The following is a 144,179-nucleotide window of genomic DNA, read 5'->3' as shown; positions in this document are numbered from 1 at the left end:
ATGGCACATCCAGTGCAGGTCACAACAGCTGAACACTCCCCATCCATATTGCCTTCCTACTACGAGCTTCCTCAGGAGATGCAGTAATTACTCAGAGAAGACGTCAGGGTGTAAGCCTCAGTGGGCTCACCCCAGGCGAACTCCCACGCAAACTCCTGCTGTTTGCTGCTCTGCTCTTCCCCGCTGCTCAGCTGGTTCGCGGAGCGCTGGCTTTTTTAAACAGCCAGGCTCACCTGAAACAAAACACTCCCAACTCCCGCCCTTTTCAGCCAACCAATCAAGCACTCGCTGAAACTTTCAAGCTGCCCTCACTACAAACACTCCGATCCTCTCAACAAACACACACTCAGATACCCAGATACTCACCAACATAGATCCCAGGCAAACTCCTGCTGTTTGCTGCTCTGCTGTTCCCCGCTGCTCAGTTGGTTCGCTGCCGCTCAGCTGGTTTGCGGAGCGCTGGCTTTTTTAATAAAGTCATTGTTGCTTCACATTCATGCATTCTTTATTCATTCATCAGTTTCCACAGTATGCATCCGATGAAGTGAGCTGTAGCTCACAAAAGCTTATGCTCAAATAAATTGGTTAGTCTCTAAGGTGCCACAAGTACTCCTTTTCTTTTTGCGAATACAGACTAACACGGCTGTTACTCTGAAACCACACAAATAGGGGGATAACTACCAAGGTAGCCCAGGAGGGGTAGTGGAGGAGAGAAGCACCAGGAGGGGTGGTGGAGGAGGGAAGGACAAGGCCGCACAGCACTTTAAAAGTTTAAAACTTTAAAACTTATTGAATACCAGCCTTCTGCTGCTTGGGCAGTCCTCTGGGGTGGAGTGGCTGGGTGGCCGGAGGCCCCCCATCGCATTCTTGGGTGTCTGGGTGAAGAGGCTATGGAACTTGGGGAGGAGGGCAGTTGGTTACACAGGGGCTGTAGCAGCGGTCTGTGCTCCTGCTGCCTTTCCTGCAGCTCAACTATATGCTGGAGCATACTGGTTTGTTTGAACGCCAGCAAACATACACTGCAATGCTTTGTTCTACAATGATTCCCGAGTACATGCTACTGGCCTGGCGTGGTAAAGTGCCCTACCATGGTGGACAGAATAAGGCTGCTCTCCCCAGAAACCTTTTGCAAAGGCTTTGGGAGTATATCCAGGAGAGCCGCAAATGCCAGGGCAAATTAATCATTAAACATGCTTGCTTTTAAACCATGTATAGTATTTTAAAAGGTACACTCACCAGAGGTCCCTTCTCCGCCTGGCGGGTCCGGGAGGCAGCCTTGGGTGGGTTCGGGGGGTACTGGCTCCAGGTCCAGGGTGAGAAACAGTTCCTGGCTGTTGGGAAAACAGGTTTCTCCGCTTGCTTGCTGTGAGCTATCTACAACTTCATTATCATCATCTTCCTCGTCCCAAAAACCTGCTTCTGTGTTGCCTCCATCTCCATTGAAGGAGTCAAACAACACGGCTGGGGTAGTGGTGGCTGAACCCCCTAAAATGGCATGCAGCTCATCATAGAAGCGGCATGTTTGGGGCTCTGACCCGGAGCAGCCGTTTGCCTCTCTGGTTTTCTGGTAGGCTTGCCTCAGCTCCTTAAGTTTCATGCGGCACTGCTTCGGGTCCCTGTTATGGCCTCTGTCCTTCATGCCCTGGGAGATTTTGACAAATGTTTTGGCATTTCGAAAACTGGAACGGAGTTCTGATAGCACGGATTCCTCTCCCCATTCAGCGATCAGATCCCGTACCTCCCATTCGGTCCATGCTGGAGCTCTTTTGCGATTCTGGGACTCCATCATGGTCACCTCTGCTGATGAGCTCTGGCCAGTGTGGCAAGCTGCAGGTGACCATGCAAACAAGAAATTGAAATTCAAGAGTTCGCGGGCCTTTTCCTGTCTACCTGGCCAGTGCATCTGAGTTGGGAGTGCTGTCCAAAGCAGTCACAATGGAGCACTCTGGGAGAGCTCCCGGAGGCCAATACCATCTAATTGTGTCCATAGTACACCAAATTTGCCCCGGCAAGGCCAATTTAAGCGCTAATCCCCTTGTCAGGGGTGGAGTAAGGAAATTGATTTTAAGAGCCCTTTAAGTCGAAAAAAAGGGCTTCGTCATGTGGACAGGTGCAGAGTTAAATCAATTTAATGCTGCTAAATTCGACCTCAACTCCTAGTGTAGACCAGGGCTAAGAGTAGAATGACGGAGAAGTGATAAAGTAACTTTGCTTTTGTGGAAGCTGCAGAATTGCCATGGCAGCGACAGAGCATTCCACCCAGGGATTCCTGCACTGAGTCCATAACGTCTCGGCACTATTCTCACAGGTAATGATAAATTTGAGTTCTTTAACACGAGGAGTCAGGAGAAGGATGCTGTTTGCTTCCTGGAAACACAGCCTCCTGCAGAGACCTCCTGTTATAGATACGAGGATGGAGTAATGGCTTTCCATGGCAAGACTGCAGTCAAAGTTCGGTGAACTTTGGAGAATATCTCAGTGGCAATGGGAACGCTATCTAGAAAGGGTCTGGTATTGGAAACATTGGTGATTTAGGCAAAATACCAGAATTTTTTAGGCATAGGTCAACATGATCAACACGCTTAGCTAAGCATTTGGCTATGTCTAACAAAGTGAAGAAGAAAGAAAATCTCCCTAACAGAGACAGAGTTGATAGGATTGATGAACATGTCTCTCCTCAGGAAGGCAGGCTATAGAATACATCTATTAACATATTTCAGATTGTGACAGGGGCTCTACTCACTGCTAGGATGGCGCCTCCTCCTGGCCATTCTGGGGATTAGGTCTGCCAGGCCAACACCCTTTCCCAGAGTCCCACCACATCTGTCTGTCTCTTCCTTTCTCAGCAGCCTCTCTTTCATTCCACAGAAAGAAAAGGAGGACTTGTGGCACCTTAGAGACTAACAAATTTATTTGAGCATAAGCTTTCGTGAGCTACAGCTCACTTCATCGGATGCATTCAGTGGAAAATACAGTAGGGGGATTTTATATACACAGAGAACATGAAACAATGGGTGTTACCATACACACTGTAATGAGAGTGATCACTTAAGGTGAGCTATTACCAGCAGGAAAGCGGGGGACGGAGGGGGGAACCTTTTGTAGTGATAATCAAGGTGGGCCATTTCCAGCAGTTGACAAGAACGTCTGAGGAACAGTGGGGGGAGGGGTGGAATAAACATGGGGAAATAGCTTTACTTTGTGTAATGACCCATCCACTTCCATCTTTATTCAAGCCTAAGTTAATTGTATCCAGTTTGCAAATTAATTCCAATTTAGCAGTCTCTCATTGGAGTCTGTTTTTGAAGTTTTTTGTTGAAGAATTGTCACTTTTAGGTCTGTAATCGAGTGACCAAAGAGATTGAAGTGTTCTCCAACTGGTTTTTGAATGTTATAATTCTTGACATCTGATTTGTGTCCATTTATTATTTTACTTGTCAACTGCTGGAAATGGCCCACCTTGATTATCACTACAAAAGGTTTTCCCCCCGCTCTCCTGCTGGTAATAGCTCACCTTAAGTGATCATTCTGGTTACAGTCTGTATGGTAACACCCATTGTTTCATGTTCTCTATGTATATACATCTCCACACTGTATTTTCCACTACATGCATCCGATGAAGTGAGCTGTAGCTCACGAAAGCTTATGCTCAAATAAATTGATTAGTCTCTAAGGTGCCACAAGTACTCCTTTTCTTTTTCCGGATACAGATTAACACGGCTGCTACTCTGAAATCTTTCATTCCAGGAACTGCAGCCTCCTCTTCATGACTCGACCCTCTGGCCCGGTCACTAAGTAGCTTCCCATTCTGGGGTGAGTCAAAGTCTCTCCTTGCCAGCAGTCTCAGGCAGTCTTCCTATTCACTGCCCCAGGTGCCACTACCTGGGTGGCTGGCAGGGGAACCTGGGCCCGCCCTCTACTCTGGGTTCCAGCTCAGGGACCCTCTAGTCAGCAGCCAAGCTCAGTTCCCTCCTGAACCCGGCTGCCTTTCCCTGAGCCGCCTCCATACCTTCTGACTCTCCCCCCTTCTCTGGGCTTGCCAGCCCAAACTCTCTCCTCCCAGGGAGTAACTGTAGCCAGCCTGCCTCTGTAGCCCCAGCCACACCTCCCTTCTCCCAGGGAGTGACTACAGCCTACTTCCCTATAGCCCCCTTCTGTTGCCAGCTTCTTGGCTTTATAAACCCAAACCAGCTCCTCCCCCAGCTGGACTTCATCAGCCATTAGGCCTTAGCACTCCCTGGCTTTCCTCCAGGTGCAGCCTATAGGTTATTTGGCCTAATTTACCCCTTCAGGCCTGGTGTGGGGTGGACATCCTGTCACACAGACCCAAGTGAAGAGAATGGAGTATACCCCTGAGGATTTCTCTCACTCAGAAAGTAGCCCTATCTGTTGAAGATGAGCCACAGCACAATGGAGTTTGTTGTGACAATGTCAGATCTAAGGAGATTTGGGGAGAGATAACTGTTGCCTAGATCTGTTGAAATTCTGTGTGTAGCCATACCCAACTATAGCTATAATACTGTGCTCTGAGGTAGGATTGGTCCGTTACTGCTACAGTCAGAGAGTCTTTCACCCACTTATTCAATACTCATGGAAAGGGCCTCTAGGTAGCCATATGTTACGTCTAGCTCTGAAGGACAAGGTTACGGAATCATTTTTGCTTCTCCTATCAAGGAGATATCCCAGAATTTGGAGTGCAAAAGGTCTGATTTTTTTCATGTAGAATTGAGAGAAGCTTCTGTTTTGAGGTTTGAATTCTTTCTGAATTGGCTTGGCCAAGGAGAGGGATTTTTTCCCCTTTCTCTTTGATTATCTACCACTGTTGCCGTGTCCACTGTTGCTGTGTCTCTCAAAAAGAGCCAATTTCCCTTGAATTATGCTGCTGCTAAATGCTGGTTTGCTGGAACATCTGCTTGCCATGTGTGAAGGCAGACATATCTCCAGGCAACACTGTTAGGAGCAATGGATCTGGAAGAGAATTTTAATGCATTGAAGCAGCATCTGCTGAGAATGATGCAGCCAGAGAGTTTTTCTTCACTCAAGACCAAAAGTATTTCTGATCTGAGAGATCCATATGGTCTAAATATTCACATAAGGCTAGCATAGCAGCAGAACAGACCGAAGTTTGCAAAGATGCTGCTGAGCCCTTGATTATTTTCCTAGGGCAGTTTCAGTCTAATTATCTGGCTATTCTTGGTAAAAGGCCCCTTCACACCCTTGTATGTCTTTATGCAGGTCTTTAAAATGAAATGCCCTGGCTGCATCTGAGTGTAGATTGCCACACCACCGTGAAAACTACATACGTTGTCAGCTGAACCACCTCCTGTCATTAGTCTGTTCTTATTGAGCAGGAATTACCTCCTCCGTGGTCTCATTCAGGGCAGTCACTGCTTCCTTCTCGGTATTGAACATGAAGGTACTTTCCCCAGGGGCTTTGCCTTGTGCAGTCAACTCAGTGCTACATCAGAGACTCTATAATACTGTTCCTCTCTCAGAGCTGGATTCAGACAGTGGATCAGGCAGATAACACAGGCTACAGAGGATGCTCCCTGCAACCGTCTGAGGCCCACTGCGGTTGGAATCCCGGCAGAGCTCCCACTTATGTGATGGCTGCAGTCTTGGCCACTGCAGCAAGGATTAAACTGGGGACTCACAGAGCTAAGCGCCAGACTCTCTGCAGCTTAAGCTGAAGAGCCGGAGGCTGCAATAGACCTATATCCTCTGTGGATCAGACACAGAGGGGGACACACAAAACATACTGACCAGTGGGTTACATATGCATTGTTAACAGTAAAGTGTTGGGAGCTGCACATGGCAGGCTAATAATGCAACAGAAGTGTTGCAGGTCTGGGTTTGGGGGTGGAGGGCTGAGATGTGGAGTGATAGGGCAGGTGGGCTTTGCTGCTCCCTATTGTAACAGGGTAGCCCAGCTCCCAAGCACCCCATCATGGCAAAGAGTGGCTCTTTTCCCTCTTCTTCAGGGCTTCTTAAAGCCCATGCACACAGGTCAGTGCTGATGATGTGGCTTGGGCTTGGCTTGCTGGCCCCATCACAAATTTAACCCCTCCAGGTGTAACAAAACTCCAACTAACAAGCCCCAATTAACAAAAAATGTTCTTCTCTCGTTCGTGGGCTTCTCTTCAGCCTACCCTCCAGGCTATGTTCTCAGCCCCTTTCAGTCTTTCCCTATTCTGGTAGAGACCTGGAGTCCCCAGCCCCTGGCTCAGGGCCTTCTTCAGAAACCTGACTACTCCCTGCGTTTCCACCCCCACACTTCTCTCTCTCTCAGCCCTTTTGCAAGCCCCAGGTGTCCACTAATGTATCAGCTGACCTGCTTAGCCCCACCCCATCAGGCTGGGAAGCAGCTAGTTAATAAGGGTACAAATGGGGCTGGCCCTAGGTCCTCTTAAAGGGACCAGTCATCCTGTGACACCTATATTCTGCAGAAGTGAGCTCCACATGGCAGAGTCCATGCTGGGACCAGGCAGTAGGCATGAGCTCACAGATAAGTGTGAAGGAAGTTTCCCACAGCCACTCCCCCTGCCCATAGCCTGCCGTGGCAATGCTAATTACTGTTTAACAGGGGCTGGGGATTCCATTTCTCCGCTCCCCAATGCGCACCCCTAAGTGCATACCCCAGTGACCCTGACAGGATGCTCCCTTGGAGAATGTTGCTTTGAATGTTCATCACACTCAGAAATATACTGGCACGGTTTCAGATAACCTTGCTACAGAATGAATTTACAGAGCCTGGATTTACTATAAAACACATCAAATACCAAGTCAAAAATTACCCCTGACTTAGAAATAGCTGGAGTAGCCCAGTGCTCCGAGAATGTGCATTTCAGAGGTTGCTGCTTCATGGCAGCAGAGGCTAATAGTTGGGGCACTGGTGGAGGAATCAGGATAGTGGACTTCTCAGTTCACTGGCCATTCCAAAAAATTAGGGGGAAAAAAGTCACTTGGGATCAAAATTTTTCAAACATTTTTAGCAAATTGAAAAGTTGAAACCCCCCCCCACCATTTTTCTGTTTTGTTAAAGGATTTCTTTTGACTGAACCAAGACACCTATATTGACATGAGTTCCCAAAATGGTTCATTGTACCTGAATCTGCATTTTTGGCCCAAACAAAAGTTTTGGCTGAAAATTTCCCCCCAGCACTAGTCAAGATCACTGGTTTTAGTCCCAGCTTTGCCACTGACCATCTGGGTGACCGTGGGCAAGTCATGGCCCTACTCTGTACTCCCCTCCCGTCCTGGGTCTGCCTTGTCTAATTAGATTGTAGGCACTTTGGGGCAGAGGCTGTCTCCCACTATGTGTGTGTAAAGTGCTTGGCAATCTTGAGGTGTCTGGGTGCTTCCATAATACAAACATTAATAATCCCCATGGCTTTCCTTCACTTTAATTGTGTTGAGGTGCAATTCACTCCTTTGCATAAGACCAGCATAAAGCTTGTGTATTTCTTAAGTGGGCTTAAGTTGCACAAAGGTCTCGTACTGGCCCTTGGCACAGAGTTAGTTTCACCCATAATGAATGCTATGAGTTCATTGGAACACCACGTTTCTATTTATCCACCAGGTTTCAGAAATGAAACCTTTTCTGCTTTATTCTCGGTAACTCAAGAGTTCCTCCTTTCATTTGCAAACGAAAAGATGCTACCGCTAGCTCACACAATGCCACGTTCCCACCTCTTCATCTCTTGCCGCAGGGTCTTCAGCACTGTGCACTGCAGTGACCACGCAGGACTGCAGCCACTGAGAGTGCTGCCAATCCAACACCAGTATGAAGAGTGATTAACCAGCTGCGTCCTGGGGATATGCAGGCTGAAAATTAAATCCTCTTCACAGATGAAAGTTTTAGACAAGTGACTATGTCCTAATTTGTTACTAAGAGACAGCAGACCTGATCCTGCCAGGTCCTTCCAACTCCCTCGGGGTGAAATGCAAAGGGTCTATGCATTATTTAAGTCTCACCTAACACCTATAATTCATAAGCTCTGCTTCTTGATAGGCCTTGTAATAGCCCTCTCTATGGCCCTCATCCATCAATGGGACATAAGCATGTGCTGCTTTGGGGGTCTAGATACCTTTCCTAGACTGACTCAGGAAAGTATTTAAGCCAATGCTTAACTTTAAAGCTCGTGCTTAAGTCCCATTGCTTAAGTGATTTACTGAATAAGTTTAAGCATATGTTTAACTCCCATCAAAGAGACTTAATTATCTACCTAAAGTTAAGCATGTATTTAAGAGCTGAATTGGTGCTCTAGCCAGCCAATGTGTGTGCTGTGAATTAACCTAAATATATTTAAATGCGATCCATCAAAGCCCTAGAAAGCAAATTAAACCATCTTATCTTGTTATAATGACAATACAGCATTCATTTAAAAATGAAGATCCTGTATATATTTAGGTACAGGGGGTAAAATTTTCAACCCTGCCTAGGGGATTTAGGGGTTTAAGCACCATTTTCAAATGGAGGGACTGAGCCGGGTCTTTATCATAAGAGACCATTCACACTGCTCAAGCCCCCACCCCTGCTCCCACAGCACAATGGTCACGGCCTTTTGCAATGCAGTCACATTCCAGCTTAATCTTGCATCAACATTTCTGATTCATTGTTGACAGGTGCTGAAACCAAGGCTATTAAGATACTTTAAAGGCCACAGATTTTAACAGTGCAGACTGTGTTGTTGACCTGCTGTGACCTTGAGCAAGTCACTTCCCCTCTCAGTGTTTCCGTTCACTCCCAACCTTTGTCTGTATAGATCCGAAGCTGGTTGGGGCAGGGACGGTTTGACCATGTGAGGGCACAGTGACTAGCACAATGGCAGCCTGATCTCAGCTGGGGTCAGGTCGAAGGGTCAGTTTACTGCCAGCATGCCCCCTTGTGGCTAGGCATGGTGTAGCAGCTCTTTCCTCGTAGAGTAGCCACTGCCGACATCTGCTCTGGCCTCATGGTCATCCGCCTCGTCTTATGACTCAGGCCACAATTAGCCCCACCCCTTCTGGGGTAAACAAGGAATTAAACTCCCAGCAACGTAACTCTCTGCACCTACCTAACTCTTCTGCAACCTTTTCATCCCTTCTCCAGCTCTGCAGGGCTGTCCTCCCGCTCTTGTGCGGAGAGAGGCCTCCAAGGACTGGAGGACTGGCTCCAAATTCAATAGTTCCTCTCCCCATTGTGTCAAGGGGCTTCCTGCACCACCGTTCCAAATGGCCACTGGGGAACCCCGGACTTCCCACAGCTCTAGGTTCCAGTTCAGGAACTCTGTGGTGAGCTGCTAAGGTCTGCTCCCTCAAACTCCTTACTGCTGTCTCCTGGGGCTTCCTCCTACCTTGGCCTTCCTTAAAATGCTTTCCCAGAGCTCCTGCCTGGTCTTAAGATACAGCTGCCTCTCTCTAAGCCCTTCCTTCACCCTAGCAACCAGAGAGAAACTGCAGAGCTCTTCCCCTCTCTCTCGGCAGCATCTTTCCCTCCTTTATGCTCACCCCCCAGCTCCTCCCCATCTGGGTTGCATCTTCATGTGGGGCTGGCCCATCCCACAGGTGCAGCCAGGTGCCTTAATTGAGCTCGCTAGTTCCAGTTAACCCCTCCAGTGCCAGTGTGGAGTATATACCCCACCACGGGTCTCTAGCTGTTACAGTAATATGAATGAAAAATAATAACAACAGAACCTGACCCTGAAAGGGGCTGAGCACATCTGCTTCGGTTGGTCTACTCCTCAGAGGTGTGCTGAGCACCTGCAACTCCCATTGTCCCCAGAACTTCTCAGGATGTGGCCCATTGAGTCAGCGGGAGTTGAGGGAGGTCATTAACGTAAAAGAGCAGCTCAGCCCATTTTAGGATTGGGCCCATTATGGTTTATTCCATTTGTTTCTATTTTCTGAGTGTCAGACGGTTGGCGATCGAGCAGTGAATAGCTGAATAACATCTCGGATGTGTTGCATGAGAGAGAGAGAGAGAGAGCGAGAGAGAGAGAGAGCGCTTTAACAAAATAAAGTGGCAGCGGCTGAGACACTTATTATGAATCAAGTTCATGTTCCCATTTAACACTGGCGTTCTGCACAAAGCCTTCACCCAACTGTCTTTACCCTCTTAAAAATACAGGGGATCCAACTGTTTCCTTGTAACAAAGAGGGCACAGTCGTATGTTTCTGACAGCATTATAATTGGATTGTGTCCTTCAGTCTGTAGCAGAACATGTGGCTAGTCCCAGTCTACCAAGAAAATAAAGGGCTGCATTATGCACCTCCTCCTCAGCACTGCGTAATCCCTTCTGTAAACATGAGGTGGAGAAAGAGACAGAACTTGGGGAAAACTTGAGAATTATTTCAATGGGTTTTCAATGAGAAAGTCAATAGGAGATCAGTTCTTTTTGTTACATTCATTCATATCCCTTTGTAGCCAACAGCTAGTAAAACAAGAATCATGTGTTCTAATTAGTTTTGAATTCAGAAGAATAGGGATGTTTAGCCTGCTGAGAAGCCTAGAAGTATTTAAATCATGAGATCCACTCAGACTCACAATCCAAAGTCACCCTTTACTAGTGTCTGTATTAGGTAGGAGACGGATGCAGTATACTCTGACCATGGTTTTTATTTGTTAACTAGAACCTTTTAGAATTAGACTATCTACTCCTTCTACTTATAGCACTGAGTGTAAACTAATCCCTGACTACGTCAATGCCATTGTTGCAAATATTATTGGGGGGGAAATGATGGAGGAACCTTTCTATGATTTTGAACAAGATTCTACATCGGATTTTCCATTCTGGAGCCCTATGGATTCTAATATCCAACTCCAACCTCAGCCAGAAAATGGCCTATCTGACTGTTCTTCTCTGACAGGCCAACTCTCCCCTTGGTCCTCTTTTACTTGCCAGTCCATGTTCCCTGATGATGCTCAGATTTCACTCACAGATTTGGATGGACAAGCTCTGCAGCTGGAGGGAAGTGCTGAACTGGACAGCTCCTTGTTGGTTCAACCAAAGGCTAATAAACTGCATAAACATCACAGGCTAATTCCTGCTCCCCCTTACAAGGTACAAAGATATGCAGCTAATATTAGGGAAAGAAAGAGGATGCTCAGTATCAACTCTGCTTTTGATGAACTCAGATGCCATGTACCAACTTTCCCCTATGAAAAGCGCCTCTCCAAAATCGACACGCTTAGGCTGGCCATTGCATACATTGCGCTGCTGAATGATATCCTAATCTCGGGCTGCCATCCCAAATCCTATGTGGAACAATGTATGAAAAATGGATATAAAAGTCACAAAAATGCAATCTGGAACACGAGCGGTAAGTGTGCAGCTCTGATTAGCAGATGTCTTTATTTCAGACCTTTACAATCCCATTTTTGGTTGCAATGGCATGAATCCGTAAAAAATCCTCTTTTAAAACATTCAGTCAAGCTCTGCAACCTTATTTACAAACTGTTCAGTTTACATACGAATCATTTTAAGAGATTTGCATGTTTCAATGCAAAATCCTCCACTTTGTTTAAATAATTTTTGCAATTAGATCTGTTCCCTTAATTATTGAGAAAGCATAAACCTAGTCATTCATTCTGATTTCACAGGAAGGGCTCCTTTCAAAAATTTCGTTAGATATTTTGGTTAGCCTTTTAAATTGCTGGTCCTTTTCAAAATTTTGTACAAAACTCGTGTTTTAGCATGGATAAAAAATTGTCTGTATACATTTATTTGGGGTATTTAGTGATCTTTTTTATTATATTGTTTTGGGCCTGATTCATGCACCAATCTTTAAGCACGAGTAGTCTCATTGAGATCAGCAAGATGACTTGAAATTAGGCACATGCTAAAGTATTTCCCTGAATCCAGGTCACTCAGAAGGGTCTGAGGACAAGTTCACTACCAAGAACGAGCATTTACAACCCAAAGTGTATTCAAATACAAGAATCGTTTAAAGTGCAAGTGCTTTTGTATCTAACTTATAATTTACATGAACTAGAACCCTTTACAGTTTAAAAGGGATGATTGTTAATTTTTTCTGTTGCTGTTTTAGTTAGTACAAAGGATGTTGGAGCAGATGTGCTCTCAGTTACATCATCGTAGATCTGGAGTCACTCCACTGAAATCAGTGCAGGGGTCAAAATTTCCAGTGTGCCCAAGTAACTGAGGAGCCTAATACCATTATCAGAAATTGCCTAGGCATGTAAGGCCAGATTTTTAAAGATATTTAGGTGGCTAAAGGTGCAGAGAGTTGAGATTTTCAAATGCATCTAGGCAGAGCCAATGGGAGTTAGGCACCGAGGTGCTGCTGAAAATCACATAGGTGCCTATCTGCATCTTTAGGCACTCAAACACTTCTTAAAAATCTGTCCCTATGGAGCCTAAGTTCTATTGACTGCCAGTGGGATTTTGCTTCCTAAGTGCCTACATTACTTTTTTAAATGGGGGTGCTTTTGAAAAGCATAATGTGGCTGTGGAAAAATCATTGCAACAAAATATTTCCTTTTCATCCTAGAGAGCAGAAATGTCATAAGCACAGACACTGCAGAGAGAAATCAGCCACTTACTTTAAGGAAAATAGTCTTATATGTTAATTAACTCTTTTCACCTTTCCCCATTAGTTTCACCAACTGCAGGATAATGGTTGGAAAAATAAATCATGATATGCCATTTAACACCCTTCTCTCTTTTGTACGCACTACAGCACTTATCATTGGATCCCAGCCGCCTCTACCTTTGGCTTTTGTGAACCAACAGTTGTTAAAATAACACAAGTGGGTTTCACTGGCATCTCCTCTTTGTTAGGCTTTTAGTTAACTAATATTTCTGAATGGCTGTGCGTGGGAAGAGTTGGATGAGTGAAGTTGCTTTCCTGGAGAGGCTGAATGGTTGACTTGTTAAACACTTACTGAAATGTATTTAAATCAGTGTATTTGGTTTTCTTGTTCCCCTTCTGCTCAATGTAGATCTGACAACCCGCCTCTCCTGGATCAAATGGAATTAAGAGGCACTCAGAACAAAAAGAGGGTTCTTTAAAGACAATCAGCTGCAAAACCTGATGACCTGACTGCTGGCGTACCGGCTGTTACATTCTCACTACTGCAAGCAAAAACATAGCCTCCTGTAACTTTTATTATCGTGACAGGCTTGTATTCTCTTCCTGTCCCCTGTTGCCCATCTTCTTTTTATTGTTTCTAACATATTAACCCCTGTTTAAGGGCTTCTGCTTTATAAACCATTTCTCCAGGTTTCTGGAGTCTCTCCCATGGACAAGGTCTCCTCCTATATGAAAATCAGACTAGAATTGAAAACATAGCTTGAGATTTTCCAAGCTGATTGGAATGCCCAGTTCCCATTAAAATGAACAGAAACTGATGATGAAGGGGCTGGCGTGCTGAGCCCACTGCCAATCTGACTGACTAATTGTGTCCCATTGCTTCTTTGTATTCCCCCATTGATCTGTATCCATCTGTTGTCTCTTGTCTTCTAATTGTAAGCTCTTTGGGGCATAGACCATCTTTTTGTTCTTCATGACGGAATCCTGGTCCATGAGAAGAGCTCTTAGGTGTGCCAGTCATACATATAATAAGTATCGTCTGTCAGACTTGCTTTCTTGTTTCAAAATGTGTTTGTTCGGACCATGGCAAGTGTTTCAAAGGGGGCTTTTGGGTGTCTATTTGGCACACTTAGAGAATCCTGATTCTTAGAGGGCAGGTGCTCAGCACTTCCTGAATATTCTCAAGTGGAACACCCAAAAACCATGGCAACTTGAGAGCTTGTCTCATTCACCCACAGAAGTTGGTCCCATAAAAGATAGTCCTTCACCCACCTTGTCTCTCTACAAATGGAGCAAGCCAATGTTGACTTTTTTGATTCAATTTTTTTTCTTAATGTTTAAAGGTGAGATTTTCAAAAGCAGAGCTTGTTGGATTAATTCTGTTCCCAGTGGAATTGATGAGACTTTTACCATTGATTTCAGTGGCAGCAGTTAGGACATGCTGGGTGCTTCTGAAATTCCTGGTCTAAAAGAATATGGAGAAGCAATGTTGTGTATTCAGACTTGTTCTTGATAAATGTTTACTGAAGAGTAATTTCCACATGGTACGTGTCATGTAACTGGCATTACTCTTAGGACATTCATCTCATTATGAACAAAGGTTTATTTGAATAAAAGTGTAATTGTTTTGGCAACCATTTTGTGTGTGACCGTTTTATGTAACAATGATCAAATGGCAAGTGCACATTTTGGGAGGTGGTTTTGCTGTCAATATATCTACAAAGGTTTTGAGTTTCTTTGTAGTTTGTGGCAAGAGCTGTAAACATTTCACACTCATATGAGACTTCCTGCTATTACACTTCCAGCTATGAAGTTACTGTCCTTTTGTTTTTATATGCATTGTTACAGCACTTCTTAATAAGTAACAAAATGAAGGCCCCTTCTCATGTGAGGGTGGCATATAGGAACTTTTTAAAAAAGCTGATTAAGCCAGGCTGATCTCTTAAGTTTCTCATGAGGAAGCATGATCCAGTGGGTATGGTGCGGGCCTCGCAGTCGGGAGATATAGATTCTCTTCCTGGTTCTACTGCTGGGAGACCATGGGCAGCTCATTTCTCCTCTCTGTGCCTCTGCTTGCCCTTTGCCCATGTGGACTGTAATCTCTCCAGAGCCACAAATGACTCTCCATATATGTTTGTACAGCACCTACCACAGGCAGTAACCATGGCAGCTAATTGTGCTTGGCCTTTGCCAGAGGCCTACCTTGGCCTTTCTGAAACAGGTACAGTACGCTATGATTCTCTGTGGGCATGCCACCTTCCAGCCAAGTCTTTGCAACCGGTCTGGCAAATCAGTTGTCTGTGCAACAGTGCATCCTAGGGTGCACTGTCTCACATACTGCTGGTGCCACTCTGTGTCCTCCTAGCACGTTCCCCATTACTGAGGCACCAGGGGGCAGCTGCCCAGGGTTTCTGAGCACTCACAGGAGGGGCTTCACAAAGTATTGCAATCCCTAATTGAGCCCCTTCATTGGACTGACCCATGAACAAAACACAACTCAGATTAACTCATTTTTAGAGCAGGGAACCTCCTCTATCAGAAGCAAAATAACAAGCTTTCCCAGGCCTTCTGCAAAGGGCCAGCACACTCAACCTGCCAGGATTCAGCAGCAGACAGTTCCTGGGGCTTCATCAGCTATTAAATCATGGGTAGGAGAAACTTTATGAGCCTCCAGCCTTTATATTAAACAATCTGGCATGAAGGATGCGCCGCCTGTATGCCAAAGCCATGCATGAGGCCAGCATGATAGATACCAGGTGTTGGATACAGGCCTATATCTAAGCAGTTGTCTACACAATGCTGAATCGTCCCTTTAATCAAACTTCTCTCTCAAGGCACAATGATAGGGCAGCAAAACCAACTGCACAACCTGAGCCTAGTGCCTAGTGCTTAGGATGAACAGAGCTAGTCTGACAGCTGCATCCGCATCCCTGCAGAAGGAGCATGCCGGCAGGTGCCTTACCTTCCACATTTTCAGCTTCCTCGCCCACTGCTCTTGGCACTTCGTCCCAGCTGACCAGGGAAATGTAAACAGCACCATTTCGGCCCTTTGCTTCTCTGTTATGCTCTGTCCCATGGTCATTGTAATAATATTAATCATAATAAATATATAAAAGCCACATTTCAATCTGCATTCAAAGTGCTTTCCAAAGGTGGGAAAGCATTGTTACCCACATGTTACAGATGGGGAAACTGAGGCACAAGGCAGTGACTTGCCCGGCATTAAACAGCAGGTCAGTGGCAGAGACAGAACTCAGGTCTCCCAGCTCCCAGGAACATGCCCTGAAAAATAAGTCAATCCAGCAGCACTAGCTCCCCTGACGAGTCCTGTCATGCAAGTGTTCCATGCTAAGGCTGAGCATTGTACCCCTTGCACCTTGGCACAGCCAATCTCACAGCTCATCAAGGAGGGCAAGACACCAGAGCTGCAGCTTTCTTCGATAGTCCAGGACACTGGCGTTACGGGTCTGATGGAACTTTTATGCCCTAGACACAGGAGTTCTTCAAGTGCCACCTTTTCTAGAACAGTGTCGGCTGCGTGATACCACCAGACAGCTGGAAAGGGACACTCCAGCCTTTAGGATGGGGGCAGTTAAGGATGCTATTTGCTGTACCCCGATCTCTGGATTAGCCTGAAATCCATGCGTGTGTGCACCATGTCTTTAACAGCCCATTGTAATACATGCCCTCCCTCCCGGTGCCGCTGCTGTTACCATCTAGATCAGGGATGGGCAAACTAAGACCCAGGGGTTGCATCCGGACCTTCAGACATTTTAATCCATCCCTCGAGCTCTTGCCAGGCTTGCTCTGTTTTAATCCATCCCTCTGGGCTTGCTCCATTCTGGTGCTCCAGCCGGGGAGCAGGGTCAGGGGCTTGCCCTGCTCCACATGTGCCGTGGCTCCGTGTAGCTCCCGGAAGCAGCGGCATGTCCCCCCTCTGGCTCCTACACATGGGGGCAGCCAGGGGGTCCGCACACTGCCGCCACCCCAAGCACTGCCCCCACAGCTCCTATGGCCAGGAACCATGGCCAATGGGAGCTGCAGGGGCGGCACCTGCGGACAGGGCAGCATGCAGAGCCACCTGGCTGTGCCTCTGCATAGGAGCCAGAGAGGGGACATGCTGCTGCTTCTGGGAGCTGCTTGAGGAAAGTGCTGCCAGGAGCCTGCACCCCAATCCCCTCCCATGCCCCAACGTCCTGCCCCAGCCCTGATCCCCTTACCACCCTGCGAACCCCTCGGTCCCAGTCCGGAGCACCCTCCTGCACCCCCAACCCCTCATCCCCAGCCCCACTCCAGAGCCCGCACCCCAGCTGGAGCCCTCACCCCCTCCTGCACCCCAACCCCCAATTTAGTGAGCATAGAATCATAGAATCATAGAATATCAGGGTTGGAAGGGACCCCTGAAGGTCATCTAGTCCAACCCCCTGCTCAAAGCAGGACCAATTCCCAGTTAAATCATCCCAGCCAGGGCTTTGTCAAGCCTGACCTTAAAAACCTCTAAGGAAGGAGATTCTACCACCTCCCTAGGTAACGCATTCCAGTGTTTCACCACCCTCTTAGTGAAAAAGTTTTTCCTAATATCCAATCTAAACCTCCCCCACTGCAACTTGAGACCATTACTCCTCGTTCTGTCATCTGCTACCATTGAGAACAGTCTAGAGCCATCCTCTTTGGAACCCCCTTTCAGGTAGTTGAAAGCAGCTATCAAATCCCCCCTCATTCTTCTCTTCTGCAGGCTAAACAATCCCAGCTCCCTCAGCCTCTCCTCATAACTCATGTGTTCCAGTCCCCTAATCATTTTTGTTGCCCTTCGCTGGACTCTCTCCAATTTATCCACATCCTTCTTGAAGTGTGGGGCCCAAAACTGGACACAGTACTCCAGATGAGGCCTCACCAATGTCGAATAGAGGGGAACGATCACGTCCCTCGATCTGCTCGCTATGCCCCTACTTATACATCCCAAAATGCCATTGGCCTTCTTGGCAACAAGGGCACACTGCTGACTCATATCCAGCTTCTCGTCCACTGTCACCCCTAGGTCCTTTTCCGCAGAACTGCTGCCTAGCCATTCGGTCCCTAGTCTGTAGCTGTGCATTGGGTTCTTCCGTCCTAAGTGCAGGACCCTGCACTTATCCTTATTGAACCTCATCAGATTCCTTTTGGCCCAATCTTCCAATTGGTCTAGGTCCTTCTGTATCCTATCCCTCCCCTCCAGCGTATCTACCACTCCTCCCAGTTTAGTAGCATCCGCAAATTTGCTGAGAGTGCAATCCACACCATCCTCCAGATCATTTATGAAGATATTGAATAAAACCGGCCCCAGGACCGACCCTTGGGGCACTCCACTTGATACCGGCTGCCAACTAGACATGGAGCCATTGATCACTACCCGTTGAGCCCGACAATTTAGCCAGCTTTCTACCCACCTTATAGTGCATTCATCCAGCCCATACTTCCTTAACTTGCTGACAAGAATACTATGGGAGACCGTGTCAAAAGCTTTGCTAAAGTCAAGAAACAATACATCCACTGCTTTCCCTTCATCCACAGAACCAGTAATCTCATCATAAAAGGCGATTAGATTAGTCAGGCATGACCTTCCCTTGGTGAATCCATGCTGGCTGTTCCTGATCACTTTCCTCTCATGCAAGTGCTTCAGGATTGATTCTTTGAGGACCTGCTCCATGATTTTTCCAGGGACTGAGGTGAGGCTGACTGGCCTGTAGTTCCCAGGATCCTCCTTCTTCCCTTTTTTAAAGATTGGCACTACATTAGCCTTTTTCCAGTCATCCGGGACTTCCCCGGTTTGCCACGAGTTTTCAAAGATAATGGCCAGTGGCTCTGCAATCACAGCCGCCAATTCCTTCAGCACTCTTGGATGCAACTCGTCCGGCCCCATGGACTTGTGCACGTCCAGCTTTTCTAAATAGTCCCTAACCGCCTCTATCTCCACAGAGGGCTGGCCATCTCTTCCGCATTTTGTGATGCCCAGCGCAGCAGTCTGGGAGCATTCATGGCCCGCCCTACAATTTCCATACCACGTGTGGCTCTTGGGCCAAAGTGTTTTCCCACCCCTGATCTCGATCAATTGCTGCCTCCTTTCCTCCTGCTATGCCCGTGCTCCTTCTCCAGGCAGTGTGGCCACCGGGATCCATGCATCTGCCCTGGTTAACATGACCTTCTTCAGCAAACATATTCTTAAGGATACAGGTCAGTCTGCAGTAAATCCTGGGCACATGGGTGGGAGATGGACAACATAGGGCTAGCTTCTTTTTCACCTGTGGTCAAGTAATTAACGAGGACCACTGTGGTGGTAGCAGTCTCTTTGTTCTTGTGCTTAGTCTCATGTCAGTACCAGAACGGCACTGATGCCTAGAGCTGCTACCACACATAGCATTTGTGGACAAGATACTCCTCAACCAGAGCAAACTACTAATCACAGCCCAGGGTGACTTAGACCCACCTCTGCAGGGTGTGAGTGTACACTGGAACTGCACACTGCATGGCTGCACCACTGGTTAGAGCTAAATGGGGTCTTCACCTCACGTCTATGGAGCATGACCTAGGAATGCCAGGCCCCCAGCAAGGGATCTGGAGGGAGGATGCACCCTTGTAAAATGCATCACGTGTGAGCTCAGTGGTAGCAGGGCATCACTGACCCAAGTTTTCACTGCTGCGTGTATATGCTCAGATGGCCACATCTCATTTTCTGAAGCAGGACTCCCTACGCTGACGTGCCAGCTTCCTGTCGAGGGGCACCATGACAGCAGATTGCAGTCCAAGCAATATCTCAAAATTGTCTGTCTTTCTGAGAGAGCTACTCTGGGAATTATTGTGGGGCAGGTCTCTGGCCTGTGCTATACAGGAGGTCAGGCTGGACGATCACAGTCATCCTTTCTGGCCTTGGAAGCTAGGCATCAATGAATATTCCACCCTCTCATCCAGAGCCACCTGGCCTTAGGAAGATGGTTCACTAGCTCCAGCCTTGACCCCAGAGCCCTCATTGTGGCCTCCAGTCGCCTCTACCCAGACGTATGAAGATTCCTTGTCAGGGCTCGTCCATCCAGCAATCTGCCCCTCTAATTTGGGTTGTCAGCCCTGCACACTCTGTCCGGTGGACCTGCAAAATCTTGCCTGCCCTCCCCGAGGAGCCAAAAGTCTCACTGAAACAGCGGTACCCATGGGTCTGTGCAAATCGCACTCTCGGTGCCTGTGGGAGTGAATCAAATCTGCTATTTACAAAGTGGGTTTCCTGGCAAAAACAGACTGAACACGAAGTTCTTAAAGTTTCTCTGGGCATAGGTATTCAATCAATGGAGGATAATGTTATTGAGCCTGCATATTGCCCAAGGGCCTTTGTCCTGAGATCAGTGATCCATCTCTCTCTCTCTCTCTGCAGGTCTCTCCGGGTATGTCTACACTACAATTAAAAAGCCCAGGGCTGGCTCATGCCAGCTGACTCAGGCTTGTGGGGCTTGGGCTAAGGGGCTGTTTAATTGCCGTGAATATGTTCAGACTCAGGCTGGCACCCGGGCTCTAGGACCATGTAAAGTGGGAGGGTCCCAGAGCTCAGGCTGCAGCCCAGTCCCAAACATCTACACTGCAATTAAACAGCCCCTTCACTTGAGCCCAAGTCAGTGGGCACAGGCCAATCAGGGGTGTCTAACTGCCAGGTGACATACACTCTGAGGAAAACAGGGCTGGTGTAGAGTCAGGAGTCTACACAGTTTAGCCATTTTGAACTTGGTAAAAGCTTCTCCCATTTTAAACCTCGTAAGAGTTAAATTAGATGCCACGGATCATAGTCCTCATTTGGAGAGGGATCTGTCGCCCAAAGGTACTATGCAAGTTCATAGATTCCTAAGCCAGAAGGGACCACAGTGATGATCTAGTCTGACCTCCTATGTACACAGGCCAAAGAACCTCCCTCAGTGATCCCTGTATTAATCCCATATCTTGTGGCTGAGTCAAGCACACCTTTTAGAACAACATCCAGCTGCGATTTCAAGTCTAAACTCTTCTCTCTCTTCTCATTGCCTTTCCTTTTACAGGGGCAACTAGAAGTGCTTGGTGAATACAAGTAAAGGTGTGTTTGTATCAGGCTGTGTGAGTGGAGGAGAACTCTGAATCAAGCCCAACACCAGAAATCCTAGGCTGAGAGATTCCATGCTAAAGCTGACTGGCTGTACCCTTGGCTCTCCAGAGAGCGAGTTGACTATGGGACTTGTGGTAAAGGGTCTTAAAAGGACTTCCATCGGAGTTTACTCTCAGACAGCAGCTCACTCTCATGACCAAACCTGGTCAGAACGGATTACTAATCCGGACGTTACGTCAGCACAAGGAAGGTCCTGAGGACAAAAGTCAGAGGAAGTTGCCTGGAATCCAAGGATTTTCCTAAAAGCTGTGTCCCCAGTGGGGAACCCCAGAGCTAGCTGTCTGTGTCAGCTCAAAGGAGCACAAAACTGACAACCTGCACTAGGCTCACATGCCCCAAACTCCCACCTTAATTTCATCCTCTCCAGTGCTCAGCGTAAGGCCAGGGAAATACCTGCTGATCTTTCCCCATAGACCACCACCCTGTGGTCCTTCTCCACCCTCAGCTTCCTAGGAGGCATCATGGGTGCTCACTCAAAGCTGGCCAGAGGCCCCTGTGCTGAGTCAGATCTCAGAAACTCTCTGCCTAAAAGACTCCAGGCATCATCTTTGATGTTAAGGAACGCTTGCAAAAAGCAGGGCTTTGGGGAACTTGCTGTCTGAATTTGTTGATGACTCTAGCTTGGGAACGTTGCAACCTATAAATCCTACAGCAGGATATGTAGGGATTTCATTTGGGGACAGTCAAAACCAGAAATAAAAACGTTCCTTTTGGGAGCTAAAACTCTAATCCTGGGCTCCTGTGCCAGTAAGCACCATTAAAAAGTATGAAACTGATTCTCCTCTCACACACTCTGGTTTTCCACCAGTATCATTCCCTGGATTTTAGTGGAGCTACTCCTGATTTACAGAGGAGAATCCATCTCTCTGCCTCTGTACTGGCTTCTGTCCTCTCCATCCCACCATCAACCTCAGCCTGGACCAGTCCACACAAGAGATCCACTTCCTGGACACTACGGTGCTAATAAGTGATGGTCACATAAACACCACCCTATACCGGAAACCTACTGACCGCTATTCCTACCTACATGCCTCCAGCTTTCACCCAGACCACACCACACGATCCATTGTCTACAGCCAATGGATACAAATGCATTTGCTCTACAATACAACCGCATTTGCTCCAAGCCCTCAGACAGAGACAAACACCTACAAGATCTCTATCAAACATTCTTACAACTACAATACCCACCTGCTGAAGTGAAGAAACAAATTGACAGAGCCAGAAGAGTACCCAGAAGTCATCTACTACAGGACAGGCCCAACAAAGATAATAACAGAACGCCATGAGCCATCACCTTCAGCCCGCAACTAAAACCTCTCCAACGCATCATCAAGGATCTACAACCTATACTGAAAGACGACCCATCACTCTCACAAATCTTGGGGGACAGGCCAGTCCTTGCCTACAGACAGCCCCCCAACCTGAAGCAAATACTCACCAGCAACCACACACCACACAACAGAACCACTAGCCCACAAACCTACCCTTGCAACAAAGCCCGTTGCCAACTGTGTCCACATATCTATTCAGGGGACACCATCATAGGGCCTAATCACATCAGCCACACTATCAGAGGCTCGTTCACCTGCACATCTACCAATGTGATATATGCCATCATGTGCCAGCAATGCCCCTCTGCCATGTACATTGGTCAAACTGGACAGTCTCTACGTAAAAGAATAAATGGACACAAATCAGACGTCAAGAATTATAACATTCATAAACAAGTCGGAGAACACTTCCATCTCTCTGGCCACTCAATTACAGACCTAAAGGTTGCAATATTACAACAAAAAGACTTCAAAAACAGACTCCAACGAAAGACAGCTGAATTGGAATTAATTTGCAAACTGGATACAATTAACTTAGGCTTGAATAGAGACTGGGAATGGATGGGTCATTACACAAAGTGTAAAACTATTTCTCCATGTTTATTCCCTCCCCCCCCCACTGTTCCTCAGACGTTCCTGTTAACTGCTGGAAATGGCTCACCTTGATTATCACTACAAAAGGTTTTCTTCTCCCCCCAGCCCCCGCTCTCCTGCTGGTTATAGCTCATCTTAAGTGATCACTCTCCTTACAGTGTGTATGATAACACCCATTTTTTCATGTTCTCTGTGTTTATAAATCTCCTCACTGTATTTTCCACTGAATGCATCCGATGAAGTGAGCTGTAGCTCACGAAAGCTTATGCTCAAATAAATTTGTTAGTCTCTAAGGTGCCACTAGTACTCCTTTTCTTTTTGTCCTCTATGAGTTAACCAGAACTAGGGATGCTGACTTCCTCGTTCTGGCTGCCACCCTAGGCAAAGCATTGAACCAAAGATGGCTCTTTTGGGGATACCTTTCTAAACCTCTCAACAAATGAAAATGGTCTAACTCCCTCCAGGTGGGGAGAACAGAAACTCATTGGGGTTTGGCTTGGGCTCCACTGCCTGATTTTCCCAACCAGTTTCCTCTGGAATAATTCCTCTCGCTGTGCACAGTGGCTCTACCAAAAAAGGCCTTCTCTTGCTCTCTTTAAAAGAGCTGGCTCCTCTCACAGCAGGGCAGATGGGTACCTTCCTACAGTGGGATCCCAGGAAGTGCAGGGAAAAAAACCTCCCATCTTTTTTTCATTAATGATCTGGAGGATGGTGTGGCTTGCATCCTCAGCAAGTTTGCGGATGACACTAAACTGGGAGGAGTGGTAGATACGCTGGAGGGTATGGATAGGATACAGAGGGACCTAGACAAATTGGAGGATTGGGCCAAAAGAAATCTGATGAGGTTCAACAAGGACAAGTGCAGAGTCCTGCACTTAGGACGGAAGAATCCCATGCACCGCTACAGACTAGGGACCGAATAGCTAGGCAGCAGTTCTGCAGAGAAGGACCTAGGGGTGACAGTGGACGAGAAGCTGGATATGAATGAACAGTGTGCCCTTGTTGCCAAGAAGGCCAATGGCATTTTGGGATGTATAAGTAGGGGCATTGCCAGCAGATCGAGGGACGTGATCGTTCCCCTCTATTCGACATTGGTGAGGCCTCATCTGGAGTACTGTGTCCAGTTTTGGGCCCCACACTACAAGAAGGATATGGATAAATTGGAGAGAGCCCAGCGAAGGGCAACAAAATGATTAGGGGTCTGGAACACATGACTTATGAGGAGAGGCTGAGGGACCTGGGATTGTTTAGTCTACGGAAGTGAAGAATGAGGGGGGATTTGATAGCTGCTTTTAACTACCTGAAAGGTGGATCCAAAGAGGATGGATCTAGACTATTCTCAGTGATAGCAGATGACAGGACAAGGAGTAATGGTCTCAAGTTGCAGTGGGGGAGATTTAGGTTGGATATTAGGAAAAACATTTTCACTAGGTGGGTGGTGAAACACTGGAATGCGTTACTTAGGGAGGTGGTGGAATCCTCTTCCTTAGAAGTTTTTAAGGTCGGGCTTGACAAAGCCCTGGCTGGGATGATTTAGTTGGGGATTCGTCCTGCTCTGGGCAGGGGGTTGGACTAGATGACCTCCAGAGGTCCCTTCCAACTCTGATATTCTATGATTCTATGATTCTTTCTGGGACCTGCTTGGGTACCTCCTGACAGCACAACAATGGTCCATTTGAAACATAGTCCATATTGCCAGCTCTTCTTGTCCCCTGCCAAGATAAATGAGAAAGATTTGTTACACCTTCCCCGAGAGTTACAATGCTGCTCTTTTTTGAAACAGTATACATGGTGCTTATTCATTAAACCTGAATCCTAGAAACACAAATCGCATCCCCTTTCATAGTCATGGGGAGTTCCTACCATTGGATAATGTGTTGGTGGTTTGATAGGTTTGGGAATGGAAGGATATTTCTTCCATTGTTATATATCCAAAGCAGCACACTGCATTTCTAGCACTTCTAGAAAAGCACCCAGCCAGGGTGTCACAGAGGCTTCATTACTCTTGGGGGAATTCTGCACCACTGCACAATGCAGAATTTTGCAGAAATTAATGTTGTGTCCGCAGAATTTCCTTTCCCCCACAGAAATGGGCTGCAGTGCTGCTAGCCGCCACTAGGGGCCCGCTGGACCCGGCAGAGCCCAGCTCGCACATAGAAGACACTGTCGGGGAGAGGGGGAGGGAGCTAGAGGGTTCCTGGCAGCTGCAGTTCCCAGCATGCCCTGAGGGAAGAAGAGAGCAGCACACAGAAAACTTCGTGCAAGCCTGGGACCGAGCATCAGGCTGTTTCTACCTCTAGATTCCTGGGCTTCGGGGTGGAGGGGGCAGGTATCTGGATAAGGGGAGCCCCATGCCTGGGCTCTGTGGGAGAGTCGGGGTGCAGGTATCTGGGCGGGGGGGGGGCGTGGCCGGGCTCTGGGGGGAGAGGGGGAGGAGAAACAGGAACTGGGTTGTCATGGGGGATTCTTTAACTCTTTACTCCTGGGGGGATTATTTTGTGTGTCTGTAGTGTTACAGACATACTTGCTGACAGATGTTTTGAAATAAATTACCAAAATAATTGAAACTGGCTTGATTATTTAATGTTATTTTGACAAATAAAATTTGCAGAATTTTGCAAAATTTTTGATTTTTTGGCGCAGAATGCCCTCAAGAGTAAAGGTGACATCCAAATCAATAGCTCTCAAATTGTGGCCCATAGCATGGTGGGCCACACAGCCCTCCCAGGTGGCCTGCAGAGCTGCTTCAATCACCACGCCGAAGCCTGCACAATTGAACCAAGGGACGGCCCTGCTCTTCCAGACAGCTTCAGTTGCACAGAAGTCTATCTTCAAGGAGAGTTCTCTACTCAGCTCACACCCATGTGAGCTGCTGCACAGGTATTGACATCTGTCAGTTCTTTTGCTGGGTGTTTCTTGGGCATGTACTCCACTGTGATCAAACCTTTTGGTGACACGAAATCTGAGAGGCAGCAAAATACGGAGGAGGACAGAACCCAACAGCAAGGTGACGTGGAGAGGGAAGCAGTGAGCGTCAGTGCTAAACAGTGGAAAGCTCTCAAAGGAAACAGCACAAGCACACAGTAGGATGACTTACATACACAGCTGTACCCACCACATGAACAACGCGATCAATCACCATTTCATCCCAGGGAGGGCCCTGACTGGAGAACCCTGCGGGTCTGGTAAAGTGGTCATCAAGGGGTTTTCTGGGTTACTCGGCATACTATGGGTTGGAACATGCTCCACCCCTCCGTTAGGTCTGGTTTAGCGAGGGGGATGCTTTCCCCCGCTCTGTTTGTTTTGTAGTTGTACAAAGCAGCACATTGCCAGCCTTCATTAGTGTAACTAGAGAGTGTTTCTGGTGTATGGCACGGTCCGTTTTCAAAAGCAGGCTCTTTATTTGCCCAGATGTCTCTGGTGGGGCACCAGCGCTGAAGTGAGCGGGGAGGTGGCATGGCTAGACACACACTGGATCTGGTTTAGAGGATGGGACAGGGTCGTGTGCAGTGGGGGTGCCGCCTTTTCTGTGACCCAACCACTACACCAGGTACGGTATCCGGGCACATCTGGCCCTTTCTCAACGACTGACCTCAGTGGTACATGGAACCAGATCTGTTCCATTCAATCAGTGCTCTGTTGGGAAGGTATAACAATCTGGTGTCTGGTTATCCAGCAGGTGTCTCCTCCATGCCCTTTTCCTCAGCCTCCCAGGTCACCTTGCTACACAAGTAGCCTGAGAAGGATAGAGCAGGAAGGAGAAAGGCTGGTGCTGGAAAGCCTGGTCAGTCATGACACAGAGGTTTTGGTCTCACGTGCTGCAGCTGTGCAGGAAGATAAGGGGCTTGTTTGCTTCCAGTTTGGCATCCACAATGTGCTGATGAGTGGACTTCATTGAACTCTTCGAACCCTCACAGCTTCCAAATACATACACCGTAAAGGGTTTCGCAGCAGTGAGGAGTTTTCAAGGTGCTTTGCAGAAACAATTGCTTGGGTTTGAACAGAAGGGGACAAATGCAGGGGGTTCTCCGCTGGGGTTGCGGCCAGCGTCCCTCAGTGAAGTGCAGGGGAGCTTTGGGTGACTGCCTGGAAGCTGAACCCGTCTTTCCTGGTTGGTAAAGTCCACTGGCAAGTCAGCAGATCTGCTATTGGAGGATGCCACCTTTGTCCAGGAAGCAGGGGTTAGATCTCCACCCAAGAAACCATCCCCAGACTCTGCCTGTCTCACTCATCATCACCCTGTCTCTGATTTCCTCTGGTGGGGAAGAGGAGGTGGTGAAGCCATTCTGGACATCTTTGAATTTCACTGATTTCATCAACATTGGTCCATCAACCTGTAGGCCTCAGTGTGGCACAGCCATGGCCTGGTTTCACGGGTGGATGGGCTCCTGTTGGCCCAGGATGAGAAACACACATCCGCGCTGTCTCAGTAGACCTGCCAGCTGTCGTTGCTACGGGTCAGCCTGGAGAATTTCTGGCATGGCGACTGTTCCTCCCCATGGTGGCTCCCCTCTGGCAAAGGCCCTCTCTTGCCAGTTACCACAAGGTTGCCCTCTGGCCCATCCATTCATCTGTGGCATGGTTGGTGGAGGCAGTGAGACGAGATGGGCTGTGGTATCTCCAATACACGGATAACAGCTTGCTCTGTCTCTCTAGCGCATTGGACCCCAATGAGCCTCACTCCAGGTGTGATTGAGGTTAAGCTGGCAGACTGGGTGGAGCAGCCTGGGGGAAGGAATATCATCTCCACCCACTGGAGCAGTTTGCCTGCTGTTTGTTATCCACATTTCCGACCCATGCTCCTGTTGGCTCCATGGCTGCTCCTGGATGACCAGGCAGTTGCAGTGATCAAGGTGGATGTTTGTCATTTACGCTGGGCCAGGAGGCAACAGCCCTTCCTTTCGGATGCAGATCACTCTGCTGCAGTCCGCATCCTTGTCACTTCTAGGCTGGAGCACTATGAGGCACTCTCCAGGGGACACGGCTCTGGAAGACCACTCAGAAAGCCCAGCTGGGGCAGAACACAGTAGCCTGTGTGCTGAGAGATATTTCTTGTACGGCTGGCATTACACCAATGCTCTGTGATCTGCAATGGCTGCCAGTTTATTTCTGTGAGCTATTGCAATTATTGGTTTTAAACTATAAAGCCTACGGGGCAGAGGCAAGGAGTGAAGGGGGGCTGGTGAGAAAGCTGCTTGCCTTGCATGACCCTACAAGAGCTTCCACTACCAAGCCCTACAGTGCTGTGTGCAGACATCCTATTCTCCTTTGCTAAAGAGTCAGAGATGAAAGTTGGACAAGCTGGGCTTTGATATTAGGAAATTCTTGTGGATGGGAAGGTCAGTCCAACAGCGATGCAGCTGGTGCAAGTAGGAAATTAGGGCCCAGCTACTCAGAGCTTTCAGGAGAACATTAAATGCATTGTTCCTGGAAGGATCATTACGGGATACTTCATGTTTGATGCAACAGGATGGAGCCGATGATCCAAGAAACCCTCCTTCTCAAACAGCTCCCCTCAATAATTTCATGCCTGGAAATCAGAGGTGGCTTTCTGGATGTATATTCCCAAACCACAGCGACTTCTTCCATTAGATCATTTTACAATTAAATTAATTGTGTCTGATTTAAAGATAACCACACTTAACACCCAATTAGCTTGCTTGGGTCTCAGTGTATGCTTAAAAGAGGAACAACAAAGACGATCAAAGTCAGTGAGAGAATCTTTGAAGAAAAAAAACCAGACTGTTTTTGCAAAAGGAAAGAAAACTACTCAAAGGTTAGGCTGGCATGTTATGAATTGCAGTGTTGATTCAAATCTAGTTGCAAGCACTGCCCTCTTGTGGTAAAACGAGAAAGTGCTCTAATGTTGATGAGAAATAGAAAGCGATTCACGAAATAGGATCAAAATTCCTCAGCCAGAGACTTGCAAATATTAGACAGAGAAACAAAGAAGCACATATAACATATAATAAACATATGTTTATTTGTCTGTGTCCCCGCACATGTACATATATCTAATTGCAAAGAGATAACCATGAGTTTGTATGCTTTGCCTTTCTGATGCAGGACACTTTTTATATAATCTCTTCCTCCTTTCCTATTCCACATATCCCATATTATTTTACACACACACACACACACACACATTTAAAAGACAATTGAGGTTACAAAGTCAAAGCACTCAAAAGTTAGGAAATGACAGAATGAAGGTTCCTGTGCAAGCATAATTCAGCCCCCTTGTGTATATGTATTATCAAACAGTCTTTAATTACTTCATAGAATATCAGAGTTGGAAGGGACCTCTGGAGGTCATCTAGTCCAACCCCCTGCCCAGAGCAGGACCAATCCCCAACTAAATCATCCCAGCCAGGGCTTTGTCAAGCCCGACCTTAAAAACTTCTAAGGAAGGGGATTCCACCACCTCCCTAAGTAACGCATTCCAGTGTTTCACCACCCACCTAGTGAAAATGTTTTTCCTAATATCCAACCTAAACCTCCCCCACTGCAACTTGAGACCATTAGTCCTTGTTCTGTCATCAGCTACCACTGAGAACAGTCTAGATCCATCCTCTTTGGAACCCCCTTTCAGGTAGTTGAAAGCAGCTATCAAATCCCCCCTCAGTCTTCTCTTCCGCAGACTAAACAATCCCAGTTCCCTCAGCCTCTCCTCATAAGTCATGTGTTCCAGTCCCCTAATCATTTTTGTTGCCCTCCGCTGGACTCTTTCCAATTTTTCCACATCCTTCTTGTAGTGTGGGGCCCAAAACTGGACACAGTACTCCAGATGAGGCCTCACCGATGTCGAATAGAGGGGAACGATCACGTCCCTCGATCTGCTGGCAATGCCCCTACTTATACACCCCAAAATGCCATTGGCCTTCTTGGCAACAAGGGCACATTGATCACATACTATTTTTTCCACAGGACCGCTGCCTCACTGAGTGCAAAGAATGGTTGCTCACTTAGTGAGTACCTGTTTAGTATTGTATTTTCTTCTTGTTGTTCAATGCATGGCCCTGGGCCTTATTCACTGCACACTTTTCAAATCTTGCTCTGAATACAAAATTATTAATTGCCTCCTGGGCTTTTCTCTGATGCTTTGGCATCTCTGTACTTCACAAATATTAATGAACTTATTTTCACAGGACCCCCCTGGGAAACTGAGGCACATGGGAAACTGAGGCACAAAGATGGCCACAAGCATCCATTAAGCTTGAGTGTCCTTCAGACAGCAGTCTCATTCACTACACAACCCTGATTCATTCCCAGAGAAGTGTATCCTAGAGCAATGTACATGTCCCTCATCTCATTCTCACAAATAGTTTAACCATTTTGCTGAAACTTTCCGAAAATATTTAGCCAGAGGCAGACAACCAGCACGGAAATTTCAGCCAAAACTGTTACAATTTGGCAAAGTTATAAACAACTAAAAACTGGAATTTATAATGGAAACTGTCAGGCAATCTTACCAGCTCCATCGATTATGTGTGTGTATGCATGTGCATCAATCTCTAATTACATAGAGATTCCATTTATAAGGGATAAGGGGTGGGAAAAAGGGGGAGGGACTGTATTTTAGGTGATACCTATATATATGAGCTAGATATTTGTTATTATTGGACTTGGAGAAGGGGTGAGGATTCTGTCAAGGTTTTCATGAGCAACTATAACCTCTTACTCTTCAAATGTTTCAGTGCCACTTTCTAATTATTTTCTTTCTTGCCTGGAGCTCTAATGACCTGTATCATCAGGAGGCCAGACTCAGGCTTTCAGCAAAGGATCCTTTCCAGTCTCCTTTGGAGTGAAAGATTTCAGTTCTGATTCCTAATTAAACATTTTTTTATTTTAACAAGGCTCCTTACCATGGAATCAGACCACAATAAAATAAAATATATCATTTTTGGCTGCAGAAGAGACATTTTTCCAAGCTAACCTTTACCCAAATCTCTGGAGGAAAACAAAACTAAACGAACTGGAGCAATCGTTATTAGGCATTAGAGCACTAGACCCAGCTATGAGCTAACCTGAGACTTGGTTGTCAATAAATATTAAATTTTCCCTTTATTTGTACTCATTCCATTTTGACCCTGTTTCCCCCTTTCTAATAAGGTTTTTGACCTGTGTCTTCCTTAAGTTTACCGTTCCTCACACTGACTGCTTTATCCAGTGTGCAGGAGATACTCTGGAGGGGTTGATAATGATCAATAATGTGTGCTGCTCTCCCCTCCTTTTTTCCCTCTGGAAAAGAAATCCAGTCTCCTTTACCCCATTCAGGAGTCTCAGTGGATGCAGTAACACCTGCTCCTGAGTTTGCAATGGCTAGCGAAGTGAGCCCGGAGCCGACTTTCCCCAATATGTCTTTCACTCCAGTTCTCTGCATTCATATTTTCAAACTCACTGGCTGGCTCGCGATGCCACAACCGGGTTTCTGCTATTTTAAATCACATTGCTTTTCATTGCATAGATCATCCTTACTTTTAAAATGCCTGACCCATATCCCACCGAAGTCAATGAGAAGACACCCATTGATTTCAATCACCTTTGGATCAGGCCCTAAAATACTTGCGGGCTCTGATTCAGGAAAGCATTTAACTTATGTCTCATCGACTTCATTGGGACTTAAGCATCTACTTATAGTTAAAGAATCAGAATATGCTTAAGTGCTTTCCAGAACTGGGGCTTCTATAGGAAAAGCACTGCTGCCCCAAGTACAGTGGCTTATTCATTATTGATATTTTATTTTAAAATCTCATTATTTAAATATATTTCACACTTTTAAATGATCCCTGTCAGCAAGTCAATCCCAGATACTCTGTTTCTAATACTGTCTATACATGCCTTTTTTGGTGGTTATTGACTGTGATTTATGCCTAGAAGCAACGGTATGAAAACACAACTTAGAAACATTGCAGAGGTCCAGCAGAAAGACAGTCTGGAAATTAAATCTGTTTCAGAAAAAGAAACAGAACAGGTCGTTTAGTAAACTATTTTTTCCTTCCCATATTATCTGCTTTTACTGACTCCTAAGTCTTCATGGCCTGGCAAGGTTAGCAGATTGTGCAGAGAATGTCAAGGCAAAACAGTAATATTTGGGGTAAATCCTTACAACATGCAACTCAGGCCTCACATTGAAGTTGAATTCCTTCACAAAATGAAAGTAATGCACACTTGGTATCTTACCAAGGAACCGATTCAATAAAGTTAAAATGAAAAGTAACCCAACAATCCTATCAAACTGGTAAATTAAATCAGTGAATGAAGCTTGGCAACATTTTTAAAAACATTAGTAATAGAACGACTAGGTTAGATGTTACCAGTTTTAGACATATTTAAATGTGCACATACAAAATGGGCTGTTCTTTGATAACCGGCACACTATCAAAATTATTTCTTATTAAAAACTTTCTCTCTCAGTCCTGTAATTTACTGATTTCAGAATATGAACAATTTTGTAGCGAACAGAATTTGTTTTCATTATCTTTTGATTTATATACATTTTAAATTGTAAAAATGTTTACCATGTGGAGGGTCTACTGTTCTACTTCTGAGAACACTTAATAAAATATTTTTCAAAGAATGGGAGAGAGTTCATAACTTATATAAATATTGAGTTTTTCAAAGCTATTTAAGAATTCAGTTAAAAAACTGCATAGAAGGCTATTCAGTGAGCTCACCTGAATCCAAAACATTCTTTGCTATCATAGCAATTTTGTATAAGTATCTTTTAAGCCACTCTCTGTCACTGCTCGAATAAATTAAAGACCCTGAATAAACAGGGAGAAAAGTGATTTTTGGCTTAATTTCATTTGGCAATTTCTGTTATTTTGCCACCGATCACTAGCACACGTCTTAGCTACGGCTTTTTTCCTGCTTTGCGGGCAGCTCTTCGCAGTGCAGATCTTTGTGGGGAATTTCATAGTTCTGAGCCGAATCTCTCTGCCTCAACAGATGAGAAAGTCTACTACGTCCAATGTCCTTCGATAAAAATAGTACCGGAGCTGATCAGTGCATTTGAATCTTGAATGAAAAAAGCTTCTGCCAAGTTCATAAACTCATCCAGATGCTTTTGATGGGCGAAGATCTAGTTCCTCTTTAAGGAAAAGGTATAGAAAATAAAAACCTGGTTTTAATAAACAGCAGGAAAAATAGGGCATTATCTTTTCAAGCTACTCTGTGGTGAAGAATTTATTTTTCATTGTATTTTTGGAATGTGGTGAATATCAGTTTAAATAAAATACATACTTATATGGTTATACAGAGAGACTTCAGTACACTTTTATATTAATGTATTTATCCACACAAAGGCACACAGAGGGCCAAATCCTAAGCTGGTGAGGATCTGGCCTCTTTATGTTCAGTACATATCGGTGTCTGTTGCACCATGTCTGTGTTCATAAGGGAAATTGTTCACACAAACTTTCATGAGCAAGCAGTTCTCATCCACATTTTGCTTTTATTACATACCCTCAGAAACATGCAGTACTTTATTACTGTTACTGCAGCATTTAATACATTTCTAAAAATTTATTATTCTAGTAATAGTTTTCATTCTTTTCATTCTGCAATTGTTTTATCACTGGCACAGCAGAGCCCTGTTTATGGGGCAGTCTGTTATTCCACAGAACAACTTCACTGATCCAAAGTCCAGTGAGGTTCATACAAAGAATCCCCTCGACTTCAAATGGGCTTCGGATCAGATTCTATAAGCAGAAGCTCACTGTGAACACTGCCACTTTGCATACGTTGCAGCACATTGAAATAACTCAGGGCTTACATTCTGCTACACTTACCATAGCAGGGTTCTCTCTATGGAGTGGAGAAGCTACCCCATTATATATTATTATGCTCTATGTCAGGGGTCGGCCACCTTTCAGAAGTGGTGTGCCGAGTCTTCATTTATTCACTCTAATTTAAGATTATACATTTATCCTCCCTTGTGTATCTAAACTGATAGTTGGATTTTCCAAATAGCCAAAATGATTTAGGAGTACAAGTCTCATTGGCTTTCACTCACACTTGTGCTCCTATATCACTTGGGATCTTTAGAAAAACCCACCCAATTTCTTAAGTACTTTATGTAGTTGCTTAGTATGCCATTTGCAACGTCTGCAAAGCTGCTACTGTATTTTGAGGGAAAGTGAGTTTATGAACTTGTCTGGATTCATTAGTAGGGTTAAGACTCTGGGCTTGTTTCCAATAGAATGGCACCTCAATCCAAGATCATGCCTCCTTGTAAAATACTGCAGGTGTGTTTACTGTAATCATCTCAGCCAAAAAGAAACTGATTGAGGGGTTTAAAATATAATTAGTATGGTTGACACTCCTGCCTTTAATCATTACCTCACTGTTTAATATAATCAAGAAGGTAAATAAACAAAGTTTAAGTCTTTTAAATTTATATATATATATATATATATAAAATATATTTTCTACTGGGAAACATGCACTATTTCTATTCAATGCAAAAGAATTTCATTTAATTAAACTACTACCTGGCATCTGTTCCCTTTTGCATTATGAATAATTTTTTATACAAATATATTTGTTTTGAAGTAAGTCTCAGTCACATTTTTCTTGCATTTATTCCCCTGCTTTAGTTGACTAGATCTGATCAGCAACCTCTAAATGTGCCCTTTCTCCCTCTGCCTTTAAGCAGTACCTCAAAGCTATTCAATTTATTTTTCCTAAATGTTGTCTTTATACAGTGCATAGTAATAATGTTTTACCTGGTTATAGCACCTTTCAACTGAAGATCTCCAAGCCCTTTACAAAATTATTTCACATGTCAAATGAAAGTGTTCAAAGAACACATCTGATTTTTACTTATTCTTCCAAACTGTAAATTAGAGATGAGCATGAATTACAATACCAGAACCAAGCTCCCGCAAATTGTTTCTATGCAGGAGAGCTTTGTAGTATCTACAATGGGTCGAAACAAAAATCTGAATCCAAACACCTCTGAATTTTCAGCCAATTCAGATATATCTCAGAATCTGAATTTTGCAACTGAACCCTATCACTTCACACACCATTCTCCACCCCAGAGGGATTTTTTTTTCTTTATTTAAAGCTGAAGCTTAGTTGTAACTCACCATTTTTATAAGGGCAACCTTGCAATGAACATAGCCATTCTAATGTATCTACCTCTCTCTTTTCCTCCTTCTTCTTCTTTGCATTTATCCCATCTAATGGTGTCTGAGCACAGAGTCCCCTCCCTCCCAAGTGTTCTGTTCAGTGTCACCCTCTCTACATCCATCCATCCAAATTAGGATTAGCTACATCGCTTACAAAGTTGCCCATATAAAATATTATATATACAGTGTGATATATTATATATATATATATAATATTTTATATAGACAACTTATGTATATGTTACTATATTTATACTGATATATAGTAAAAGTATCAGTATAAATACCTCATTCATTTTCTACTTATCACTACGCACACTCAGACCCCCCCTCCCCCGTTAGTTCTATTGTAAAGGAAATCTTGGGAATTTCTCATAGATATGTTTTTAAAAAACTCCATCTCTTACTGAGAGGAGAAAGTCAACTCTACCAATGTGTTTATTGAGACAGAATGTTAAATACATGACTGACAAGCCTTTGCTTATAATAAAGATACTTTTTGTGCAAATTTCATGGAATGTGGCATGCTAGAGTTTAAGCGAAAGAGGAAGATTGCCATGGTAACAGCACAGGGGGGCTGCGAATTGGAGGGGTCCCTCTGGGGACTAGAATACCAACAGAATTTTAAGCATCTGCAACTTTTTTAAAAAATTACTTCAGAGCTGTGCCAAAAACATCTTGAAAAACGTAAAATATCATGGTATTCTTCACTGCTTTGCAAATAAACATATGTCTTTTACAATCTAATCCAGAGAGAGAGCAAAGGGTGGGGTGGAGGGAAGATGCTGAAGATAACTTCGAGGAGACCAGAAACACTGCTTTCACTTGATAATGTTTGAGAGAGAACCTTATCAGTATGACAGATGTCAGCACAGGTTAAAAAGAAGCTGGGTGAATAATGGCAATTAACTGAGATCATGATTCTGAAAAGTGTCACTCTTAGGACAGTACTTTAGCACACAGGCCCTGATCCTGCAAAGACTTATGTACATGCTTAATTTATGTAACATGCACTGTGAGTTATTTGCCAGCGTAAGGCTCTGCAGGTTAGAGGCCATGCTCAATAAGTCAGAAGTCAATGACTTAAGCACAAGCTTGAAGTTCACCATGTGCTTAAGTGCTGTCCTCAACTGGAGTCATGATGAGTCAATGAATGAACAAGAGACCAAAGTGGCTTGAAATAATGGATTTTTTTCCTGTCAAATTTTTTTTTCTCAAATATATAGTGAAAATTCCAAAAATTCTGGTTTCTTGGTAGATTATTTCAGTTTCCAAAAACCAAAAATTAACATTTTTACTGAAAACCAAAAATGTTTACTTAAAAATGGAATTTTTACTTTTTTGTTGTTTAGTTTTCAATTTCTGGTTTTTGGGGAAAAATATGAAAAATTTCAACCACAAAGGAAATTTTTGAGCAAAATGAAATTTTCCCTGGACAAATACATTTTTGCCAAAAAAAGTTTCTATAAAAATGTTACCAACTCTACATAAGATTCAACTATATAGAGAAATTAATGAGCTACAGCATAGGGCCCATTTCTGCATTTCTTAAACAAGCCAAACTCCCATTGAAGTCAAGGAATGCAGAGGAATGTCTATTGTACTTAGCATAAATGTATCTTTATAACATCTGCCCAGAAACAGATTCCAGCAGAAGAAACTCTTTTCCACGGTCACAGATTTACATGTTGCATGCCTTTTGAATGTAAATTCTTACAGCTAGGGACAACAATGAAAAATCTGACAACAACTCAACTGTAACTAAAATCCACTTTGAACGTGAAATGCCTACACTATATTGTTTAATTAAAAAGGAGGAAAGTTTTTATATTAGAGGCTAATCAAATCAAATTCATTAAAAAATATACGGCAACACTAAAGGACTAGTTTCAGTTCCTGCCCTTTGAAAATTACTATGGGACTTGTGGACTTTTTCCATGTTCTGTGTAGGTTTTTGGTGATCTGGTTACTCGTGACAGTTCACTCTTTGTCTGAAACACAGTTTGTTTTTGTACTAAATTATTTATTATTGTATTTCAAAGGTTTCTTGCTGGGACAGCCTTATAAGATCCACACCTCATATTCATGAGGGGCCCAGAAGAACAGCTGACATATTGTCTTAGTCCTTATGGCCTATTTCAGAACAGAACAACCCATATCATAATACAGGACTCTCAGGGCCAGATACTCAGCTAGTGTATAGCAGCATAGCTCCATTGAAGTCAATGGGACTACCTTACTTCATACTTACTGAGGATCTGACCTTGAGTCTTAAACAGTCTGAGGCAATGGTACAGCTGTGAAATACAGTATGCTCCCGTTTATCTGAAACCTCTGCAATATCCACATCCCTTCCTTGCTCTCCAGGACGAGATACATGAGATACACCCCCTCTGCAGTATGTATCTCATGCAGGGGAACAAGGAAGGGGTTCAGACAATGAAGAGGATCAAGTAATAGAGCTCCAGCTAGACCTGTTATAGCTTCACAAAGAATATCAGCTCTCAAGGGGGGGGGTAACCTCATCTGTATTCATTTCGTGCTTTGTCCCACTACACCATCTTGGGAGAGTTTACCAGCTGATTCGCACAAGCACGGAAGCATGTGCTTAACTCCCACTGGGACTTAAGAACGTGGTTGAAACTGCGAATGTGTTTTGCTGTATTAAAGCCTATTATGGGGTGACTGTACCACCCAACATTTCAAGTGGCTAAAGCAGGACCCAGCATTACTTAAATTTGGCCCATCCACCCCTTCATAGAAGGACTGGGCCCTTGAGCACTCCCACAATACCACTAAACAACAGTCATAACAATAATAATAACTATAATAATAATTCCTTTTATTATGGTACTGCCTAGAGGACCAACCACGAACAGGGCCCCATTGTGCTTTACACATAGTGAGAGTTAAATATAGTATCACTATTATTAGAATACAGGAGCTCCTGGCTTGTGCAAAGATATCTAATTACCCACCAAAAATTGTAGAAAGCCAAATTTGCTTCCCTGATTCCTCTGTCCACTACATTAAACCATCCATTCCTTTATTTCTGGGGTTTCTGTTTTCCCTTGTTCTAGCAGTTCATACTCAAAGTTTTATTTTCCTCTCTAACATCAATATCAGAGAACAACATAGGGAGATCCTCATCCCAGCAAGACTAGGATATCTGTCTTTGCTCTTCACTGGCTCTTAAACCGTGTGAGTGTGGTTGGGGAGATGGAAAATAATATGAAACATTCAGTAACAGCATGGAGCATAGAAACTAAGAAAACCACTGTAGTCATTGACTCACAGATGGTCAAATGAACAAACATGTTTCTATTCCTGTATTTAATTAAATCTTAGTTATGCCACCAACAGGGTTCAAAACAGTATTATGAAACAGCTTGCATGACTACTGCAATATGATTGGCCAAAGAGACTTTGAACTCACGTAATTATCTTCCAAAAAGTACACCCGTTGGGTCTATAAAGCGTCTTTGCGAGCCAACCCATTATGCCATAGCACATAATTAAAAATAAATTAATATAAAATAAAGTCAGTTAAAGAAATTGAGCAAATAAATCAAAATGTCTCTTTTAAAATTAATTGAGAGCCACATCCAAAGCCCACTGAATTGCATGGGAGTCATTCCAGAACTCCAGTGGGCTTTGGATCAGGTCACTAGATGGATCTTATCCCCCACTACACTGGTTTATGGGTGTAATGGATCATTAATACAATCAACCAGTTCTAATTTAATTTTTCCATCAGCTGATCTGGTTGACATTTTTCATTCCAATTTTTTTTTTGGCTGAAAAATGGTCTTTTATTGAAAAAAAAACAAATATTTTCTGAGCATTTTTTCTGATATGTTGACCCCCTCAGAACCCTTCACAATTCTTTTTGAAACTGGCTTTTAGTTTTCTAATGCTTGTTGCTAGCTCCCCCTTTCAGGGTTAAAATGAAAAAGAAAGGGGCGGGGGTAGTGAGGAGAGACATGGAGGGGAAAATGATAAACCAAAAAATATTCAGTTTCTAAACTGGAAAAAAAATGTTTTGGATTATTTTTCATTGAAAATGTTTGAAATTTCACCAGCTCTGGATAAAAATTCGATTGCCTCCATCGGCTAGACGCTGATATGATGTTGCCATCAGCATACAGGTAGGAGCAGGAGGAATTAAGCTAAGGGGTTCCAACTCAAAGTGACCTCTGCTCCCACCAGTACATTAAAATCAAGTGGCTCCTACTCACTGCATCTACACTCCTTCTCTGGGGGAAGTTCTGTGGCCGGTGTTATGAAGACTCGACTATCTTTGTGGTCCCTTCTGTCCTCAAAATCTATGTATCTCTGGATGCTGCTTCTTCTACCTGTTTAAGCAGCTCCAAGCTGCTGCTCAGTATTGCTGCCCTTCTCCCAGCTGGCCATGGCACAGGGCATGGCCACACTACAGGAATTGGGGGTGAGGACACGTGGCTTCATTTGGCATGTGCCTCCCCAGGCATGTCTACACTGTAATAAAAGACCCACAGCACGGCCGCAGCTGGCTCGAGTCAGCTCACTCGGGCTCATAGGCTGTGGGGATATAAAACTGCAGTTTAGATGTTTGGACTTGGGTGGGAGCCTGGGCTCTCAGACCCCATGAGGGGGGAGGGTCTCAGAGCTCAGGCTCCAGCCCAAGGCCAAGCATCTACACTGCAATTTTATAGCCCCACAGCCCACATCCTGTGAGCCTGAGTCAGCTGACCCGGACCCTGAGACTCAGTGCCACAAGATTTTTATTGCAATGTAGGTATACCCCACGTTTTCTTAATCTAGCCCTGAATCTCGCTGATGTCCTCTGATTTATTCCATTAGGGTCTCAAACACACAGCCCCATTTCTTCATCTATCAATGGCATTTCTCCCTTACAAAAGGTGACTTCCTGTTCAGAGTGAAGATAGCATATAGAGTCTTTTATTCCTCTCCCCACCCCCCAGGGAAGGCAACATAGACTCACCATTTGCTGACAATCTGTATTAAAATGGCAACCTTCCTTATCAATAACAAACATACACAGAAATCAATGGCCTGTACCACAGGGAGATGGCGGGGATCTGTCCTTGCCTTTATTTCTAAATCTCTCACAAGCTGCAGGTAAAGGCTGAGTGTAACAGACTGAAAATAATAGTTTCAAACTTCTAAATGGACGGTGCTGGGAAGAGGTGTCAAAAATGGCATTTCTGTCCTTTTTCCCACTGAACAGTTACAAGAACTCAGCCTCTCCATCTGTCACCACCGACAGACCTCAACCGTGACCTGGAGAGGTGCCGCTTCTAACCAGAGCACACTGAAAAGCAGGAAAAGAAAAATTCTTTACATTGTTTTTTTGAAAATTCTCCCTCCACACTTTTTTTCATTGAAATTTGAAAAATTCCAACCAGTCTGTAGAAAAACAGGCAGGAAATTTATTTCCCATATTTCCTCAGTCCTCCATCTCTTAATAATGGTTTGTTTGACCAAACAAAACAAAAAACTTTGTTGAAATTTTCCACAAAAAATCCCTTGACTTCTAATAAAAAAACTACAACCCAAAAAGTTTTTTGGCCAAAATCTTGTTGGTTTTCAGTTTTTTGACAAAAACCTCACAGATGCTTTTCATGAAAAAAATCATTTAGCCAAAAACCTGGGTTGGAAAGAAACATTTAAAAGGAATATTTTCAGCCACTGCTAATCTTCAGCCATGCATCCTATATTCAATAGATTTTATCCTTGAAAGCACAAAGTTCTGGTCCAACAAGCTTATCACATCTACTTGTGGTAATTGCCCATAAGAGATTTAGGATAAAATGATCAAAGAACGCACAGCCTTGTTTGCCACTCCCTCACACCCTGCAGAGTCACTTATTACTGTGCCTGGTCTCTGGTTGAGAGGAAGGCGAGTGACTCTTGCACACCTGCTGAGGTCACCTCTCTGTGCCTTGCTCTGAGCAAAGCCCTAGTGAACAAGAAAATCCTGGATGATGATTAGTCATCATCCTGCCTGTCAGAGCGAGGAGGAGGAACACAGCAAGTGTGCTGTCTCACACCACGCCACAGAAGCAGCTAATGGCTTGCTGAAGATCTGATGGGCTACATCCTATATGCTTTATACCACTCTGTATTTCCCCTTAAAGGTGCCTATGTTTGGGCACCAGATCCATCTTCTCTACAGTGACTTTGATGAACTAATGAAAGTGGTTTGAGAAATGCGCATTGAAGCTTTTACTCCCTTGAATTTCAACAGTTTGTGTTGAATTCTAAAAAGAAATGTGAGACAGACGCACATTAAATGGTTGGTTTCAGAGTAGCAGCCGTGTTAGTCTGTATCCGCAAAAAGAAAAGGAGTACTTGTGGCACCTTAGAGACTAACAAATTTATTTGAGCATAAGCTTTCGTGAGCTACAGCTCACTTCATCGGATGCATTCAGTGCATCCGATGAAGTGAGCTGTAGCTCACGAAAGCTTATGCTCAAATAAATTTGTTAGTATTAAATGGTTGGCAAGGCTGATGATTCCTATAAAAGCCCACCGAATGTGCTGAGAGGCTCTCTTTTCACACCCCTAATGTGCACTTTTTGATATTCACTCTAATTTGATTCTTGATTAATTTTAAAGGAGTGGGGTTTTTTTCCGCTACAGCTATTCACTCACACACTCTGAAATGTGAAAAATAGCCAGCACTGTTTGCTTCTCCAAGAATTTACGATCTTTCCCAGTAAGCTACAAGCTGCCAAGAAACCAATCAGGAGTCTATATTATAACAAGAGATGTTATTGAACACTAATATATCCTCCTGTAGGCAGAAAACTGGAAACTACCATGAAATGTGCATTATCAGAGATACATTTGTAGATGGTTGCAATCGACTTATTTAGCAAATTTCCAGTTGACATGTAATATTCCATAGAACACAACAGAGGCTTAGCAACTGTGATGCAGTCAGTGTCTGTATTTTCTTGGCATTGGCCCTGGGACTTAATATCTTAATAATAACTTAGCCTCCTATGAGTCACTGTAGCAACAAAGCCAGCATTGCCTTTGTCACATTTGGTAAGAGAACTGAAATGTAGCCATGGCCAGCAAACCATGGCCAATGCAATGACTCAAAATGGGGTGGAATGAAACATCGATACTGCTGCTAAAGCACTGTCATCTGCAAGAGACCGAACTGGGATAATTAAACAAATACAACTGAATCTCCACTGGCGACAGAAAAGATCATCAACCCAAACTTCCTTTATGAAACACAAGAGGCCTCCATGGACTCACGCCAGCAGTTTGGACTGACAGAGTAATTAATTTATAATACTGATACTAACCCTACAAGAACAGAACCTATTGGAATGGTAAGACTCTGGCACAGCTAGGGGATGCGGGAGGCCAGAATCCACTGAGCACAGGGAAACTGAGGCGCAGCTAGACGATTCTGTGGCCCAGGATCTGCTGGGAGTCACTGGTACACTAGGAAATGCTACGGCCAGGACTGGGAACTGGGACAAACTGCTGGAGTGTCAGTGAGACACTGACACAGCTAAGCATAGCTGTAGGCCAAAACTTCACTGGGAGCAGGGAAGACTCTGGCTTGTAAAGTGTCTGATTTCACACCTCTGGGGTGACCGAAGCTTTTACTGGTCTGTGTGACCCTGAGGGGTGTGAGGCTAGCGCTGGGGAAAGTATGGATGCTAAGAATGGGGAAAGGTGCCCCTGATTCTATGGAATCAGAGGACTTTGAACAGACACCTTCAGAGTAGCCCTTGTCTAATCAATGTCAGGGGTCAGGTTTGACACAGAAGCCTGTTGATGGATCAATATTTTGTGTCAACAATTTTATCAGGTCGGACAAACTCACCACACCTAACACATTGCTGTCACAGTATTGGTCTGTAAAGAAAGTTGTGTGAGGTATCAAATGAAAGCTCATATTATACTGGCTCCTATAGGCATTGCATGAGGCATGCACAGGGAATAATCAAGAAGATGTATGTATATTCTGAAAGTATGCTTAAGCCATGTAAGGCAAGGTTGATAAACAAGTTTGTCCTAGCCAAAGGAATCTTGATTTACCTGCCTGCCTAGCCCTCACACGTAAATCGAGTGTTGCAAAAACCAAAACACAACAGGAGCTACATTTGCATGCGAGTCAACAGGAAAAGCCAGGCTGAAGAGCGATGTGAAATCAGCATGGGAAGACACCAGGGATCACAGGGGGATGGGGGAGAAGACATTTTGTTACACGTTTCACTGAGGAACACTCTTAGCACAGGGGAGTGATTCCTGACCATTATGGATCATGGTTGTGACTGAAAACCAACAAGCTCTGCATACAGATGTTGAAAGTGAGAAAACTTCTCCAGCCCAAGGATTGTAACGTGCTAAAGTGATGTTTAGTCCCGTAGAAGATGGTTTTATTTGTAACCAATTGTGTTTCTGCTATCCTTCCTCAGTATCACTTACATCTCTGTCTTTGTTAATAAGCTTTTCTTGGTTTTATCCTAAGTACATCTCTGAGCTAGAATAGTAAGCAAAGTATGACTCCTTAGTTGAATCAAACAGGCAGGAGACAGAGAACTTGGTAATTTCTGTGATCGTTCAAGTGAGAGAGGCTGGCCACTACAGAAGGATGCTTCTGGAAAGTTTGGGAGCTGGGGTACACCAAGTTCTAACTTGCAAGGCATAGTAAAGGTTGGCAGAGTCCTGAGTAATTTGTCTGCGGTGGCTAACAGAATGGGCTGGGTGGGAGCTGTCACACAGTTTAGCACCAGCAAATCCTAAAGCAAGCGGGTAATATGGGTGACTTACAGTTCTGGATGCTCTGAGAAAGCATCACACCTAGCTGTTGTTCTCTCTGTAAGCAGAGTTATGATATAGAGAACACTCCATCAATTGCCCCTGAGGGCCAATGCACATTCACCAGGGGGGTGGGTTGGATTTGCAGAGTGAAGAGATGAAGTTGTGTCATTCTCAGAGGACCCCGCCAGCAAAACAAAGATCAAGAAATAACTTGATTACAGTGAGAATGGTGAGAAAACACCAGGTATTAAAGAGCTCTTTCATCTGGCAGAGAAAGGTAGAACAAGAACCAATGCAAAAGCCAGACAAATTCAAATTAGAAATATGAAAAATTTTAATAGTGAGGGTGATCAACTACTGGAACCAGCTACCAAGGGAACTCCTGGATTCTCTGTCTCTTGGAGTCTTCAGATCAAGACTGGAGACCTTTCTGGAATATTCTGTAGTTAAACACAGGGACAGGATGAAATTCTCTGACCTGTGCTATGCAGGCATTCAGAGTAGATGATCTAATGGTCCCTTCTAGCCTTAAAATTCTCTGAATCTACGAATAAATCAGTGGGCAACATTGGTCATCCCTCAAAAGAACAGCCTAAGTTTCTCCGTTTCCCCTAAACCAAAATCATTTTGCCCATCCCTGATCCCTGGAGCAGGGGTGATAACTTCACAGATACTGAAAACACCAACCAACCAACTAACCGCTGGTTTTTCTAACAGCTAGCCCTAAACATGCAACCCGCGATCTGAACATCAAGGTGGTTTCTTTCCTTCCCGTCTTCTGAATCACCACCAGCGCTAAACATTCTGCTGCCCAAAATGTGGTCTCTTTGTTACTGCGCTAGCCCATGACTGCCAGTCCATTTGCTCGGGGTTATCTGAATGGAGCTTAATAAAAAAAAATTGAATCCAGCTAGCAGCCAGGATGAGATTTTTCAAGGGGCCCAAGGGAATTGGGCACTGAACACCAACTGAATTTTAATACGTTTTGGGCCCCTAACTCCCTTAGCTCCTTTGAAAATCCCAGCATTCATTTTGTTGACGCAGCAGTTCTACCAGGAATAAAGAAGAGTTAAAATGAAAGTACGCTGATACAACAGTGAACACAAGCAGAGAACAAATCAAGATGACACCAATTTACACACTATTTTTGCAGAGTAGAACTGCACTCTACAGTGACTTTGGGATCACAAGGTGTCTTCATGAAAAATGCAACTTCTTATTCATCAGATCGGCTCCCTATGTTCATCCACAGTCATATCCGCCAACTATTGCAACAAAAGTAGGGTTTACTGCTTTGTACTCCTGTCGGAACTGCGCAGTCAGGACAGTGCAGAGAGTAAGCTACATTGTCTTCTGGCTCGAGTGTCATCCAAAGAATTGTTAACTAAGGCCACGTCTACACTCAGTAGTTAAGTCAACTCAGCTGCTGCTCAGGGGTGTGAAAAATCCATACCCCTGAGCGACGTAATTAAGCCAAGACAGTGTTAGGGCAATGGAAGAATTATTCCTTCGACCTCTCTACCACCTCTCTGAGAGGGGGATTGACTACGGGCGAACTGTGCTGCTGTAGTGTTTCAAGTTAGACTAGCCCAGTGGTTCTCAATCTTTCCCAACCACTGCAGCCCTTTCAGGTGTCTGATTTGTCTTGCATATCCCAAGTTTCACCTCACTTAAAAACTACTTGCTTACAAAATCAGACATAAAAATACAAAAGAGCCACAGTACACTATTACTGACAAATTGCCGACTTCCTCATTTTTACCATATAATTATAAAATAAATCCACTGGACTATAAATATTGTTCTTACATTTCAATGTATAATATATAGAGCAGTGAAATAAGTCAGTGTCTGTATGAAATGTTAGTTTGTACTGACTTTGCTAGTGCTTTTTATGTAGCCTGTTGTAAAATTAGGCAAATCTCTAGATGAGTTGCTGTACCCCGTAGAAGACCTCTATGTGTATCCCTGGTTGAGAACCACTGGACTAACCCACAGCCCTGCTTCCAGAGTCTGATTACTGGCAAAGAGGCAGGATGGAATAGAAGAAACCAGTCTGATGTTCAGATTTCAGCTTGCATTTAGGAAAAAAAAAATAGAGCTGATTGAAAAATATCAAACATTTTCCCCACAAAAAGTTGATTTGAAACTATTCAGTTATTTCAAATTTTTATTGTGATTCCATTGCCAAAAAGATTTTTAAAAAAATCAGGGTGTTTTCCTACCATCTTTCCCACTTATTTATTCCCCTCCTTTTCCCCTACCTGTAAAGGGGGGAAAGTGAAAAAGGAAGAAAAATTGAGGAGAAAATGGAAAATAGATCCCACTTTTCTCTGCCTTTTCTACTTTTGTTCCTCTTGCAGTGGAAGGAGTGTGGGAGGGGAGTAAATTAATGACAGAAAGTGTTTTCCCCTATTTTTCCCCACTGGAAATGTGTGCACGGGGAGGATTTGTTGTAAATTTTAAAAATTTCTCTCATTTTTTAAACTTTTAAAAAAACTTTTCAAGTAGAAAATGTATTTTAAAAAGTGTTTTTCCCCCAGTTCCTTTCAGTTTTTCTTCTTTTCCCCATTTTTCCAGTGGAAACAAAAAGGAAGAGGAAACCTGAGAGAAAGTGAGAATTGTAAAAAAATTTCTAAACAAAACATCAAAAATATCAACATTTCAGTATTTTTCCATTTTTTAAAAAAGTGAAACATTTTTAAAATTTTTTTTTGCAAAAATGTTTTCAACTAAACACTATTTTGTATTAAAATATGTCATCCAATTTTTGTTGAGCAGCCCTAGCCCCTCCCCCCCCAAAAGGTTTTTGTAAACTGAGAAGTTGTATATGGATCAATTGTGAGATGATGAATGTGGATCCACCACAATGCATGTTTACATACTCGCTTTTCAAATTAGAGCTGCACTTAAAATTTTTTTAAAAGTTCTATATGGATCAGAGACTGGGCTGAAGTTAAAGCCAATTCATATTCCAGCTGAATTGGTTTGCCCATCCCTCGTGACAATAGCTAGAATATCAAATACACTGCAAAGCAGGCCAATTTTCATGATATTTAAAACATATGGCATAACAATATAGTGTACATATTGTTGTGTGTGTTACTGATACATCTATGGCATTATAATGAAAATATAGTACATGTTGGATTTTCCCTTCTATAGGAGAGGATTTTACCATACATCTGTGCTGTAGTTTTCATTAATCTATGCTGGGTGCTTAGGGTTGCCAATTTTGGTTGGACGTATTCCTGGAGGTTTCATCCCATGACATAATCTTTAAAGATTAATCTTTAATTCCTGGAGACTCTATGAAATCCTGGAGGGTTGGCAACCCTGTGGGTGCTTGACAGTCTTAGGAGGGGATTTTTAAAAGCACTGAGAATTGGCCTACCTGCTCCCACTGAATTCAATGGGAGTTTTAACTATACTGGGAGTGGAGTTAGGCCAGTGCCTTGTGCTTTTGAAAATTCCACTCTCAGCCCGTCTGCTTCCCTCTCTTGTCCATAGTAACTAAGTAGATGGGCTTTGCTGAAATGGGGAAAAACTGGAGGGCATGAAGTGGGAAAAGGCTTCACAGTATAATTCCTACCACTCTGCAGCTGCCTCCTGCTACTCAGCAAAATAAATGCACCAGAGTATGCACAGATTGATACATTTTCAGGCCAGAAAGGACCATTCTAGCCATCTAGTCTGACCTCCTGTGTAACGCAGGCCATATAATTTCAGCCAGTCTTTTCTGCATCACGTTCATAGCTGGTGGTTTGAGCTAGAGCACATTTTTAGAAAGACAAATTAAATGCGAGGGATGGGCGGGGAGAAGAGTGAAGAACCAGCCTTTACCTGACACGGACCCTCTCCCATTACACATAGACACAAAAGACACTGCCAACAATAACCCAGCAGGCATGCTCTGAGATCTCTTCTCTCAGCAAATGAGTATTTCCATTGTTGTGTGACAATGGAACAATCCATTCTCCCTGGATGGTGGAAATCTGACTGTCACAAGAAAGGACAAGTACAAAACGTATCTGGGCTGGGATCCATTCAGTTTGGGAAATCCTTAACCATGGACTACCTTCCATGCAGATTTGACAGGCAATGCCCCCTGACATGAAGTTTATAAGTAAATTCTCCCTTCACCCCCTTCCACACAAGACAAAAACCTACATACAACCAGTCTTGTGCCACACTAACGCTCAATTTGGGGTCTGCAAATTACCTGAATCTGCCAGAGAGACAAGGGGGAGGGGGATTAATAACTTTTATAGACCCAGCTTCTATTGGTGAGTGAGACGAGCTTTAGAGCTTATCTCGCTAACATCCTGGGACCAACATTGCTAGAACACCATTGTGTATGGCAACACTGCATACAACAATTAATTTAATCCACCAGGTCAGACTACAGAATGGTGGTGAAATGAGTCAGCTCCCCAATCATGTTGTCTTATAGTGTAAATTGACACAGTTGGGAAATAATATTTCTTCCCCCGCCCCCATGAAAAATTCAGGAAATTTTTTCATTTTTGTTTAAACTTTCTGTCCTTTTTTCCCTGGTTTTCAATTAAAACAGATTTTCTTTCCCCATGCAAATTTTTGGTCGTTTGTTTTGCTGAAAACTGAAAAATATTTGGTTTTTGATGAAAATCCGTTTGTACAAAACCCACGTTTTTCAAGAAAATGTCTGTTTTAATTTTAAAAACGCCATTTTGCATTGAATAAACATTTTGATGGAAACCTGTTGACTGGCTTTAGATGCAGTGTGTCATGTGACACTAACTCCACTACACTGAATTCCATTAGAACTTTACCTTTAAACCTAGATTTTCAGTTGTACACTATTATGTACACACAGAGATTCAGAAATCACTTCCTGCCTAATGTGCTGTCAAAACAGCTGAGAAGCTCTGGGGCTATCTCAGTTATCAGTACTGGATATTCTGCTTTTCAAAGTCAGTGTCAGGTCAGGCCCAGTCTTTGGGACTTGATCCTTTCTATGCTTCTGAACCTGGTTTTGGTAACCTTGGGACTAATACAATGCATATTGAAGTCAATGGGAGTCTCTCAACTTCAATGGGCATCGATTAGTATGTTTTTTTGTTCAATCAGGGTTTTGTAGAACATTATTTCTTCCTCTCTATTCTGTTTGGTTTTCCTTTTCTGCTGAGTTAATGTCTTGGCACAGGCAAGTTTTTATGTAGAGCAGTACTTTACTTGAATTAGAATATAGTAAACTGATGACTCATTTACTTTCATGTGCACAATTTGTTGTTCGCAGGCAGGGCTGCACAAATAGATTTTCTCCACTTGTTTCTCTCACTCCTGTATGTGGCATTACAAGCCAGTGACCAATCCTCATCCCCTTTCTCTCATGAGTAGGTCCATCAAAGGATTTAGCCCAAAATGTGAGGTAAAGATTTTAATATTAATAGGCTAGTTTCAGTAAGGAAATATTTGCCCTTTGACTACCTTCAACAATCAGTGTTGGCATCACATGGAAAGCAGGAAGGGTTATCAAACATTAATCTGCTTCTTGGCTTGAGCCCATCAACGTATCATGGTTGCCTGGATGTGTTTCTGTGATTTCATAGCTGAATATTTGGGTCTTTGTGCTTTCTTTAAAATTGAGTGAAAATGGGAAGAAACTACTAAAATCTGGGGAAGTGGAGGGTAAGGGAGGGCAGCTGGATTAACTATTTTAAAGTATATTTTAAACAAACTGATAGGTTTGAAGAGAAAATCTCCAATAAATAGTTAAGTAAACAAAATAATTTAAAAGTCCATGTACGTAGTAGGAACTAGTGATTTTGTCTGCAGGTGTCCAGTGTAAGATACCTTAAAGCAACCTGGTTTTCAGGATGTACAGAGCACTGACCCTCTGAGACTCCAGCCCCTTTAAGGCGTGGCAGGCTGGGCACCCCAAAATTAAGGGACCCAAAACCATTTGTCACTTTTGAATATCTTGGCCAATGTTTGTCTCTCACAAAAAGTCAGTCTATGAAAACACTTGTTTTTTCTGATGGAATTCTGATTTCTTCCCATGTTCTCTTCCCCAAAGGTTTTCAGAGTGACAGTCATAAACCTGTGAGTTAAGAGTTTAACTTTAGCGACCGCTTGTGAAATTTGCTAAGTGTCTTCCACTCTGATCTGTACCTGCCCCCGTTAAGAAAATGGTAGAACAAATGGTTCTATCTTTCCCTTTCATTCAGCTGTGGAATCTTGGGTACCTCCATTTTCTTTTCCCCTGATCCTGGAATAATGACATTCCAGTGAGTATAGAACTGGAGAGGAGCTATGCTAAATTCCACAAGGAACATATCTGACCTGAGCCAATGGCAATTTCTGTGCCTATATCCTCCTAATGCTAATTCTTTCTAAATGGAATACTGAACGTTGAAGACTCTGTTTTGTCCCTTGGATGCCAGCACGTAACTCCCACTATCTTTTATTACTTTTTCAGATATTCTCTACTGTATCAAAATCAAACATATGGTTTTGTCACAAATACGCTCAATTTCTTGTCCATATACAAAATTTAAGCCAGTTCCTATGAAGCATCTCCCATTTATATTTCCTACGGGTATTGTTTCCAGTGAAATGCAACTGGAAAAAATAAATTTAATACAAGTGGGATATGATTAGGTTTGGCAGAATTCCACTTTTTAAACAATTTTAATGGATAATATCTATGCTTGTTTTTAAGCATTTTCCCCAGTTTGTATCGATTTAAATGTTCAAAGTTGTGAAAATTATGGGAGGTTCAGACAATTATTGAATTAGAGTCGATGTTGACATTCAAAAAGCTAAAGCTCTATAACCATTAAAACACAAACTGTCAAAATCACATCAAAATATGCAAAGTAAAAATCCTCAAATCAAACTCCAATAAGTTCTCAAGCAGCAGTTTCCTTTCTTTGACTATCTGTACATTTCAGTTGTCATCGATAGGTATATTTTTGGTCAGTTTGTGTGGGTATGGTAAAATCAATGTTCACTGATATATACCAATACAAATTTAATCCTTCTAAGCCTAAATATGATACACTCTTAAGTCTTCAAGGAGATGATTAAACTAATGTGGGGGATCAGAGGTCTAAAAGCAAATTGCAAAAACCAATTGGTCCTTTAGGACCACGGTGCGTAGACATGAAAAAGACCTATTAGAGCCTTCCTTGTGTCCCCTTGCAAAGCAAGATTAAAGTCCTGATCCAAAGTTCATGGAGATCAATTGAAAGACTCCTATGGACTTCACTAGGCTTTCGATCAGACTCAGTCACCTGACAGAGGAATGTAGCAGCATGAGGCATAGGACTGGGCTATCAAGGCCATTTCCCTGCTATCGCAGGCAACCCTGTCATATAAAGCCATTCATAAACTTATCAACCCAGGGAAACTGACAGTAAAGTGATAGTTCTCTTTCCCTTTTATCTAAGATAAAGTTAAGGAAATGAAACAGCAGCAGAAAAGCCCCCCACAAAAAAATCACTACATTCAATCAATATGAAAAATATGTGGCCCAGCTGCGGACAGCCCTTCTGTTTGAACAATTAAACAGAAGAGCTAGAAGAACAGGGCACACCAGCCCCAATTCAACAAAGCACTCAAGCATGTGTTTGCCGAATCGGGACCATGATTTGTTATACATATCTAACAATATTATTACATCCATCTCTTTGGGCATAGTCCTCTGTTTACTCTCCAGAGCCATGCAACGGGGGTAGTCAAGAAGAAGGGTCTGGGTAGTCCCTGTGCCATCATGCTTGGGTGAGGCAGGGTAGGCCAGGAGAGCAGGTGCTGGAATGCACTTAATGGAAGCTTCAGAAAGAAACAATGTATGTTCCCTCTTCTAGCTTGGGCTGCTGGTGGCAGCATGTGAACGGAAGGGATAGGGACTTGTCTTTCATGCAAGTTGGCAGAGAAAGCTTCTTTGCGGCCTGGTCTCTAAGGAAAACAACAGCCCACTGTACCAGTCTTACCCATTTGCGATTGTAAAGGTTGGCCAACATGCTCATCCCTTTAAGCAAAGGGGAGTTGGAGCTTGCCAGTCCAGCCCCGGGATATGCAGAAGGGGAGAGTGCTGACTCTGCAGCTTCTCCATCCTCTGCCCTGGGGAAGCCACTCTGTGGTGCTCCAAAGTACTCAAGCTTTGCGGAGCCAGGAGTAGGTGGGTCAATGAGGTAAAGCTGCTGCAGCATCTCCCTCCTCCCAACAGCCACCTGGGACAAGATAACTGTTGAGCAAGTCTGAAAGCTTTATCCCTTCAAGGGTTGGAACCCTGCATACATCTGAAGGGAGGGCAGCAGTTAACGGAGGAGCATCAGCAGCAGCTGGAAGTCTGGAACAGAAGCCGGCATGGAGTACAGAGTACCCTGTGCAGAACACCCTGGCTCAGGAAGATCTTATGGGATCCAGGGACTTTCAGGGCTGAGCCCCCTGCCCTTTTCCCACCTAACAGAAGAATTTTATATCAATTCTATAAAGGCAAACTTGTCAGGAATCAGGGCCTGTAGCAGAGCCAATCTCCAGGCCACCTAATGCATACAGTTGGGCCTGGCCTGTAGTGGGCTGCCTAATTGGTTACACCGGGTGATTGGGTGGAAGACTTAGGAGCCCAGCAGCAGTTCATCAGCTACTCAAAGCATTTGCCCATGGCTGTGTTAGCCCCTGCTTGCTCCCAGCCTTGTTCCAGAAGTTAAAAGAGACAAACAAAAGACAAATGTTTTACTCAGTCTGAATAACAGTAATTTCCCTGCTTAGAATTAGGTTTAGTTGTATGGTCTCTCTAATGTCACACATAGAGCTAGTCATGACACTTCCTGTTTTTCACCCCTTGGAAAATTTGACTTCTCAGCAAAAAATCAAGTATCAAAAACCTTCAGTCCTTTTTTGCCAAAAGCTGAAAATTTCAATTTGGAAATGCTTTATGGGAGTTGTGTTTGGGTGCCGGGTGCCTCATGCCCCCCCCCCCCCATTATCCTCACTGTGCTGGACTCCCTGTTGGACTCCATCTACCATAATGCACCACAGTCTCTCCACTTGCTGAGATGCTGTGGTGCATCATGGGAGTCTGTAGAAGCCTGTAGGAGAGAATGGAGAGATGAGGCAGCTGAACTACAATGCCCATGAACTGAGTATAAATCAAAACTTGATGGTTTTCACTTACTCAGGTTTTGGACAAAAAGTAAAAATTTTCCATGGAAAGTGGACAATTTTCATGACAAAAACTGTTCAGTTGAAAATCCAATTTCTCATCAAAAACAGTAGTGATGGAAATTTTTTGACCAGCTCTAGTCATAAGTTTTCCAGTCATCCATAGTTCTTTCAGGAGCAGAATCCCAGTCAGGCCCCCTTATACATCACGAAGAAGCAAAAGAAGGGTACCTACTCACTGATTTTCCTTTGCAGTGGAGGGCCATGGATTCATCATCAGATTATACTATTTGAAAAGGTAAACCCCAGATTACTTGGTTTTAAAATTCCATTGAGATGCTAAATCAATAAAGGCTTGAACCAGTATCCATGGAATAAACGGGAATCTTTCCACTGATTTCAGTGGGACTTCTATCAGTCCCAAAGTATATAGACTTAAAAAAACAAACACAAAACCTTACATATACCAAATGATTGCACCTTAAAACAAAAATACTGTATTTAAAAATCAGCACTTTCGCCCCCACTTAACTAACAAGGCTTGAGTCCAGGATACTGTTTTATTCCACATGAGCTGGTTATGGCACTAATATTTAAAGCTGTGCAGCGAGCACAGAGAAATGCAGGAAAGAAGATGAAAATAGAATGGAAAATATATTTTAAATAAAGAAAATACATTAAAGAGATGAATGGGGAAGGAAGGGTGAGCATGAGAATCTCCCCAAATGCAAGCTTTTGAAGATAGTGTTTCCTTCACTGTAATGCACCTAGGTATGAGAAGACAAATGATAATGTATTTTTTTCCACTGAGCTATGAAGCCCTGCCAAAGTACAGAGTAACAGCTGTAACTTGGTTCTCCATGGCCTTGAGGTTTTTTTCTGTATAGGTCTATGTTACGTGTCTCTGAATAGTGAGGCAAATCACTCGGGGATGTAAGCCAATCTCTTGAGTTAGTGCAGTGATCTATCAGGTAGGCAGTGCTCTTCAATTCTGTGCAGGAAACTAAGATTCCGTTCATGGTCTCTTACTGCCCAGGCCAATGGGACTTGGGCATACTCTGGAGGAAGCACTGTTGACCCCAGGGAAATGGGATAAATGACTTGTCACTTGGTCAGGACCCATCTGACCAATCAATGAATGAGTAACCCTAATGAGCTGTGCAGGCTCTGTAAGCTAGAAGAATAATGGAATGTGATATGCGGCCTCAAGTGTGGATTAAACCGTGAGAAAACTGGTTAGAGAATTAAGTTCTATGGGAAAAGGAGAGAAAGGTGCTGCTGGTGTCATTACAGATCTAGTTGACTGAAAAACGGGGAACATTTTTGTCCAAAATTGTCCCATTTATAATCTGAATTCTGACATTTTTAAATGCAAAAAAATTGAAACTAGCATTAGTGAAATTATTGTTGAGCTCTTTTTGCTAGAGTTATTTACAACACATACTGACACGGTGTACCAGATTCTACTCTGAGGTTCTTTCATCTACTCCAAAAACCACTGTAGTATAAAAACTAAAAGGAATCAAATTAAGCCACTTCTGACCCTGCCTTTATTTACATCACACATTAATATTTCAGGTCATTTCCCTCAGTCACAATCTCAAGTCACCACAAACAGTAGGAAACTGACCTGTTGTTGATGACATGCATTTTCCTGAAGTGGTCTTGACACTGGTTTAATTGCTAGTGTTGGCACGACTGGTTTTGACACCACCTAAGAAAGCCTGGTCACACTTTTATGGCTACTGCAATGTCAATGTAGTTTTGCCTACACTATCAATAACCAGTTTCAACACTGCTTCAAGAAGATGCCTGGCAACAGGGCTTTACTTTTCAGTATGTAATTGCTACTAATTCGCATAACCAGAAGGCTGACTACAAAACTCATTTACTTACTATCCTTTTGTTGTTTTACTTAATCCTTAATACTAATCGAATTAACTAAATTGTATTCACACTAATTATTCCCAGTGAACTTTGTAGTTACATGACTTAGTGGTGATGACAGGTATCCAAAGGAGCTACTAATGTAATTGCACTGTAACTACACTGTAAGCACAGAACCCTGACTATAATGTGTGATCAAAAGACTGATTGAATCCAAATCTAGGTGATTACATGTTCTTGTACCATTAAAGTCAACAGAAGTTTAGTCTCAAGAGCAAGTTCTAAGTTCATTGTGGAGTAGGGTGATACCCAACCCGAATTGGGCGGAACAGTCCCGAAACGCAGAGTTCAAGTCCCAGTCCCGGGATGAATGACTCTGGGACAGCATTTGTCCCGGATTCCCTGCAGCGCTACTCTGCACCTGCCAGAGGCTCGGGGTGGTGCCAGCCTCTTCCCAGTGGCCGTGGGGATTGAGGTAGGCCTTAGTCCCACCCTGTCTCCATGAGGTCCAGCCCCCGGATCCTCTTCCCCCCGAGGCTCCACCCTCTGGACAGGCCAGAACCAGAAGCCGGGCAGTAGTAAGAGTCGCCCAGGGAGCCTGGGCTGCTGTGGGGAGCCCTAGATCCTCCACCTGCCCTGAACAGCACACCTGGGGGGCTGGAGGCTGCTCTCATGCACCCTTGCCCTCCACCCAGGACAGGGTCAGGGGCTCCCCACAGTGCCCCAAGCTCCTTGGGCAGCTCTTACCTCTGCCCAGCTCCAGCTTCCATCCTGGCCAGGGAGCGGAGCATCGGGGGAAGAGGACCAGGAGATGAGGCCACAGAGGAGGCAGGGCTTCTGCATGTGTCCTGCTTTTGCCTTTTGAAAAGGTGGTCATCCTATTGTGGAGGGATTTTCTCCTTCTTATGAAGTAGCAAGTATTGTCCACAGCCAGGAGCAGGATACTCAATTTGATGGCTCAGTGCTCCCCAGTGCTCCTATTTATATATACTTGCAGTAAATAATGAGGTTTACTTATTGTTTCAATCCAAAAATTGATGTAAGCCAGCCTTTCACCCCACAGTATTCCCTCCTCATTTTAATGAGAAAAAAAATCGAGAAAAACTAAATACTTTGCATACTTTGCTTTTTCAGCTCATGAAATAATATTTTCATTTTTTCCAGCCAAGTTTTTAGCTACTGTACTCACTATGTTGTAGCCATAATTAATATTCTACATGCCAGAAAAAGAGAAAAAAAGTTGTCTTCCCTGTGGATTTTCAGAGAGGCATTCAGTTTTGAGCTGCAGCTCGTTGTAGGCTAAGGTAAATGATCTGTAATAGAACTGTTATTTTTGGAATTGTGATCATTTCTACTTTTTGTCCCCCACATACTGATTATATTTTTTGTTTTGCACAACCATTAAAAAGCGTGATTCCGGAGTCAAAGTGACATACTGCATCCCCACATGGCTGAGAGAAACAGTCTTCCCAATGTTATTGGGATAGGGAATTATATGGATTTCAGACAGCGAGGCTTGAACTATGGCCGTAAAGATCTAGAGGCAAATCTGCAGCTGGAGTAAATTGTAATAGCTCCATTAACAACTGAGCTATGATAATTCATACCAACTGACAATCTGGCCTTTGTCGGGTAGATTGATATGCTAAGGCCTGATCCAAAGCCCATTAAAATCAACCTGGGTCTTTCCACCAACTTCAGTGAGCTTTGGATCATATATTTGGACCCTGATTTAGTACAGCACTTGAGCACGTGCTTAACTTCAAACACCTGCTTAAATCCTATTGAAGTCAATGAGACATATTTCACTTTAAGCACATGCATATGTGCTTTACTGAATCGGGGCCTGATTTAGTGGAGCCATTATATGTACAACATGTTACCCATTTAATTTGATTGTACTCTTTTGAGAATGTTATTTGCAATTTATATTTATCACTATTTACATTGGCAATGTTGTGTTCAGCATCCATCGTACAAGATAAATAAGTGAAGGCAGTCACTGCCCCAAAGATTTTATAATCAAAAAGAGAGAAATAGAGAAGGTGTATCTTAGCAATCAAGAGGAAGAGTGCCTTGGAAGAATGTATCCATTTGCTAACATTTGGTTTGGGTCACGTCTTGTGGGTATCATAGTATCTTTAGGACAGTTTTGAAGTCAGATTTACGGTTCATTAAATCTTTCCTTTTAACAATAATGTATTCTAGGGGAAAATATCCACAGCAGATTACTTGCTCTCTCAAGATTTTGGGTAAAGCTGGATCATGAAGAATAAATCTGTCTGAACGAAAACAAAGGGTCTGTTTTTAAAGTCACCAGTTCCTAATATCAGGTGGGAGAATTGGTAGCCATTCCTGTGAAGTTCTGCAAGTAAAGGGTTTGTATTCTGGCAGAGCTCCTATAATTATCTGCAAGGTGGGAAGATACGTCTCACAATCTCATACGGGAATGAGCCAAACAAAGAGAGGGCAGAGAATTCATCAAGCAATATACAGAGTTATAACTAGGAGACAGGTATAATCAGGAGTTATGGGGCTAAGAACAGGAGTAATGGGATGAAACCAAGAAAGGGAGCATTTAGGCTATCAGACAAATCTTCTTGATAACGAGACGTATAATTAAGCTGTAGAATATTCTCCTTAGGAATGAGATAGATACCCCTTCACGTAGGACTTAAACTAGACTGGGCATTGTACTAGCACGGTGGTTTTCAACCTGGGGTCTGCAGACCCCTGGGGGTCCACAGACTATATCTAAGGGCTCCGCGAAAGATGACGATGAAAATAAAGTTTCCGATCCCAGACAAGGCAATCTGTTTTTCTACTCAGTCAACACTATATGAATACCCCCACCTGCAGGTCAAAACCCGGAGGTGTTGGCATTACCATAGAAGTCTACAGTTTAGCACCCTTTCTCACTCTGCAACACTGATAGTTGAATTCAGTCAGTTTTCAGTCTAAGACTTCTATGGCCTGCGGACCGCAGTCTGAATTTCCAAAGGGGTACGCACCTCCATTCGAAATTTTTTAGGGGTCTGCAAATAAAGAAAGGTTGAAAACCACGGCACTAGAATTTGTATTTACAAGGAACAATTCTGCACTAGCAGGGAGATGGATTGGATGATCTAATGCTTTGTTTCCATGTTTAATTTCTATGCTTCTCTTGTAATGATGATTTCTCCGTTTTACCTTCCAGAATCTTTACACCCAAGACTGGGAGAACCGAGAGCAGCAATCAAGCCAAACACAGACTCTCTACAGAGGCAGCAGCAGCAGAGAACTGCCAGGGAAAACACCTGTCTTCCCTCTGGACCCTCATTTTGCCATCTTGAACTTGACTGCATTATTATCAGTGCAACCAGAGTAATTCATGATAGTCTCTTTCTGCTTCAGCCTCTACAAAACATTTATTTGGCTGCACTAGTTTTCTGCTCTGAGGGTTTATGTTGCTAGAGTAGAAAGGAAGAGCAGGTGCCTCAGTTGATAACATGTCAGAAACAGACACTCCTGTAGAAAACTCTGATGTTTACTTTCAAATGCTCACCTGTGAGAATTATCTTATTACTGTAGTCCAGTCCTCCCTACCCATTGCCTGCTATTGTGCATTACACACACACACTGTGTCTTGTTTTGGACTGTAAACTGTTCAGGGCAGGAACCATGCTTTGCTAGGTGTTTGTACAATGCCTAGTCTGAGGGAAACCTTTGGGTGCAATCAAAATACAAATAAGAATCAAACCAAATCAATAAACCAAGATTATGGAGCATGCCGGTCTTGTAAAGTAAAAGTGTGAAAAAATTCACAAAAAGGTACAGCAACAGGTTAGTGGTTCTTAAGCAAGCAATAGAGAGCTCTCACATAGAATCACAGAATCATAGAATATCAGGGTTGGAAGGGACCTCAGGAGGTCATCTAGTCCAACCCCCTGCTCAAAGCAGGACCAATCCCCAACTAAGTCATCCCAGCCAGGGCTTTGTCAAGCCTGACCTTAAAAACTTCCAAGGAAGGAGGTTCCACCACCTCCCTAGGTAACGCATTCCAGTGTTTCACCACTCTCCTAGTGAAAAAGTTTTTCCTAATATCCAACCTAAACCTCCCGCACTGCAACTTGAGACCATTACTCCTTGTCCTGTCCTCTTCCACCACTGAGAATAGTCTAGAACCATCCTCTCTGGAACCACCTCTCAGGTAGTTGAAAGCAGCTGTCAAATCCCCCCTCATTCTTCACATCACTCTCCAGCTCTCCCTGAGCGCAAGGGAATGAATCCAACTTTGGACCTGACCATTACAGAGCAACTGAGCGCCTGTGACAGTTTTGGTTTGTTCTCAAAGTGCTGTCCCCAGCACCTCTATAAAATACACAGGAGCTGGCATGCAAATGAGCACCTCCAGCACGTTACCGTGCTTTGAAATGCCCATGTCTAGTGTCGTCACAATTCCATACTTTTCCAAAGTGAGGCAGGGTTTTGGTTTATAGGGTTTACGGTAGTAATGTTAAGCACCTGCGTTGTTGGCAGGATTGAGGCCTTAGTCTCTAGCTGAGACAAAAGGAAGAAGAACTGGAAGTGGAAGACAATGGAAAACACCTTAGTATGGGGAGTATGCGACTATAGGTTGCAGACTTTAGAAACACTGCAGTGAATAGTATCAGAGGGGTAGCCATGTTAGTCTGTATCCACTGCAGTGAGTTACTGCAGTGAATAATCACTGACGCTGCAACCTGTTCGATACAAAGATGATGCTAATTGTTTGCATCAAATGTTTTAAAAAATCCTGTTAATTATGGTGGAGTGGTACCGACATCATAGTTATTGCTTAAGCAGGGATATTAAACTTTCACCAAAACTGTCTAATTTTATATCACTGTTGATATTTCATAGCTTGCTCTCATCATGTCTTAAATACTAATAATACTTTACCCTGATGCTTTACAAGGAGTTTTCAATAGCAAGGCCACAAGGGTATATCTGTATCAAGTGATCCGATTACATACCCTGCCAGTGGCTTTTAACTGCCACGGAAAATATGGGCCACTCTCAACCACATCTGCATCTCACATGGCAGATGCACCATCTCCTTCACCAAACCCAGTGATCTTTGTAACTGCAGAAATGAACATTCCGCAATGTCCCATACGATCATATCTCAGTGATATCTCTGCCATCCACTCCATGTCACTAGATGCCATCAAGTGGCTCACCAACCTAGACTGGGACATCTAATCCTGCTGTTTGTAAGCCATACAGAAGAAGAATATTGCATACCTTATATATACCTATTCCTATTATTGAGGGACCAGATTACATTTCACCAGTACCAGGGGACCAGCTGACTGAACACTCAGTCTGTTCTAAGGGATACCTTCTGGTCAGACCTGGGTGTGTTTACACTGTTGGTAGTTACAATACAGCCTTCTTATACCATAAATCTCTTCTAATGAAGGCTGCCATGAAAATTAAGAGCTTCAAAAGGAAATTAGATTGATAACTTAGAGGATATGCACTATGCTGGTCCACGTTTTTTAAAATAACATCCATTTAGGGCTAGATCCTGCCTGTGTTTTTCAGGCAAACAGTCCCTTGCATGAGTAAGGCAAGCAGGATTTGTTATTGGTTATTTATATTACATTAGTGTCTCGGGGCTCCAAGTGAGATCATGGCCCCATTGTGCTAGGGAGGTATTGTGCATTCACATAGCGAGAAAGTCCCTGCTCCAAAGACCTCACACAGCAGGAAAGTGGCTGACCCGGGAATAGAAATTGATCTCCTGACTCCCAGTCCAGCGCCCTACCCATTAGACAATGCTGCCTCGGAGATTTGGCAGCTGGTATGAAAACACTATAGTTTGCAGCCAGCTTCTACCATCCTTATTCATGACAATGAGCAGTACCTTGCTCCAGGTAGTCCCATTTCAATCAGGGAAGTAAGATACTACTCAGCATGAGGAAAAGTCTCAAAACACAGCCATCTATCAGCAGTTGCTGCAAGAAGACAGAAGAAAGTGGGTTATAAATATCTGCCCACTCGCCACGCCTCCTCACTCACCTGCTCTGGGAGTGCAGCAGGCAGGATCGCGTGCCCTCTTATTCTTGTAGACTCCAACCATAGTCCAGGTTGGCCACATCCTCCTCTCACGCCTGTGCAATTATTCCAAATCACAATCAGGTTTTCCTCTCCCAGCAGTCCTTGAAGGACTTTCAGTGATGTGTCTACATATTCAGACAACACATTTGGTCCACACCAATCTAACCACACCACTGTTACAATTTAACTGGTTTTAGTGACCAACGCTGCACATTAGGAATAGCTCCACTGAGGTTAACAGGGTTATACCACTGCAAATCCAGTGTAAGCAAGAGAAGAACCAGGTCCCTTCATTGCTAACCTGCTCACTCTGATCTAATCTTGCTCTTAGAGGTTACAAAGGCATCAATGGAGTTACTTCCAATGGCACCAGAATGGCACAGTAACTATAAACTATCACAACAAAATTCATCACTATTAAGTTCTCACTGTATGTTCCATTTGTCCTTAACCAAGGGCAAAATTCTTCTCCAGGTCTGCACGGTGTTAAGAGTCACCATCTGCTCTGGCTTTCCCATGGAATTTAGCAAGTGAAGCCAGATTTTCAAAAGAGCTCAGCAGAGTGGGGTATATTGGGTGCCGAGTCCTTGTGAAAATGTGGCCTCAGCTGCAGATGCTGAGCCTTTACAGCCAGGCCCTGAACTCGTTTGCAAACCTGGCCTTAGAATTCAACTTGCAGTAGGAGGCATCCCTCACATTTGACACCACAGGGTTTTCAACTGGATTAAAAGTCTATTTTCAAAACTGCCTTGGCTCTTGGACTTCTGTGCTGCACCTGAAAACCTTTCCTTTGGAAAACAAACTCCGGCTTTCCCTGGGGAAGTCTTTCCACTATAAACATTACCTACCACTAGTCAAGTGAGTTCCAGGCATTCCTTCGCCCAGCAAAGAGCGCTTTCCAATCAAACCAGACATTATTTTTCCATTAATAAGTGTTGATGCTCACTGGAAAACTCTGCAAAGAAATTTGTTCAGAAACAATTCTTCTGATATAATTTTTTCCTGGTTTTTTTCCTTTCCTTTTCTTTTAAATTATTATAACTGAAAACATGATCTTTGCTGCTCAGGAATTCATCTGTTCCTGCTATTTATTCTCCAGCTGAAGTCACGGGGCCAAATCCTGTTCTCATTTTACTCGGGATTTATAGGGATACTACAGATTTATGCTACTGTAACTGAGAGCAGGACTGGGCCCTTTCTCATCGGTTTGATGCATCAGAATCATTGTGCCAACTACTGTCCTTTTTAAGTCACGAACCAAACATTGTGGTTTCAAAGGAGGAGAGAACTGGAGGAGCAGATATCAAGGCTCCTGTTTTCATGGCAGCGCCATGGATATTAACAACAGAAGCGGGACACAGGGCGAAATGCCAACCTGATGTGATAACTAACCAGCGCTGTCTCTCCAGGGAGCACTCTGCAGGGTTTTCCACAAGGCAGCGCCTGCTCTTTCAGTGAGCCATGGTTCAGACTGCGATGGGTTTGTCTGGGTGTGTCTGTCACCTCCGTCTCTCATATCTAGCCAAGAGAGTGCTCCAGTTCCTGAGGTCTTCTCCACACCCCCTGCCTCTCCGGCTCACCACTCAGCCCCACCGGTCTCTGCTTCTCCCGGTACCTCTCTCTGTCCCCTGCTCCTCCTTTGTCTCCCCTGTAGCTGTGTCCCCTGAACTTGACTCCACCCTGTGACCCCTCACCCTCTGGCACCTCCAACTGAGACTCAACCCCCACATTCCCTGTCTCCTCCTGGTCCCAAAATAGTCCTCTCAAGATGCCCCTTCTTGCTGGCTGTGCAGGGGAGGGGCAGGGAGGCTGCCCCTGAGCTGCCTCAGCACGGCTCTGTGCTATATATTACAGCTAGCAATGATATATTTTGCTCCTTTGGGTACCATATACATAACAAACCCTACTACTACAAATCCTGATCATTTTAGATCACTGTGTTGTAAATTGCAGGAGTTGCTCTCATTTTGCTTTAAAATAAAATCATTGACTTTCATCACTTTGATCACAGTTGGGACTCAGGCAATGATTTCTTCCCATCAGCCCGGCACAAAGGTCTAAGCTACTTCCCTAAGCCACTGCAAAAGAAGTGGCAGAATGAATGTCCTAAAGGCTGAAAAAATGAGGTCTTTTGTGTATTATAAGGAGACAGAGAAGCTGTTAAACTGAGCAAAGTGGTGTAAACCTTACTAGCAAGATTGTCATTACTTTGTGCACTCAAACAGCTAGGGAGGGAGGTGTAAGGGGGTGTCTGGCTGTCATTCCTCCCTCATTACATTTTAGATCAGAGGGTTGACATGAGTATTTAAAGCAGAGCCCTTTTGCAAGATCATTCCAGGTACCAATAAAATGCTTGTGTCATAATCCCTTGCAGAACCTATAGCCTGGTGATGCAGCCTGAAGTTTTGTCTTTCAGGTTGAAAATAAGCAGTGACATTGTCCTAATGCATTATCAGTGGGGGCTGCACTGGATACTTTAATGACACAGCGTTGCATGCCTGTTCAGAACCTAGGCACTCTGCAACGTTTACAAACAAAATAACCACCACTGAGTTAGCACGTGAGGTCTTCCCACAGCTGCAAATATATATCGAAAGGGGGAGAGGGGAGCGGTGGTTGCAAACTGTCTTTTATTGGAGGTGCATTCCCAAGATTTTAGTTAAGTGTAACATAAAACTGTGAAAGTTTAGCAGGAGAAAAGCTTTCCTCCCACTGGCTTGGCTGTCCAATCAGAAAAGAGCCCTGCACCTCCCTCACTTCTGACAACTATTTAGCAACCGAGCCCAGCTAAAGTTTCCAAAAAAGTTAGAATAACTTCCTCTCTCCAAGACCTCAGTTTTTGCACAACCCCGTCCTTGAAATAAGAGCCCTTCAAGCAACCTGGAAAACGTCTGGTCAGCAAAAAACTCCTGTTTTTTCCAAAGGATCTGTCTCAGGAATTTAAAACACATTTAAGACACACTCACACCACATCAGGAGGGGGGAAAAGTCCCTTCCCCTCCCCTTCTCGCAGAAAGAATGGAAGAAAGTTCCAGTTCTCCTGTTTCCCCTGTGGATAGCTTGGGGACCAGTGAAGAGGAGCTGGAAAGGCAGCCAAAGAGATTTGGCAGGAAGAGGAGATACAGTAAGAAATCCAGCGAAGATGGCAGCCCCAACCCAGGCAAGAGGGGGAAAAAGTCCAGTCCCAGCTCCCAATCTTACGAAGAACTCCAAAGCCAGAGGATCTTGGCCAATGTCAGAGAGAGGCAGAGGACTCAGTCCCTCAATGAAGCCTTCGCAGCCCTGAGGAAAATCATCCCCACGTTGCCCTCTGACAAACTCAGTAAAATCCAGACTCTCAAACTCGCAGCCAGGTACATAGACTTCCTCTACCAGGTCCTACAGAGCGACGAGATGGACAATAAGATGACAAGCTGCAGCTATGTGGCCCATGAGCGGCTTAGTTATGCCTTTTCAGTATGGAGGATGGAAGGCGCTTGGTCCATGTCTGCCTCCCACTAGCCAGCACCTGGGCAAAAGCAAATACAACTGCTGAAAGGGTAGGTACCTGGTTCTTTCTTTTTACTTCTAACTGCATCTTATTGAATTCTGCCACAGGTCTCCTTGTTTTAGTGATGAAGCTTCACATCGTCTGTGCTATAACGTAAATATTAAGCTTGTTTTAAATGGGGAACACAAAATGTTATAGCCCCTTGAAAATCCAGCAGCCATCCAGAAGTAAGGCAGAAAGGATTCAGATGATAATCTAGACAGGGGAGAAAACATTTCTCTCCATCACAATGTCTCAACGATTCTCTTGTGTAGTCCACAAACAACTAGATTAAAAATCAAGATTACATTTGTTCCCCCTTCCACTCACCCCAATCCAAAAAGAAGAGAAACTTCTAGTAAGTAAAACATTTGATATGTTCAGATTTAAAATCAACGTGTTTATACACTGCTGCTGTCTTTTAAACGGTTTGCTGCCAAGAGGGGAGCTGTAATGTTGAATGGCGAATGGTGTGAAATTTGCAAGAGTACTTTTCTTAGAGACGAATTTAAAAAGAGAGGGAAAAGACAGCCAGTAAAACACACTGACAAGACCTGAAACAGCTGCTTGTTGGATTTGGTGGATGTCCGTGCTCTAAAAGAACCAGCACCTACAAAATAGGCTTTAAGTGTTTTTACAATTTTGCCATTTTGGGAAGGGGGAGGAGGGGCAGCTGATCCTGTGAAGAATAATTTCAGCTCTAATCTTAGTAACATTTTTGTATGATCAGCAGATGTTCTGTACTTGTTTGTCTGTGCTGTGTCCACTTCCCTTCCCCCCTTACAAATAAAAGTCAAACAAAGATAGAACAAACCCATTGTCAATTTCATATTCCGTTTCCCTTCCTTAGAGTGCCAGTAAAGTTAAGGCTGGTATCAAACTCCTATGGACTTGAACATAGTTTCTTATTTGCTCTGAGCACTGAACTCGTTCTCATCAGTTTCCACTACCAGAAAACAGCTTCCTCTTATCTTTCCTTTATAATTGTATTGGAGTTTTTGAGCAGTGAGGGAGTCCAGAGGGCAGAAGGGGAAGAGGAGGTGTGTTTAGGCAACCCCCCTAAATTATTCTAAATGATGTAATAACTTTATGTTAATTAAGATACACCTTAGAGTCATCTATAAATCATGCAGTATTTCAGAGTTTACTTATATTCCTATTGTTTGCATGCCTTGTACAGAACATCCAAAGATAAAATACAGAACAAAAGTCAGATAAGATAATCATACAATGAAAAATATGTATTAGTAAACAAGGAAATGAAAGTAAGGGGACACTCATATTTTGTAGTACAACACGCAGCAGTGTGAATGAAATTGGTTAATTATCCAGATGACATCAACTCCTTAAAAGAATAAAGAGAGCTCAGGCTGGTCCATTAGCCAGAATTTTTTTAATACAAATCCCTATTTGTTTTACCAATAACTAGGACACAGACAAGAAACTTGATGCAATTGGCAACATGCATTTTAACAACTTCATGATTCATTTGTGTTTGAAATACTCTGTATTTTAATATCTTCAGTAGAGTTTCTATCACCCCTTCATGAAGACCTAGAAATAAGTTAGTTTCATTATTCTAAAAAGTCTATCCATCCCACACTAAGGCAATTTAAATCTTTAAAGTTAACTACTTTTGTTATCATGGCCAGAAAAAAAGACAGGTCTGCCCTGATACATTATGTGGCTTTGCTATAGCTTCAGCTGCAAACAACAGAACAAAGTAGCTTTTTCAAACAAACTCTAAACTTCAGTTTATAAAATGCATTGCCTTTCCCTCTATTAATATGGTTTTAAAAAGGCTAAGGCAATAAGAACAGGGGGGAAAAAACCTCCTTTATGGGAATCTTCTGTTGTCTTTGTCAAAAACAGATGTAAAATGTCTCAAACACATATTTCTTCAGGAGTTTAGATTGGCTGAATACTAAACCTCTACAATGGAACAATGCATTTATTCTGTTGTTTCCTAAATTATGTACTGTCATTAGTCAATTCGTTTTAATCTGTTATCTACTGTATATCCTTCCCTCTGCATTCTACAGTACATTAGGGGCAGATAATGGTATTTCAACTTTTTTCTTAAAAAACAACAACGTTTCAAGTGCAGTGTCAACAGAATTAGAGTTCAGATTGGTCTGATGAGAAAGATACTGAATGTGAGCACTAGGAGATAGTCCCTATATGGAGGAATCAGACAGTGAAGTTCAGGATTTCATTAATAGCAATGAAATAGCTAAATCTAGAGTTGAAAATTATTTGTATCCAAACAGAGCTTTGAAGAACATGTTTAAGCGTATACAGTACATATTCATCTGGCTCATGCTGAACTGGTATACGGTATCTTTTCCATAACTTGGCCTCCCAGCAAATGTTGGAAGTGGTCTATTTGTTTCTTATTTTTCCTTTCATGACTTAACAATTCTTTCCTTTCATATTAAAAAAACCAAAACCTTCCGTTCAAAAACAAGTGTGTTTTTGTGGTGGCACTGTTGAAAATGTTATTGCCAAAGAGCAGTGTGGCAAGTGTCCGGTTCTATCATTTATGGGCAGAAACAATTGTTTCTGCCATCCAACGCTACAAGCGCCTCAAGAAACTTGGTGAAATTTTCAAGTGTGGCTTATCCTTTTAGCATGGAATCCTATGTGCATGTGTTCCTCCGAGGAAACTTTGATGCACAAAAAGAAATTAGCTACGTTGTTTGGCTGGAAGAAAAAACATAGGAAATGGCTAAACAAATTTGGGACCTGATCCTGTATTTTGTAGGAATTCTGCAACTCTGAGGATTGTCACTATGCGACAGAATGAAGGATCAGGCCCTTGGGACTAATTATACTACCCAAATTTCTTTGCTTTAGCCTGGGGTTTGAAAAGAAACAGGCAAGAAATGTTTCAGAGTAGCAGCCGTGTTAGTCTGTATTTGCAAAAAGAAAAGGAGTACTTGTGGACCCTTAGAGACTAACCAATTTATTTGAGCATAAGCTTTCAAGAGCTATAGCTCACTTCATCGGATGCAAGAAATTATTTCTCTTGGAAGAAGCTATAGAACCTGTCCCACAGAAAAATCAGAGGCTCTTTTTTATTCGAAAATCAGAGCCCTGGGAACTGGGGAAATGCCACCTGGCGTTTGAGAATGCCAGTAGGGAGATAACCTTTGCTGACGTATCCAGCAATCAGAGATTTTCCTGTTCTGTTCCATGTAATTAAGAAAACATACTCCTGTAATTTCAAGTGAAACAGCCACAACTTTTCACTTCAATTAGCATATCAAGCTATAGGATGTTTAAACAAACATACGAATTCAGGCAACACAGACACACGCACCACCACTCCAGCTGTTTACTACCTAGCACCTGCATACCTCACCTCACCCCACTTAATTATTTTTTTGGAAGCTCGAATGTCTGAGACGTTCCAAACAGTAGACAGTTTCAGAAAAAAAGATTCTTTTCCATTATTTCTTTTGGTAAGAAGCGTGAAAATATAGTACCTGATCAGAGGTGTCGGTAGGACAAAAAAAAAAAAGCCAGAACTAAAGCAGTGTAACCTTCCAAGCACCAGCCAAGTACTAATGATGATATAGTTCCACATCATAAGGTTAGTAAGATCTGTTGGTCAGCATTACTTTTTACATTTGAGTTACCAGTAAGGACTTTGGCGGGATTATAGTTTTATAAAAGGCTGTATAGGTTATATGAATTGATGCTTATATTATGAAAGTATTTGCCAACCTTGTTCATGTTGGAAGAAGATTTTAGTAAATGGGTGTATTTTATAACATCCTTGTGATTGTTCCTTAAGATTTGACTATGACTTAGGAGTTTCTTCAGTGGAAAAAGTGAGTAGATTGGTTAGCATCTCTATGTTGTTTTGTCCTTATAGAAACAAAACAATTTCTTCCAGAAACCACTCAAAGTGTAGAGCTGGTTAACTGTTGTTAGCTGATTGTATCATGATAGTATAACTAAAGCTCTTTTTTCAAAAGCCCAATTTTTTTTAAATGCATCACTAAAAATGTAAACATACTTATTTGACAGGCAAGTTTTTAAAGTTGGTATTTACATTAATAGGTTTAGTTTTTACATGCTGGTATATTTTAAAGCCCTGCAAAATGCATTCTAGATGGTCTGTTTACGTTTGTGTCTTTTCTTGGGAAAGAATAAATCTGCTACACAGTATCAACCAAATACATAGTCAACCAGCCAAAGCTAATGTGAGACAAACCACCCTAATAAAGGACACAAGAAAAAATACTGAAGAAAGCATGAAATGGTGTAAGAAGCCAATGTACTATGTATTATACATACATTCACACCCACATATACATATTCATACACACATTCACACATGCATTCGCACATGCATGAAGACCATTTTCTATTGCCCATGATTCATGCTTCAGAATTCCTGATGTACATTTCTTGATCATATGAAGGTAGAAAATATCAAGTCTGAGCACATTAGAAAGACATTTTGGCCTGAAACTGAAGGACAGTTTAGAACAATGACAAACATTTTGTTATTCAACCTATTGAAGTCAATTCTGCTTTGAAAGTCCTGTCATGAAGGAGACACAAGGGAGGATCATTGAGGAAAAATATAAATGTATACACTTTAGCTAAGTAGACCTAATTTGGTGGTCATCTGCACTGAATAGCTTCAAATTTAGAGAATACAGACTTCTATTTGTTAAAAATATAAATGTGCAGATTGCAACAAGGAATTGCAGATCATCCTCATATTCTTTTTCTATATCTTCCTTCCTTTAGCTTTTGTTAGGCTTATTTCATACATATATAGAAATAGCTGAAATAGTAAAACATGCTTGCTCATCGGTGCACCATCTTCTGTGCAACAGGGCAAGGATGGATTCTATAACTGCAGCTCTTTTGGTGACATATTGTGTCACTTTTCTTTCAGCAATAAAGTTACATTTATCGCTGTAGTTCTGCAACGCATTTCTGTGTGGCTTTGAAATCTCCAAATCTAAAGTTTGTATGTCTCAGTTCGAGCGGGACTATTTTGATGAGTCGGGGAAGAGGTCGGAAAACACTACAGAACTCCAGAGTACATTTAGAGCAAGCAGGGAATTAAGTTGCCTTTTGGTGAAAGCATAGATTCTTTTGTAACTTTCTGAATAGGCACCAAGTAAGAGCAAAACACAATTTAATCATAAAAAAACAGCTGGGCTGTTAGAAAGAAAACCCCAGAACAGCAGGCCAGATTCTTAGCTGGTGTAAATCGACATAATCGGTAAACACCAGCTGAGAACCGAGCTGAACATCTCAACGGATTACGCTAAGTGACTGGAGAGTACTATATGCCAGCGCTTATGATTTACTTCTTAAGGAAATTTAGAAGTGAGGAATAATGGGATGTTCTCCAGCTGACGAACATCATCATAGTAACTAATTATTATCATACTAGATTCAAATAGTAAAATAGTCCACCCAAAACAATTCTAGACGCCCCAACAATGAATTGGATTTACAGCTGAAGGTGATGACCACTCAGCAGTGAAAACTAATATCTACAAATTATGAATTAACTCAGGTAGCCAGTAAATCACACTGGCACAACAATCCCTAAGATTCCCACACCCCCACACATGTACCCTCAACTTTCCCCCCAAAACCCTGTCAAACAAATTGGATAAAATGATCATAACAGACCGGTCAGTCAGGATTTTTGAAAGCTCTAACGAACAAATCAGGGAGCCAACCTTAGGCACCCAAATTTTGTGACTGTTCACTGCATTAGATTCTAATGGGCTTTTTTCGTTTTCATGGTGACATATGCTCTGCTTCTCACTTTATTCTGATGATTGCCCCAATCCTGCAATCAGGCTTCAATTAGGTTCCACAAGGAACTGCTTGGGCAGTTACAATTGCAGGATAAAATCGCTCTTCAACGTACATCTCCCCTCCTTTATATTAGATCAGGGCTTTCTTTTGGAAAATAGCACAAGCCCCTTGAACTTCCATGCAAATCACCAGCTTAGAGTCTGCTGACTCCAAAATTTTGCCTTGTAAATAGAGCCTATTCCTGATCACACTGACACTAGGAAAAGTCAGATCAATCCTTTGAAATGTGGATTTGCATCCATGTAAGAGTGGTTAGAGCCCAAAAGAAGTGTTATATCCTGTGCGGCAATGGATTCAGATACATGTACCATGCCTACCAAAATGCGGCTCTAATCCCTGATTAAGGCTTCTTGGCAATACTGCAGTGCAAATATGAAACAATCATAATAATCATATTGCTGGTAAGTATTACTTACCGATATATACCTGGGATTTTCAAAGGAGCTTAAGGGAACTATAGGCCCAACTAATGTTGACTTTCCTTTAGAAGTCAGAGCCTATATTTTGAAACTTTGGAGATATGCTTCTGAGAGCAAGGACTTTTTTGTTTAATAATTTTCATCTAGTCCAGTCAAGCGGCCAGACTGTATCTGTTGTAATGCTGTTGCAAATCAACTCCCCAAAGGACAACGCATGTTTTTCAACACAACAACGTCACACAGCCTAGAGGAAGCAGAGCATTTGTACCTTGCTCGGTAAAGCGTTCTCGATAGAAAATGTCTGTGTTATTTCTAGAAAAGATGCGAGATCAAAATAACTTGCAGTGTGCAATGACCCTGTTATATAGTCTAACTGAGAGTCTGTGGAAAGGAAAAGGCAGCAGGTAGTTTGACTGCAGTTCTGTTGCTCTCAAAAGAAAAAGTTACTGGAGTTCTTCCTTTTGGGGAGTTATTTTGTAAACATGAAAACATAAGACTACAATTTAGAATTGCATTTCTGCTTCTACAGGGGTCTTTTTGCATGTTCTGTTTTAATTTGGTAAGTTTAAATGCCAGCAGCACCCTGATATCCAATGTGTTTAACTCAATAAGTTATGTAAAGAGAGCGGCCATGCAGATCTGGTTCGGCAGGGTATGCAGAAGTGATCAGAAAACAAAAAGAAAATTGCCCATTGGCTACTTCTGCATACGTACAGCTAGAAATGAGCGACAGCCCCACCTCCATGTCCTCTTCTTCTCTGCCTTTAAACTACAGCTTGGAAAATAAAAAGCGGGCAGATGTCTACTAGTTCAGTTTGATTTATATTTACTGGACTAGTTCCAGTCAGCCTGTGCAAGCTTTAATTGAATTCTTAATAAGATAATTTTGTCTTGATAACCACCACCCCCCCAAACAAGTTTAGCATTTCCTTAAGAGATACAAGACCTGCCAAACATATGCTCTAAAATGTGAAATTAAGTTTCTGATCAATCTGACCACCAAAATTCTGTATGCCATAATTTATGTGATCTTTTGCTTTAAGCTATTTGGATATACTTTAAAAATCATGTTTGTGTTTAAAATACAAACAAACCTAATTGCATAGCCAGGACAGACAGAGGGATCAACTCTTTAACAGTACCCCTGTTACAAGTCAGCTGACCCATCATGGAAAATTCTGGAGAGTGAGGGAATTTAATGGAGAGAAATGGAAAGGAGACATTTCACACTGCCAAAGGGTGCTCCTCATCCAGATACACATCCCACCATCTCCCTGCCATAACACAGAGGGTGCCAACGGAAAGTTATTGCATGTTGCTTTTTACACACCAGACATCACCAAGATCCGAGTCTGGCAAGCTAATCCCTGGGGCTGGATCACTGCTCCAATGCTCTGGCCACATGCACTAGCTGGCAGGATTGGGACTGAACTGTACTCAAACACTCCCAAACTGTGTTGGACAGCAGGCCAATCATTCAGCACACGCACGCACACATATGAACACAACTTTTCCTGTGTCTGGCTTCAAAGCCCAACACTCTAACCACTGCTATATCACAGCTCACAAGTGACTCCAACAGCCTGTTGACTAAAAACACATTCTGTAGTACCACCTTCTGGGAGGCAGTCGTCTCTCCCTTTCACTCCCATCCCCTTCACGTACACCCCACATACCTCCCAAGAGTGACCTTAAGTCAAGGTATAAATGGCAGTGAGGGAATATATCACTCTATTACAGACCACAAAACAAATTTCTACACCAAAGATATGCATAAGTAAAAGAGGAGAACTGTGGATTAATTAAAAAAAAATTCACAGATCAGGTTAGAAAATATCATGATCAATTAAAAAAGAAAGAATGGTCTTAGCAGACTCATGAGACAGACTTAAGAAAAACGTATTCAACTATGCAGCTGTATATACAGCACTACAAACGCAAGCCTTCCTAGGGGCATGTAGATATCACATAACATCGCTATTCTTTGCATCAACTCTTAACAATTGTGTACTAAGTCAATAAATGTCCCTGTTCCCAATATGCCTGCTGTTTGTGTGCCAGCTGACATGGAACAACTCTGCAATTGAAGCTATATAACAACTTGGATAATAACTGCATTGTGGCGTGTACAGTGCAGGAATTGTTTAGATCCTTTGGCTATCAGTGCTGTAGAAAACCTTACAATAGATATGCTAGTAAGCAGATCTGTGACTTGCCCCTTGAAACACAAATGTTTGCATTTTTTTAATATCCTGCCTCAAGGACACATTTTTCTGCCTCTCATTTGTGATACTAATGATATTACAAATCTTTGTCACTTAACAATGAATCAACTCCTGCTGCCTTCTCCTTACCTATTGGTCATGTGCTTTGGTTTGTGACATCATAACCTTTTCTACAGCAACCAATTGTGATGTCATATACTGAGTTTAAAGAGCAAAATAAGCTCTTAAAACAAAAAACCTCTTTTGGCAATAAAAAAGGGGGAAAGAACTATAATAGAATGACAGCTAAGCAGACTTCTCTCTAAACCCAATGTTCACCGTCAGGCATCAACTAGTCTTTAAGCTCTCTAGACATTAAGGGCCACATTCTGCCATTCTTCCTCAAACCTTCATCCTCAAGAAGCCTCATTAAAAGCAGCGGGGTTACAGTTACTCAAGGTACAAGGCACTACGTAACCTGAGTAAGAGAGGCAGAATCAGGCTCCAAACAATGCACCAAATTTATGACGATATAAAGACTAGCATCTGGAACATTGTTACCGGATCCCAGCTCTTCTTCTGGAACATTCATTCTGTTTTAAATCCAATGCACTAATTCAGACTGTGCAATAATTACATCAGGATTGAATCTCAGCAGCAAATTATTTCTCCAGGGATTGTGGCATTCTTTAGGATCCATTGTACCTGACTGGATGTAAAACTATCAGCAAAGCAAGCGGCAGTTTTGATAATGAATCCTGAACGCAGGCATGAACCCAAAAGAAAAGTTTCAATTCAGAAGCTGCTGCCTATCTACTAATAATTTAGGGTCAGATTTTTAAAAGTGTTTAGCTGTCTAAAGATGAAGAGAGGCAGCTGGTGGGAATGTCAATAGTGCCTAAATTTATTAGGCAACTAACTCCTATTGAAATCTATGGCAATTAGGTGCCTAACTTGCCTATGCATTTTTTAAAAATTCCAGTAGGTGTCTAAATATCTTCTAATATCTGTCCTTTAAGCATTTCACTGCTGGTTCTCTGTGCTGCTGCATTGCACGGTATACCCCTTTGAGATCCCAATGAAACATTGGCCAGATAAAGAAAAGCATCCCTATTCAGTGAGGTCGCTCACGTACATGCTTAACTTGGAGCACATGCTTAAGTGCTTTCCTGAATCGGGGCCATTATTATTACCTAATATTTATACTGCAGCAGCCATGGCTGCAGGCCCCAGTCAGTCTCAGGTCAGACAGTCCCACTCCGAATGGTCATGCCACAGGACAGCCTGTTTGTTTCTGGAGGTGCAACGACTTTCTAGACTAAACGCTGCCACTTGACGAGAGACTCTGATTTGATAGGGCATGACAAGATCAGGGTTGGGAGATCAGACTCATGTTTGTATGGTGCGTAGCACAGTGGGGACGTGGTCTGTGACTGGCGCCCCCTAGGTGCTGACACAATAGAAATAATAACGATCATCAAGGCATACTTAGTGGCAGCATAGGAGGTACACACTCAAGTCTTTTCTACACTCAAACATTGTACCACTGTAACAGTACAGTTAAAGCTGTACAAACCACCCCAGAGGGGACACAGTTATATAGTATAAATGTGCCTTATACCAGTATAGCTTATCCCTGTATATAAGACATACCCATACAATTCACGCTGATAATGGTATGATGACTGTGACCACAATGGGAACGTATCGGTATAACTATTGTGGTGGGCAAAAAAGAAAATTAGACTCCTAGACGATAGTGTCATATCTGTACAAAAACTGTGGGTACACCAGGCTTCAGCATGTTAAAATAGTGTTAACCCCCTCTCACTCTTACACACGCACATGCACATACACACCCCTACCATGACACATTCATTATGGACCTAGCCTGAAACCTACGGAAGTCATTGCAGGTATTTCTGTTCATTTCATTGGGCTTGCAAGTTCTTGCAAACCTCTCATCCTCTCCCGACCAAACACGCTGCAGAGCCGAACTTCTTCCAGTACAGCATTAACCTAACAATTTGTCAGCATGCCAAACACACATGCAAACAACTGATGAAGATCAGACCAATGATATAATATTTCTACCCAATTGAAATTTTGGTCATATGCTGTAGCAGCAGCCGTGGTATTTATGATGCCAGCGTATACCACTATGAAAAAAAAATCTCAAAAAGCTTCCAGTACATAACACAAAAACGTTGTATAAAAATAGATCAAAATCAAGACACCATACATCACATTAAATACTGTTACTGTAGATTTGAGTTGTCATCCTTTAAGATGACCATTTATATTGTTTTGTCTGATGAGGTAAGGAAACATCTAATACCGTCAGTTCATCTTAATCCCTCTACTTTTTAGAGTAACATATTTTAGGTTCAATACTGCAGTCTGCCTGCACCCAGAGCTTCCAACTTTCTCAGTGGGGTTTTATGAATATTTTGCAGTTTTCACATCATGTGCAATGAAAAGGGCTATTTAAATCTAAGATTCTTTTATTATTACTACTGACACTAAATAATACCAGGACTTCTACCATGCATGGAACTTTCACATATCCAGAATGTTTTATTGTTCAAAGGAACTGGAGGACCTGTGTGCGGCTGCACTTTCTGAGCGCATTTCAAGCAGAGGAGAAATCAGATTACACTTATGCTTTGAATGAGGGAGGGCTAGGTGGTGCTGGAGTTCAAAACACTGGTCTTTGAACTGTAGCGACCTGGCTCAAGCTCCAGTTTAGGTCACAAGTGAAAGTGAGTTCAAGGGATATTTTCCTCATGATCAGTCACCCTTATTAGAAAACTCAATGCACAAGGCTGTATTTTGAAAGGGACACAGATTGGTTCTGAGCGATGCAACAGCCTGATGAACTAGGAGGGCACCTGGATGCTGTGGCACCCATACACCATCCTGCACTGATGCAATAGAATGCAAACATCATGGCAGAGAATGTCGCAAAACAATCATTTTGTCCCATAGGATAAATGCAAATAGATGCCCGCTCTCTTAGGTTTAAGTATTTCCCTGAACTGTGCACAGAGGATAAATGACATGGGGTAGAATTTTCAAAATTGAATTAGGTGTGTAAGTTCCATTTGCAAAAGTGGCTTAGGTACTTATGCGCCTAAGACGCACTGACTTTCAATGAGACAGAATAAAATTTTCAACAGTGCCTAAGTCCCTTAGGGTTGAAATATAACCCTTAGCTTCTTAAATTCCTTTTGACAATGGGACGGAGGCATTTTTGAAAATTTTACCTGTTTAACACTTCACTGTAAACTATGTAAGAACTGAAATATTGCCTGAATTTTTAAAAATACATGGCTTTAATTTATTTTTCTTTTATTGACATCGGTTGATTATTTTCAAATATCAGTACTGAACAGTGTTTATTATAGTTTAAAACGTCATGACTCATTTTCTCCATGTTTTAAATTAAGTATAACAGATGGTATATTTACCAAGTAATTAGTAATTCCCTGTCCATGCTGGCTCCCTCCCTTTGTGCGTGCTATTGTCCAGTGTGTGCCTATTTCCCAATATTTTAAACTAACCCACAGCACAACTCAGCTGTCATACAGTTGTATCTACCCAAATGGATTCCATATCTTTTCAAATTCTTCCATTTTATCCTCTACTACGCAGAAAAATGCTTTATGAGATATAGTTTTAATTAAATCAGATTAAAACCTCCATTTTTAGAGAGGAGACCTATTTCTTTACACCACCACTCGACTGATCAGTCTCCCCTTTTACCTGTTATTTCAGGCATGTTGATCAATGGCATACACCACTGAAAGATTTCAGAACCATTGTCTTTGCAGTTATTTCCGATATGCCATTCCAATACATTCTGTTTGACAGCCACCAAACATAAGCTTGTAAGATCTTCAGGGGAGAGATTCTATCTTCACATATGTTTGTACAGCAGCTAGCACTCTGGGGCCCTCTGGGAGCTGCTCTAGTGTAAATAACTGCAATCTAATATCCCCAAATCTAGCATTTCTTATTCACATGCCCTCAAAAGTCTGCTTTTCTCTGTCTGCAGCACTGTGAAAATATCTATTATCAGAGGGGTAGCCGTGTTAGTCTGTATCCACAAAAACAACAAGGAGCCCGGTGGCACCTTAAAAACTAACATATTTGGACTATGCCCAAATAAATCCATTAGTCTTTAAGGTGCCACCGGACTCCTCGTTGTTTTCATCTATTATTGTTATTAATAACAACTTGCAATTTGTAAGCCCAAGGTCCCTAACCTCAGATGTGCTTTTTTAATGAAGTATTGTTCTTCAGCTGAATTTTCTAGCTGGGCTTATTGAGATCCAAGAAGTCCAATGTCAGTCAGTAGCAAAAGAAGATCACAACTAAGGTCCCGTTGCTTGGATTTTCCACTCTCCTGATTAAACTTCATGGCTTCCTTAGTGAGAATGGGGGAGGGAGGGAATGTAAGGATCATTCTCCCCCTCTCAAGCCCACACCAGCTTGGTTTATAGGTGATAGCTCATAGATTCCAAGGCCAGAAGGAACATTGTGATGATCTAGTCTTCCCTCCTGTATAGCACAGGCCAGAGATTTGCCCACAATAATTCCTAGAGCATATCTTTTAGAAAAACATCCAATCTTGATTTAGAAATTGTCAGTAATGAAGAATCCACCATGACCCTTGGTAAACTGTTCCAATGGTTAATTACTCTTAAAAAGAAAAATTGATATTACCTGTCAAAATTCTGCCAAGCCTAGTTATAGTGAAGTGAGAAGTGGTGGTGTGTAATGGGGAACAGCAGTCAAAACCGCTAGGGTCTAGTCCCAGGTTTGCCACTCACTTGCTGTTTGTCTTTGGGCAAGTCATTTACCTTGTCTCTGCTGTGCACTCCCTATCTGGGGTTGGTCTGAGAGTGTCATAAAACACTGTAGAGAGAATTTTTATTCCCCTGTAGCATCCTGACATCCAGCTGCTAATAGAGCACCTGCCACATCCACAGCCTGTTGGTGCTTTAAACCACTTAGCACAATGAGAGAGTTAATTCAATCAATCTGCTGGCCAGCAGAGGTGAGAGAGGGGGTGCCCCAAAGGATGCTCTCCTTTTCTAGCTAGTTCACCTCTTGCATAGGCTGCACTAACCACCTGTATCTACAGCACACCACAGAGGGAACCCATCTAACGAATGGGAAACAAGTGTAATCCTATCACTCTTAGGGTCCTAAATTATTTAGACCTTGAAAGGTACCTAAGGGATTTGCACACCCATTTTTCATTGGTATGGGAATTGGGCACCAAAAACTATAGGCAGCATTTAAACTCTCAATCTTAATATGAGAACAAAAGCTCCATCTAATCTCAACACTGCTTGCGCTGACCTAGGAAAAGGGGCTGTGTAATGACTGGAATTCACTGTTAGGCACTTTGCCGACTTTGTGCTGAAGCTCCCACCATGCAAAGCAAATTAGCCTGCCTGGCTCCCAATGGAAGCTGAATCAGACGGGAAAGAGGGGACATCCCCTGAATCCCAAACAGAAAACGCTTACATTGGGGGGAAAAAAAGGGGGGGGATACCTAGTTGACAACAAGAAAAGTGTAAAAATCTCACTGCCAAGGCCTGGACAGCTGTTCCTTCTTCACTAACAAGTCGTGTGACCATTGAGATGCATGTTAAAAGCAAGTCGAAGGTGCCATAACTGCCACATTGCTTGTACTAGTCCTCCCTCTGGGAGTGACCTTAAAGAAACAGTCACACCCTAACAGCTATGTGAGCATTAATACTTTATACAATGAGCTCAGAAGAAAATGATGGGTGACCTCTTAGACATTTCCTCCCTTTCTTCCCCCCCGCCAATCTCAAACATTTTAGGTCTGGTTTCTAATCCGGCGGGGGGGTGGGAGGGGGAAGTAATTTACACTGCGCTGCATCGAGGTGCCTTTTTTAGCATCCTACTAACATACATAAATAACAAGGTCTCCCAATTGTTAGAACATGCTCTACCTGGAGTTCCTGCACTCTTACAACAGCCCACAGGCAAAGAGTCTACAGCATACCTTCTAGGCCCAAATTCCCCCCGATGGAAAAAGGATGCGTTCCACTGACTTCAGTAATGCTTTGTCAATTTATAACAGAAGAGATTCTGGCCCTTTATTTCACTGTATCTACTGAACCATTTTTGGTGGCTTATAAAAATGTTAAAACTATTAGGGAAGAAATCAAAATTCAAAATGCATAGCTAAGGAGAAAGACCTATCAAGCAGAAGGAAGTTCAGCTGGATTGGGTTCAGTGAAGGAGCAGAGCAAGAGAGAACTCCTGAAACATTAGTTGTCTGCAGTGTTGTTCTAGCCATGTTGGTGCCAGGATCCTAGAGAGACAAGGTGGGTGAGATCATAGCTTTTATTGAATGAACTTCTGTTGGTGAAAGAGACAAGCTCTCAAGCTTTCAAGACTGAAAAGCTCTGGATAGCTCACAGGCTTGTCTCTTGAAACATTAGTGTCGGTTCCAGACAATAGTTAGTAGAGCTGGTTGGCAAATGCTATTTATTTTCTGCAAACAATTTTGAACAAAAGGAAACATTTTGTTTTGTTCAAATTTTCTCATTTTTTAGACAAAACAAAAACTGAAAATTGAAACATTTTTCAGGAAAAAACATCCATTTTCATTTCGTTTCTCTCTCCCTTTCCTTGCACTGGAATATTGTCCAGATTAGTGTTTCACTGAAAAGAAAAAAAAAATTTCAACCAATTGTTGAAAAAACAATTTTCCTCAAAATAAACCTATCAATGTAAATTTGTTGTCCAGCTCTGTCAAGGATGCCTGTTCCAAATGCCAGTGGGAACAGGCCAGGTCTGTTTATGGGATAGGTGGTAACTTGATCTCCTCTCTGAGAGTCTGAAAGGGGTTTTCTTGACTATCCTCCCACTGATGCACAAATATAATTAAACAATATTCCCTCATTTTCCAGCAGGTTAATATTCTACAGCCTCACATGCTCACCATTTAAAGGTGGCCAAATATCCCAACACCACCACGTCCTTAAAGAGAATACAGAAAACAACAGCAGAGAGTACACACGGTCTGTCTTTGCGGCTCCACACTATATGCTGTCTCAGCTTTTGTGCCACACCTACCACTAGAGGGCAGAGTGCACTGTCCCCACCAGAAATACGTTGCTTAGCTCTGTGATCAAGACCTCCTTTACTGCAGAGCAAGCTGAACCTAAATTCTGCAGCCAGGTGCCTACATCCTGCAGCAAAGGCAATCAGTCCAGTAGCCTCCTATGTTCTTTATTTTGGGGTGGTGGAATTGAGATGAGTGGGGGGAAGTTTATACTTCTCAGAGATATGATTGGAAGCTACCTGTAAATTCAGGAAGGCAGCACTACAACAATTCAAGTCTGAAAAGTTTTATTTGCAAGCCAGAAGGGCTAGAAAGAACTTCTGTTTGTTTGCTTTTTAGATTAAAACATAGATTTAGTAGCACAAGTCTATGGCAAGACGAGAATTCTATTGCAAATGCCACAGCCACAAAATCATAGATGACATGGGGTTCTGCCTACAATGGAAAATAACAGACTCTCCTCCTCTGTGCTTGGATAGCAACCAGAAGTCAACCTTCCCAACAATTTCCTCTGAACACAATCAGCGCCGGTGCTTAATTGAGACAAATTCTTACAGCCTGCCCTCCTGGTGTAAGTTTCACCAGTGTACAACAGAAGTAATTCCACCAAACGCCAAACCAGTGTAAGCCTGGCAGAAGTAAGATGAGAACTGGGCCCTATGGGACTAACAAGAATCTAATAACAAAAGTGTGCCCTAATTTTGAAGCATGCCAGTACACTAACAGAGGGTTATAAAAATGGTTTCAAGCCATGTCACATGACTAAGGTAAAATTATCTAAAAGGTCAGGTATTAAAAAATGAAATACAAATTACAAATAAAAGCAGAGATGCAGATTATACAGAAGCAAACATATCTTGTTTGTGAACATCTGCACTTGTGATGTGCTGTAGTAATTAAGCAGATCAGATGACCACAAGAAATAAGCTATACTCTCATAGTGAACACCTCAAAAGACAGGTCTCAAGCTCCTTTACAGTATAGCTGGATACTGATAGCCTGGAGCCTGGTGAAAGAATTTTAGCTCTGTAGTTTGTTCCTGAGATTAGTCACATTTTCTTCCACCCTAGACAACAGATCCTCATTCCTTTTAAATTTTTAAGCAAAAAAGAAGGAAAATGCTCCTTTCTGTGCCCCTGACACGTAAAGTAGTAATGGTGCATACAACGCAGTGCAGTGCATCCTCTCACGGTATCCATTCCTATCGCAACCCTGAGACTTGTGCGTGTGAATGACAGATGCTGAAATGTGCTTCTGCTCTGGAAATACAACCCCCTTTGGGTGTGCCATATTTTGTCTGTCTTAACACGCTCAGTTGCAAGTAACCCTCCTGTCTAGTGTCATCAATTTTCTAGGAGTTCCTTCTAAAGACTTAAACATCACCGCTTGAGACCCCACCCAGAAACCTGGGAAACTGCGTATGCTCCTTGCAAGTCCTTGAAAGGCAGTGCTTCCCTACTCACAGGCAGTGAGCTCAGGGGGTTAACACTGAACTTGATTTGGGAGAGGGGCAACAGAATAAACTTGGGAAAGCCAGCAATTAATAAACTAATAATACTAGATAAGACTTTTCCCCCACCCCAGGAGTCCCAGCCTCACTTATCCTCTGGTAGTTATAAGTGGCTGATGTATTCTAGCTCCTTCACTCCCCTCCACTCACAGTTTGTTGCCCAGAGTTTGTGGGGTCAAAGGATGCTGGCTGGTCCTGGGATTCCACCACAAGACCCAGCTGAGGTGATTTTAGCTTTAATTCCAGGGTAGTCCTCTCTGCAGCTGAAGTCTAAGTCACCTCAGCTTGGCACCATTTGTCACTTTGAAGCTACCTCAACTCTGCACTACCCACTGTTTTGTAGCAGGCTCAGCTCTGCAGAGAGAGGTCAGTGATATTTAGGATCCTCAAAGATACTAGCTCTCTGACCCAACTGTGCCCAAAAGCAGTCTCAGTCAGGTGACCAAAGACGCATTTTTGTAGATCTCTTATCCCCTCATTTCTCAACAGGGTCAACTGCATCTTTGTGCCCCCAAACTCAAAACTTCGCCGTATTGTAATCAAAACACCCCAAACTGTCAAGTAACTGAAATGCAATCAAGGCTTGGCCTATTCAGTCATTTACTCTGGCTCACCAACAGATGGCAGCAGAGAGCTCCCTGCCCACTAAATCCCCTGTCCATATAGCGTTCTCAAGCAGCTCTGGGTTGCTTTTCTCTGTTCACCAACAGGTGTCAATAGTGAGCTCCCAACTCTCAAGGGCTGCAGGGCTCTCAGGGTATCCACAACCTGTCAGCAGGATGAGTCAATTTTTTTTTGCCAAAACTGGGTTGAAGTAGAAAATTGGGTTTTTGACTAAATTAAAATGTTCCACTGTCCTCGGAAAACTGACTTTTCTTTCAAACACTGAGCACCTGAAAACTGAATTTTGGCTGGAAAACAGGAGGTTTCAATTTGGAAATGCTGCAGCCACATCACTCCCATGATGCAGTGGGGCAGCTCACCAAGAGGGGACATTATGGTGCATCACTAGAGATGTATTCTGGCCAGGCAGCCCCGCCCATAGAGGAGAACGGGGCCACGAGGCACCCAAAATACAACTCCCATAAGACACTGCAGCGACATTTCAGAATCAAAATGTCTGATTTCCTTCTGGAATTTTTCCATCTTTAATTTCCTGCCAAAATTAATTTTAATTTTGTCATCATTTTCCACAGAGAAAAAAATGCTTTGTCCAACCACACTGTCAGCCCAGCAAATTCAATCTGGGCTGAGAGTCAAGCTGGGTTCTTTTCCTCTCATATCTCATCACCTGTTGTAACAATCGAAAAGCCAAATTCTCCTCTGGGTAAATCTATGCAGCCCTTATTGCCTTCACTTCTATCTGTATGAGAGTGGCTGTGAAATCTAGACTGAGCATTTCATAGAGTTTCAGGCCAGAAGAGACCACTAGATCATCTAATCTGACCTCCTGTATAGCACAGGCCACCCAGCACCTGCCCATGAACCCAGCAACCATAATGAGGCCAAAGTATTACAGCCCTCCCCTCAGGAGTCTAGACTATGATGTGCCACAGATGGCGAATGTGGGGGGGCGGGATCAAGGTGCACCAGTGCTCGAGGCCCCACAACGGCAGAAAAATGATTAAGTGAGATAAACCTAGCAAGTGACCCACATCCCCACACTGCAGATGAAGGTGAAAAATCCCCAAGGTCACTGCCAATCTGACCTGGGAAAATTCCTTCTCAACCCCACATATGGCGATCAGTTACATCCCGCACATATGAGCAAGAACTAGACAGTCAAGCACCAAAGAGGTAAAATGCTCATTGCCACCTCAGAGACCCAGCCCTCCCCATCCAATGCCCCATCTCCAGCCATGGGCATCTTGATGGTCTGCAGAGTCTTGATTACTGGTGATGAGTGAGGCAGGAAGAACCCAGCTTGAATCTGAGTCCATATAAAGTGTGCAGGGCTGGCAAACAGAGATATTACCCTCACAACTGTAAACTAAGTACAGCTGTTGGAGAAATGGGAAGTATTTTCTGGGCAATCTTTTAAAAGAAATTACTTTTTTTTCTTTTTATTGAAAAATTATGGAATCATTTCTTCTTCCAATACAAAATGAACATTTCAGAAATGTACTTCATTTTTCATTTGAAAAAAGTCACACGATTTGGAAGAAAATGAAAAAATGGTGTTTAGTTGAAAACCCGCTTTAAAATGTTTTGACCGTCCAGGCACGGTTCTTGTGAGATCACGGAAAGGTGCTTGGAACCGCACAATAGAGGCACTGTTCAGAATAGAACTGCGCTTCAGAAGGCAGCTTTTCAAAACAGACCCCTGGGATGGAAAAGTGGGGTAAGGTGACAGGCATAAATTGCCATGCGTATCACTGGCTCAAATGAACGAACGTGGCTAGCTGGCCAAACTACCAGGGGAGGCAATTCGCTCACATCACTTTGGCACAGGCCACTAGACCCAGAGCACTACATGGCTTGAAAAATGAGGGAGCATCTTGGAAAATGGCAGTCAGAAAAATAGCTATGGTGCCTACGGTCATGTCTCGGCTATGATGCTTCAGGCTGCTAGGCAGTGCTGCGTCTGCTGTGTGTTTGTTTGAATCCCCTGAGGGCCACTCAGGGATTTCTTGCTGGCTTTACTCTTGCCATCCAGCTGTTATCAGCTGTAGCATGCAGGCTTGTGTCCAATGTTCTTCTGCTTTGTACATATCATCCATTGTCTGCTTTTCCCATCCTGGTGACCTGGTGGTTACTTCCTGCTGCAGTGCTGCACACTCCCCACTGCTGCTTTCTGGTCAGGACCAGCTTCCACCTAGCTCTGTAGTTGGTACAGTTATCTGAAGAAGGCTAATATTGTGTGTAAGGCATTGCTCTGAAAAGTCTCCTGGCTTGGATGTCAAACAAGACATTGTTCAAGACTCTTAACCTCTAGGCCTCAGTTTCCCTATCTGTAAAAGAGGAAGGATAACACTTCCTTTGTCCCATCTTTTGTCTTTCCAGTTTGTAAGATCTTTGGGGCAGGACAAACACAGAGAGATTAAGTGACAAGTTCACACAAAGCATCTCTACAGAGCTGAACCCAGCTCGCCTAGGTCTGACCCAGAAAACCATCCTTCCCCTCTACTAGGTATGCTTTTTGGATGCCAAACTTACATTTGTCTAATGTTTTAAGTTGCTTTTTAAAGCTGGTCGGGATTTGACCCTCTGGCTCCAAATAAACAATTGCTCTCTTTATGTATTTTAGTCTCCAACTAATATAGCTGCATCTGTTTAGATGCATTTAACAGCTTTTCATTTCATAAATCTAAATTACAGATGTGCATTTCAAATTTGGAGAGAGACAAAAGTGAACGAGGAGGTTAAACAGCTCAATGTGAGTCACTCTAATAAGAGTTATTGTTGGTTTAGAAACTTACTTGGGCAGCGAATGCTGAATGAAGGTTTTACAGTCATTTACTTTTTGTATTCTAGTTCCTAAAACAAAGGTTTGAATCCGAAAAGCAAGAATCTGAAAGCACTGCCGAGCAGCTAGTAAAAAAAGACCCAAAAGGGGTGACCTAGAGAGGAAAAAAACAAGCAAACATGAAAGGCAAAAGACAGACACACAAATTAACAAAGCAGATAGCGAAGAAAATGAGGATTGTAGGCTGTGCTGATCTCTGGGAACCGATCCAACGAGCTCAGTACAACAAACAGCATGAGCAATGGCTTTCCAAACAAACGGGAAGATGGATTGCATGGGGCAAAGTGTTTGTCATTTACAGTGTAATGACAAAAGTAAAGATGGTCCTGGGCCTGCTCCCACTGGAGTCGATAGCAAAAGTCTCACCGGCAAGGGGTCCGGCTCTGGAGATGTGGTTTCCATTTAACAAACCCTTGGTCACATTGCAGAGTTACACACTGAGGGGGGAATTCCTCAATGGGCTGATAGAGTCTGTTTCATTAACCACTGTATCAGACACAAACCAGATCAGAGTCTCCATCAAGTGGGGACCCAGCTGCTGCTTGCTATGCTGGTGCATAGGCCCAGCCTTGGCAACAACAATTACACATAGTACTTTGCATCTCAAACCAGTAAACTTTAGCAAAGCGGCCCTTGTGCATGTGTACAAGGGCGTTGCATAAGAAGACTATGTAAGAACCAGGCATCATTGCGGCCCCTGTGCATGGCAGAGCACAGAGAATCCTCTGCCCTTACTATCATGGGAGTGCATAGCATATCCAAAGGGTTTGGAACCGGGCTACAGCTCTGCCCTTTTTACACACCCACTACAAAATGGAGGAGTGACTCACGGCACCTAGGATCTTCAATTCCACACCAGCTCCCTCCATTATGAACTATAAGCAAATGGTACATCTAGCCCCAAGTAATTTACTAATTCACTTCAGTTACATGTTTTACACACTGGAAGCACAAGACGGAAAGCGAATCCTGGATAAATGGCGTAACTCAGGAATAGCGTCCGTGTCATTGCTAACATGCACGACATAGATCTACAGTGTCACTGTACTAACTTTGCAACATGCACATGAACTAGGATCCACACGCATGTGGGGTGTATATATGTCTCTACATTAAAGATATACACAAGCCTGGGTATTCTCTCTGTCACTCATCTTTGCTATTAAAACCACTTCAAATTATGAAGACATTTGAAATATACCAACCTTGTTTTCAAGAGAGATGTTGTGCAATCTGTCTCTCTTCAAAGTGCACGGGGTGTAGCAACAGAAGGACTGGCTTCACTGGGATTTGAGTCAAGGAGTGGGAGTTTATAAGAAGGTCAGCATCTGCAGATCTCAGGGCACAACCAGAGCCATCTGAGGTCTCACACTGAAACAGAATTTCACTAAAAAGCCTGTGTAAAGTGTCCCAAAGAGTTAGATGGGCTTAAAATTTCTGATGATTTTACTGTGCATTGGCATTCAGATCAGTGTGTTAAGAAAATGTCTAGTTCCCTTAAAATTGGCCAAATACATTCCACCATTACATTGCATAAAATATGCAGTTGCATATCTATTTAAACCAGTGAAACTGACCAGATTTCAGAACACAATATGTATATTCTGTGAGAATATTTAGGTATAGATCAAATATTTACTTTAGGTTACAGTTAAAGATGAGACCCGTTTCATTGACAATATGTGATGGAGCAAACAGGTAGAGTTGTAGGAAAGAGATCTTTATTCACCATGCATAGCAGCTAGTGTTACATGGTAAGAGGCCTGTGTTCATCCAAAAAACCTTCGCCCCAGTTTACATTTGGACCCCCCCACCCACACGGTGTCACATCAATCTAGGTCCCCCATGAAACCTGATACTCTTTCTCCAGTTCCACTTACCATGCTACAAGCCTATTCAAATGAACGGGACTATTCACATGCTTGCAGTTACACAAGTGCTTAACTACCTTGCTGAATCGGGGCTCAAAGTACGAGTAATAATTCAGTGTTATGAGTGAAACACAAATATGCAGCTGACATCGGAGGCTGAACAGTCACTGCAATAGTACCCTAACCAATAAGTTTAAATAATCATTCTAGCTTCTAGCAAAATGCATCTTCGGCCACATTTTCTAAACTGGCTGGCAAAATTATGGCTATTAGCCCCTCCATTTGTGCTGGCAAACAAGCACTTGAACATGCAAAAAGAGACAACTGTAAGGTTTTGTCCCCAAATAAATGCAAAATTTACAAGTACTTCTGAGGTACACGTTATTTTATCTTTGAATGCCCATTTCACAGCCTGCTCATGGATTTTTTTTTTTTTAATATTGTGGCTTACAACAGTCTCAGTCTTGTCTGGTTTCTTAAACTTTTAATACCCCTGCCATAAGCTCTGCCAGTTACATGTGTGCTATTGTCAACCCGAAGCATTGAAAACTCATGAGTCAGGCTCTAGAGTCTCATGAGATTTTTTTTTAAATCATACATTTGAGGTTCTTTTTATTTTGCCTTCTGCTGTTGAAACCTTTAGAGTTCATATCTTCATGCTTTTCTGAACAATCATAAGGGGCAGAAATTTCTTTAAAAAGAAAGCTCAAATTCTCACATTATCACCTGATTCCAGGACCTGGGGCTTGAAGAAAAACACGAAATGTGAGGCTTGTGATAAAATGGAGAGCACTGATAACACTGACTAAATAATGACACAGCAGATCATTCTTTACTGAGACAATGTGAGGGGAAGACAAGGGAGAATGATGTGGAGGTCTAGTATTAAAAGTGTCTATTGGCATTGGTCCTCCAGACTGGTAGTATTTTTCAGATCTCTGTCTGTATGTTTGTATGTCACACCTTAGGTTATGTTATGTTTTGTCCCTTGCTATAGATCACATACTAAACTATTACTTCCCACCTGGTATTTGCAGGAGATAGAATACACATAACAGAAGTGGGACACTGCATTCATCCTAACTATGGTGAGGACCATCCTAATGTATGATGGCTCTTAGGAAAGATGTGCCTTTCTGCAGTATCCAAACCAGATATCATGGCTGGGATTTGCAAGGATGCTTAGGGGCATTAGACACCTGACTCCCACTGAAAATCATTGGAAGCCAATTGGATTTGGGCACCTTGCTCCCATAGACACCTTTAAAAATCCCAGTCTATATTGACTACTTTGGGGTAAAGTGTGGTAAATTTCTCCAGCAGACCCTCGCGCTTTTGAAAAAAGCAATTACTGATACTATAAATGTTTCACTGACACACACACCCGCAAAATCCTTGTTCATATGGACCAGAGCTGAGTCAAGGCATAATGTGAGCAAGAGACAGGCAATTAAAATCAGAGGAGGAGGATGTAAGGACCAAAAGTGCATATGATCTGTCTTCATCTACCTCTCCTAGATGGGGACCCTCAGCTTACAAAGTGGAGCTGGCTATAATATTTTCACCAATTTGTTTCCAACGAAAAATGGTTTTTCAACCAAAGCAAAAATATTCCTGACAAAATCTTCACTGGGGTTCAAATGTTCTATTTTTGCCATGATAAATCAAAAAATGGAAAGTGAAGAAGGTCGGGATTTTTTGGTTAAAAATGTCAGGCTTTGGTAAAAAAATGTTGGTGTTTGAAAAGTTGTACTGAAAATCAGTTTTGAAAACCAAAAATTTGGGGAATTTTTGTTTGACAAAACAAGTTATATATTTATGACTAAATATAGAGCCAAATCCTCAACTGGTGTAAATCTGCATTACTCCTTTGACTTCAGTGGAGCAACACCCACTTTCACCAGCTGAGATCTGGCTCACACTCCTGTGCGTTCAGTATGATTTTTCAAAGTCTCCTACATCAGCCAAATCAAAGCCAATTGGAACAAGAACCATCAATGGCATTTCTCCTCAGTGAGGACTATCTGCCTATCAGCGTTTCAACCTTCTGCTCCCAGCTCCTCTGGCCGTTGAGCTTTTTTTGCTGGCAAGATTATTTTTAATGGGTTATGTATTAGGTTATTTTATTCCCCCTGCCCCAGATCCTAAAGTGGCTGAGCTATTTTCATTCAATCTTTCCAAAAATATATCACCTTGGGCAGAGATCAGGCATGGAAAATTTCATCTTGAGTGGTGCAAGTTCTGGAAAGTTATAAGGAACTGAAAATAAGGAGCCGGAATGGAGATTTTTTTAGACAACCTCAAAGAGAATGATCACCAATGCTGCAGTTATAATACGCTCACAGAGACCCAAAGTATATTTGCACATTTTAATTCCAATTCTTTATATGGCACACAGGGTACATCAACATAAGCAGATATAGGCAAACATGAGAGTATATGGTGTGACTTGGAAGTGTAGTTTAAAACCCAAAATGATAGAGCCTTGCTACAAGGTCATGGGCATAGCTCTCCATACTGCCAGGAGAGACCCAGCTTCAGTTTGTGATCCTGTTCTCTCCTGCCCTTGGGAGAATGGTTTGTGTTGCTTCACAGTGAACCTGCTGACCAGTTAAGGGGGAGCTTTGACAGTCTCTGAGCAGAGTCTCACCCAGTCCTGCTCAGCTGAAAGCAGTGGTGCTGAACCAATTTGTATCGTGGGGGGTGCTGAGAGCCACTGAACCAAATTGTAAACCCTGGATATAATGGAAACCACTTCAAGCCAGCGGGTGCTGCAGCACCCCCAGCACTCCCAGTTCCAGCACCTCTGGCTGAAAGTACTGGAGTGTCTGCAGTGCAAAGCCTCACAGATAGGGTGGGTTCCCAAGGGGAGTTCTTGGTGGGTTTATCACAGTAAGACTGTAGACTGATATTGCTAAGGAAACCAAACTATGTAGCTTTCCCTGACCTCTAGAGACAGAGTTCAATAAAAAAAAAGCTTTGGTCAAGTATGTGCAAACAAATTGTAAACGTCAGTGAGCACTCTGGGCAGCCTCCAAGCAGGCCGAGGAGAAGAAAGCTGGGCAGCCATCGAATGCAACAGAGACTAAGTCCAGAAATCCTGCCCATCTAGCCCTGCAATACAACTGGAAATGAGAGGTTTCCAAAAACCAACATGGATGTGCACCAGGAGATACACACGAGTAGAGTGAGAGAGAAGAAGAGGGACATACAGAGTGTTCCAGAAAAATCACTGCAGACTAGGAGCAAACGTAAGGACACAAACACCTCCAAACTCAAAACAAAGCTTTGTTGAAACCAAGTTTCACCTGCTTTTCTCTCAGAATCCCCGTATCAACCCAGCTAGCTCAGTCCAGCCTCACTAGCTTTGCAGCCTTTAGTAAAGTTAGTCCGCGTTTTAAGTTTGTTACAAAATCTGGCACCCAGGGAGTTTTGGGAAGGTTCATACTGCACTGTGAATATTTCTTTGAATGGGCATCCTTGGGGAGGACGTACCTCACACATCCATGGGGCAAAAAAGTTGCTTATGAGAACGGATGAAAGAAAAAGTCCACAGAAGGAAAAAACAAGTGAGTGATTGGAACCAAGATAAAACTATTTCCATTTAGCACTGTGTACCTGATCTCCTTCTGAGCAGCCTCACATACATGCCACTAGCTTCCTGAAGAAACAGTTCCACCCATGCTCAATGGAACATATATTTTTTTCTGTTCTGATTTGTATGAAGTTTGGAGGTCCAGTTCAAAGAGGGACCACTGAAGTCCAGGGCAAGAATTTGTGAAGGAACTCCCTTGGTTTCCTAACTCCTGTACCCTTAGAAAAAATACCAGCCCAGATGCATTTCCGAGGCTCCTTCAGACACAATAGGGCTCAAAGATGCTCTCCCAACATTTCAGACACTTACTACTTCTGATCTGACTGAAGGTATTCAACACCAACTTTAATCACCATATTTCACCATTTCAACTTCTAATATTTGACTGTAACCCAGAAAAGCAGGACATTCACCAAAAATAAAAAAGGCTTAACCAAACTGTTCCCTTTAAACAAGGTTGAATTTGACTGTTGGGAGAAGATCAGACTTTGTTTTGAACTGGCTCATATGTACCCAATTGTTTCCTAGCAGTTGTTAAGCTTTTCTGGCTAAATCCCATCCGGTGGCTGAGGTTTTTTGAACACCTTATTAATTCCCCCCCACAGACTCGCAATTGAGGTTTTTTGACAATCTTGAGTTTTTCTGGCTGGGTCTCTCTGTGGACTCAACAAGACAAATGCCAGCTTAGTGCATGCATTCTGGACTCAGATGTTATTTGCCCACAAGAGAAGACAAATAACTCCCATAACTGTGAGATCTGTACGCCCCACCATCTTTGATGCATTTGTTTTCACAGCACCCCTTTATGGTAGAACTGGGCTATTAACCCCCATTTTACAGAGAGGGAAATGAGGCAAAGGCAAACCAAAGTCACAAGAAGCAGGTGGAGGACTTGAACCTGGGTCTCTCAAGTCCCAGGTTAGGCTTCTTCCTTTTCTCACAAGCGCTAAGGTATATTAAGCAGCCTTTTTTCAGCTCCCAGGCTAGTCAGCAGATTTACTAGTGGGTTTTATGACAGCTCATGGGAGAGATGACAATTTTAGCTGTCCTGGCCAATTCCTATTGAGGCCATAATGCCCCATCTCACAGCACAGACCTGAAGAGCCAGGCCATATTGCCAGCTGAGCGTGGGAAGTCCATGGACAAATGGCAGGTGTCTTTCCTGGGCATCTCCACCATGGAGCTTTGAAACTTTACTCTGCTGCAAACCTCTGCACGTGAGTTTATTTCAGACCGTAACCCCTACCCTATCGCTTTTATTGCAACAAGCAGATGAGATTTTTATCCACACACCGGATCACCCCCATGTTCAGCGGGACCCACAGGAGTTCTGCTCGGCTTGCTCAGTCATCTAGGTAGCGGGCTCCCTTTGTGGAATGAGCCAATCTCTTTGCTTCTGCACCCACCCTGTGGCCTTCTGCCCTCTCCAGCTCCCTGGGAGCATGGCTGCACAGACAGCCACTTCCTCTGCAACTCCCCTTCCCCTCCCCCAGCCAATGTCAAAGCAGCTCTGCAAGAATGGCTGTATGAACTTTCCTGAGGCTTCCCTGAAAAGGAACAGAGCTCCCACCTGATGTACTGTTGAAGACACTGCTCTGCAAGTCTCTTATTCTGGTGCAGCTTCAGAGACAGATCTTTAACCAGGCTGCCCAGGGAGCCTTCACACCCATTGAGGAGGAGACTGGATTTGCCCATATGGCGATATGATCAATAAACATATGTAGCTGGACCCCCAGTAGATCGGCACAGTGCCCCTGGAGTCAATGAGCAAAGTCCCACATGATGTAAACTAGCATCAGTGGAGCTGTGCCGATTTACAGAAGCTGAGGATCTGGCCCATAGTTATGTCCCTCCTGCTTAAACTGCAGTGCCTGCATATAAGAGCATCCAGTAGGATAAAAGAGTAAGATAAAGTGGTGGGAGCCAAGCGGAGAGACAGCTTTGAGTCCAAGAGAAGAAAGATTGCTGCCAGTTATGCAGCGAAGTGCCAAGAGAGTCCCTCAACTAATTTCCCTATTCTGCAACAGTTCCCACTACCGCTGAGTTCTGAGGCTGCCCTCCCTGGACTTTAGCTTAAGAGCAGGACTGTTCCTTATAGAAAGAAGAAGGGCAGCTGCTCTAGTTTTTGGAAACACCCCTCAGTGTCCCATCTGAGCTTTCCCCCCTCCTCTCAGCAAACCAAACAGGGAAAAAGACCATTTAATAATCAAAATTTCCATTTTTAAAAAATTCATTGGTTATTATTTCAGCTGTGTGACCTCCTGAGGGGACTTTCTGAAGGCCCACTTTGTGCTGTCCACTGAAACCTCCCCCCCCCCACCAGAAAAGACACAACCTGCTTTGTTCTGCGGGCTATATAGGGATTAAATGGCTGTAGACTGGGTTTGTGCATGCTCACACACACACATGCATAAATGGGGGAAGAGTGTGATCTGAAATCTTCACCAGCTCTTGCAGATCACCTGTCTTGACGCTGAGCATGGCATGGGAGAATGCACGATCATTGTCATGTGTGTGGCGGGAGCTGAGTTCCATGAACTTTCTGTGAGTTCCTACGGGCAAAAGGGGGGCTCTTCTGCAGTTCAAGTAGATTGAAACTCCAAATATATTTCAGAGGCTAAAGCTTCAGCCAATCATTGTGCTTTGGTTGAGGGTGTTTATCATTCCTATCTGAATGTCTGGCATCTTTGTCACCTGCTAGCTAACTTGCCTACACTTTCTCTGCTGATTTCTCCACCTTTGAAGTAAGAGCCTTTTCTTCAAGAATCAGCCCCTGGGCCTGACCCCATTTTCCTGTTAGTCAGGCTGCACTAAAGACTCACTTGTACTTTGAGGCTGTTTGAAATGAAGGTTCCTAAAAGGGTCAGTATAATTTGTTATCATGGAGAGCTGTTATGTGGAACAACAATCCCTGGAAGCACAGCTTGTCTAAGTGACCCACTCAGCAAACTTTTAAAGTGGATTAGTTAAATCCCATTAAATCCCCAGTGGATTCTCTTATTCAGAATTAAGGTGGCCTCAGTTCAGTTTACTTTAATTCATTTTGAAAGTGATTTAAACTAAACAAAATTAAGACCACTTTAATTGTGAATAAGAGTACACAAAGAGATATAATACATTTTAACTAATCCACTTTAAATTCACACCTTCAGTTAATTGGGATTCATTTTCCTGAAGGTTCCCATGTAGATAAGCCCTTACTGGAGCTTTTTGAGTGTGGAAGTGATAAATGCAGCTAACCACCTGTGCAAATACCTGAATGAGCTGTTCAGGAAATGATTTCTTTCCCACCAAAGATTTCAGGTTTAAAACAGGATAATGTTGGTTTTCATTTGTCAAATACATAAGAAATTCAAGTTTTGACAAAAATGAAAATTTTTTGCATAAATTGTCATTGAAAGAGTCATTTTCTGTTGGAATAACATTAATAGAAAGTTTTCAACTCAATCTACTGACTAAGTTTATTCTAAGTCCCACTTAGAATAAACATAACACATAAGGAATGCCTTACTGAAGCCAGAGCTTTAGAGCCCAAAACTGCCACCCTTACTCCCACTGTTATCGAGAGCGAGACTTGAACTAGAGCAGTGGTCTCAGAACTTCTCTGTCTAAAGGGTAGCTCTGGTCAGGAAGCCACAATCAACACTGTGAACTACAGTCAGGTGGTGCAAAGGGAGCAAAAGGGTGGTGCTGGGTGTAGAGCAGGGGACCTGGGAGGACAGGGAGACAGAAGACTGCAGTGTGCTGTGCTTCTCTCCCCAGGAGGACCAGAGCCAGCGGAAGCAGGCTAGAGCAATCTCCAGGCTGCTGTAACCTGCATCAAAAAGGATGGGCTGGGCAAAGAACAAGGGAGCCCTGCCTGGTTTTCGGTTTTCAGCTTCTTCCAATCTCCTGTGCTGCCAGGGGTGGCTGTATGGGAGGGAGGAGCTGTTCTTTGCTAAGTGCCTCATCGGTCAAGATCTCCCATGGCTCCCACAGCCTGGCAGCCACGCAGGCTCCAGAAGTACTCTCCCTCCCGCCCCTGCAATGCAGCAGGTGACCAGTAGGCTAGCTACTGAGCAGCCGCAGCAGGAAAGGAACAGCAGCCGTTCTGCGCCGGAGTCCTGGCTCCCTCCAGAGCTAGAGCCACAGGGGTAGCAGTGGGAGGCAGCTGAGAAGGCAGCACTCACGGCCGCTTAGCGATGAGGCTGATCAAACACTTTGGTTTAAACATCACACGGCAACCTGGGGAGGACATTTTCAATCCATAACCAAACACGCATTTTCTTCTTGTCATGGCTACCCTGAAGGAACATGATCGAGGGTCCACAGGTTAGATACTGTGGATTTACACACAGACCTAACGTGGCAACTCTAGCCGTGCCACTGTGTGTGCAGCAAAGGTTACCCACTATAATCCATAGAGCCCCGAACTTCTAGTGCACAGGGGGCAGTTTTGCATCTGCCCCCTCTGCAAAGCTGCCAGAGCACCAGCACATCCACCCAGCAGAGAATTCATTGTCTCATACAGTGATCAAAGATGGAGCTGTGGGCTCTGATTCAGGACCCCTAGTCCTGGCTCCACCATTGAGCCAGGGTCTAGACTGGCAGTAGGACAGCCCCAGGAGCAGGGGAGGGGGAAATAAATGTGACTTACAGACACCTTTGCACTTCTCCACCTGCAGCTCAATGTATGAGACAGGAGGGTTTCTATTTTTCTTGGAATTTTTACATACCTGAGTCACGAGAACTAGCCTCAGCACTTGGTAAAACCACTGGCTTATTCCCATTTCAGCTGAGCTGTGGACACCCCGGAGAGCACAGGCTGGTGGAGAGCTTAACACGTGGGTGTCATCTGAGCATTAACGGAATCTAAGGGGTGTGCCATGTTAAAGGACGTTAGAGGAGTTCTCATCTCTACTAAGTGGAAACTCTCTCTTTAAGGTGATAATGGGCAGTGAGTAAATCGCTTCCATCCGGGTGTGAAGAAGCAGCATAATAAACTTTTTACTGCTTACACCTAGCTCACCTCACTAGACCTGCCTGTTATCATTACAGTCTGTTCACCTGCAGCTGAACAGATAGGTACATGTATACAGACACATGCTATAATTAGGGTTACCAGATGTCCCAATTTTATAGGGACAGTCCCAATATTTGGGGCTTTTTCTTATAAGGCTCCTATTACCCCCCACCCTCTGCCCCAGTTTTTCACACTTGCTATCTGGTCACCCTAGCTGTATTACATGTATGGTGATATGTGTGTATGTACTCTCACAAACATATACATATACTTACGTGTATGCATGTACATCTGTACAGACATTTTGCCTACATGCACACTCACAGAGGGGCAACTGGAAAATTTCCTTTTATCTTTTTAGTGCTACGTAAGATATTGCCAGTTCTGACAGCTAGAACTGGAATACCTGTTCAGATCTGGTACTGGTTTTTATTTACTGGTACAAATGTAGAAGAATAAAGGAAAACTTTTTAATTACATCCACAATGTGTATTTTATATGCTACACATGGCTAAGCATATAGAATCATAGAATATCAGGGTTGGAAGGGACCCCTGAAGGTCATCTAGTCCAACCCCCTGCTTGAAGCAGGACCAATTCCCAGTTAAATCATCCCAGCCAGGGCTTTGTCAAGCCTGACCTTAAAAACCTCTAAGGAAGGAGATTCTACCACCTCCCTAGGTAACGCATTCCAGTGTTTCACCACCCTCTTAGTGAAAAAGTTTTTCCTAATATCCAATCTAAACCTCCCACACTGCAACTTGAGACCATTACTCCTCGTTCTGTCATCTGCTACCATTGAGAACAGTCTAGAGCCATCCTCTTTGGAACCCCCTTTCAGGTAGTTGAAAGCAGCTATCAAATCCCCCCTCATTCTTCTCTTCTGCAGGCTAAACAATCCCAGCTCCCTCAGCCTCTCCTCATAAGTCATGTGTTCCAGACCCCTAATCATTTTTGTTGCCCTTCGCTGGACTCTCTCCAATTTATCCACATCCTTCTTGTAGTGTGGGGCCCAAAACTGGACACAGTACTCCAGATGAGGCCTCACCAATGTCGAATAGAGGGGAACGATCACGTCCCTCGATCTGCTCGCTATGCCCCTACTTATACATCCCAAAATGCCATTGGCCTTCTTGGCAACAAGGGCACACTGCTGACTCATATCCAGCTTCTCGTCCACTGTAATCCCAAGGTCCTTTTCCGCAGAACTGCTGCCTAGCCATTCGGTCCCTAGTCTGTAGCTGTGCATTGGGTTCTTCCGTCCTAAGTGCAGGACCCTGCACTTATCCTTATTGAACCTCATCAGATTTCTTTTGGCCCAATCCTCCAATTTGTCTAGGTCCTTCTGTATCCTATCCCTGCCCTCCAGCGTATCTACCACTCCTCCCAGTTTAGTATCATCCGCAAATTTGCTGAGAGTGCAATCCACACCATCCTCCAGATCATTTATGAAGATATTGAACAAAACCGGCCCCAGGACCGACCCTTGGGGCACTCCACTTGATACCGGCTGCCAACTAGACACGGAGCCATTGATCACTACCCGTTGAGCCCGACAATCTAGCCAGCTTTCTACCCACCTTATAGTGCATTCATCCAGCCCATACTTCCTTAACTTGCTGACAAGAATACTGTGGGAGACCGTGTCAAAAGCTTTGCTAAAGTCAAGAAACAATACATCCACTGCTTTCCCTTCATCCACAGAACCAGTAATCTCATCATAAAAGGCGATTAGATTAGTCAGGCATGACCTTCCCTTGGTGAATCCATGCTGGCTGTTCCTGATCACTTTCCTCTCATGCAAGTGCTTCAGGATTGATTCTTTGAGGACCTGCTCCATGATTTTTCCAGGGACTGAGGTGAGGCTGACTGGCCTGTAGTTCCCAGGATCCTCCTCCTTCCCTTTTTTAAAGATTGGCACTACATTAGCCTTTTTCCAGTCATCCGGGACTTCCCCGGTTCGCCACGAGTTTTCAAAGATAATGGCCAATGGCTCTGCAATCACAGCCGCCAATTCCTTCAGCACTCTCGGATGCAACTCGTCCGGCCCCATGGACTTGTGCACGTCCAGCTTTTCTAAATAGTCCCTAACCACCTCTATCTCCACAGAGGGCTGGCCATCTCTTCCCCATTTTGTGATGCCCAGCGCAGCAGTCTGGGAGCTGACCTTGTTAGTGAAAACAGAGGCAAAAAAATGTCCATATGTCCATAGCCGTAGACAAACATATGTAATTGTGTACACATTATATCCATACGTCACACAAGCATATATGTAATGTATACACCCAAACATTTAAATGTTTTGACTTTAACTTGGGGGAATGGCAATGTATATATAAGTGGCTTACATTTATATTTTACATGTGTAAACTGCATGTAAGATGAGCAGTCTGTGTCCAGAATAGAGGCTGTTCAGCATCTCTCAGAAAGGCAGACAGGACTGGGAACCACACAAGTGGTAACTTGAGTGGAGTCCCGGATCAGCAAGAGCACGAGTTTAGAAAGATGATAACCAAGAACATGGTCTGAGAACATTTGAAAGTACTTGTAAGTCAGCTGAATAATTGCATGGACCAGAATGGAGATTCAGACAGAAGGAGCACAAAAAAAAAGGGGGGGGGGGTAGAAGAGGTATGGGATACTGTAGAGTTGACAGCAATATGGACAAATAGCTCAGCGGGAGCATAGCAGGGTTCAGACTCAAAGGTTCAAACATGTCTAGCTTGCAGATGGCAATCCTAAACAAGACAAACCAGCTGGTGTTGAATTTAGTCATCCCAATAGTAATTTGGTTCAAAGTGTCGATTTAACTCATTCAGTACAAAAAAATCTAAAGACCAGAAGCAAGAAAATCTATGTCTGGCTTTTACAGTGTGACATCCTGGAAAAGACCATGGAAACCAATTTTCCAGAGCTTTCACAAATGTATTGCACATATGTTACATGAAGCTGGACTTCTAAGCTCCCTTTCAGCAGTCCCTCCTTATTCAGCAAAGCACATGCTTTGAGGCATATTATTTATTAATCACGTGTTTAAGTGCTTAACTGGATAGGGATGAGTCAAGCATGTGCTTAAGTTCTTTGCTGGCCCATGAGTTTTCTTTTACCCAAATGACTGAACTCTTCATGTGGAATTTACCTTATCATAGTATCCTACAATATCAGGGTTGGAAGGGACCTCAGGAGGTCATCTACTCCAACCCCCTGCTCAAAGCAGGACCAATCCCCAATTTTTGCCCCAGATCCCTAAATGGCCCCCTCAAGGATTGAACTCACAACCCTGGGTTTAGCAGGCCAATGCTCAAACCAGGCCAATGCTCTCTCCCTGCTTAGTCTATACGTATCCATTTATTTCTTGATTTTAAGAGAAAATATCTCCTCAGCATTTTACTTCTCATGTCGTCTGACATTCCAGAGAGGTGGTGCAAACTGAAATACGAAGAAATCTAGAAGTCATCAGTTGAGCTTATTCTCAGAAAATAAACCCACAAAAGGAGCCTTTTAAAGCCTGGCATTCACGGAGGGCCCCTAGACAGCAATCAGAGTATAGTGTAAGGATGTTACAGCCAGACTTTGGTGCTCATATGTAATTCATTAAAGTTGATGAAAATTAAGTGTACCTATCTAGGGCAAAGTAAATCCCTTAGTATTGTCATGAGAATCGGATTGGTTTGTCACAGAAATGTAGGGCTGGCAGTGAACTCAATAGGTCATCTAATCTAGCCCGCTGCACTGAGGATGTATTAAGTATCCCTACGCCATCTTGACAGCTGTTGTCTAGCCTGTTCTTAAAAACCTTCAGTGACAGTGATTCCATAACATCCTTCAGTAACCTACTCCAGTACTTCACAACCCTTATAGTTATTAGTTTTTCCTAATGCCTAACCTAAATGTCGCTTCCAACTAACTAAACCACTTATTTTTTGTCCTACCCTCAGTAGCCAAGAATAACTGTTTATAGCATCTTTGTTTTTTGTCGCAAATCCTAGCCTATCATTTACATGCTGTCTTTCTATTACAAAAAAAAAAAACCCTTTGAAGTTAATGGGAGTGGCACCTGCAGAATAAAAAGAGACTATGGCTGAGTGTTACCATGAGAAACTGAAGTTAGAAGCTTATGTTTCAAAATATATCGGGCAATATGGTTAGTCTTCCTGCTCTCCCACCATCTGCCTATTCTAGCCCTCCCTGTTCACAGCTCCAGGAAAAAAAATCGGTCGGATGGCCAGCCAATCACAATATGAAACTTAAGAAAAGATTGGAATCATTGCTTACGACTCCTTGGGGAAAGTATGTTTCCTATTTATCTAGCACGTGGACAGTAATTGATAGCTATTGTTAATGATCAGGAAATAATTCTATTGAGGCACAATGGTGACATCATAAGCCATAAGAACAAAGATCAAATGTTTTATAAGTGACTAGGACCCCAAGATGGATTTTACTCCTTTGTTATACAATGCAATCTATTTGTTCCCTTGTTATATATATAGATCCACACAGTCAACAGATCAGTTCACATGAATGAATTTTAATACAATATGTAAATAAGGGTAGTGAGGACATGAATTTAATTGCATGCATAACTTTTGGTAGAATCACAGCCAAAATTAGAAAAGGCTGAATTATCAAAATAAATTGGGTGACCGTGTAGTATAATGCCAGGACACTGGCCTGAGACTCATGATCTCTGGACATAATTACTGGCTCAGTCATTGACCTGCTGCGTGACTTTTTGCAAGTTCTTTCACCCCTGTATCCCCTTCCATCTTTAGTATATCTTATCTATTTAGACTGTAAGCTCTTGGGGGGCAGGGACTGCCTCCTATTATATATATATGTGCACAGTGCCTAGTAAAACAGGGCCCTGATCTCAGTCTATGTATTTGTGTTTTACACATAATGAGTAATATAATCTTAGTCACATCCAGAGACAATGTTTTATCTTGGGTCATTTGAACTCTGTTGCTAAGATATGTAACAGATATACACATATGGAATATATGTAACAGGATCTTTGGTCTGCATTATGCAGGATGTTAGACTCGATCATAACGGTCCTTTCTGGCCTTAGGGCTTGTCTTCACTACCGGGGTAAGTCGACCTGAGTTACGCTACTCCAGCTACAGGAATAACGTAGCTGGAGTTGACGTAGCTTAGGTCGACTTACCCCGGTGTCTTCACTGCATTGCGTCAATGGGAGACGCTCTCCAGTCGACTTCCCTTACTCTTCTCGGAGAGGTGGAGTAACAGGCTTGACCGGAGAGCGCTCTGCCGTCGATTTAGCGGGTCTTCACTAGACCTAAATCGACCCCTGCTGCATCGATTGTAGCAGCATCAATCTCCCTGTAGTGAAGACCAGCCCTTAAGATCTATGAATCCAAATTCTAAATACTCTGTAAAAAGTCCTCATTGGTTTTCTAGTCTCAGGTCGTTTGACTATAACTGTCTGTAAAGTATTCTTTAACCAGGCAGTCACTACCACCATTTGCATAGTGTATTAAAACTGCTTTGCTCGCACAATATGAATTTTAAAGAGAGCCACATAGGACAAACAGTACAATATTTGAAGATTTGGAGGTAATTCACGGGAATCGGGCAGCTACCCATGAGCCAGATTGTCTTATCCTTACACTGAGTAGTAACTTTCTCCACAGCTCATCCTGTTGATGGGATGACTCGGCGTGTAAGGTATTTTCATTGTGCCCAAGGGTAACACAATACAGCCCTGTGGATCCTACTGTAGTGATGCTGAATTGGACGTTATTGATAGAAAAACAGCAGGCCAGATTCTAAACGGGCGTACCTTGTACTAGTGCCATTGGAGCTATGCAGATTTACACCCCTTGGGATCTGGTCCATTGACTCCACCGGAGCTGTGGCAATTAACACCAGCAAGACGCCGGGTAGGAGGTTCTGAAGTTCCAACAGATGAGTAACATAGCCACTGAATCATCAGAAAAAAGAACAGGAATACTTGTGGCACCTTAGAGACTAACAAATTTATTAGAGCATACGCTTTCGTGGGCTACGAAAGCTTCTGCTCTAATAAATTGGTTAGTCTCTAAGGAGCCACAAGTCCTCCTGTTCTTTTTGAGGATACAGACTAACACGGCTGCTCCTCTGAAATGAATCACTAGAGTTACTCAGAGGGTCTGTGGTTATCAAAAAGGCCACACCTGCTGGTGTGTAACAAATACATTGGTTTAGGGCTAACAAGTCAAATTTCTGATATAAGAAAGCAGGGTGTGGTCAAGAAGGGCCACATTCTTAAAACATTGCCTCATGTAAAGAGGAGCTGGGCCAAACTACAACTTCTCTCTGTGCTATTACTCACAGATTTGACGAAGGGGGAAGGTTCCTGTCTCTGCCAGAAAACAGAGGTATGGAGACATGTAGCCCTCTGAGCAAAAAGTCAGGGGTCCAATTCTCGTTTACATGAAGTCCCCTTTAGTCTGCTCTTGCAGTTTAAAGGGACCTTAGTGCAATGAGAATTAGACCTCAGGTCTTTTAGGGACTTCACCCTGGTAAGATTTCAGCATTTCCTGGGGAGAACAGCTTTTCATAACTGTTTTCTTCCTGTAAAAATTGCTTCCCCCATCCCTCCCCTGTTTTCTGCAATGGATCAGAATGGCTCTTCAAAATCATACAAAGCTACATCCTCCCATTTTATGTATAAAAAAGGTGCAGCCCCATCTACTGTGAAGCGATGCCATTGGAAATTAAAAGACTTGATTCTCATTTGCATTAAGGCCCCTTCACACCACTCTCTGGCAGTGCAAAAGGGTCTAAGAATAGGGATAAATACCCACTTCAGGGCCCCTTAAAGGGGCTTTAGTGTATATGAGAATGAGGCTCATAAAGAGGTTGTAGACACGAATTCAGCATCGATGAAACAACAAATACATAGCACCATCCATGGCGCCCCAGAGAGAATGTGACATATCCCTAGATGGCCCCACGTTTATAAGCTGCAGTAGTCAGTGAGTCATACTTTCCTAATTGGTTGAGAGAGGAGATTGCCACACAGACCCAGCACACTTTGAAGCTTCTGAACTTGCGGGTCATCACATAGATAACTTGGAGAGGGAAGGAAATAGCAAGTGCTGTCGGAAAAGCTGAGAGCGCCCCTCTGGGAATCGTTCAGAGGGTCATTGAGAGGATACAGGGACAACGTAAGTCACCTTCTTTTTAAGTCTTTTTGCATTACAGCAGTAGATGTGGTGGGTGGATGCTAATTAAAACAAAGCCACGTCTTTATTGAGGAGAACAACGTCGCAAACTGTGTACATTGTACCAGGAGGGAAGGAGAACACAGGTGCAAGAGACCCAGCATTTTCATTTGTACCTGCTGGTAGCTCACAGGGGAACATGGTGATGTGAACTAGGCACTAAAGAACATCTTGGTCCTCCACAGCCAGGTCCTTGTGAAAAGTGATTGGAATGTAGCTACCAGGCTGATAGGGAATCATTTTCTACCCACCCACTTTGCCAAGGTGTATATGATTACCCAACAGTTAGGGCAGAAGAAAATGAGGGCCAAATCCACCCTTTATTGGGGGGAGGGATAGCTCAGTGCTTTGAGTCTTGGCCTGCTAAATCCAGGGTTGTGAGTTCAATCCTTGAGGGGGCCATTCAGGGATCAGGGGCAAAAATCGGGGATTGGTCCTGCTTTGAGCAGGGGGTTGGACTAGATGACCTCCTGTGGTCCCTTCCAACCCTGATAGTCTATGATTCTATGATTTATGAGGGCTGATTGTGGTAACCTCAGCGTGGAAGCATGAAATGCAGAGTGAATACAAAATCAAATAGACAACTGCAATAAAAACAAAAGAACGGCCTTACTGGGTCAGACCAAAGGTCCATCTAGCCCAGTATCCTGTCTTCCGACAGTGGCCAGTGCCAGGGGCCCCAGAGGGAATGAACAGAACAGGTAATCATCAAGTGATCCATCCCCTGTCACCCATTCCAAGCTTCTGACAAACAGAGGCTAGGGACACCATCCCTGCCTATCCTGGCTAATAGCCATTGATGGACCTAGCCTCCATTAACTTATCTAGTTCTTTTTTGAACCTTGTTATAGTCTTGGCCTTCAGAACATCCTCTGGCAAAGAGTTCCACAGGTTGACTGAACGTTGTGTGAAAAATACGTCCTTTTATTTGTTTTAAACCTGCTGCCTATTCATTTTATTTGGTAACCCCACTTGTGGTGTTATGAGAAGGAGGAAATAACACTTCCTTATTTACTGTCTCCACACCAATCAAGCTTTGCAACTTCAAACTTGACACGTACTATATAAGCAGCACACGCTCTGCTGAGTTTGAAAAAAAGAAAAAGATTTTAAAACAAAGTTACAAATTTGAAAACATAGAGCTCATTACACATGGAAATTCTTTTAGACTTTCAGTTGTGCTGTGCATATAAGGACAATGCTGTCCCTTTCTAATTCACTGTGCACACACCAATAGCCCCTCTGGTTAGTGCAGTACTAGGGCAGAGACTTTTAGAGCTGCAGAGATCCAGGATTGCCAGCCCCAATTTTTTTTAAATCTTGGTTGTCTTAAAAATCATGAAATTTAAAAACTAAGCAAAAAAATGTTGGGTCCTTTTCATTTGCTTTCTGGTTTTTGTGCTTGTAGGATCCGGAGGGGGAGAGGCGGGTCACACTTCCATGCTATTCTCTTCAACCATGAGAAACTTACTTTCTTAAAAATTCAAGGGTGTGATTCACTTGACTCCAGCAGCTGAGGCTTTAAGAAAAACACCAACTACTATGAAACTCACAAGAGTTGATGAGCAAACAGAGAGTCTTCACAATGTATGTTGCTTCTCATCCTGTTGCCAACAAGAACGTTAGAACACAACAGAGAAAGCTATCCCTCCCCCTCATGAGTTTCAGAGACAGCTAGCCCTTTTTAAAGCAGGTGTGGGGAGACAGAGATGGAAGATACACTAACACTGAAGGAAAAGGGCAATGAGAGATCTTAAAAGGGAAGAAATCTGTTAGGCCAAATGGCCTTTTCATGTGTGTCCAGATCAAAATTTGGGCTGTTAGTCAGAATGGATGCCTTAATATTATCCTTTGTGATACAAGTTGATGGGCAAGATGTGGAAGGCATTAAATTTGGCCTGAAACATACAAGATGAACAGTAATGTTTCCAATAATTAAGCATTCCCCGCCTTGACTTCAACACAAACATTGCAGGACTGTATTAGTACATAAGAACCTGAAAGTGAAGTGTGCTAGAAATGGACTACAAACAAGAGTGAAAGCTAGCTAGTTTAATTCTCATGGCCCCTGCAGAGAGAAGGGCCAAAAGAACAAGGAACAAATTAGATTGTAAAGATTCTTTTCTTTTCTATCATCTGAGTTATTACTAGTAACACTGATAAGGAAATAAAATAGGGTTATATATTTAGGTTTTTATAGGGTTTAGGTATTAAGTATTTATTTAGGTATTAGGTATTTATTTTATTTATTTTAGGTATTAGGTATTTAGGGTTTTATAGGGTTTAGGTATTAGGTTTTTATAGGATTTAGGTATTTATAGGTTTAGGTATTTATAGGGTTAAAATAGAGTTATGTATTTTTAAGAACAATTTGATATAAAATTCCCAGTTGTGCAAAAAGGAGGAGCTCCATTTAAGTAATGGTCTCAAGTTGCAGTGGGGGAGGTTTAGGTTGGATATTAGGAAAAACTTTTTCACTAGGAGGAATGGGTTACCTAGGGAGGTGGTGGAATCTCCTTCCTTAGAAGTTTTTAAGGTCAGACTTGACAAAGCCCTGGCTGGGATGATTTAGTTGGGGATTGGTCCTGCTTTGAGCAGGGTGTTGGACGAGATGACCTCCTGAGGTCCCTTCCAACCCTGATATTCTGATTCTATGAAGTCACTGGAACTATGCTAATTTACCTCAGCTGACAATCTGGACCTTTATGTTAAGCAAAACCATGTATAACTTACTCATTAGAGAGAGACAATTGCTGTCTTTCATTTATCCTTCCTCTCCACTTGCCTATATTAATTGTAGCAGTTGAACTGTATGATGGAAAAGCCACCTTTGTATGAGTAATCAGATGGGCTCATGAATAACATTATCTGTAGCATCTGACTTAAATAAGTTCTTTCACACTGTTACTCGTTATTAAATTAGGCCCAAATCCTGCCTCAAGCTCCATTAGCATGAACTATTGCACCTAATGGGAGGCAGTATGGCCTAGTGCGGGTTGGGCAAACTTTTTGGCCCGAGGGCCACATTGGGGTTGCGAAACTTTAAGGAGGGCCGGGTAGAGAAGGCTGTGCCTCCTCAAACAGCCTGGACCCTGCCCCCTATCCACCCCCTCTCACTTCCCTCCGCCTGACTGCCCCCTCAGAACCCCTGAACCATCCAACACCCCCCCCGCTCCTTGTCCCCTGACCGCCCCCTCCCGGGACCCCTGCCCCTAACCGCCCCCCTGGGACGCCACCCCTTATTCAACCCCCTGCTCCCAGTCCCCTGACTGCCCCGACCCCTATCCACACCCCCGCCCCAACTGCTCCCTTGACCGTCCCCCTTGAACCTCCACCCCATCCAACCGCCCCCTGCTCCCTGTCCACTGACTGCCCCCCAGAACCCCTTGCCCCTTATCCAAGCCCTCCCCGCCCCCTTACCACGCCGCGCAGAGCGGCAGGAGCTCAAGGCCACACCGCTGCACTGCCCGGCCGAAGCGGCAGGCCAGAGCGCCCGCAGCACAATGCGCTGAGGCTGTGGGGGAGGGGGGACAGCAGGGGAGGAGCCGGGAGCTAGCCTTCAGGGACAGGAGCTCAGGGGCTGGGCAGGACAGTCCCGCGGGCCAGATGTGGCCCACGGGCCGTAGTTTGCCCACCTCTGGCCTAGTGGATAGCACACAGCACTAGGAGTCAGAAGTTGTGAGTTCTATTCTTGACTGTGCCATTGGCCTGCTGGGTGACCTTATCCATAAATATTAAGGCAGGAAAGGATCACTGTGATCATCTAGTCTGATCTACTGTAAAGTACAGGCCAGAGACCTTTCCCAAAATAGTTCCTAGAGTAGATGTTTGAGAAAAAACATCCAATCTTGATGGAAAAATTTTCAATGAAGAATCCACGACGACCCTTGATAAGCTGTTCCAGTGGCTAATTACTTTCACCATTAAAAATGTATACCTTATTTCCAGTCTGAATTTGGCTAGCTTCAACCTCCAGCCATGGTTCTGGGTTAGCCCTTTCTCTGCTTGACGGAAGAGCCCATTATTAAATATTTGTTTACCATGTAGGTACTTATAGACAAAACAAGTCACCCCTTAACCTTCTCTTTGTTAAGCCAAATAGATTGAGCTCCTTGACTCTATCACTGTAAGGCACGTTTTCTAATCCTTTAATCACTCTGATGCACCTCTCCAATTTCTTAACATCTGTCTTGAATTGTGGGCACCAGAACTGGACACAATACTCCAACCGTGGTCGCACCAATGCCAAATACAGAGGTAAATTAACCTCTCTTCTCTTATTCAAGATTCCCTTGTTTCTGCATCCCGGGATCTCACTAGTTCTTTTGGCCACAGCATCACACAGGAAGCTCATGTTTGGCTGATTAATCACCTTCCCCACAAAATCTCTCTCAGTGTCACTGCTTCCCAGGATAGAATCCCCCATCCTCTAAGTACAGCCTACATTCTTTGTTCCCACATATATACATTTACATTTAGCCATATTACCAATTATTAATATTGTTTGCTTGTGCCCTGCTTACCAAATGATCTAGATCGCTGTGAATCAGTGACCCGTCCTCTTCATTATTTACCACTCCCCAATTTTTGTATCGTCTACAATCTTTATCACTGATGATTTTATGTTTTCTTCCTGGTTATTGATAAAGATCTTAAATAGAGTAGGATCAAGAACAGATACCTACGGGACCTTTTTGGAAACAAACCTGCTTGATGATGATTCTCCGTTTACAGTTACATTTTGAGACCGATCAGTTAGACAGTTTTCAGTCCATTTAAGGTGTGCCATGCTCATTTGATATCATTCTCATTTAGTAATCAAAGTGTTGTGCGGTATCAAGGCAAACACTCAGAGTAGTCTACATCTATTTCATCAACACTATTACCTTTATCAACCAAACATGTAATCTAATCAAAAAATATCACGATAGAGCCTGTCAAACTATTTTCCATAAATCCATGTTTATTTGCATTAATTATATTACCCACCTTTAGTTTTTTATTAATCAAGTCCCATCTGAGCCACTCCATCATCTTGCTTGGGACTGATGTCAGACTCACAGGTCTATAATTAGTCAGGTCACCCGTTCACCCTTTTAAAAAACTGGTATAATATTAACTTTTCTTCCAGTCTTTGCTCTAAGACTTATTGAAAGTCAACATTAATGGTTGAGCAATCTACATAGCCAGCTCTTTTTACACTCTCAGATGCAAGTTATCTGGACCTGCTAATTTAGACAAGTCCTTTCGCTTTTATGTGCCTCAATTTCCCCATCTGGACAATGGGGATAGGATATTGAGCTGCTTTGTAAAGTGCTTTAAGATCTATTAATGAAAAGCCCTGTATAAGAGCTGGAGAGTTTTATTATTTCTGCTACTACTGGCTTCAGTGGGATTCTTCATGGGATTTTTGGAAGCTGCTGACTCACAAATAAATAAATGTGAGAAATCGTGATCTCAAGGCTGATTTGCAGCTCAAGTGGGTTTTCACGGATTAGTCTTGATATAATCACATCTTTCTGAGAGCTAAATAATATGTGCTGGGCACCTTCCAAAAGCCAAGTGGTAGAAATGGCCTTTGCCTCCAATAGCATAAGGCGAAACCTGACCTGACAACAATTTAAGGTCAAAACCATGCAGCAGTGGCCGGGGGTTTGAGGGAAGAGGATGACAACGATATGATTTGTTGGTTATGCACTACCCTAATTAACCCAAATAAATACATATGCCACTGGGGCCAGACTGCAGCAGCAAGGCTATCTAATACAGCAGCAAGACTCAGTTCACAGGGGTTTAAAAAATACCAAGATGTTAATAAATAATAATAATTTTTAAAAGAAACACTTTACCTATCACAACGCCGACAGGCCCAGTTTCCACCAGCTGAAACTTCTTCCTGCAACTCCCTTTCCAGGCTAGAAGGCAGGGAATTTCACGGTGATTGACAGCCCATCTGGCCAATCAGCACTCTTTCCCTCTACAACAGCATCACTCCATCACATGGATGTAAAAGGAATTGTGATCTGACTCTTATTTTCTCAGATATTCAGTTTTGGCATGAAGGCCCCACTTTCTGTGTGGGATGAGATGCAGTTTAGTTCTTATTAGAAATGGCTTAAATACTGGACCTACTTGGGTACCACTAAAATATCTGAATAATCTACTAGCCTAATCTGCCTGGGACCTAAAAGAAATGAAGAGGGAGTTATGTGTTTGGTGTCTCAAATAAGTTAGCCCAAAAAATGCCTAAGCACAGGTGGCATTCCCTTTTCTTCAACAGCAGGCCCCACCCTTACCATCGCACAGACTGAAGGAGATAAAAACTGCCATGATGCGTGGAGAGGAAATGAATAGAAAAGAACAAAATGATTATGATGCTGTGTCTCACTCTGATGGGTCCTCCCCCCATTCTTAAATCAATCAGATGGATTGTGGTGTAGTCTGAAGATTGATCAGCAGCATATATAGAGCTGTGCACATCTGGCATATAGGTGTTTTGGCTGCTATTTGGTCGGCAATAATATCATCTGTAAGATGGTACCCATAGTTCATAGGAAAATGTACCTATGGAAAAGTGATGGGAAGGCATGAAACGCCACAAATTCCCCGCCTACTGTCACTGCTTTTTAACGGGTGTCCCCTTCTGTAAACCAGGAGCTAGATTTAAGTTTAGTTTCTCCCACCGACATAGCTTCTGCCACTCACAGAGGTGGGTTTCTTATGCCAATGGGGGAGCTCTCTCCCATCGGGGCCTAGAGCATCTTCACCAGATGTGCTGCGTGTATAGACATGCCTTCGGCGTTAAATGTAGCTATGCTAGTCATCACCTCTTGTATTGGTGACATCCACTGAGGCATATGACATGGTGAGTTTTTAGGTTAATCTGTAAACTAAATTAAGGTGATTAATTACTTGTATTTTGGTAATACCAAGACTGGTGCCCCATTGTGCTAAGCACTGGACATACACAGGGTGAGAACCAGTCCCTGCCCAGAAGAGCTTACAATCTAAACAGAGAGCAGGATGGGGAAGAAGAGCTGAGAAATGATTTGCCCAAGGTCAGTGTAGAACCCAAGTCTCCTGACTCCTGCCCAACCCACCAGCCAACACTGTCTGCAGTTTCAACCCCCTGTCTGCAAAGCCACAGATACAGGCTGAAAAAATGCTGAAGAGTGGGAAACGCAGACAGGAATGGTAATTTTTGGTCAAGATGTTCAAACAATATGAGATCTTCCTGAAAAATAGTCCTTTTCTCAGAGAAACAATCTACCGCAGCAGGATATTTCCCTGCAAAGTCTTCACCCTTACTGGGCAAATAAGAGATGGCTCAAACTTACCATATACTCTGTGTGACTCAGAAATGGTATAGACACACAAACCATTTGTATTGCAGTCACTGGCACCAGAGTACCTGTTAATTTCACAAAGCTGGGCTGCGTTCTTCCCTAGAGATGGCCCCAGACCAAAACCACATTCCAAATCTCAGCCTACCTCAATAAATGGCCAAATGTGAATAGCCAGACATTTGGAAAAGCCTGGATCTGGAGTTGGATCTGGATTGTAAATTCCCAGCTTTGAGAGTTTCCTATTGTAAGGGTTTGGTTCTGCCCCTTATAAGACACAAAGTTCTGGTCCAATGTGTCTATTCTGGCCCATGGCTAATCCCCTGGTTCTGTATATTAAGATTTCACCATTGTAGTGTAGTTTCTAAAAGCTCTGCTCTAGGAAATATTTGGCGCAAGCTCTCTGGCCTGTGTTATACAGGAGGGCAGACTAGATTATCACAGTGGTTCCTTCTGGCCTTCAAATCTGTGAAAGTGTGCAGAGTTCGTGGGGCATGACAGGTGGCCTTCAGCTCTTTATTAGAGCCCCTATCAGCAATCTTTGTGCCAAAGTGTGTTTTCACCTCCTCTCTCACCAACAGAAGTTGGTCCAATAAAAGATGTTAGCTCACCCACATTGTCTCTCGAGTAATTTTATATCATCTGCAAATTTTGCCACCTCGGTGTTTACCCACTTTTTTAGATCTTTTATGAATAAGTTGGACAATACTAGTCCCAGTACAGATCCTTGGAGGATCCTACTATTTACCTCTCTCCGTTGTGAAAAAGGACCTTTTATTACTACCCTCTGTTTCCTGTCTTTTAACCAGTTACTGAGCCATGACAGAAACATCCCTCTCATCCCATGACAGCTTACTTTGCTTAAGAGCATTTGGTGTGGAACTTTGTCAAAGGCTTTCTGAAAGTCCAAGTATACTATATCCACTGGATCTCAGTGATTGTGAAGTTTGGGACCAACACAGCTACAACAATGGAAAATTACTCAAGATAGTGAAGTCCAAAGATGAGTGTGAAGAGTTACAAAGGGATCTCACTAAACTGGGTGACTGGGCAACAAAATGACAAATGAAATTCGGAGTTGATAGGTGGAAGATAATGCACACTGGAAAACACAATCCCAACTGTACATACAAAATGATGGGGTCTAAATTAGCTGTTACTACTCAAGAAAGAGACTGGTATCATCATGGATAGTTCTCTGAAAACATCCACACAGTGTGCAGTGCCAGTCAAAAAAGCAAACAGAATGTTAAGCACCATTAGGAAAGGGATAGATGTCAGAAAATGTCATGATGTCACTGCATAAATCTGTGGTTCACCCACACCTTGAATACTGTGTGTAGTTCTAGTTGCCCCATCTCAAAAAAGATATATTAGAACTGAAAAAAATTCAGAGGAGGGCAGCAAAAATGATTAGGGGTATGGAACAGCTTCCATATGAGGAGAGATTAAAAAGACTGGGGCTCTTCATCTTAGAAAACAGACACTAAGGGAGAGATATGATAGAGATCTATAAAGTCATGAATAAAAGAATAAAGGATAAAAGAAGAATGAGATAAGTTGATGGAGGATAGGTCCATCAATGGCTATTAGCCGAGATGGTCATGGACACAACCCCATGCTCTGGGTGTCCCTAAACCTCTGACTGCCAGCAGATGACAGGGGACGGATCACTCGATAACTGCCCTGTTCTGTTCATTCCCTCTAAAGCATCTGGCACTGGCCACTGAGACAGGATTGGTTAATTGGTCTGACTCAGTGTGGCCATTCTTATGGTCTTTTGAGACAACTTAGTCTGAGTTTTTGACTCTATAACCGAACTAGATGTGTTGCACATAGATTTCATGGTGAGCATTTCACATACCACGGCTCAATCCATTGTTGATCCACATGTGACAAGCTAGCTCTCCTCATCTAATTTTAGATGTCACATTGCCCTGAATTACAATTATTTATTATGATTTTAAGTCCACAAAATGTGCTGGGTGCAACTCAGGCAGAAAAGAAGGCAGGTGCCTGCCCCAGATTGCTTTCGGTCTATTGCCCTGATCCTACAATGAAGCAGGAGCCATGTGAAAAATAAAGAAAATCAGATAAAGAAAAGGACAGGGAGGGAGGCATGGATGCAACCTATAAGCGAAATGACTGAGCTCATGTTTGGCACATACTTTGTTAATGTCAGTGTCATTCCTTAACGATGCATGAATATGACTCTGTGTGTGCATGGATATAACTCTGTGTGTGCATGGAGGTGTATATGTATATTCCACCCTCTTTCTTGCTCACCCACCTTTCCCTATCAGTCTTACTGCTCTGATTTACAAATTTTCCTGTAGCTACTCAAAATTGCAATCTTACTTTCCATTTTCCCCACCCCCCCCACCTTCCCACTAGTACATACCCTTATTCACCCTTCTGCATAAAGCGTCACAAAGCCATGGCCATGTTGTTGTTAGTTTTGTCTGTTTGTTTTTAAAGAAACACGTCCATAAAAAAGAGAATCCACAAAAAAAAAAAAAAGAAAGAAATCCAATTGCATGGATGAGCTGCAGCTGCATATATAGTATGATTTGCTGCAAATTACGTTAAACAGCAATGTCCATCCCTTTCTCAACTCTGCGTTGCTCTTATTCCAATCTTGTGTGCATCAGGGAGTCACTGCATACTTACTGTCCATGGCCTCTAGCATTGTAAGCAGTTTCTGTTGCCAGAAGACTTGGGTGTTGTTCTTTGAGTTTTGATTCTTAGGAATGCTGCTCAAGAACAAGGTGGGTGGGTACAGCTGGGGAGCAAATTCAGATGGTCCTCTAGAGTTCGGAAACGGCCCTGCTTTTTCCTGCTCCAACTTCTGATTAGCAGTTTCCGCCTTTTGGCAATTTCTAGCCTTGCTTTCAGTGATGTGCTGCCAATATTTTAACAAGGGGCTCCCACTAAAACGTTTTCCCTTTGCGTGCAACAGACCCCCTTTCCCGTGCAAGCAGAGAAGGTAGGGGGCTGAAGAATCCTCTGTTCATTTCTTTTTCTATTTAAAGCAAAAGGCTTTCTCGCACCTATACCTATGAGGCCAGGCAGTTCCTTGGGGTAAACATATTAAGGGCCCTTCCCTGGGGATGGTTGAAAAGTAGTCTGCGTATGTAGCTAGTGAAGGACAGCGTTCAGCTTGTTTAATTTGAAATAGAGCGGGGTAAAGGATTGTGGGAACAGAAATCTGTGGGCTTCTGCCCCGGGAATTGTGGATATTTGGTTCATATGTGGTCCAAACTAAAGGCTAAATAAAAGGTTTTCAGAAGTTTATGAGCCACAAGGGTAAATCCCATCTCTCAAGAATATCCAGAGACCTCCATCAGGCTCACAGAAATTACCTCATCCTCAGTGGAAATCAGCAGAGCTCTCCCCAGCCATACTGACCAAGCATCAGGTAGGGAGCTGTCCCTCTATTTGATATCAGCTTTTAACACAGGGGAGATTTGCTCTTTTGGCTTCCATGCATTTTGCAATTTTTAGAGCCCTGATCATTCAGTCACTTAAACATGTGCTTGACTTTTGCACTGTCAGCAGACCACTAACTTGAGTGGGATTCCTGACATGCATGGAGCTGACCATGTGTGTAAGTATTTGCAGGAGCAGGGCCTAAAATGTGTATGTAAATGCACAGCCTGGGATTTGCAGGAGAAGGGGGTGTGAGCCTTCAGATTGCAAAACGAAAACTACTCTGTGTGCAGAGGTGATAAAGAATCTCATTTGATCGGGCAGTGTTTGGAAATTCATATAGGTGTACGGGAAAACCTACAAACACCCTAAAGCTTAGCTTGTGTTCTTTGCTGTCATGGTGTAACACCGACAGATCTCGGTCAGGCGGGATCGAACTGGGGACCTTTGGAGCTTAGCTCATGAGCCTCTCCCACATGAGCTAAAAGCCACCTGGGTCTTAGCTAAGGCTGTAGAGCAGACTCATTTTCTCTCTCTCTCTCTAAGAGGTCTCGGTGCCACTAACTGGGACACAACACCACACCCAGGAGGTGTGTGGGTTACAATGGCCTCCAACTATGATGATAGCCGCTCCCTGCTCTCAATTAAGAGCTTGTACTGCTACAGAGTGGCATGGGAAATTCCCCACCCACCCCACACCAGAAAACAACAGGGCTGGAGCCCAGAGAGCCTTCCATTACCTTCAGCGAAAGCTGGAGGTTTCACTTGTATCATTAAGGGGTAACCCACCGGTGAGCGTTTGCTACCCTCTATGCCCACTCTGCAGTTGTGAGTGTGTTACTGTGCTTTAACTCAAGCAGTAGCAGCTTGTGCTTTGTCAGCTGTGGTGGCCCCTGGTGTGTCAGCCAAGATAGGGGCCATCACAAAGACACATCCATTAGTAAGGGGTGGTGTGAACTTGCCTGGCCCCATGGTACTTCAGACAGCCTTAAGCAGAGTTTCACCACCTCTCCTTTCAGCATTTGTTAGGGCCAACCTGCCTCCACACTAACAGCAAAGTCATGCCGGTAATGCGGCCACCGCTAAATTGGGCTTTTGTGCCATAGACTGAGGCATATGCAGGGTTGAAAGCAACTTAAAGGACTTACCAGTTCTCTGGAGTCCTGAGCAGGGGGCGTGGCCTCAAACGGAAGAGGCGGGACCTTTAAATACCCGGGCCCTTTAAATCAAGATTTAAAGTCCCCAGGGTTCTGGCTGCGGCTGGGAGCCCCGGGACCTTTAAATCACCACCGGAGCTCCCAGCTGCAGAGGCAGCTGGGAGCCCCAGGGCTCAGGGGTGATTTAAAGGGCCCCAGGCTCTGGCCGCCGCTACCACAGCGGCCCTCCAGGCCCTTTAAATCACCACCGGAGCCCTGCCGCCACTACCCCAGGGCTCCAGCAGCAGGTCTCGGGTGATGCTTTAAAGGGCCCGGGGCTCCCCGCAGCAGCTGGAGCCCCGGACCCTTTAAAGCGCCAGCCTGGGGAAGCCGGTCTGGTCCGTCATGGCTTACTGGCTCTTGCTGGTACACTGTACCGGACCGGCTTACTTTCACCTCTGGGCATATGTGTATATCTAATACTTAGGATTCACAGGCCCTGATTTCTATTAACACTAAGATCCCATTTATTCTGCTCCATGAAGGAACCTTAAAGCAAGTCTCCATGTCATCTGTGCCCACTTTACACTGCAAGAGGGGTGCGAAAGGGGCCTGGCTGCAAAGGTAAACCAGACCAAACAAGTCAAAGAGGGGAAGAAGCAAAGGAACGGGGAAAGGCAGAAAAAGAACAGCAAGAAGAGATAGACCCTGGATGAAGGAGAGGGGAAATGCTCACTGCTAAAAGACCCAGCAGAAACAAAATTGGCTCAGGGTGACCTTTCTGGCTGGGGGTGTGTTTCCCATAGGAAGTGCTGCCACAAGTCACTGCTCTAAGATGAGCGGTGGGCTGAGGAAGAATCATGATTTTTCCATGGGCAAAGGAGTTGGGGTTTTTAAAAGGGCTATTTGTCATTCCTGTTTTTCCAGGGCAGTTCACAGAATCATAAAATATCAGAGTTGGAAGGGTCCTCAGAATGTCATCTAGTCCAACCCCCTGCTCAAAGCAGGACCAGTCCCCAGTGTTTGCCCCAGATCCCTAAATGGCCCCCTCAAGGATTGAACTCACAATCCTGGGTTTAGCAGGCCAATGCTCAAACCACTGAGCTATCCCTCCCCCCCAGTTAGGCCTGGGTGAGCCCACCTCCCGCCCCAGTGGGCAACATTTAACTGAAATCAGCTTTTCTTGACAGTGAACAGGAGCGGAAGCAGGTATGGGTTGGGGGAGAACCATGGGGCTTACATCTAGCGCAGGGGGAGTGGACTCTTCTGTCCCTGACTGTAAGCTGCCTCTGAGTCGTACATTATCTGGTCCCATTAATGAGAGCGCAGCCTGCAGGAGAGCCTGATGACACACTCTGAGGAGATTTTTCCATTGCCCCTGAACGGGGGCAGATAAATCCTCCAAGATCTGAAATGCCTGAGGTAAATTAAGATTATAGGATTTATTCTTGTCTGCAAAGAATGTTTGGAGCAGACCAAGGGAGCAGGGGAGAATCTGGTGATAGTGCAAAGGGATCACTGTGCGGGAATCAGAGGCTGGAAGGGTATATGTTTTTAATGGTTTCCCAGCTGTAAGAGGCACATACTTGTGGCTTGCTTTTTTTCATCTGCAAGACTTCAGTAGTGGACGGTTGATAAGGGTTCATACCAATGGAGGCAGAAAAACATGAGCAAGGGGTATCTGTTTTCAGTCTATCTTCACTCATGGCATTGGATCTGATTTGGTCTCTTTTTTCCTCATTTTTATGATTATCTGAATTCCTTTCTCCACTTACTTCCTCACGCCTGCAGCCTCGCAGGCAAACGCTGGGCCTTTAGGCAAGCGTAGAAAAAGTGGCTCTGCTTTTGGAGCTGCTGCTCAGCTACTTTCTGTCCAGCTAGGACCACATTTTTAAATAAGCAGGTGCCCAAATTGCGCCTGCAACATAATGCGCATGTGGGCAAATGAGTAAGGGAAAATGGGCATGAAAACTGGATAATTGTGTACACGCATGCACACAGGAGGCAGTGTAATCTGGTGGAAAGAGCACTGGGCCACCATTCAGTAGACCTGGGGTCTATGCCCATCTCTGCTACTGGTTTGCTTGGTGACCATTGGCAGGTCACTTCATCTCCCAGTGCCTCAGTTTCCCCATCTGTAAAATGGACCTCCTTTGTAAAGTGCTTTGAGATCTACTGATGAAAATGCTATATAGAAGCTAGGTATTATATATAATTACCTCTTCTTGGTCCAGGGAACAGGGAACTACCTAGAAATCAGAAGACCTGGATTCTGTTCCTGGCTCCCCTGTGTGATCCTTCTGTGCCTCAGTTTCCCCTTCCACCTTTATCTGTCGAGACCATAAGCTTTTTGGGGCAGTGACTGTCTCTCACTATGTGTCTGCACAGTGCCTAGAGTGATGGGGCCATTGGATATAACTGTAATCTGAATAACAAGTTTGCCTATACACAAAATTATCTGCTTGCCTGCAAAATACACATGTGCAAGGACACAAGGGAGATATCAATTTTTTGCTCCTCATCATTCTCTCATTCCCCCTTCATGCTGTGCGTAACCCAGAGAGCTACCAACAAACAGTAGACATTCCCTTTCTGAAATGCTCCAGGGGTTAAATGCATATGGCTACCCTAAATTTGTTCCTCATTCGTTTTCTCCTACTATAACATACTGCCTTTACTATGCGCATGCCAGTGTGATATTGCCTTCTAGTGGCTAGCCCGCAATGGGGTTCAATAGTTGCTACTGCTATGAGATATGGGAGTTTTCTGTAGAGACCAGTGGTTTGGGAGCAGCAGGACAAATGTTTCCAGATCTCAGACGCACATGTGATTTATACAGTAAGTGTGTCTGTTGTCTGCACACGCGGATTTGTTATATACTACCTACCTTGACTCTTTCATGAGAATTAAGAAACACTGCTCTTCGAGGCTAACCTGAACACAAAGAACTCTGAAAGCATGAGGCAGGCAGCTAGTAAATGCTGAGACAGCTAACGGAGTGTGCCCTGTGTGGATAGCATTGTGTACATATCCCAGCACGCACACACACACATATATATTGTGTTTGTGTATCAGGAGCTATGCAAACATTTTGGATAGAGGTAGGTGGGAAATGCTTTTCCCATCCTGTGAGGAAACTTGGAACGTACCCTAAACCCAGCAAGTAGCATGAGATTCCAGTCCAGATCTGTTTGCCTCAACGTCACCAGAACACCACTCACGCACCCTTTGGAAGGAGGGAACCCTCTGCGGGAGATTTAAGGCTGGATTCAGCAAGGCAGCTAAGCACCTGCTTAATTTTAAGCACATCAGTGGGACTATGCACATACTGAATGTTAGGTATGTGTGTAAGACCTTCGCTGACCTGGGACCTTAAGAAGCTCCACCGGGGAGATTCTCTTCTCTGAAAACATGAGGTGCTCTGCAGCTGAGGAAGGCAGGATGGGCATCCCCAGTTGTGGGGCTCTTAGAGAATGCAGCTGGAAAAGAGCCTCAAAGCCTCGGTAGAGAGACTCACACTAGCCTGCAAACAATAGCATGCCATCTTGAGCCCTCCCAGTTGCTGTGTAGGGATAGCCCTGTTCTAATGAAGTGTTTCTCCTGTAAACTTCCTCCTTCATCTCTTCCCAGCTTCCAGAAACCACGGGGGCTGTACACACTTTGCCTAGTCCCATGTTACAGAGATGAGTGCACACCTACCATGCACCCACAGCCAGCCTCACCCACCACATTCTAAAGGGCATAGGAGTGAGTCCCACTCTGGCTCATTTTAGCAGCTGCCGACAGAAACTCTTTCTCAGCTCCCAACTCACCTTACCGGGTGTTGAGAAACCCATTCCCCCAGCCTCCAATGGCCCTTCTAAGTCACAGCAGCAGTGTTTGACTGGCTATGGCAGTGCCAGCTCAGATACAAAATAGCACCACATACTGCCCTCTTTGTGTGCACCCTTCAGAGTCTTAATGAAAAAGAGCTACTGGGCCCGTTCAGAAGCAGGACTGTGGAAGGTTCATAAGGAGGTCAAAACAAAATCAATTTCCTCCCATACTAGGTCATACCCTGTGCCTCAGAATGGGCTATTTCCTTACTCAGTTGCAGCTTTCAGTTCCCAGCCATGGCAGCCCTAAGGATGTTCAAAACATGGTTGGAAGGAACATTTGAGGATAAAGTGTGCTTTCCACTCCCCTCGTGCTCAAAAACAGCTGGCTCAGACTTTAAAAACAAAAACAAATCACCTTCAGGCATGGAACATTCCAGCCCAAAGATAGCACGTCTCACCAAACGATGATAAGCAGATGAAGGCACAGAGTTAGGATGGAAACTCTTGTGCAACCCTGCACTGTACAATATGCCTAGCTAAAGCAACCATCGCCACAGCCACCAGGTTTGCTGCCCGCCATTTTGGCCACCACGCCAAGGACTGACCCAGGGGTTTCCAGAGGTACAAGTACATGCAGCTACAACTAAAAAGCCAATGTGAGAGCTGTGGGACAAATAGCCTCTGGGTTAGCCACAGAAAGCTCATCCTGGATATCTGAGGCACCCAATCACTTGAATCACCCCCCATACACACACTTATGTGCTGTCCACCAGCAGGGAAGGAACTGGAGACCCCCAGAGATCAAGCTAGAGTTGCTACAGCTTGAGCTGAAGAGGTTCAGTCCAGCAGTGACGGCTGTATATCCCCTGTGGATCGGACATACGTAATGTACACGGGTTATACAGGCAAGGGTGACAGAGGGGACCAGTTAACAAAAACTGAGTTATTTCCACATAGATCTGAAGGGAGGATTTTGCCCTCACCCCTTAGATCTCCATTCTGACTGAGCCCTGGGCAGTCAGGCCATGGAGATAAGATGGCCCCAGCCTCCAGATAGCCATGCATCATTACCTGTACTGCGAGTCCAGGTGTGGGGAGGAGAGCGGGGCTGCATGTCCAGTATCCATGCAGGCAGCAGGAGGGAGCAGATGGAGTCTCTGCTGGGTGGCTGTGAGGTGGGCAGTATGCTAGCTTGGGGTCTGGCCAGTGCAGCATAGAACAGCAGCCATGGGTGCCCTGTGAAGCTGGGGAGCATCCCCCAGTCACACATCATCTCAGTCCAGTCCCTAGAAGGTGGGACATTAGTTCTGTAATGGTCTGTGGTTAGTGCTGTGGGACTTCGCTCTTATATTCCTAATGGTTCCTGGACCTGGTGCTCTCTTGTGCCCTGAGCTGCCCCTCTCTTCTGGCAGCAATGCTCTTCTTCATGCTATTGCAGGATGGGGAGAGCCACTGGCCCTTCTCATGCCCCTACATGGTGCTTTGGGGGAGACAGCAGCACCTGGGAGCAGGAATAGCTTAAGGGATAGGCTCTATCGGCCTGTGCCTAAGGCCCAAGGTTAATTGTGCGTTGTGTGAAAAAAGTATTGCCTCTTGTTTGTATTAAACCTGCTGCCTGTTAATTTCATTTTAGCATTGTGGAAAAGGGTCAATAACACTTCTCTATTCACAGCTAGGCACCTAAATACCTTTGAGAATCTGGGCCTAAGTCTCTAGCTCTCATAGTTAATGCCCAAAAATGTTACCTGAGCATAGCTGCTGCAGTGCTGCCTGCCTGAGTCTGCTGAGAGCCTGAGACACAACTGAACTTCCTCATTCATTTCACCAAGATGTTACCTCCAGGACCCACTGCTCTGGAGTGTGTCTAGCAGAGGAGTGGCCCCTTGCTGCTCATGAGTGGAAGTGGCCTTGCTGCTTTTCCAGGGTGGCAAAATGGACCTCATGCTACTGCCTGAGCAAGTAGCTCTCAGCAAATCCCATACCAGGGAGATAGCATGGGGGTGGGGCCCTGGGAAATCCTGTTTCTATAGCACCTGGCACAATGGGACCCTCTAGGGACTATGATGATAATTACAAAGATAATCTGACCACCTTGTTGTCTTGGGTTTCTCCTGCTTTTTTCCCTTTGGGATTTTTGTTTCCCTTTTATTTATGGGTTTTCACTGTGGGCTGGGGAGATTTGATTCTGACTGATTGTGGCTCTCTCTCTTTTTTTCCCCCTTGCCATTTATTTTTTTTAATATTAATTTCTTCCACATGTGTTTTGTTTCAGGGGGAGGAAGATGGTTTTAGGGCAAACGGAAAACATTCATATGAATAGTATTGATTTTTTTTTTATTTATTTTTTTGGGTGGTGCTTTTGTGGGATGCCAACATCCAATCTAATCAACAGGCAGCTCTGTCACTCAAAAGTTAGACTAGCGGCTGAAAATATAGCTCTCTGTTCCAAGCCCCAGAGTTAGTCAAAAATTAGCTTTGAAGTAAAGATACCACTAAAATGAATAGCATCAGGAGACTTCAAGAGCAGAGGCGGTCTGAGAAGGGAAACGTACAAAGGAGGGAAACACAAAACAACAGCTTAGATTCTGCAGGATGCAGCAAAATCTGCAGCAACACCTTAAGAACATAAGAAAGGCCATACTGGGTCAGACCAAAGGTCCATCCAGCCCAGTATCCTGTCTACCGACAGTGCCAATGCCAGGTGCCCCAGAGGGAGTGAACCTAACAGGTAATGATCTAGTGATCTCTCTCGTGCCATCCATCTCCACCCTCTGACAAACAGAGGCTAGGGACACCATTCCTTACCCATCCTGGCTAATAGCCATTCATGGACTTAACCTCCATGAATTTATCCAGTTCTCTTTGAAACCCTGTTATAGTCCTAGCCTTCACAACCTCCTCAGGCAAGGAGTTCCACAGGTTGACTGTGCGCTGAGTGAAGAAGAACTTCCTTTTATTTGTTTTAAATCTGCTACCCATTAATTTCATTTGGTGGCCCCTAGTTCTTATATTATGGGAACAAGTAAGTAACTTTTCCTTATTCACTTTCTCCACACCACTCATGATTTTATATACCTCTATCATCTCCCCCCTTAGTCTCCTCTTTTCCAAGCTGAAAAGTCCTAGCCTCTTTAATCTCTCCTCATATGGGACCCGTTCCAAACCCCTAATCATTTTAGTTGCCCTTTTCTGAACCTTTTCCAATGCCAACATATCTTTTTTGAGATGAGGGGACCACATCTGTACGCAGTATTCAAGATGTGGGCATACCATGGATTTATATAAGGGCAATAAGATATTCTCTGTCTTATTCTCTATCCCTTTTTAAATGATTCCTAACATCCTGTTTGCTTTTTTGACTGCCGCTGCACACTGCGTGGACGTCTTCAGAGAACTGTCCACGATGACTCCAACATCTTTCTCCTGATTAGTTGTAACTCAATTAGCCCCCAACATACTGCATATATAATTTGGAGTTATTTTTTCCAAAGTGCATTACTTTACATTTATCCACATTAAATTTCATTTGCCATTTTGTTGCCCAATCACTTAGTTTTGTGAGATCTTTTTGAAGTTCTTCACAGTCTGCTTTGGTCTTAACTATCTTGAGCAGTTTAGTATCATCTGCAAACTTTGCCACCTCTCTGTTTAACCCTTAAAGGAAGCATAGACTTTCTGCACCTGTGGATTTCTGTGACCGCTCCCATATAGACAGCAGCAGATGCAGTTCGGTTCAAAATATGCTCTGCAATGTATGTAATGGGAACTCTGTTATTGTTTTAAGTCAAATACAATCTGGCAATGAAGGATGTTTGGTCAGAAACCACATCCCTTCAGAGTAGCCTCAAAGGTAAATGCTCTGATTTCCATTGCTCCCAGTCACAGGGCTGCCGCTAGACAGAATGGGAACTCCTCTCTGGCTTCTCTCACCAATGGTGAAGCACAGGGGGTTTCTTCCTCTAACCTGAATAGTATTTTACTTCCCCAAGATTAAGGGCAGGGGGAGGAAACAGACTATAAACTTCTCGGTGGCTGCAAAAATCAATAACACCTGCTGCAGTTGTGAGCAGCTGGTTCAGAGAAATACAAAGCAGAGGTGCCCCAGTTTGTTGCCTGTTGCTCCTCCTCTCCCAGGGGCTGTCACTTAGGCAGCATGAGGCCTGAGAGCCGCTCCCACTCGGAAAACAAAAGCTATAGCGCTGACTGACGAAGGGGGAGAAGGCTAGCTCACAACCACGGACCTACGGGTGCTGTCTCTTTGCAGGATCCAGGCCTTAGGGAGGCTGTATGCAAGTCAAAAGTTAGTGTTTTCCCTGGACTGCACAATGCCACACGAGTGTAAGTAAGGGGGAATAAGATCCCTCAGGGGCTACCCAGAGCTCAGATCCAGGAACACAGGGGTAAGTGGGAGCTGCATATCTGCTATCCTCTCAAACTGAAGGGGTAGAAGGGGAACAAAGGGAGTCTGTGGTGTCACTGTAACCCATGGCTCCTGGTGTTCTGAGGCCTCCTTCCACAGGGGAGATGAGGCTATTACAGCGCATAGTCCAGAGCCTGCCTGTTTAGCTCAGGCTACAGAGGTGTGGAGGGGTTGTCAGGTCTGGGAAAGGTACTCTGAGCATCACAGATCTTCCCCAGACCTGAAGACCTCTGTGTGGCTTGAAAGCTTGTCTCTCGCACCAACAGACGTTGGTCCAATACAAGATATTACCTCACCCACCTTGTCTCTCTAATATCCCAGGACTGACAAGGCTACTACAACACTGCACACAGTAATTTACTGCTGATAGAGACCAGTAAATTACCACCCCTTCTGCCTGGAGCAAGGAGGTACAATTCTCTCCTGGCAAAGCTATGCGCTGCCCTGCGCTCAGGGCTTTGCCACAAATCTAGTCCCATGCAACCAAGTTACATCTCAGTAAAGGCCTGATCCTGCTGCATTAATTTGCACAGTAGTACCTCCCTGCCCCAGCAGCCCCTCTGATTTCAGCGGGTAAGGTGTTAGCAGGGAGGAGGAGTGGAAGAAGCAAGGCTGTTGTAATAGTGCCATGCTATCACTTACTTTCCCTTCCTGTCTGACTGATTCTCTGACGGAAGGTGATCTCCTCTCGCCTTCATTCAGAGACGCAAAGTGTGAGCCTTGATGGGAAATTATCTCAATAAACTAGGCACCATTGAAGGGCCTAACTACCTTTGCAGATCTGGGCTTCGAGCTTCAGCTTGTAGAAATCATTATAACACTACTGAGGCTGATTACGCCAGCTAGAGACCTGGCCCCACAAGTAACGAAGCATTTTCTGAAATGCCTAAAGAAATAAAAAGCACAGTGTTAAACTATTCGTATTAATTCCAGGTCTTCACAGTTTGATTTCAACCAATGCCAACTTCACCCTGTACAGCAAGCACCATGGGGCTTTGGGCAAATTTCCTTTTACCAAGTGTCTGCTGTTGCGGCCACATTGTAAGTCAGGTTCCACTGATGTACTACAAAGTATTAAGAGGCACCAAGTGAAAGGGGAACTTCAGAATAGTCTTGTGTGGCACAAGCTACAACCTACTAGCAATGACGAGAAGCTGTTTTTGGTAGCGCTTTAAATGAAGCATTGCAGGCTGTAGATTTACCATAATTGTATCCTGTATGTTGACTGGGTTCAGTGGGTGGGTGCTGGGTGATACTGGTGGCCAGAAGGTTAGATTGCATGATCTAGTGGTCCCTTCTCACCTTAGAAAATATAATAGAGCCTTTCAGTGCCCATACAGTGTCCTTTTATAGTGTCTCCCAGCAGCAGATCACAAAATACCTTCTGATCATTAAGCCTTTCAAATTGCTGAGAGAGCCAGAGAAGTATTATAACGGAGGTCCAGAGATGCTAAGGCCCAAATTCTCAAAAGCTATTTAGGCACCTGACTCCCATTACCGAAATGGGAATAAAGCTCCTAAGTACCTCTGAGGGTCTGGGCCTAAGCAATTTGCCCAAGATCAGAAAGGAAATCAAAGAGTACTGAGATCTGCAAACTGCCCACTCTGCACTTTAACCTCACCCTGCATTTTAACCATTCATCCTTCTATTAAAACATCTTAGTGTAACCCTTCCATCAGTTGGAGTCGACAGCAAGGGCTGGGTTTAATATCATCAATGCAACACAGAACCAGCTCAAGCCTCCACCCAGTAACCTGGGAGAATTACACACCACCTCCTGGGCACCTCTGAGAAGCAATACTTCCCCTCTCGCAAGCACAGAGTCTGAGTGTAGAAAAGAACCATTTAATACAAAGGGAGAAAGGAACCCGGCATTAACTTGGGAAAACATCACAAGCAGGATTCATAAGCATAAAATCACATAAAAACACTCACCCCAGAGTACATTAGACAGTGTCCTTTTGCCACAAACCAACAACCAAAAGTTCCTTTAACAAGCCCCCCTCTTCTCCCTCCACCACACCTCATTCACAGTTGTTGCCCTTAGTCAGTGAAGACCCAGAGTTCACAGGTGCATCTCCATGAGTTCATCTCCCACCCTGGCTGGGGCAGGAAAGGCACCTTCCTCACTCTGCTGTACAGGCACTCACTTCGCCGTCAGCTTCTCCACCTCCTCTAGGATGTCTTGAGACCCAACCCCTGAACACAGCTCTCAGCAATTTCAGCCCTTAGTGGGGGAGCCCCACTCCTAGGGCACACTAGACAGTCTTTACTATCAGAGACACTGCCCCAAAGCAGGTCTAAGGCTTAAACCTGGTTCTCGGTAATATCAGCCCTACTAACCTGCAACAGAAAACTCTCAGTTGAGTCTTAATCAGCTCTACTATTATATGACAGAGACAGTAAACAACAAATCACATCTGCAACCTTTCATGGCATCCCAAACACAAATACCTCTCTCTCAACGTCACTGGGCTTTGGCACCCCAGCCCCTGCCTAGCAAGTGCAATTTAAGTGAGGGTGAGCCCCTCAGTGCAGGCCTGCCCAGCACAGTTGTGCTGCCACTGATTCACACAACAAGGATAACAACCCTTTATTACCTCTGCCCCTAATAACAAAGTGACTTGTGATCCAACACCAGCCAAAAACGATCATTTGGGCAAAGCATTCCCATCATGCTGAGCACCTAGGCAAGGTGGGTATGTCCATGCAAACAAGGTTGGCTCCTGAAGTCCTCTTCCCCCACTCATTACTAGATGTCAGGGGAGAGCTCATTCAGACCCTGCACAAGCAAAGTTTTGACCCTGAACAGGAAGATTTGCCAGTGATTCCAAGCCATCCACTAGGACTTCTCTATTGCTATTGATTTGACATGGAAGATGCTTAGATAACACGGTGATAAGCAGCAGCATAAAACCCTAAGTTAAATAGCTGGATGGATCGGTTTACAATGAACTTGGTAAGCACCATGAAGCAGCAAACTGTTCGGAGTTTCTGAAGGCAATACACACTTGTACTGCTATTTCAGAGAGGCTATGCTGAAACAGTAGTCAGCTGATACCAGTTCTTGTTACTCTGCATTTGCCACACATAAGATCAGTGTCTGCTGGTTTTCCCTGGGCTAGTAGGAGTTAGGGAAGCTGTGTAAGCGATGCACTCAGGAAGGGAGCAGATGAGTACCTCAAAAGCAGCCACCAGCTGAATCCCTTGACAGGCTTTGAAGAGTGCCTTTCTCAGGATAAAAGGATAATAAATGTGTAGCAGTGCCTTGTAGAGGTAGGTGAAAGGTGTGGGAGAAAACACAGAAAAGTTGGTGTAACTTGATGACACCAGTAAGAGTCTATAGGAATTAAACAAAGTCCTATAGAAAATGCTGAAAATACTCAAGACTCTGAATCTTGACTATGCCGATTTACACCAGTTGACAATTTGGCCCTATAGCGTTTCACAGATTATACCGGCCTATAGTTCTGCTACACACAAAAACTGTTAAAAAGTGTTGAGGGCAAAAAGGGTAGGAAATACCAGGATTAAGGGGGCTTGCCCATCCTTAATTCAGCCCCCGAGTGTATTTGCAGTATGAGGCAGTCTTTAATTACATGATCACATACTGTTTTCCCACAACACCCCTGCCTCTTTCAGTGCCCATGGTGGACAGTGCTCAGAATGAGCACCCATTCAATATTGTGTTTTATCCTCATTGTTCAGTGTTCCGCCCTAGGCCTTATTTACTGCATACTATTCAAACCCTGCTCTGAAGACAGAATTATTACTTTCCCTATGTGCTTTTCTATGCTCCTCACTGTAGTATCTGAGTGGTTCACAAGCATGAATGAATTTATATTACAACACCCTGGGGAGATGACCAGTTAACATTATCCCCATTTTACAGATGGGGAACTGAGACACCGAGGGTATGTCTACACTGCAATTAAAAATCTGCTGCTGGCCCATGCCAGCTGACTCAGGCTCATGGGACTTGGGCTGCAGGGCTGTTTCATTGCAGTGTAGATTTCTGGTCTCAGGCTGCACTCTGAGCTCTGGGACCACAGCCACTCACTTTCATTTTTCCTGTTGGGTGCGCCACCCCTGCTCCACCCTGAGACCCTGCCCCCACTCCTCCCCTTCCCGCAAGGCCCCTCCCTCACTCAGCCTCTTCCTGTTCCGTTCTTCCCCCTCCCCCCAGACCCTCCCCTCAATCCACCTCTTCCTGGCCCAGCCCCGCTCTGCCTCCTCCCCCCAGCAGCCCCTGCCCACTGACAAACAGCTGATTGGTGGGTGGCTGGTGGGTGCTATTTTTTTCCAAGGGTGCTCCAGCCTGAGAGCACCTCAGAGTCAATGCCTATGTCTGGGACTTTCCCACTTCACAGGGTCCTAGAGCCCAGCAGGCTCCAGCCCAAGCCCAGCAGTCTACAGTGCAATGAAAGAGCCCCGCAAGCCCAAGTCCCATGAGCCCGAGTCAGCTGGCACAGGCCAGCCATGACTTTTTAATTGCATTGTAGACAGACCCAGAGAGACGAAGGTCAAAAGTATCCACTAATTTTGGATGCCGATTTGAGACATTTAGGACCTGTTTTTTCAGAACACTTAGCATTACATAGCAATTTGTGTGTCCAATTCACAGCTCCCATTGACTTAACTTGTAGCTGTGAGTGCTCAGCACATCTGCAAATAAGCCCCACAGAGTCTGAAGTTGGATACCCAGAAAATGAGAAACACAGTTAGTGGCCACCTGTTAAAAATTTGGTTTAAGCAACTTATCCAGCCACACCCAGCAACTCAGTGGCAGAGGTAGAATCCAGTTCTCCAGGGCAGCTTTCAACCGCCTTAACCACAAAACCATGCTTCCTTTTCCTGTAATCCCCTTCCTCACTCACTGTACACCTTCCAACTACAGCAGCACATGAGGTTGGGGGCTGACAGACAAAACTCGGATTCACCTCCTGAGCAGGTCCATCCCGTGCACTGAATGAGACAGGACTCCAGTGGAGAAAAAAATAGCATGTGATCATGTAACGAAAGATTGTATCATACTGCGTACCCACAAAGGGCTCAATTAAGGTTTCACAAGCAAAAATTCTGGTATTTCCTAACTTTTGAGTGCTTAATTTTTCAACCTCCCTAATGTTCCTTTAATGTATTTTTTGTATATAATTTCCTAGGTAATTTAAAAAGCAAACTGAAAATACAGAAATTCCCTCATGTGGAATCACATTAACACCCACATGGGTCATCAGCAGGGTTGGACTCTTTAGATTCCAGCACAGGCCTCTGCCCCTTGAACCAATTAAGTAACTGACAGCAGTAATAGGTTGTCATCTTCTGAATAACAAAACTCCTTCATAAAGCAGTGTGAGGTCTGTGAATGAAAAGCACTATATAAAAACTAGGTATTATTATTATTGTTATAGGGACCAGCCACTGTAGGGCCATGACACACACACTTTGCCAGTGGGTTTCAGACAGTGTTATTGACGGTGGAGGAATGGTGAGACTCAGAAATCGTGGTTCCATTCCAGGTCTTGAGGGCAGTGTGCTCTAGTAGCTACAGGTTCTTCTGTTCCTCTTTCCCCTAAGCCTGACTTCTTCTACCCATTCCCTCCAGCCTGTCTTTCTCCTAGTCCTGTCTCCCTCCCTACCCCTCAGCCCAGTCTCCATGCACCAGATTTTCAAAATAGCTCAGCACTCAGGAGTTCCCATTTTGATATTGATGAGCAGCTTCTCAAAAGAGTTTAGCATGTAACAGTACAACAGAAAAGTACAGCATTATCACAAAGGTTTATCACTGCCTCTTCCTCCAGTGTCTTTGGTACTGTAATATTTTTGGAAGTTAAAGCGCTACATAAACAGGATTCCTCTGGGCCCTACCCCCCATGGGAGTTACCTCGGCCTTACTAAATATAAGTCCCATGGCCTTACTAAATATATCTTGAATGTGTAGCTGCATCATATACTGTATCACAGACAAATGCTTTTTGTCAGTTGTGGTGCACTTTGTTTGGAAGCTGAGAATATCCCTAGTAAATCTCTCTCCCCTCTTCTGACTGATTTATTTTCTTACATTTAGATACTGCCTAGAGTTTGTACCCATGCAAACAAACAAAATATCACACAGTACCAAAACATTGCAGGTACTTCTGAATAAAGAGACAACAATTGCAGTGAATATATGGGTCTATTGCTGCCAGCCAGACCTGCTCCCTTGTGGTATTGATCATTATTTCTGGAAGCATCACCAACCCATCAGATAAAATGACATTTTAGTCTAGGATATAAGAGAAGATACAGGCACCTGAGAGTAGGGCTATTTTGTTACTTTTATGTCTCAAATAAATAAATAACACTGGAGGCATGCGAAAATGCACACTCTTCTGAACGACACACTGGTTTTGCCCTATTCCTTTGAAATTAGACCCACAGGAAAGTTTCAAGGCAAGCATTAATAGGTAGCTAATGCTGACCAGGTGCTCCTTGTGGAAAACATTTCCGCCCCAACAACAAACAAGGGGCTGTGGGAAGGATGGGGGTCGGAAATCACATTTTTAAAACATTTTCCAGTTGAAATGCTAATGAAAATGCAAATCAGATTCCATGGGGGGAGCAGGTATCGTTTCAATTTAAAAGGCAGGTTCACGGTGGAAGTAGCCATCGTTCTATCAGTAGCAACTTTGTAATTTTACTCAGAGGGCTGAATTCCCTCCTTTCCTCCATGGCTCAGAGTCCCAAGGACTCATGGAGCTATATAAGCAAGGGATGGGTTCATGAATATAAAGGCACTGGAATGGGATTCAAAAGCTACATATTCAATTCCTGGTTCCCTCACAGACTTTTTGTGGGACGTTGGGCAAGTCACTTAATCTACCCTGTACTTCCATGCCCCGCATCTGTAAATGGGGAACAATATTCACTACCTCACTGAGATGAGAGTGAAGTTCATTGGGAGTTGCTCAGACACCACAGTGAGGAGAGCTAACTGGAGCCAGAGTGAAAGCTAGTGGTTCCACACAGCTGTCTACTTTACAGCCATAGTCCACCCTGGTGTAAGGGTACAGCTCCGCTTCCTCAGTTGAGCCGCTCTTACTTATGCCAGCAGTGAATCCTGTCCTTATGGCGAGGCCCAGCACTGCCTGGCTTTGCTTTAAAGTCCTCTCACCCATACCATATAATCTGCAGTGTCACAGGCCCAGAGCCTCAAAGGTATTTAGGTGCCTAACTCCCATGGGGATAGGGCCCAGAGGAATCCTGTTTGTATAGCACTTTAACTCCCATGGGAGTTAGGCACCTAAATACCTTTGAGGATCTGGGCCACAGTCACTCTATAAGTAGCCATGGGCCAGAAGACTGTGTGGTCAAGTTCCCCACTGGCATATTCAAAAAGGCAGCCACTCCAATGCAGAGCTGAGGGGAGATGCAATCTCTCAGAGTTGCCTTTCACTTGACCCCAGGTGAAAGTCTGGGTCTCACAGCACGTATTGAAAAGAGCAGGGGCTATTCCTGTGATCCATACAAAGATGGTTCTTATCATAGCCTGTGCGTGAGCCACGGCTAAGTGCATAGCAACTGCCACATCTGCCCACACAGTCACTGCGTTATCAGTCCAGTTTCTCTCTCATCCCTTTCCAAAGTACTCCGTGCCCTGTGAAACCAAATCCTATACCTAGGGCCCACCCTAGCCGCTGTTTGCCAGGTAGGCCAGTCTCCCTACACAGTCTTGCACACTGTAAGGCAAGAAGAGACAATCATGATCATCTAGTCTGACCTCCTGCATATTGCAGGCCACCGAACCTCACCCAGCCACTCCTGTGATAGGCCCCTCACCTCTGGCTGAGTTACTGAAGTCCTCAAATCATAGTGTAGAGTTCCACCATTTATTCTAGTTCAAACCAGCAAGGAACCCGTGTCCCATGCTGAAGAGGAAGGCAAAAATCCACAGCATTTCTGCCAATCTGACCTGGGGGAAAATTCCTTCCCAACCCCAAATATGGCAATCAGTTAGAGCCTGAGCATGTGGGCGAGATCCACCAGCCACACACCTGGAAAGAATTCTCTGCAGTAACTCGGAGCCCTCCCCATCTAGTGTCCCATCACTGGCCGATGGAGATATTTGCAAATAGCAGTCATAGATGGGCCACATATATTGTAGGCAATCTCATCATACCTTCCCCTCCATAAACTTATCAAGCTCAGTCTTGAAGCCAGTTAGGGGCTGTTGTTTTTTTGGCCCCACTGCTCACCTTGGGTGGCTGTTCCAGAACTTTACGCCTCTGATGGTTAGAAACCTTCATCTGATTTCAAACCTAAACTTGTTGATGGCCAGTTTATATCAATTTGTTCTTGCGTCCTCACTGACCCTTAACTTAAATAACTCCTCTCCCTCCCCGGTATTTATCCCCCTGATTTATTTATAGAGAGCAAGCATATCTCCCCTCAGCCTTTGTTTGGTTAGACTAAACAAGCCAAGCTCTTTGAGTCTCCTCTCGTAAGGTAGGTTCTCCATTCCTCGGATCATCCCAGTAACCCTTCTCTTCACCTTTTCCAATTAGAAGTCACTCTGTCAAGGGAAAGATCTTGTAAATTAAAGCTGTCAAGGTTCCTCCCCCACTCTGAACTCTAGGGTACAGATGTGGGGACCTGCATGAACAACCTCCTAAGCTTATCTTTACCAGCTTAGGTCAAAACTTCCCCAAGGTACAAAATATTACCCCCGTTATCCTTGGAATGGCCGCTACCACCACCAAACTAATACTGGTTACTGGGGAAGAGCTGTTTGGACGCGTCCTTCCCCCCAAAATACTTCCCAAAACCTTGCACCCTACTTCCTGGACAAGGTTTGGTAAAAAGCCTCACCAATTCGCCTAGGTGACTACAGACCCAGACCCTTGGATCTTAAGAACAATGAACAATCCTCCCAACACTTGCACTCCCCCTTTCCTGGGAAATGTTGGATAAAAAGCCTCACCAATTTGCATAGGTGACCACAGACCCAAACCCTTGGATCTGAGAACAATGAAAAAGCATTCAGTGTTTTACAAGAAGACTTTTAATAAAAAATAGAAGTAAATAGAAATAAAGAAATCCCCCCTGTAAAATCAGGATGGTAGATATCTTACAGGGTAATTAGATTCAAAAACATAGAGAACCCCTCTAGGCAAAACCTTAAGTTACAAAAAAGATACACAGACAGAAATAGTTATTCTATTCAGCACAATTCTTTTCTCAGCCATTTAAAGAAATCATAATCTAACACATACCTAGCTAGATTACTTACTAAAAGTTCTAAGGCTCCATTCCTGTTCTGTCCCTGGCCAAGACGACTACAGACAGACACACAAAACCTTTGTTTCTCTCCCTCCTCCCAGTTTTTGAAAGTATCTTGTCTCCTCATTGGTCATTTTGGTCAGGTGCCAGCGAGGTTACCTTTAGCTTCTTAACCCTTTACAGGTGAGAGGAGCTTTCCCCTGGCCAGGAGGGATTTCAAAGGGGTTTACCCTTCCCTTTATATTTATGACACGCCCCCCAAATCTCAGCTAGGGTGAAACACTGGCTGGGATTTCTTCCTGGAGCTCTAGGAAAACAGAGTTAATAAGACACATGCATCTCTAAATATACTACCAAGTACATAAAGACTAACAATATTTTCCACATCTCAAGGACGATTTTAACCAGTTGATTCTGGGAAACTTTCACGGGAGAGTGCATCAGCCACTTTGTTAGAAGCTCCTGAGATGTGTTGGATGTCGAAATCAAAATCTTGGAGAGCTAAACTCCACCGAAGAAGTTTTCTGTTAGTTTCTTTGACGGTGTGAAGCCACTTTAGTGCAGCATGGTCGGTTTGCAGGTGGAAACGCCGTCCCCAAACATATGGGCGTAGCTTTTCCAGAGCGTAGACAATGGCATAACATTCTTTTTCAGTGACTGACCAGTTGCTTTCCCTCTCAGACAGTTTTTTTGCTGAGAAACACTACAGGGTGGAATTCTTGATCAGGTCCTTTCTGCATTAAAACTGCTCCCACACCACGCTCGGATGCATCTGTGGTTACTAGGAACGGTTTGTCAAAGTCTGGGGCCCTTAGTACAGGGTCAGACATGAGTGTCGCTTTAAGCTTGTTAAAGGCCTTCTGACACTTTCCGGTCCACTGAACAGCATTTGGCTGTTTCTTTTTGGTTAGGTCTGTCAGTGGGGCAGCGATTTGGCTGTAGTGCGGTACAAATCGTCTGTAATAACCGGCCAAGCCTAAGAAGGATTGAACCTGTTTCTTTGACTTTGGGACAGGCCACTTTTGGATAGCATCCACTTTGGCCTGTAGGGGGCTGATAGTTCCTTGACCCACCTGGTGCCCAAGGTAAGTCACTCTGTTTAGGCCTATTTGACACTTCTTAGCCTTAACAGTTAGTCCTGCCTCCCTTATGCGCTCAAGGACTTTTTGTAGATGTTCCAGGTGGTCTGCCCAGGAATCCGAAAATATGGCCACATCGTCAAGGTAGGCGACTGCATATTCTCCTAATCCCGCTAGGAGACCATCTACAAGTCTTTGGAAAGTGGCGGGTGCATTTCGCAGCCCGAAAGGGAGTACATTAAATTCATACAGCCCGAGATGTGTGATGAAGGCTGACCTTTCCTTGGCAGATTCATCTAGCGGTACCTGCCAGTACCCCTTGGTTAAGTCCAAGGTAGAGATGAACTGGGCCCTTCCCAGTTTCTCTAATAGTTCATCTGTGCGTGGCATGGGATAGTTGTCTGGGCGAGTTACAGCATTTAGCTTACGGTAGTCCACGCAAAAACGTATTTCCCCATCTGGTTTGGGAACTAGAACCACTGGAGATGCCCATGCACTTTCAGAGGGGCGGATTACACCCATCTGTAACATATCCTGGATCTCCCGTTCTATAGCAGTTTTAGCTTGAGGAGACACCCGGTAAGGGTGGACCCTAATTGGGTGAGCATTACCTGTGTCAATGGAGTGGTATGCCCGTTCAGTCAGTCCTGGGGTGGCTGAGAACGTTGGCGCGTAGCTAGTGCACAGCTCCTGGATCTGCTGTCGCTGCATACGCCCAAGGGTCATGGAGAGGTTCACCTCTTCCACACCACCAGCACATTTCCCTTCGTAGTAAACACCTTCAGGCCACTCAGCGTCGTCTCCTCCCTGGGCTGTAAACTGACAAACCTTTAATTCTCTGGAATAAAAGGGCTTTAGAGAATTAATATGGTACACCTTAGGCTTTCGGTTGGAGGTGGGGAATGCTATGAGATAATTAACAGCTCCCAGGCGCTCCTGGACCACGAATGGCCCTTCCCACGATGCTTCCATTTTATGGGCCTGGAGCGCCTTTAAGACCATGACCTGGTCTCCTACTTTGAAGGAACGCTCTCTGGCATGTTTATCATACCAGGCTTTTTGCTCTTTTTGAGCATCCTGTAAGTTTTCTCTAGCAAGGGCTAAAGAGGTTCGGAGGGTGTTTTGTAGGTTGGTTACAAAGTCCAGAATGTTAGTTCCTGGAGAAGGTGTAAATCCCTCCCATTGCTGCTTCACCAACTGCAATGGCCCCTTAACCTCACGGCCATATACAAGTTCAAATGGGGAAAACCCTAAACTGGGATGTGGTACAGCTCTGTAGGCAAAGAGCAACTGCTGCAATACTAGGTCCCAATCATTGGAGTGCTCATTTACGAATTTACGTATCATGGCCCCCAAAGTTCCATTAAACTTCTCCACCATGCCATTTGTTTGATGATGGTAAGGAGTGGCAACCAAGTGATTTACCCCATGAGCTTCCCAAAGGTTTTTCATAGTTCCTGCCAGGAAATTAGTCCCTGCATCTGTGAGGATGTCGGAGGGCCAACCTACCCTGGCAAAAATGTCTGCTAGTGCCTGGCACACACTTTTAGCCCTGGTGTTGCTTAGAGCTACTGCTTCCGGCCATCGGGTGGCAAAATCCATGAAAGTCAGTATGTACTGCTTTCCTCTGGGTGTCTTTTTCGGAAAAGGACCCAGAATATCCACAGCTACTCGCTGAAATGGAACTTCAATGATGGGGAGTGGCTGGAGAGGAGCTTTGACCTGGTCTTGGGGTTTTCCCACTCTTTGGCACACCTCACAAGACTGGACATAGGTAGAAACATCCTTGCCCATTCCCTCCCAGTGGAATGACCCCCCCAAACGGTCTTTGGTCCTGTTCACCCCAGCATGGCCACTAGGGTGATCATGGGCTAAGCTCAAGAGCTTGGCCCGGTATTTAGTTGGAACTACCAACTGTCTCTGAGGATGCCAGTCTTCCTGGTGTCCCCCAGAAAGAGTTTCCTTGTATAAAAGTCCTCTTTCTACAACAAACCTGGATCGATTAGAAGAGCTGAGAGGCGGTGGGTTGCTCCGTGCCGCCGTCCAAGCTCTCTGGAGGCTTTCATCTGCTTCCTGTTCGGTCTGGAACTGTTCCCTTGATGCTGGAGACATCAGTTCCTCATGGGATTGTGGACCTAGGCTTGGTCCCTCTGGAAGCGATATAGGGGATGGAGCTGTTTCTGTTGACTGTGAACCGCTCTCCGCTGGTGCACTATGTTGGGATTCAGGCTCCGGCTGAGCCTCTTGTGTAGGGTTATCGGCTGCTGCCAGTTCAGGTTCGGTGGGGCCCTCTGGTGTTGAGGTTGCAAGTACTGGATTCAGTGCTGACACGGGGTCTGGTGTTGGTTGTTCGGCTGGTTCCGGTTCTGGGACTGGTTCCGTCTGGGTCTCTGGGACTGGATCCACTACTGCTGTTGCAGACATTGGCCTGGGGTCCAGGTCCATCACCTCTGACTGGGTCCTGATAGAAGTTTCCGGAACAGAGCTAGGCCTCACGGCTTGTTTAGCCTGGTTGCGGGTGACCATTCCCACCCTCTTGGCCTGCTTCACATGATTGGCCAAGTCTTCCCCCAACAGCATGGGGATGGGATAATCATCATAGACTGCAAAAGTCCACATTCCTGACCAGCCCTTGTACTGGACAGGCAACTTGGCTGTAGGCAAATTGAAAGAGTTGGACTTGAAGGGTTGAATCGTCACTTGGATCGCTGGGTTGATTAAATTGGGGTCCACTAAGGAAGCATGGATAGCTGACACTTGTGCTCCGGTGTCCCTCCACGCGGTGACCTTCTTCCCGCCCACACTCACAGTTTCCCTCCGCTCCAAGGGTATCTGGGAGGTATCTGGGCCTGTGGACCTCTGGTGTGATTCCGGTGCAATGAACTGTAATCTGTTGGGGTTCTTGGGGCAGTTGGCCTTTACATGCCCCAGCTCGTTACACTTAAAACATCGTCCAGCTGACGGGTCACTGGGACGAGGAGGGTTGCTGGAGAACGGGGTGGTGGGACGATAAGGGGTCTGGAGGGTTCTTTGGGAGGTAGGTGGGGCTTTGGGCGGCCCCCGGTAATAGGGTGTGGTCTGGGGTGGTCCCTTCTGGTCTCCGCTCCAACTGCGACCAGTTTTCTTCTTCTCTGCCACCTCCACCCATCTGGCTCCAATCTCTCCTGCCTCGATTACAGTTTTGGGTTTCCCATCTAGGATGTATCTTTCTATTTCCTCAGGAACACCCTCTAAGAATTGTTCCATTTGCATTAGGAAGGGCAAATTTACTGGAGATTCAACACTTGCTCCTGATATCCAGGCATCCCAATGTTTCACAATGTGGTAGGCATGTCGGGTAAATGACATGTCTGGTTTCCACCTTAGGGCTCGGAACCTCCGACGAGACTGCTCGGGTGTTATCCCCATTCTGACTCTCGCCTTGGATTTAAACAGTTCATACTTGTTCATGTGTTCTCTAGGCATTTCAGCTGCCACCTCAGCTAAGGGTCCACTGAGCTGCGGCCTCAGCTCTACCATGTATTGGTCAGTAGAGATGTTGTACCCAAGGCAGGCCCTTTCGAAGTTTTCTAAGAAGGCCTCGGTATCATCACCTGCCTTGTAGGTGGGGAACTTTCTGGGATGGGAAGTGGTACCTGGAGAAGGATTGTTAGGGTTTGTTGGTATGTTCTGCTGGGCCTTTATTCTCTCCATCTCCTCCACATGCTTCCTCGCCTCCATTTCCCTCTTGTGGGCAGCCTCCTGTACCTCCTTCTCCAGCCGCATGAGTTCTATCTGTCTTTCATGTTCCCTTTGTTTTTCCTCAGCCTGAAATTTGGCTAATTCCAGCTGTAGTCGAGCCGAGGATTTGGCCATTCTAACCTCTCTGTTTTTAACTAACTTTACACCCGAGGTTTAGAAATAAACAAACAAAACTTGGCTGTAATTTTTTGCTGTGCTGGAATAGAATACCTATTCTCTGATAGTGATTGTCAGCCTACAGAAAAAGACAATTCCCTTGTCTCTGCTCTGGGCCCAAATTAAAGCAAAAAACCTCGAACTACTTGGGAACCTGCTTACCCAGCCCAAAGAAAAAAAAATTTCTTTTCAAACCTGTGCTCCTTGTAAAACAAAAAAAAAAAAAATCAAAATCCTAAAAAAAACCCTGCCACTTTTGTCTCCAGGCAAATGGGTAGAGCACACACCCCCTATTTACTTTTAGGAAGAAAAGAAAAAAAAACAAACCTCTGGGTTGGAAGACTGTGAATTTCCCTGCAGGAGTTAAGTACCCTGCCTCCAGGCAAATGAAACCTGCAATTCACAAGATAATCCCCTTTTGTCTCTGCTTGGCCACAAAGCAGAGAGAAACCAAGCTGCTTTCAGTTTCAAAGCTGCCTTCTGGACTTCCTAAAAATTCCTTTTTAAAATCTGTATTTCTAGTTCAAAAAATCTCAACTGGATCTCAAAATGATTTCAGGTTAATCCCACCACTGTGCCACCATGTCAAGGTTCCTCCCCCACTCTGAACTCTAGGGTACAGATGTGGGGACCTGCATGAACAACCTCCTAAGCTTATCTTTACCAGCTTAGGTCAAAACTTCCCCAAGGTACAAAATATTACCCCCGTTATCCTTGGAATGGCCGCTACCACCACCAAACTAATACTGGTTACTGGGGAAGAGCTGTTTGGACGCGTCCTTCCCCCCAAAATACTTCCCAAAACCTTGCACCCTACTTCCTGGACAAGGTTTGGTAAAAAGCCTCACCAATTCGCCTAGGTGACTACAGACCCAGACCCTTGGATCTTAAGAACAATGAACAATCCTCCCAACACTTGCACTCCCCCTTTCCTGGGAAATGTTGGATAAAAAGCCTCACCAATTTGCATAGGTGACCACAGACCCAAACCCTTGGATCTGAGAACAATGAAAAAGCATTCAGTGTTTTACAAGAAGACTTTTAATAAAAAATAGAAGTAAATAGAAATAAAGAAATCCCCCCTGTAAAATCAGGATGGTAGATATCTTACAGGGTAATTAGATTCAAAAACATAGAGAACCCCTCTAGGCAAAACCTTAAGTTACAAAAAAGATACACAGACAGAAATAGTTATTCTATTCAGCACAATTCTTTTCTCAGCCATTTAAAGAAATCATAATCTAACACATACCTAGCTAGATTACTTACTAAAAGTTCTAAGGCTCCATTCCTGTTCTGTCCCTGGCCAAGATGACTACAGACAGACACACAAAACCTTTGTTTCTCTCCCTCCTCCCAGTTTTTGAAAGTATCTTGTCTCCTCATTGGTCATTTTGGTCAGGTGCCAGCGAGGTTACCTTTAGCTTCTTAACCCTTTACAGGTGAGAGGAGCTTTCCCCTGGCCAGGAGGGATTTCAAAGGGGTTTACCCTTCCCTTTATATTTATGACAAAAGCCGATACCAGGGTTACGGCAGGGGTGGCACCCCAGTACTCAGATTCAAACAAAACTGTGTCTTGGGGGATCTGCTTTCCGACAGACTGTATAGTTGTATCATCCAGCCTGATGCGTGATAAGATATCCTAGCTCTTACAGAGCACTTTTCTTCCATAGCGCTCTCAAAGGGTTTTACAAAGGAGGTCAGCATCATGATCCCCATTTTACAGATGGGGAAACTGAGGCACGGGTCAGGGAAGTGACTTGTCTCAGGTGACCCAGCAGGCCAGTGGCCCAGCCTGGAATTAAACCCATGTACCTTGAGTCCCAGTCCCTTGCTCTATACCCTTGGTCCTAACCCCTTTTCCTCAGCCTCCTTGCCACAATTCCGTTCTCCCAATGCACTCCAGCCACCTCCTGAAGGGGGAGGCCTGGTAGCCCTGTGCACACTCTCCTCTATTATTGTTGAGAGAAGGGAACGGCAGGCCCTACACTCCATTCCCAGTCTGTGAAGGGCCAGCAAGTGAGGCACAATGCCCCCCAAATTCGACCTTCAAGGTAGCTTGTCACATGCCCATTTTCCCCCACCACCCTTTGTGCCTCAGTTTCCCCATATGGGAGACAGGTCTAATGCTTACCTACCTGAGAGGTGTGTTGAGAGGCTTAGTTCATTAATGTTCAATTAAAGTGCTGTGAGATCCACTGATGCAACGTGCTGTAATTCTGGACAGCCAGCTGAGATCCCAGGACTCCCCAGGATCCAGTTCACTTCCATTCCCAAGATTTATCCAGCCTCAGGCCAGATTCTGTGCTACACCATACAGGAGGCACAGCACAGGCACCCAGGGTCAGTGGTGGCTCTACACCCACCTAATATTGGGCTTGCTGGGGACTTAAATCCCTGGTGTAATTTAGAGCAGCCCCATGGCCTCTATCTTGCTAAATTGAACTGCCCAAACTAACTGGAATGGAGAGCATTCTGGCTACACCCCCAGCCACCCCTACACCAAATGCTGTGCAGGAAAGCAGAGTATGGCTGCCTATACCTTCCCATTATCAGCCTGAACCCCTTTCATCTCTACACCCAGTATATGGCTAATCTTGGGCTCCCTGACACCTTCCCCTCCCCATGCCTCAGTTTCCCTATGTGTAAAACGAGATTAAAGATACAGACCTCCTTTGTAAAGCCCTTTGAGACCTACTGATGCTAAGTGCTGCATGACATCTAGACATAGTACCATAGCATTTTCCCTGGACACGTGACACAGGGATTTAAGGAAGTGCAGTGTTTAACATTTGCTCCACCCCAAGCAAAGGACTATCCCATGGTGTCTTTCTCCTTCCTCTGCTTTGTTATTCCTCCCACCCTCTCTAACCAATGGGGCTGTAGCAACACAAGTGCAAAGGAAAGCCTTGTCTGTCTTCTGTTGGCACACATTCACACACGCAAGCCACTTCTGTCAGGGCACACCCAACATGTAAGCTTTTCTAAGTGGCCCTGGGCAGTCAGTCAAGTCCTGAACTCTTCTACAGAATGTGGGTGTAATTAGATAATTAATAACTTTTTTAAAAAGGCTAAATGGAAGCTTTCCTTAGAGAGAGGAAATAATTATATATCATTTTTGATATGTGAGCTGAGTCAGCCCTTGCAGGGGAGATACAGTGTCTTCCATGAAAAGCCAAAAAATTAAGCGGGGTGTCCCCTGGGCAGTCGTGGCTTACAGTGCTTGCCTCGCTAGTCTGAGAAGCCGTGGCTGGGCAAATGAACAGCAGCATGTTCATTATTCTTCCTGCGCAGGAAGGAGTCTGTTGGCACAAGAGCCCCTGTTGTCCAGTCATGCTGAAGCGAGATGAGCTCAATACTCCTTGGTGAGATTTAACCACCTGAGCCGAAAGGGTGTTTAGGAGACATTGTGCGGGGCGTGGGTTGGATGGACCCATGGAGCTAGGCTGAAGGGCCACAGATGGATTGAAATGATGAGCTTAACTGTGTGTTTTAAAAGGCCCTAGAGCCCTGGCTCTTTGGATTTGCCCAGGGACATCTAGCTGAAATTTGCTGACAGGCTGGAATGGTGAAGGTTAAACAACACAGTCAGCGCATTACTGATCGGCCCTACAGCTTCCCCAGGAACATGACGCATGGACCCAGACCCAGGTCTGCACAGGCTGCATGATGAGAGGGCTGCTTCCATCTCTGGATTTAAGCCTTTCGCTGCCATCCCGCAAGACACTCTGGAGAGGCTGTAGAGCTGCAGACTAGATTTAAGCTGTGCAGCCTGCTGTGGCGTAGAAATCAGTGGCCTTGTTTTTCTAAGTGCATGGAAGCCTGAGGCTCGCACCCAGACTACTGCCCCCAAAGGGTGGGGAGTAACTGTGTGTATTTGCAACAGGGGCAGCTTCATTGTACAGGGAGAACAGGTAGTCACTGTGAGTGGGTGCTTGGCATTGGCCTACCCCCACTCCCGTGAAAGTCAAAGGCAGTTTTACATTATTTTGCTTTAAAATGTAACATAAAATAGGCAAGTTCTCCTGAGCAGAGCATCATATCTTCACATGTTGTTTGATTAACAGGTCCCATGCAGGGTTTCTGGTACTTTGAATTCTCCAGGCTGGTGAGGGAATGGGGACAGGGAAAATTCCATCTGTACTTTAACATTCCAAATATGCAACCATCAGCACAAGATAAAGTGAGGGCATTTTGCCTCTGTACAGTAAAATAACTATACCTTGACTAGCCCGCATAGCAAAAGAAAAAAAATGATGATGTGCCAGGTACTATATGTGTAACACTGACACACAGGCACCATTGGCTTGATTTCATAATGCAATATATAATGTGACACTCACTTTAAACATGTAATTCAAATAGGTATGGGTCACTGAGTCTCTTTCTCAGGCAAAACTATCCTGGGTAGTTCTTTGTTTGGAAAAGGTTTCTAAGGAATTAAAGGGTTTGGGTTTGGGTTGAGTTAAATGTGCTGGGAATAAATCCTGACAGGTGCATGTTGGTGTCACGGACATTCATGTAGCAGAAATCTTGCTTCTGGGCCAGAAGGCTGTGGTTCAAGTTCTGCGCCACAACTTGGGGTCACGTGACAGCTGAGAGGAACTCGTCCATTAGGGTTCACAGGGTTTTTAGTTAACCCAGATCAGATGGCTTGGTTGTCATGGGTTCATAAACTCCAGACAGTGGCTTGGAGCTTCAGATTCACATCAACACCCCCAGCCATGGAGGTTTTCAAATTTTGGTGTAAAACTTTCACACAGCCCTAGCTCGTATCTAGTGCTGGTTCTGCTGCACAGCGCGGTACTTACAAAGGGGCTGCAATTATCAAGGGCATTAACCTGAGATCCCCTCTGTCCTTCTCTTAGCAGATGATAAAATTCCATAGCGCTTTTCTTAGGGAGTTGATAAAATGCCCCAGTGTTCTATGAGCATAACACTAGCCCTGCTTGTAAGTAACTGCATTGCCATGCTCAGATCCTCAGCTATGGGGAAAACGGTGGATGTGATATATCTTGACTTTAGCAAAGCTTTTGATACGGTCTCCTACGGTATTCTTGCCAGAAAGTTTAAAAAGTATGGATTGGATGAATGGACTATAAGGTGGATAGAAAGCTGGCTAGATTGTCGGGTTCAATGGGTACTGATCAACAGGCTCAATGTCTAGTTGGCAGCTGGTATCAAGCCCCGGGGGTCGGTCCCAGATGTTGGTCCTGGGACCGGTTTTGTTCAACATCTTCATTAATGGATTGCACCCTCAGCAAGTTCATGGATGACACTAAGCTGGAGGGAAAGGTAGATACGCTGGGAAGTAGGGATAGGGTCCAGAGTGACCTAGACAAATTGGAGGATTGGGCTAAAAGAAATCTGATGAGGTTCAACAAGGACAAGTGCAGAGTCCTGCACTTAGGACAGAAGAATCCCATGCACTACTACAGGCTGGGGACTGACTGGCTAAGCAGCAGTTCTGCAGAAAAGGACCTGGGGGTTACAGTGGATGAGAAGCTGGATATGAATCAGCAGTGTGCCCTTGTTGCCAAGAAGGCTAGCAGCATATTGGGCTGCATTAGTAGGAGCATTGCCAGCAGATCGAGGGAAGTGATTATTCCCCTCTATTTGGCACTTGTGAGGCCACATCTGGAGTATTGCGTCCAGTTTTGGGCCCCCCACTGCAGAAAGGATGTCGACAAATTGGAGAGAGTCCAGTGGAAGGCAACAAAATGATTAGGGGGTCGGAGCACAAAAATGATGCGGAGAGGCTGAGGAAACTGAGGGAATTTGATAGCAGCCTTCAACTACCTGAAGGGGGGTTCCAAAGAGGATGGAGCTCGGCTGTTCTCAGTGGTGGCAGATGACAGAACAAGGAGTAATGGTCTCAAGTTGCAGTGGGGGAGGTCTAGGTTGGATATTAGGAAACACTATTTCACTGGGAGGGTGGTGAAGCACTGGAATGGGTTCCCTAGAGAGGTGGTGGAAACGCCATCCTTAGAGGTTTTTAAGGCCCAGCTTGACAAAGCCCTGGCTGGGATGGTTTAGTTGGGATTGGTCCTGCTTTGAGCAGGGGGTTGGACTAGATGACCTCCTGAGGTCCCTTCCAACCCTAATCTTCTATGACTCTATGGCAAGTTTATATCCAGCATAAAATGCACCCTAATTAGCACACCTGAGTATCGCATCATATTATCATCATTCATGGAAACATCTAACCTTCTTTTTGACTCCTGCTAAACTCTTGGCCTTTAAAATCTCCTGTGATGGAGTTCCACTGCCAACATTTTTCCTCTCAGTAGTTTTAAGATGTATTATCATTTCATGTCTCTAGGTGGCTCCGGGTGTTGTGTTATGAGAGAAGGTAAACAGGAGCATCTGAATGACATTCTCTACACCATTCATCACTGCATCTATTTCTACCATGTTAGCTCTTGTTTGTGTCCTCACTAAGCTAAATAATTCTGAACTAATCCTAAAGTTCCCGTCCCTGAATGTCAGGAAGTCTATCTCACCTGGAAGGCTTTCCATACCTCTGTGGGTGCTTGTGGTGGTTTGAATCTGGATTCATGAAAGCAGCTCTGTTCAGGATAGCACTGTAATACATGCTTCACTTTAAGCCTATGTAGAAATCAATGGACTTGTTTTTAAAATGGATGGAGGCCTAAAAGACTGCTGGTGGGGTGGGGAGTAAACATTAAGGGTGTGTCAGTTTAGGTTTAAGTATAATCCTGAAAAAGAATAGATTTAGGCCTTGTTTTCCTGAATCATTGCCTTGATTTGTAAGAGAAAAGGGCTTATCAGAGAACAGGCATAGGAAGATGTCCAGTATGATATGTTTGTTTTTTCTCTCTTTTATTCTAGACTGTCCAGTGTCTGAGACTGAAGTGGAATTGGGACATATCCAAGTTTGTAGCCTCTGAAACCTTAATAACCTCAAGTAAACTGGTCCAAAAGAACCCTCTAGACCTCCCTAGCTCTGAACTCTTGCAGAGCACTTAGACTGAGTGGAAAAACAGCACCGAAGCGAATGGGCTGAAATTTTGCAACATTTCTCCCCAAGAGACTGCCCCAGAATGAAAGAAAAGAAAGGAAAAGAAAACCATGTTGATTGTGTAGTGTCGTTGGGTTTTTGTTTGTGGGTGTGTTTGGTTTTATTTTATTTTTTTCTGAACATCTTAATTCAGGAATACATTTATGAGAAATCTTTCGGGTTGGATTTTATCTTCCCTTTGCTGTATTCTTTTTTTAAAAATGTATATTTTTAACTCAAAATGATTTCTTGTACAATAACATCAAAACTGGACCAAGGCGCTCAGAAAAAAACCATCATGGCCTCCC

At 44.1% G+C, this 144,179-nt stretch overlaps 1 protein-coding gene across 1 annotated transcript; it reads left to right on the top strand.

Annotated features, from left to right (window-relative positions):
* The first annotated feature begins 63,539 nt into the window (after nt 1-63,539).
* On the top strand, nt 63,540-143,975 carry TWIST2 (twist family bHLH transcription factor 2). Its single transcript, XM_073304780.2, has 2 exons — nt 63,540-64,204; nt 143,703-143,975. The coding sequence occupies exon 1, from the start codon at nt 63,684-63,686 to the stop codon at nt 64,164-64,166; it is 483 nt and encodes a 160-aa protein (XP_073160881.1). The 5' UTR covers nt 63,540-63,683; the 3' UTR covers nt 64,167-64,204; nt 143,703-143,975.
* The last annotated feature ends 204 nt before the right edge of the window (nt 143,976-144,179 follow it).

Source organism: Lepidochelys kempii, chromosome 11 (genome assembly GCF_965140285.1).
Source record: "Lepidochelys kempii isolate rLepKem1 chromosome 11, rLepKem1.hap1, whole genome shotgun sequence".
NCBI classification, from domain to species: domain Eukaryota; kingdom Metazoa; phylum Chordata; order Testudines; family Cheloniidae; genus Lepidochelys; species Lepidochelys kempii.
Note: the sequence above shows the minus strand (reverse complement) of the source record. Positions and strands in the feature narration are given on the sequence as shown.

Excerpts from the sequence above, each read along its gene's own strand:
- TWIST2 (XM_073304780.2), top strand. The coding sequence starts at position 63,684 with ATGGAAGAAAGTTCCAGTTCTCCTGTTTCCCCTGTGGATAGCTTGGGG.